Here is a 130,877-nt window from a genome sequence, read left to right on the forward strand (position 1 = left end):
TTTTTGAAAATAGTTTAAGTTTTAACCTTTTTATAACAAAAAAATTTAATATTTTTTGTAATATGTTTCTATACACACAAACATACGCTTTTTGTCAGTGCGGTCATCAATGTAGAAAAGTGATATGATATTTACATTTTCGTAATTGAAAAAAAAATCTGCCTACTGACCACCGGAAATACTCCCAATCGATATGTAAATGCTTACATATGTATAAATATGTATAAATGCTCTAGCTCTTGATGGCCAGTTCTACACTACACCTTGGTCTCGCATTAATTTCAAAGGAGCGATAACCTGTACTAAAATGGCAGCTCTATTGACATATTCCTTCCAATAGACACCAATAGTGTAGGCGACATTTAACATAAATATCTATGGCATGGTGACAGAAGAAAGCTAGCGAAACAGAGCCTAAGAAAGAGTTCATTAAACTACATGGTCTTAGAGGACGCAAACAGTGATTCATATTTAATTCTGTTACAATTTGTGTATAGTGTTGTTTTATGTCAGTTTACATGAACGATGTAATGGTTAAAGACTGATGTTAGTGGATTCAGAGCTGTCGTATATGTTTATGCACCAGCAGACATTAAAATGAGAGAATGTGAAAAGGACTCTGAGAAATGCATATTTTGAATGATATGATACATACGATACATATGCTATATGTTGTTTTCATGGTGTCAGCTGAAAAGAGAGAGAAATATACAAATAAACAGCAAAGACATCAGTACAATGCATGGCTATCATTTTATTTAGACCAGTGCAGCTACAAACTGTATATTCTTGGATGAAAAGTAAGTGAGAGTAACTATTGAACGCATGCAGTTTCTGTTAAGACCTTGAGGCTTGAGGATGGGCCTTGCACAACTTTGCTTTTTCTGTTAAACACAAAGAAGATAATTTTAAAAATGTTAGAAACCTGTAACAATTGACTGTCATAGTAGAAAAACAAAAACAAGTCAACAGTCTGATGTGTTCAACAGAAACAAAGAACAAAAAGGAGTTGTGACAAAAGGAGGTTGTGACAAAAGTAGGTAGTAAGGAGGAGTAATTGACAGACTTCAGTTTAGGGTGAACTATCCCTTTAATAGGTTGCATGATCTTGTGAATTTAGGTTAATTTGCCACTTTCTAGCAGAAATAATTCCATGACTGTTGCACTGATAGTATCTCAAGTCCATCCCTTCAATTCATACCCTCCAGTCGAAACTGAACGCCTGACCTTTGACACAGAAGCCAATCAGAGCTTACGGCTTTCAAACACAACTCAGCGTTTACTTCCTCCAAATCAATTCCTATTAGCACTACAGATGCACACGGGCCCCTTTCGCACTTGACCTATCCCATCCATGAATGATACTTTCAGATGCCAACATCATATTTGAACACCAAAGACCAGGGAAATGGTTCCATAATTACAAAGATAAGAGACTCTACTGTTACACTGCTGTATGAATTAGTTTAATCTTAATTCTCATCTATGGACACTGATGTTTACTTTGCATGGTCATTTTCCAGCGCTATCTGTCCCCCTCTCAGGATTAGCTGTGTTTGTGGAGCGCTACAGCTCTTGGTGGGGTTGGATGTAGAGATAAAGTTTAGATCAACAGGAAGGATCCTACTCGTACACTGAGAGCCATGGGATTATCCTTCCGTTCCTTGTCAACTTTCCCTTTGCATGCATATTTTACATGGATATTCTATATATTTTTTGTGATTGTCAGAGAACTTGTTTGATCACTTATATATATTTTTATTTCAAAATGGTTTTACCCACAACTGAGTTTATGTCTGACTTTTTTCTTTGTACATCTCACGTTTCTGACTTTTTCATAGCATATTTTGAAATTTCCTAGCATATTTTTGCAGTTTTGACTTTTATTCATTTTATACTTTTATATACTTTTTTTTTTTCCGGCAGCTAGGGTGCCTGAAAAAAAGTAAAATAACGGCCGTTAAATTACAGAAATTTACTGTAAAATAACAGATGTTACATAACAGAAATTTACTGCAAAATAAGAGACAATAAATAACAGAAATTTATTGTAAAATAACAGACGTTAAATTACAGAAATTTACTGTACAATAACAGACGCTAAATAACAGACATTTACAGTAAGATAACGGCCATTAAGTTACAGAAATTTACTGTAAAATAACAGACGTTAAATAACAGACATTTACAGTAAGATAACGGCCATTAAATAACAGCAGTTTACTGTAAAATAACAGACGTTAAATTACAGAAAATTACTGTAAAATAATAGACGTTAAATAACAGAAACTGACTGTACAATAACAGACGTTAAATAACAGACATTTACAGTAAGATAACGGCCATTAAATAACAGCAGTTTACTGTAAAATAACAGACGTTAAATTACAGAAAATTACTGTAAAATAATAGACGTTAAATAACAGAAACTGACTGTACAATAACAGACGTTAAATAACAGACATTTACAGTAAGATAACGGCCATTAAATAACAGCAGTTTACTGTAAAATAACAGACGTTAAATTACAGAAAATTACTGTAAAATAATAGACGTTAAATAACAGAAACTGACTGTACAATAACAGACGTTAAATAACAGACATTTACAGTAAGATAACGGCCATTAAATAACAGCAGTTTACTGTAAAATAACAGATGTTAAATTACAAAAAATTACTGTAAAATAACAGACGTTAAGCTGCAGAACTTTACTGTAAAATAACAGACATTAAATTACAGAAATTTACTGTAAGATAACGGCCATTAAATAACAGTAATTAACTGTAAAATAATAGACGTAAATAACAGAAACTGACTGTACAATAACAAATGTTAAATTACAGAAATTTACTGTAAAACAACAGACATTAAATAACAGAAACTTACTGTAAAACAATGGCCCTTGAATTACAGAAATTTACTGTCAAATAACAGACGTTAAATACCAGAACTACCTGAAATTAAAATGAAGAAATTTTCTGTAATTTAATGTCCATTATTTTGAGGTAAATTTCTATAATTTAACATCCGTTATTTATTTATTTATTTTTATTTTTATTTTTGCTGCTGGGGTGTAAAATAACAGATTTTTCTTAAAATCAGATGTTGTTAATTGTTCCACTTTCCAGACTAAGGTTGTACATTTGTAGTAGTTGTAGTAGTACTACTACTTACTAAGTTTACAGCTTGCATATCTACACTGTAAAAAATATCTGTTATTAATAGTTTCCGTATTTTGCGATTAGTGTTTGTGAATTGCGTTATGGGACCTTGATCTCTGTTCTTTTGACTCTTGATGTTGAAATCTTAATAAAATAAACTTTACAATTTAACCAATTGACTTTTTAAAATTTTAGTAGTTTGATATAACATAAGGTATAAGAAAAAAAATGTTTACAGGGAATTATGCCTGTAAAATAACAGAAAATGTGCTGGCAGAAGGCGACGCAATGGCGCAGTGGGAAGCACGTTCGCCTCACAGCAAGAAGGTTGCTGGGTCGCTGGTTCGATCGTCGACTCAGTTAGCGTTTCTATGTGAAGTTTGCATGTTCTCCCTGCGTTCGCGTAGGTTTCCTCCGGGTACTCCGGTTTCCCCCACAGTCCAGAGACATGCGGTACAGGTGAATTGGGTAAGCTAAATTGTCCGTAGTGTATGAGTGTGTGTGTGTATGTGTGAATGTTTCCCAGAGATGGGTTGTGGCTGGAAGGGCATCCGCTGCGTAAAAACTTGCTGGATAAGTTGGCGGTTCATTCCGCTGTGGCGACCCCAGATTAATAAAGGGACTAAGCCGACAAGAAAATGAATGAATGAATGTGCTGGCAGTATATTACAAAGTTTTTATATAATAATATACAACACCAACCAAACAATAGATCACTTTAAACCAGAGATGCCCACACTAGGGCCTGCAGGCCAAAGTTGGCCCATAGTAACATTTGATTTGGCCCGCCATCCCATCTGAGAAAAGAGGGAAAATGATGGGGATAATTTTGAGATTGTTAATTCAAATTTAATGTAACTCTTTGTTTGTTTGTTTTATTGTTAAAAGCAAACTGAAATGAAATGTCTACTGTATATGGTGACCTGATAACGCAAAAACTTTGGTGAGCAAATCAAGTCAAAAGCAGATTCTGCTAGACTAGTCTATTCTTCATTAAACTCCACTGTGGTATAAATGTGATTTCTTTGTTTTTGTTGCACTAATTTACAAAGTTCTGCATTAGTTCATATGATTTAAAATAATGTTTTTTTTTATTTTAAAACATTAAATTAGGAAACTACCCATGGCAACTTTAATGTAATATAGTTTGTTATATTTACCTTCGGCCCAAGGTTCTCAATAATATTTGATTTTTGGACCTTTATCCAAAAACTCTTGGGCACCCCTGCTTTAAACCATTAAAAATGTGCATAAAAGTCACTTTTCTGAACTTATCAAGGGTAAAAGTTGTAGGGAGAAAAATCAAAGTCCCATAATGCGATTCAAAAGCATAAAAACATGAAAAAATAAGAAAATAAAAACATGAATCACATAAACTGCTAATTTATGGATCATTTTTCAGTGTACCTTTCATCTTTGCAATCTAAATTTTTATTTCATAATTTTCTTTTTTGATTTCTGCCCTGCAATTTTTATTTACACCTACCAATTCTATTTTTCCCCCCATAATTCCAAGTATGTATACCACAATTCAATGTTTATATTGCAAAAAGTACAATGTTAATAAAAATAAGCTTCCATACTTTTTAGTGTGGGTGTGTGTGTAATATGGAGTCTCAGGCACCCCTCTCTATGACCTGTCGTTTTTCACTCTGACAGTTTAATCAGAGTTCAGCTACACTGCAATCTTCATCGGTCCTGACCTCCTCTCCTCCCTCCTGTCCATCTCTTCTCCAATCTTTTTCACCGTCGGCCCTCACATTTTCCATTAATCAGCCTCCATCTGCTTCTCTATCCCTGTGTGTCGGCTGTCAATCCACCTGTAAGCACGAATCCCCTAACGTGACTTCACTACAGTGTGTTCACATGTTTCGCAGTGGTGGAAAATCAAAACTGGAGATACCTCCCATAGTGAAATCATATCTTCGCAGAAAATGGGAAACCAGCTCACACTGTCGAGAACAGAGGCACACAGGTTATAAAGCAGAGGAGATTGATCGTCCCCTTGACAGAGTGCGAGTAGTAAATCTACTACTGTGAGCACCAGCGGTGTAACTCTATCTATTTTTAGTGCACTCTAACCAAAACCCTTTCTCTCTGCTGTCAACCCTTCCCTACTGCTCTGTAAACTTTAATTAAACAACGCAGACAATTTGCTTTTGTCTTTAATATTAAAATCCAGTCGCTATGGATAACTGCACTTGTTAAACTGAGTTTCCTTTATAGAAAGTTTAGAGGCCAAGTCTACAATGATGCAACAACAATGAAGCCAAAAAAAAAGTTTATTCTTTTTTCAAAACAACCCACATTTACGTATTGGCAAAATTTTTCCAATCTTCTATTCTTCCATTTTGGTGAGCCTGTGTGAAGTGTAGCTTCAGTTTCCTGTTCTTAGCTGACAGGAGTGACACTCGCTGTGGTCTTCTGCTGCTGTAGCCCATCCTCCTCAATGTTCGTTGTGTTGTGTGTTCAGAAATGCTCTTCTGTATGCTTAATTTCTAACGAGTGCTTATTTGAGTTACTGGTGCCTTTCTATCAGCTCGAGTCTGCCCATTCTCCAGGTGAGTGTATATTCCAAAAAGAGTTTAGGATAGTTAAGTTAAATAAACCCACTTGTGCCAATTGTTTTTTAAAAATAATTTAATGCATTAAACTGTATTGTTAATAATGTTAATAGTCTTGTTAATAATGTCCTATGTAAACATGTTTTTTTTTTTCCCATTTTTTTTCTAGCAAATCATATTTGAATACCTGGCAACTAGTTGCCAGTGGACAAAAATGCTGCATGCACCCTTCAATGTTAAATTTGAATTGGAGCACAACTCTAAACAACTGCTGTTGCTGCTGATTTCCAACATTCTTGAGGATATCTTGATTTGTGTTCAACAAAAGAAAAAAAAAAACATAAAAGTTTACAATCATGAGTGTTTTTTGGTTGAACTGTCAATATTGGCAGTTGTGATTTTGTCTATCCTGTTGGCACAGACAGAAGGTGAAAGGGAAACAGACATCCCATCCTGTCAGAAAAGGTGTGACCTTTCCACAGCTCAACCTGCGTTTACTCACACGAACAACAATTAGTCAGAGTCTGTGAATGTTTTTATGACGCTATTACAGCACTGAGCCTCTCGGGTCAGACAATGAAAGTGAGTTTGCATCACACAAAACAACATTGACAAACCCATAACAAAATGTGCGCAAGGCCTATTTACATCTATTCGGCTATCTTTACAGCATGCCATCAGACCTTCTTCAGACACTCATGAGGCTTTTCTGCTCAGCATTTCTCCTCCAGATGACCAGGCACTTAATTTAGTTAGTGGAGCTCAATCACTTTGGCAAATAATGAAGAACTCATCTGGCTATACTCGTCTGGATTGTGCCAGTAAATGAATGAACAGAAAATCAGAAGGCATTTGGCAAAATATCAGCGGACATTTGTGTCTGTGTACTGTATGTAGGTTAAACGTGTGTCTAATGAAATGAATTGCAGCTTCATTTTGAAATGTAATGTGCAAAACTGCAAAGGAATGTGTAAATTTGCACTCATTGCAAAATGAAAATTAAGATAAAATTTTGTCATTTACATTTGCCATTTTCAATATTCCCGTTTTAACAAGTTGCAAAATTACATTGAAAATGTATTGCACTGAGTGAATTGATATGCATAACACATACTGTACAAGCAGAAATTGTAGCAAACTCATCATTTAAATGTTATTGCTAAAAGAATTTAGATTCTGGGATAGAGATATGCACAACCAAAAAACGTAACTAAATGTCTTTTTAATGGAATGACACTTTATTAATATTTTTTTATTTAATTTTGCAACTCACTGGCCACTTTATTAGGTATGCCATACTAGTACCTAGCTAAACCCCCTTTTGCGTTCAGAACTGCCTTGATTTTTCGTGGCATAGATTCAACAAGGTACTAGAAATATTCCTCAAAGATTTTGGTCTATATTGAGATGATAGCATCATGCAGTTACTGCAGATTTGTCGGCTTCACATCCATGATGCGAATCTCCTGTTCCACCACATCCCAAAGATGCTCTATTGAATTGAGTTATGGTGACTATGGATGCCATTTGAGTACAGTGAACTCATTGACACGTTAAGAAACCAGTCTGAGATGATTTGTGCTTTATGACATGGCGTGTTATCCTGCTGGAAGTAGCCATCAGAAGATGTATACACTGTGGTCATAAAGGGATGGACATGGTCAGCAACAATACTCAGGTGGGCTGTGGCATTAACACGATGCTCAATTGGTACTAATAGGCCCAAAGTGTGCCAAGAAAACATCCCCCACACCATAACACCACCACTATCAGCCTAAACCATCGATACAAGGCAGGATGGAGAAGCACCTGGTATGGTCTTCTGCTGCTGTAAGCCATCTTTTTAATGTTCTGATGCTCTGTTTGAACTGCAGCAGATAATCTTGACCATGTCTATATGCCTAAATGCAGTAAGTGGCTGCCATGTAATTGGCTGATCAAAATTTTGTTAACGATCAGTTGGACAGATGTACCTAATAAAGTGGCCGCTCAGCGCATAAACCGTTAGTATTAGTATGTCATTTACATTTTAAAACTGTGGTTGAAATGGCAATGGCAAATGTTAGTTATATAATTGCATGTTCATTCTTCACCAAACTTTGTGCATTTATGATGAAGAATGCACATTTAAATATGTTTTGCAGATTGCATTTGACAATGAATTTTGCTACTCATATACTTCCATATGGGTGTGTGCGTCTGTGTGCATATGTAGGTTAAATGATGAGTGTGTGTGTGTGTGTGTTTATGTAGGTTAAATGATGTGTGTCTGCGTGTATATGTAGGTTAAATGATGTGTATGAGGGGGAGGGGAGCGTATTTAATAGCACTGATGGGATTAATCTGAATTGTGATTCAAATGAAACATTGATGAGGCACTGACCCCAGAGCAGCTGCAAGAGAAGCATTAGATACTGCCATCATGTAGAATTTGGATAAAATGAGTATTAAACAAGGTAAAATAAGCACATATGTTAGGCCCCTTAAAGAAATAGTTCATCTAAAAATGAAAATTCTGTAATTATTTTCATTCCATGCAAACCAGTTAGCCCTTAGTTCACGTTTTGAACATACATTAAGATATTTAAGATGAAATTCGAGAGCTGTCAAACCCTCCACACAAAGCAAAGGTTTCAAAACACATCTTCTAAACATTCAATGTGACTTCAGTGGTTCAACTGTTCTTTTATAAAGCTACGAGAATACTTTGTGCGCACAAAAAAAACTGAAATAACCTCTCCTCAATGTCTGTTCAGGACCCACGTTCACAACAGCACTATGTGTCGTTGTGCTAATGTATAACCCAGATACCCACATGTGAATACCTCTGTTTAAAACAAAGCATGTGCAAATCTTGTATATACACAGTGCTCTCCTGGACCATTTTAGATTCATAAATCTACATAAAACTCACATGAATTAAAAAAAAAAATTACTTTTCACAACAAATATAATAAATAATATAAGATAATTTCAAAACAGCATGTGAAAATTGTATTGTATTCAATAAGTATTTTATCATAAATTTTAACACACCTTTCCCAGTGATGGGCTTTAGCTGGAAGGTGTTACGGCCAGCTCGCTCCCGACCGTACCATAAAAAGGATCAGATACACAAAAGGGTATATAATGAGATAAACATTTATTAAAGAGAATAACAAAGTATAACAAACTGTCAAGGGATTTGAAATAAATAAGAGATCAGCTGAAATTCTCTCAACAAAATACAAAACGAAACCAAAGACCGCAACACAAAAGAGTTGGAACAAAATGACCTCTCTGTGGAATAACGGTCCACCAGAGGAAGTGCCGTTCTTCACAAAAAATTCAAATATATACATTCTGCACAAATAAATTAAAAAATTAACTGTGACGTCACACTGCGAGGCCACCGAAAAGTAAGAAAAGAGAAGAAGAAAAAAGAAAAAGAGAAGACAGGGTCGTAACAAAGGGCATCCGCTGCGTAAAACATATGCAGGATAAGTTGGCGGTTCATTCTGTTGTGGTGACCCCTGATTAATAAAGGGACTAAGCCGAAAAGAAAATGAATGAATGACTTTAACAGCCTCACCAATGAACTTTGTAAAGCATTCTTTAATCATTTGTTTGAAATGTAATAATTATTTCATCTAGTCACCAAGCAAATATTTCCAAATTTATTTTAGTTTAAACATAAACAAACTATAAAAAACAAAAGAAAAAAACCTATATAAAACAAACTACATTAAAACTACATTACTACATTTCTGACATTGCATACTACATTACACATAATTTAATGTTATTTTCAAAGCATTTTAATAATAAATATAATTTTAGCATCAAGTTCTTAATATAATATATGAATCTTAATAATTTCATTTTAACCCTTAAATTTAAATGCTTAGTTGAAACAAATATTTCTCATTTGTAACAGTGTGCGTGAAAACTAAAATAAATTATATTCATTCATATTTATGTATTAATATTTTATCTATTATAAAAATGACATACACCTACTTAAAAAGCTGAGAAAAATGATTAAATAAATACAAAAATTACCCAAACCTTAAATAAAATTAATAGTAAATGCAAAAATTACTATTAATATAATTATTTAGTTCAAGAATCCAGTGTAACCAAACCAACATTGGGATCATGTGACACTGAAATTTGAAGTTTAATGTCTGCTATGAATTCCAACATTATATTACGGCAATTCATAACCTTTTGATTTAGTGGCTAATTTGTATGAATTTGTAAGATCTCACTTCAATTTGATATCCACCAATGATGGTTGGGTTTAGGAGCGGAGTTGGGTGCCACGCCTCCTTTTTAAAATCATTCATTCATTTTCTTTTCGCCTTAGTCCCTTTATTAATCTGGGGTGACCACAGCGGAATGAACTGCCAACTTATCCAGCATATGTTTTACAAAGCGGATGCCTTTCCAGCTGCAACCCATCACTGGGAAACATCCATACACTCTCATTCACCCACATACACTACGAAGAATTTTAGCTTACCCAAATCACCTGTACCGCATGTATTTGGACTTGTGGCGGGAACCGGAGCATCCAACGCATAAGTACATAACATAACATAAGTATTTTACGTTTAAGAGTTACAAGTATGAATTAGCCACTAAACTGACAAAACGTTAAACAATTACATTTTCTCGTGAGATGAGGCTGAAAAAAAATCAGCTTTTTCATCACATAAATAACCAACGTTTAAAAAAAGAAAAAAATAAGAAAAACAATAAAGATTGTAATATTAGAGTACAATATTACTTCATTTTTAATCAAACAGATGCTATTTGGTGACCACAATAAACATTTTTAATACTAAATAAGCCCCTGTCAGTTTTAAACAGCAGTTTTTATGATTAGGAAAGCTCATGTTTTCATGTTAGCACGAGTTCAGAAAATGAAAAGAACTGAACACAGCTGCACTTCGACAGCTGTAATAAACACTCATATTATCACTGTGACTTGGGAACCTAGAGGGAGCAACAGGTGCACAGGATCTGGAGGAAATGTGAGAGTTACAAAGCAGACTTGCCAATTTCTTAAAAAAGAGAGAGATGAAAAAAACAGCAGTGCACATTTTAAGGCAAGAAACAGGTAAATTGGGTTAAAAAAATAATAATAATATACTACTATAATATGCTACTTCCCCAGTTGAGTGATTAACTTAAAAATTAAACTAGAACTAGTTCGCATATAATTAAGCATAAGTTAAGTTTGAGAAAATGAATTAAGTCTTGTTTAATTTTAGTCATAGAGTCTATTTTTACCATGCCATAATTCAGCAAATGCTTTTGTCAGCAGAGATGAAAATAAGACATGGGTGGGTCAAAATTAACACAACAATATTTGCTAGGTTAAATGGCTTAATCTTGTTTATTTTGAATATTTTTGTCTATGACCTTGTTAATGTTAACTGCAAACATAGTTTGTCCTTTATTTTTGCAAAAATTATTAAACGGCACTTTAATTTTTAATTTCACTTTTATCACATGTTTCAAAAGCAACCCCACAATGCAAAATCTTAAAATTTTCTAAAAATGTTTCATATTTGTATTATTATTGGCAATGTGCTTTATTTTTTTAAGACATATGAATCAAAACACTGAAAACTCTAATGTGGAAATGAAAAATAAGGTCTGAATATTAGCATTGGGACATGAATAACAGTGTTACTTTCGTCCCCACAGGAACTCTTACCATTTAAACCTGATTTACTTTTAAACTGAAAAACTCAGACAATGCAAACTCAAGGATGTGTTATTGCACTAACTAATCTGTAGATTGATCATTAGTGTGACACATGAAAAGTGAAACACAACTTGTAATAAGGAAAAAAGTACGCTGCAATAATTTACTTTCTGCACTAAAATTCTGACCTAACCGCTGTATACGGTCCTGAAATCAGGTGATATTTGGCAGCTCCATCAAAGGTTACATGCAGAAGGTGCTGTTATAGCCTGTAAAGCAAATGTCAGGGCTTAGAGAAAATCGCTTTGTTACTTTCGTCCCATGTTACTTTTGTCCCCGCTCTCCCCTGATTAGCATAGTAAAGTGCCCCAAAGAGAAAATAAATCCAAAAAGCATTTCAAACATTTCAAATCGACATTTACCTGCAGTGTTTTGTCTTAAAGTGATAGTTCACCCAAAAATGAAAATTCTGTCATCATTTACCCTTGTTCAAAACATATTAGACTTTCTTTCTTTCTTCTTTCAACAGAAAAGGATACATTTTAAAGAATTCTATAAACCTGTAATCATTGACTTTTATTGTGTTTCTTTTTACCTTAAGCTTTCTTCAAACATCTTTTCAACAGAAGAAAGAAACCCAAAGGTTTGAAAAAACACAGGAGAGAGTCAATTTCATTTTTGGGTAAACTATCCCTTTAAGACTAAATTCATCTGTGCAACAAACACACACATGCAGCTGTTGTGTATCTTTACAGCTGCCGTAATGGGAAACTCACACTGTCCAAGTGACCGCTGGGAAAGCAAGCCTGTATATCGCAATCAAATCAGCTTCACCTCATAAATCTGTGCTGAAATATGCCGTTTTGGAAGCTGGCAGGACTGATGGTCATGACGGGCCACCACCACAGCAACACTTATAAACTGACACAACAAATAAACACACAGAGAAAAAACAGAGGATATTTCTCTCAAATATGAAAGGGTTGCATTTGAAAAACTATATCTAACAAAGAAAACTAAACGAAAATATCCTACTCATCAAAGAAATCGTCTTGATAAAAATAATGGTTTTTAAAAATGCATGTAATTAAAATATTAAATAGTTAAAAACTTAGATTGAGGACCAGTTTTACCTATTAATTAGTGGAGTGTTATCAGCAAATTATTCATTTATGTACGCAAAGTTATTTAAAGGGGACCTATTATACAAAAATCACTTTTATAAGGTGCTGAAACACATTGTGTGGCAACAGTCTGTGAATATAACCAGCTTCTAATGTAAAAATCTATTCATTTAATTTTTTCATAATCACACTTGATAAAAACAGTCTGCAGAAACACTGATTGATATTTTCTCTTTGTACATGTCATCAGAGGGGGAAAGCCCCACCCATTAGTGACAATCTCTCCCTTAATAGCATAGCATGTGTTATGCTGCGTTCACACCAGACACGGATGAAGTAGCGAGTGATTTACATGTTAAGTCAATGCAAAGACACTAATAGACATCCTTCGGCACGATACAGACGAATGAGGTGGCGTGAATGATGCGATTCGCATGAATGAATCAGCGCGAGTTGAGTGTTTGCAAGTTTTGTGTGAATTGGTTGAGTTGGAAAATCTGAACCTCTGCGGACATTCGCACCACGTTAAGCAATCATGAGCTTTCTCTTGCAGGGGGTGTGATTATGACATCAGTGCGTGTTGTTGATGTCCTGAGGGGAAGTCCTCTTGTGGTCAGCGGACAACCGTTCATCAAACTGGGCTTAGCTCAGTCGAAAGCACAGCTGAAAGTTGTTTATGAACTCACAGAGCTTAGTGCACCTCTGAAAGGATCAAGTGGACTCAGACACTGTGCCGAACAAATTTATACGCTGTTTTTAGCCTTCATAATGCACTAAATGGTAGGAAAAAGAAATAACATATTTTGTCTCTTTTTCTTTTCATCAAAACTATTGGATTTGTATTGCTTAAAGGTGATATTAAATAAACATCTTCTCTAGTGTGATTTGTTTTGCTTACTAATGAAGCATTTTTGCAGAAGTAGATAAATTCTTGTCTAAAATAACTTCGCTTTGCAGTGAAACTTCCTGTGAGCACAGAATTTGCAAGTCTTGTGCTTTTTATTGTTGTGCAGAGAATACATAGAAAAAGAGGACGTATGTATGGGTGCGGCCAATGGAGGACTTGAGAATGATTGATAAGTGACGAATTTCATTAAACTCCCCCTGTTAAACTCAGCTGCCTATATAAGCTGAAGTCAGGAAATGAAAACTGTTGCACACCTCCTGAATGTAACTTTTGCATTGCATTGGGGATAACAGAATTCTGTGAATCGAATTATTCATTTGTATCTAATAAATTGTTAATATGTTAACCCTTAAAGTTCTCTCCTGACCTTTTTTATTGAACACGCATGGATTTGATTAATTATTCCAACAATAAACACAGCTATTCTCTCAATAAAACCCATGTTAGCCATTTAGCAACGAACCTAGAGTCACTGGGCAGACAGAAGCCCTGCGCATGATGCAAATTCGCATCCATTGTGAGGTGAATTTGACGCACGAATAAAGCAAAATTGATGCACAAATTAAACAAGTAAATTCAAAATGTTCACACGTCTGGTGTGAACACAGCATAAGTCTTGCTTTTGAATCAGCCACTATGCTGACACATGAGCATTTGCAGCTTCGCCCTCTTTTGAAAAGAGTGCTGGGAGCACAATCTCATTTTAATTTAAATTAAAAATGGCACAATTAGGATCAAAGCCCAAAAGGGGCAGTTTCAAATAGTTATAAAACATAAATTTGGGGGCATTTTGAGCTAAAACTTCACATACACACCCTAGGGACATAGGGGCATAATAGGTCCCTTTTTATGATTTATAATTAGTGAGAAATGTACCTTAAAATAGAGTGACCACAAAGTAATTTTTCTTCTCAAAATTCTAATAATATTTCACAATATTACTGATCTTACTGTTGTTGTTATTGTTTTTTAATCAAATAAATGCAGATTGATGAGCAGAAAAGATGTGAAATTTCTGCAATGAAACTTTGATAGGTCCCCTAATCTGCTCCTGGGTCATTAACTACATAGAGCAAGAGATTGGTTGCTGCCACCTTGGTAGCCAATGAGCTTGCTCCTCATCAGTTTAAATGCTCTGCATTTTACGCTGTTAAGCTGCAGCATGTTTTCGGAGACCCTCCTCCACTCCAGCTTTACCTGTGTTTAGATCTACTATATTATGTTTGCTGCAGCAGCATGTTATATACTCAGACAACATGTGTATATACTGGCAGTAGCAGGTCTCGGTACTTGCTTTGCTATAATAATCAAAGCAGCAGCAATGTAGCAGATCTATACCCCCAGGACCAAATACATCAACATTGCCACATATTCATTACCAAACTAAATCTTGAGAGTGTTCATGACAGTATAAACAGAAAAAAATATATATATTTAAAATAAACTTCCAAGCCCTGTGAGCAGTATGTACTAAAAAATACATTTTTTACTGTTAACAATAAATATGAATAGTTAAAGACTGCATCAAATTATTATATGTACACATTTTTTATACCATTCCACACACTCAAAAAAAAATTTGCTGCTTGTTTAAACTACTTATGTAAAATGAGCTGAATCAACACAATTCTTGAGTTTTTTGGAGAAAACTTATTTGATTTTACAAATTTAAGTGTATTGAACATGAACCAATTAAGTGTACTTAATTGATTTGTATTGGGACAACATGAAGGAATTGTACGTTTTTTACAGTGCAGTTGGGTGGGAACATGAAAGATTTGTGTCAAATTATTCACCATTCATGTCCAAATATCAATTTTCTTTCGCATTTGAAATCCATGCTTGTGTACAATCTTTCCTGTCAATCCCACTGGTAGATTATCAGACAGGAAACGGCAGCGAGTGGCTTCCTGTCCCAGTTCTTAGCCAAAGGATAATGATGCTAAGAATGAAAGAGGCAACTTTCAATGAAATATTCACAAGACTCTAGTTCACCCCAATGCACCTTCAATATTTCATAAGCCCTAATGTGCGTGTGTACTTGTGAGCCGAGAGTATTTCTTCTTTCACTGCGAGCACAGAAAGATTGACAAACAAACCCAGGGCACACAAACATCGTCTCAGTCTCGCCAACGAGGCGGCTTTATATACTGCAGCGCTTCAGCTCCATTACTTTATGTGAGGGAACTTTCACCATGTAATTTACATTCCCTGAAGAGCCACAATCTCTCCTCCAAAACATGTCTGTCTGAACGGGACAGCGAGCGGCATGACAGATATGCAGCTGTGACCGGCCGCAAACTACATCAAAACCAGCAGGAGACAGAGAAGAGCCGCTAGTAGCTAATCCTTTATGTTTTGACAGTATGTGTGGTAAACTTTGGCTCACACTTTTGCATATTCAGACATACACGCAAATTATAAATCATATACAACCAATATAACATGGTTTCATAGTGAACCAAAAGCATTCAAAGGACATACAAGGGGGTTAAATTAAAGTCACAGTATTACGTCACCTTAGAATTATAAGGTTCTATCTGACATTTTTTTCAAAATTGAGTTATTGACATATTAGATGACAACTTATTTACATTATGGAATGTTTTTTTAATAAGTTGTTTAGATTTTAAGACATTTTATTTAAAAACAAAAAGCATGTTACACATATACTGTTTGCTATATGGAAGGCAAAAACTTTGAAGCTCAATATCTCAAAATCATTAAGAACGCAGATAGAACCTTATAATTCCAAGGTGACGATTATGCTACTTCAAAGGTTGCAAGTTCTGTTCCTATAGTATGTAATCAAGTAAAAAAACTTTTTAATTTTTATTAAAATATAGATTGCGGCACCAGCTCTTTTCTTACGGTGTCTGAAATGGTATATTCAAGGATCTTTTCTATTTAAATGCTTTATGAGGGCCTGCTGTCCTCTGATTGGTTAGATGCCGAAAAAGTGCATGTGCTCGGGCATTTTCATCTTAAGCCCTGGTCAGATCACATGGTTTTGTCATAATTTCGGCACAATCCCCTTGACATAAGGTGTCGTAAGGAGTCATAAACGACAACTGGGCGGTGTGACACAAGATTCAATAGTTTCTCCTTATGTAATGTGGCATAGTTCATGACAAAAGATACCATGCCTGCAACACCTCACGACATCTTTGCAGAAAATCAAGCATGTTTAATTTTTTTCCTCATCTTCACGAAGAGTTCCATCAGATGGGTGACACTGTGCAATAGGAGCACATAATTTCTTAGTTTTATCTTCAGGTGCTGCTGTTAATCTGAGGGTCAGGTAAAAAAAATAGGCTGCATATTTACTTGTGGGTAGGTCATGGGTGGATAAGATCAAACACTGGTTATGCAAACTTTAACTGTCTCTTAAATATTAAAGTGTTTTAAGCTATTTTATTTCAGAAACTGGCACAAATACACAGACATCTCCATTCTCACAATGAGTTTCTAAGTTTACTCATCCTTCCAATTGAGTTTGTTCTAATCTGAAAACACATTCAGTGAGGCGAATCCATTGTAAAAGCCTGTCTTGCTTATATAAATTACTTAAAGGGCACCTAGGTTACCCCTTTTTTCAGATTTAATATAAGTCTTTTGCGTCTCTAGAATGTGTATATAAAGTTTCAGATCAAAATACCCATCAGATTTTTCATTATACCTTTTATAAGATGCTGTCTTATACTGATTTCCAGCAGGGGGTGGTTTTGTCGTACTGCGCCTTTAAGCTTTTTCTTTCCCGCCCACTGTTTCTACATGCCTCCTCCCTCAGCTGCGTCAGACAACAGACAGACTTAAAGGAAGAAGGTCTTACGTAGCGTTTGTGAGATACTACAGTAAGAACGTTCGAGGTTACTAAAGTAACCCTTCGTTCCCCGAGGAGGGGAAGGGAAGCACTATAAGTGGATTTGATTGTAAAATCCACGCATTGGGAGGTTCGGTTCAGAAGCTACTCGTCTGAAAGAGTATTGAACGGGCCAATTAAGAATGAATTGGCAGCGCAAGCCTGCGCAGGTGAGCGGGATAAGCAATCAACTGAGTATATAAGCTCACCTGGCGCCAGCAGACGCTATCCTTTTTAAGCTGAAGAGACTTTTAACAGCTAAGGGACAGTCATTATGGCGACGGAGTATAGTGCTTCCGTTCCCCTCCTCGGGAACGAAGGGTTACTTTAGTAACCTCGAACGTTCCCCTTCGGGGGGAACTCCAGCACTATAAGTGGATTTGATTATAAAATCCACGCATTGGGAGCCCATTGAAAGCGCCATAATGACTGCACCTTACCAACACCCACCATGAGAGAGCGGTCAGGCAAGCGTGACGCACCCAGATCATGAGAGGCGTGGTCCTCCAACGTGCCCTTGGCCCTAACTTATCCCACTTCAAAAGAAGTTTTACGGAATAGGTATCTTTTTTGGGAGTCGCTAGCGTCTAGATAATTCTAGGAATATACGACAGTACGTTGGGAAGCGTGCCATCCCAGTAGGGAGGACGCTGCGGAGACCATCCGCACCCAATAGGGGGAAACAAATGGAATTACATATGGACTAACCCTGAAAAGGGGGAGTGCGCATAAAAAGGTGGTTAGCAGATAGGGAAAGCACGGGTCCGCCCAGGGGGGGACTTAACCGTGGCAGAAAAAGCATATGGGGATCACCAGCGGGGATCGGCCATAGCAGGCACCTATACCCAAAATGCGGGCTGACCAGCGGGCAGACCTACTACGTAATGGGCCAGCAAGTGACTCCTCCGCTGAGTCAGTGCTGGGGGCCTCGGAGGAATCTGCAGGGCTCACCGAATGGGGAACTTTACTGACAGACAGGAGGGTGCACATCTCTCCGTGTTAGGGAAAAAAGGCACCGCAAGCGTGTACAACACCTACCGAGTTGTTTCCTCAATCACCAAAGGTACCTAACACCCTTGAGGAAACCGGCTCCACTCGCAGATTATAAAATCTTGCAAATGTGTTGGGTGTCGCCAATCCCGCAGCTCTACAATGTCTGTTAAAGAGGCGCCACGCGCACATGCCCAAGAGGATGCAACGCTCCGAGTGGAGTACGCATGCACTCCCGGGGGGCGCGGCTGGCCTCTGCTCAAATAAGCACATGAAATGGCCTCCACAATTCAGTGGGATAAACGTTGTTTAGACACGGCACTTCCCTGCTGCCGTCCGCCATAACAGACAAAGAGCTGCTCAGAAGATCTAAAGTTCTGAGTACGGTCCACATAAATGCGCAGAGCACGAACTGGACAAAGTAAGAACAGGGCTGGGTCTGCCTCCTCCGGGGGCAGCGCTTGCAGGGTTACTACCTGATCTCTAAAAGGAGTGGTAGGAACTTTGGGCACATAACCCGGGCGTGCACGAGTCACTGACCGAAAATGCCTCCAGGTCCCCGACCCTCTTAATGGAGGCCAACGCGACCAGCAGAGCTGTCTTCAGGGACAGAAATCTTAAAGATACTGTATCGAGTGGCTCGAAGGGATCAATCGCAGGCTCGTGAGAACGAGGGCGAGATCCCAAGAGGGCGTGAGAGGGGGGCGAGTTGGATTAATTCGCCTAGCGCCTCTGAGGAACCGGATGATGAGGTTATGCTTTCCCACGGTGCCGCCAGCCACCGCGTCATGGTGAGCGGAGATGGCAGCAACGTAAACCTTGAGAGTGGAGGGTGACAGCCTGCTGTCCAGCTTCTCTTGAAGGAAAGAGAGCACAACACTGATCTGGCAAGATCGGGGGTCTTCTCTGCGAGAGACACACCACTCAGTGAATAGACTCCACTTCAGGGCGTAGGCGCGCCTCGTGGAGGGGGCTCTAGCCTGAGTGATGGTATCAACCACCGCGGGCGGCAGGTTACCTAAGTCTTCCTCGCGTCTATGGACCACACGTGGAGGTTCCAGAGATCGGGACGAGGGTGCCAGACGGTGCCTTGTCCCTGAGAAAGTAGGTCCTCTCTCAAAGGAATCTGCCAAGGGAGGGCCATCGCGAGGAGGGAGAGCTCTGATATCCAGGTTCGGTTGGGCCAGAGGGGCGCAACTAACAAAACCCGCTCCTCGTCCTCCTTGACCTTGTACATTAACTGCGCGATCAGGCTCACTGGGGGAAACGCATACTTGCGTACGCCCCAAGGCCAGCTGTGGGCCAGTGCATCCGTGCCGAGAGAGCCCTCGGTCAGGGAATAAAACACCTGGCAATGAGCGTTCTCGGGGGAAGCAAACAGATCGATCTGGGCCTCCCCGAATCGCGCCCATATCAGCTGGACAGACTCGGGGTGGAGTCTCCATTCTCCAGAGTGAATCTGCTGCCGTGAGAGCACATCGGCTGCACGGTTGAGCATACCTGGGATGTGAATGGCGCGCAGCGACTTCAGCCGCGGGTGACTCCAGAGGAGCAGACGGCGGGCGAGCTGAGACATGCGGCGAGAGCGCATACCCCCCATGCGGTTGATATACGCCGCCGCCGCCGTACTGTCCGTCCTGACCAGCACGTGTTGCTGCCCCAGCGCCGGAGAAAAACGGCGGAGAGCAAGGAACACTGCCAACAGCTCTAGGCGATTGATGTGCCAATGCAGCTGGGCACCTACCCACAGGCCCGCAGCTGCATGCCCGCGACACACGGCTCCCCAGCTTGTGCTGGAAGCATCTGTCGAAACAACAACATGACTGGACACCTGTCCCAGAGGCACACCGGCCTGCAGGAACGAGGGGTTGTTCCAGGGGCTGAGGGTGCGGCGACACAGCGCAGTAACAGAGACTCGGTGTGTGCCCGCATGCCATGCACGTCTCGGAACTCGATCTTGAAGCCAGTGCTGAAGTGGTCTCATATGGAGCAAACCGAGCGGCGAGACAGCTGCAGCGGAAGCCATATGCCCCAGGAGCCTCTGAAATTATTTCAGTGGGACCACTAACTTGCTGTCGAGCTCCCTCAGACAGTTCAGCAGCAGGCGAGCGCGCTCTCCGGAGAGGCGCGCTACCATGGTGACCGAGTCCAGCTCCATCCCGAGAAAAGAGATCCTCTGCACCGGGACGAGTTTGCTCTTTTCCCAGTTGACCTGCAACCCCAATAGGCGGAGATGCCGGAGCACCTCGTCTCTGTGCGCAGTCAATTGCTCCCGAGAGTGGGCTAAAATCAGCCAGTCGTCGAGATAATTGAGTACGCGGATGCCCGCAAGCCGCAGAGACGCTAGGGCACCCTCCGCGAGTTTGGTGAAGACCCGCGGAGACAGAGAGAGCCCGAAGGGGAGGACCTTGTACTGCCATGCTCGACCTTCGAACGCAAACCGCAGAAACTGACGGTGGCGTGGAAGAATGGAGACATGAAAATACGCGTCCTTCAGGTCTATGGCTGCAAACCAATCCTGAGGACGAACGCATCAGAGGATGCGCCTCTGCGTAAGCATTCTGAACGACAGCTTGTGAAGGCAGCGATTCAAAACGCGCAGATCTAGGATTGGCCGTGACCCACCGCTCTTTTTGGGTACGATGAAGTACGGGCTGTAAAACCCGCTCTCCATCTCGGCTGGAGGTACCGGCTCGATTGCACCCTTCGCCAGGAGGGCAGCAATCTCCTCTCGCAAGACAGGGGCGGACAGGGGATTGACCCTGGTGAAATACACGCCCGTAAACCTGGGAGGCCGTTTGGAGAACTGTAGTTCGTAGCCGAGTCTGATCGTGCGTATGAGCCACCGCGAGGGGCTGGCCCGCGCTAACCAGGCAGGCAGAGCCCTTGCTAATGACGTCATCGCAGCAATCGTTGACGTACCCGTAAAGGGGCAGCGAGGAGCGGGTGTGCTGATCCGGGGAGCGCGAGGGTCCCACAGAAGAGCTGGAGGAGAGCGTTTCGCTCTGGCTCCGCACCCTGACTCCTGCGCGGAGCGGGTGTGCTGATCTGGGGAGTGCGAGGGTCCCACAGAAGAGCTGGAGGAGAGCGATTCACTCTGGCTCCGCACCCTGACTCCGGAGGGGGGGCTTGGGGGCTGGGAGAAGGGAGACCGTCCCCCCAGCGCCCGCGAGCCGCTGGCGGAGCATGCAGACCTTGCGAGCTGAGAGGCGGTGCGTCCCAGGCTGGCAGGGCCTGCAGTGCCCGTGAGCCACTGGCGGAGTGCACCGAACCTACGAGCTAGAGAGCTGAGCTCAAACTGGCAGATTTCGGGCTGTCACCTCCGGAGAAGTGGAAAAGTGCCCTTTCATTTCATGGCAGTAAAAAGTGCCGTTGGAAATGGCGCCCCGCCCTCCAGCGGGGAAAGAGCAAGTTCCCTCCTCTCCAGATGACCTGTCCCAGGGACGCTTCGCGGTCCGTTGCCAGACTTAGCGGCGTTCTGGGCAGGGGGAGTGGCCTGCTTCCGAGGTGCTCGACGCTCGCTTCGCCAGAGGCGAGTGCGGGGGCGGTGCAGCTCTCGTAGGCGGGCGCCTTCGGCGAGGAGCAGGTATGGATGGCACGGCGGGCGGAGCGGGCTTACGGGGCCGCCGATTAGACATCACCCATCGGACTGCTCTCTCACTGCCTCGAATTCCTGGGTGAATTCGCAGACTGTGTCGCCGACCAGCTTGGGATATGGGCGAGTCAAGAAAGTGGACTTTGTCAACTTCGCGCATATCAACCAAGTTTTGTTAGAGGTGGGGCTTCTGGACCACTAGTGTGGACATCGTCCTCCCCAGAGCACACGCAGCGGACTTAGTAGTCCGAAGAGCTTAGTCGGCTGCGGTGCGAAGCTCATAAGCCTGGTTTGGACCCACCCTCGTGCAGCTCGGCCAGCGCCTGCGCTTGGTAGCGCTGGACGGTGGATAATCGCATGCAAGGCGGATGCAGCCTGGTCCGTAGCTTTGTAAGCTCTAGCTCCGAGGGAGCCGAAAACTCACAGGCTTTGGATGGGAGACGAGGCAGACCCCGGCAAGAAGAGGCGCTGCTCGGATTAACCGCCATCGCACACTCAACCTGAGGAATCGCCACATACCCCCTGGCTGCTCCACCACCAAGTGGTGAGGGTGGAGGGACACGCAGCACGAGCAGAAAAAAGGTGCTCTTTAAGACCGCGTGAGCCTACTGTGCGTCGCCGGGAAGAAGGGAACGCCCCTCTAGTCGGTCCGGCCGCGGAGCTGGGGGATAAACCATCTCCAACCCACGGCCGAAGCAGCCCGGGAAAGCACGGCTAACACGTCCGTTTCAGTATCCGTTTTGACAGCGCTCACCTGCCCGAAGGGGGCGAGCGGGTCCGGATCATCGTCGGACAATGAAAGCCCACCCTCCGATGCCGCGGAGGACATCTGATCTCCGGTGTCAGCGAGCGTGAGAGCTACCATCTGATTAGACGGATCACTCCCAGCGCCCGAAGCTTGGATGGAGCGCTTGGAGGAGCGAGAGGTCCGCGAGCCCTTAGGTGGCGGATTATCTCTCGCTGGAACCCTCAGATCTGCCCGAGCGCCCGCTGCAGAACAGGGGGCGACTGGGGTGGCTCGCTCTCTCACGAGAGTTTGCCGCGATCTCAACTGCGCGACGGTCATGGCATCATAGTGACGACATGAACCGCCCCCGAGCACCACATTAACATGCTGGACCCCCAAACATGTAATGCAGTGATCGTGCCCATCATCCGGAGCCAGAAAACCCCCGCAACCAGAAACGCACATTCGGAGCGCCGTCCTGAAAAGGACGTGCTGCACGACTGTGTTGCTCTTTTAGGATGCTTTGCAACAATACGCACCGCTCTGGAGGACCGGACCCAAAGGGACGCCAGGCAAGGGAGAACCCAGCTCGACCATCTGCCGCTGCGTGGACTCGCTCTGGACCGGGAGACACTCGTTCGCTCGAAGTGGCTGTAGACAGCAGGAGGAACCCTCATGAAGCTCGATCAGAAAAGTCTCTGAAGCGAAAAGGATAGCGTCTGCTGGCGCCAGGTGAGCTTATATACTCAGTTGATTGCTTATGCCGCTCACCTGCGCAGGCTTGCGCTGCCAATTCATTCTTAATTGGCCCGTTCAATACTCTTTCAGATGAGTAGCTTCTGAACCGAACCTCCCAATGCGTGGATTTTACAATCAAATCCACTTATAGTGCTGGAGTTCCCCCCGAAGGGGAACTAACCTTTATTAATCAGTATTGTGAAGTTGCATTGATGAGTCACACACAATATCGTTACAAAGTTAACGCGCGCGCGCGCACACACACAAACTCACACACACACACCGCAGATGATACACACACACACTCAGGCAGGCAGGCAGACAGACAGAGCGCGCTTAGCCTAGTTAAGGCTAACCTCAAGTGTGGATATCTGTTATGCTAATGTACAAAATAAACCTGATTTAACTTCCACAAACCGGGATTGAAGCGCCTTCTTTTATAATTGTTCTGACACGCGGCTGTGCTGATGAAGTAAAGCTGAAGTAAAACACTATAATTAATTTCACACATACTCTGTTTTAAAACACTTTAAACATGTGAAACTCACTCTTAATCACATTTGATGATGATTGCTGATCCTAGCAAACAGAACAGACCTTTTATTCCCGGTTGCTTTGCGTATGTCTGCCTGGTCTTGTTGACATATACACGTGACTACCGGAATATGTTAATGCACGCAGCTGTCAATCAATTCGGTGGGCGGGGGGAATCGCACACCTACGTAATGGTGCGATCCATTTGAAAACAGCTCCAATTGGCCGACCCTTTTTTTTGTAGTTAAATTGAAAAAAAAGGACTGGGTGTGTTCATATCACCCCAGTATGACGGTCTATACACTATACCAACACACAGATCTGTCCAAACAGCTTGAAAAGTAGATTTTTTACCATAGGTGCCCTTTAATTAAACTAATTAAACTGAAACTGACCAGCAATGGATGATTTGTCATTAAAAATGAAAACTGTTTAATATTTGTCTCCCTGAAACGGTGAATCTTTTACTTTAATTTTATTTAGGCTAGATTTTATTTTACTTAACAAACCAGTTTGTGCTTTGGTGCTGAAGCATATAGCGGACGGGTTTGGAAGCACGCCATCTCCAATATTATTCGTTATTCTTTTTTATCAAGTAACTGTATATCAAGTATAACTGACAAACAAAAATACATTAGAATTAAGATACAAATTACATCAACCAAAATTAGTTGTTTTTCCAAGAAAAATACACAAATAATTTTTTTGTTTGTGCCCATCCACTACTCAACTGTGCGGGTGGATGATTTGTTTTGCTTTGTGGAAATAAGGATTTAATTAATGCTTCACTGTAATCGCTGTATCACATACCTCTGTCATATATTTGCTAAGCTTTAATTCGTCATATTTTTAAATGAATATATTATTATTAATTATTTAATTATTTTAAAATATTAAAAAGGAAATATTCTTTCCTATCAATGTCATAAAGAATGCCCTTAAATAATGTAGCCTAGTTGTCAGCAAGCATGAGTGTTTATTGAGATTGACATAAGAGAAGAAAAAACCTTGAAATTAATAAGATAAGAAATATTGTAATAGCAACACTAGTGACTGTTTTGGGAAATAACGCTCGTCGTTGACTTTATCGGATGACTAATCATGAAGAAACATGATGTCTGACACATTTGTTACCCATGACAAGTCAAGATTTTATCTTGTAACTTTTCGTAAGTCATGTGATCTGACCAGTGCTTTAGGGTCAAAAATGCCGGAGAAGTGTAAATGCCATGTGTAACCATAACAAAACTTATTGGAAAGGCATCTGACTGTGTCCATCCCAGCCTGTTTTTTTTTCAGCTTAAATTAACACCATAAATGATGGATGGATTTTTAAAAGCCATTGTAGTTCTGTGCAGGAAATAAAGATGCATTATTGCAGATACCATTTACTTTGATCTTAGAAAGGCAAAAAGCGACACTAAAAATAGGACACTATACAATAACACCATTGAGTGGCTACAGTTATTGCAGCATTATTGCATGCACTAGGTGGCTCAGATAAACTCACAGCATGAGAGACTAGTGTGAAAGAACAGATGAGGAATCGGAAAGGAAGTTTCATTATCAGGACCCCAGAGTTGCAGCACCCACAGCAGGACAGAAGGCAGGGGTGTGGAGCGAGTGGAGGTCTGATGTAAGGCGATCCAGAAATGAAATCACCTTCAGTGGCGGGATCTGCGTCACAGCTCTGAAGGGCTTCAGGTGAGTCACAGGACAGGTCAGGTCATGATGGAGGAGACCAGGCAGATTGTGCGCAGGGTGGGCCGCAGGTGCCTGGGGCGGTAATAAAAATGACGATGCATAAAAACAAGAGATGAAAAGAAGCTGTGTGATGTTATCTAGCGCTGCATGCAAGGGATGAGTAATGCGACAGGCAAGGACGCATTAGACAATAACAACGAGTGGTTCGCCCTGGTGAAATTCCACACCTCTATTCTGTTTCTGCCTCCGGTTACACTGCTAATGTGCGTTGCTGTTTCTCTTGTGCTTTCTTTTTCCTGCACGTCTAACTGCTGTCATCAAAACACTTGTACATTGTAGTTTAATATAATAACTGAGTAGATAGAATCAGAATATTTGTATTTGTTTATATTACATTTTTAATATTCATGTAACTGTCTGACTAGTGCACACTTTCTATGCTTAGGTGAGACAGGAGACAGGCTAAAGAACTCTAAAATGACAACTTAACAACATGTATTTCTTTAAAGAGAGAATAAATCTTGCTGATGATGAGTCTACCTTCACTATCTTTTCCACATCCAGGAAAGTTAAGGTGTGGAGAAGCCCCAAAGAAGCATACCACCCAGACTGTTTTATGCCCAGATTAAAGCATGAGGGTGGATCTGTGATGTTTTGTTCAGCAATATCATGGCATTCCCTAGGTCCAATACTTGTGCTAGATGGGTGCGTCACTCCCAAGGAATACAAAACGATTCTGAAAGACCATGTGCACCCAGTGGTTAGAACATGCATTCTAAAAGGGGTGGCATGAATCAGGATGACAATGCACCAACACACACAGCAAGACTGGTGACAGAATAGTTTGATGAACATGAAACAGAAGTTGGACATCTCCCGTGGCCTGCACAGTCACCAGAGCTAAATATTATTGAGCCATTTTGGGTATTTTGAAGAAGAGAGTCAGGTATGGTTTTCCTCCACCAGCATCACATAGTGATCTAGGGCCTAATAAGTTAAGGGCCTACTCACACTATGCCATCCGTACCGTGCCCAGGCCCGTTTCCCGGATCGTTTGAGAAGTGTGAGTGCGCTGATTTGGGCTCAGGCACGGTTCACTTGGCCGGCCCTGGCTCGGTTGGAAGAGGTGTGCCTGAGCGTGGTTCACTTGGGCTTTGGCACGATACGCTTGTGTGTGAGTGCAAAACGCGCCAAAGCCCGAAACTGAAAGCGAGACGTGACTTTTAAGGGGTTGTTTCATATAGATTTATTAATCATTCTTACTGTTCAGTGAACGCAAACTGCCGTAGTTTATTAAAGACGAGAACTCCTCACAGCATGACAGCTGCACCTTCAGCAGACCTCCTCATTCCTGCAGCACGAGAGCTTTATGATTGTTTATGAGCGCCAAAAGTGGCGGATCTGTCCGGTGAAATATCTGACTGCGTGTCACCACATCCCTGAGGACTGTTTGGCGAAATATTTGACTGCATGTCAATGCATAACAAACGACTGAAAGGATATAACTAGAGAAATCTCCACTATGCTACTGGGTGAGAGCGTATGGCAAGCCGTTTTAGCATTTAAACCTTGTTCTGACTATCCATAAATATATTTAGAGAGATCTCTAATTATATTTTGACTAGTCAAAATTATAATTCGAGTAGTCAGATTGGAGATATCTGCAAATATATTATGACTTAAATTATATTATTATATATACAATTATATTATAATTAAATATATCTCCAAATGTATTATGACTAGTAAAAACTCAGTTAGAGATATCTCTAATTACAATTGTTACTAGTCAAAATTCATTTGGAGATATCTCTAATTACAATTGTGACTAGTCAAAACTCATTTAGAGATATCTGCAAATATTTTTCAATGGAAGTCAATGGAGGAATATGACTAGTCATAATATATTTGCAGATATCTCCAATCTGATTTCGTACTAGTACAATTGTAATTGCAGATATCTCTAATTGTCATTCTGAGTAGTGGAATTATAATTATGACTAGTCAAAATATAATTAGAGATATCTCTAAATATATTTATGGAGTCAGAACAAAGATTTAAAGGCTAAAAAGGCTTGCCATATAGAGCGCTTCTCACTGAACAGAGCAGCAGCGATGACATAAGCGTGCCGAGGCCCGATATGGTGTGAGCGCAGGCCGTTGGGGGAGACGGGAGGGGGGACAAGCATGCTTTGGCCCGGTTCGAGGCAACTGTACCTAGTGTGAGTACGGCCTAAAACATAGCCTAGTTGTGACTTAAAGGGACACTAAGTTACAACTTACGCACTACTAAATATTTTTTTGTAGCACAACTGAACTTAGTTTTAACATCTTCTTTCAAGGAGCGTTTTGACTTAATTGTATCCATCAATTAAAACGAGAATTTCTTCATGACTGAGTTCTTCTCCCGGCTCTTTTCTCTTTTTTGGTGTAGGATATTAAAAAACTCAAGTTTAAGGTTTTGATAACTTCATGTGTATTCCGTGTGCATTTAGGGCTTGCGATGCAGGTATGTGCGTCGCCTGTTATTAGTGACTGACTGTAATGTACTGTAAAAATATAACTTGTCATTTCATTTTCATAGGACAGTTATATATTGACACATTAGTTGCAGAATTTTAAAGCAGTTTAATGATTTAAATGCTTTTATTGGATATTACGTCATTCAATATGACTGCGCATGACTTTACGGCGAGCTTACGACCTACTGACTACAGTTTGCCTTAAGAACATGTGGTGCAGCCAAAGTAGGAACAAATTTAGTTACAAACTAGCTAGTAGTTACTAAGCCCCTCGTGTGGACTTTACGTTCCACTTAAAGAAAGAACTTAAGAAAAGCTGGTGTAGCCCTACCCTGGCCACAATTCTGCAAGAAGATGGGCTCAATATCCCTCTGACCACTGTGCCGAACTTATCTGTATCTGTCACATTATTATCGAAGTATCTGTCATTTCCAAGACGAATTGATGCTGTATTGGCTACAAAAGGAGGCCCTACACCATACTAATGAATTATTGTGGCCTAAAACCCGATGTTTAAGGTTCATTGTCCAACCCCTGTAAATAATTTCATATGAAAAAGTAACCTGACAATTACTTTTTCTGCAATTAATAACAATTTCTTTATTTTACTGACAGACATAGTTCGATGTGTTTTCTTCAGATTGAAATTCTTTTTATTGTTTTCACATTACAATTATTGTTTATTAATGACAATATGTTTTTCTTACCCAATGTGACCCCTCCTTTCACTAAACATTATGGGCCCAATCATACACCCGGCGCAAAGTGGCGCAAGGCGCAGCGCAATACTCTTTTGCTACTTTAAGCTTGGCGCAGGGGTCATTTTGAGGTGTTGCGCCACGCTGTTTAAATAGCAAATGCATTTGCACTCAAATGTGTGCCCATAGGCGTTCTGGTCTAAAAAAGCAGGCGTGTTTTGGCGCATTGCTATTTTGAGAAAGTGTAAATAGTCTAATCTTTAGACCAGAACAAAGTTGGTTTATTGTCTGGTGCAAAGTGCGCCTGGCTTACACACTACAAACAAGATGCAGAGCAATACGCAAATATCTTTACGTATGAAAAATATATAATATGTTAAGGATATATATATATATATATATATATATATATATATATATATATATATATATATATATATATATATATATATATATATATATAAAATAAGGATATATACAGAATATAAGTATAAATGATTAAACTATTACAAAACATATTAATTTCTAGCCTACATAAAGATTTAAAAACCACTGCCTTACTTTCTTCATCTCGGGAGGCTTTTTCAATTCATTCAATTGGCTTTTGTATAATGTTATTATTATTAGCAGTATTATTTATTATATCCATATTTATATTTGTTTTATTAAAAACAAGCTTAGATTTGTCCACCTGTCAAATTTTAGACCATATGGGGCATGGCAGGTGTATTTGAAAATAACTCAGTATTTTGACCACACTTTGTTATTATTGTTCATTTATTCGTTTGCTGGAAATTAGAACTGAATTTAGAAATAGTTTTTAAACAAATATTTGCGCTTAACAAACAAAATTAATCATTTATAGGCTAATTGATGTCTGTGCGTAAAGGTTTCCCTATCCACGAGAGCAAAAGCGAAAGTGAACTTACTTTACGTCAAAATGCACTTATGGCGCGACGCAGCTGGCTCTTAAAGGGAATGGGAGATGAGGCTCGGTTTATTCTCAAAACACACCTATAACTCATTAAGAAAATAAACTCAACCTTTTTAGACAATGCGCCATGGCGCAAAGCGGATTTTCCCATCCTTAAATTAGCAAAAATGCGTTCTGACACGCCCTGAAAGCGTTTGCGCCCTGCGTTTTGCGCTCTGTGCATGGACCATCAAAATAGAGCCCTATATGTACGTATAATTCCATTTTTAATGTTCAAATAAGTGAAGATTCACAAACTAATTTCGAGAGGAGTGCGTGATTTGATTGATTGCAGCGGGTCTCTCATCTGTAATCATTAGTTAGCCAATAAGAATAATCCAAACTCATTATAAGTAACCTGTCTAAAACTACTTCCCTAGTGAAGTTTATTCATAAACAAATTTCGAGAGGTTCACGTGCTTATGATTGTCCACAGCTGTTCCGACTTAAGCTAATAACTGATTATCCTATCAGACGATCCTTAACTCACTATAAATAACCAGACTTTTCTCATCTCAATATCTTCGTCTTGAAGAAACCCCCCCACCCAACCCTACTTTCCCTCCTTTCAAATGGGCGTCACGATTAGCGATTAGCGCTGTTGCCTCACAGCAAGAATGCCCCTGGTTTAATTCCTTTCCAAACCAGATGCCATTTCTGTGTGGAGTTTGCTAGTTCTCCCCGTCGTCGCGTGGATTTTCCCTGGGTCCTCCGGTTTCCTCCCACAGTTCAAAAACAAGCATTCTAGTCAATTAATCCAAAATATTTTAGCTAAACTCTGAGTACACCTGCAACATCCATATCTGACACTTAGCTACAATAAGCAAGAGGGGGAGTCATCGAGATCTACCTGAGCTCAAACTCCCCTCTCACCTTGGGAGCCCAGGGCTCGAGGATCTTTTAAGCTCAGGGCTCTCTCCCGGGACAGTACGCCAAACTAGCCTTATTATCAATCATCAGCTAAGTGTGAACTCTTGAATCTTCGTTTTCCGAACAACTAACACGCTCTGCACTGAACAATAGACCGGCTTTGTTCTGGTCTATTGAAAAATCTATTATAGTTTCTCAAAATAGCAACGCGCCAGCAATGCGCCTCAGAACGGCTTCCTTTTTAGACCAGAACGCCTATGGGCGCACATATGAGTGCAAATGCATTTGCTATTTAAACAGCGTGGCGCAAAACGTCAAAACGACTCTTGCGCCAAGCTGAAACTAGCAAACAACAATTGCGTCGCGCCTTGCGCCACATTGTGCCGGGTGTATGATAGTGCCCCTAATCTTGTACCCCCTTACATGCTCATTGACCAGGCAGGAGCCCAGGGCTCAATTATCTCCGAGTTTAGGGTTCTCTCCAGGTACAGCACACCAAACCTGCTATTATTAACAAGCAATATCTATGTTTGAACTCTTGAAATATCTTTTTTTTTTTTTAGGAAGTAAAGCTATTTGGTGATTTAATGCAAGAAAACTGTAACTCCACTGCTATATTAAGCAGATACACTATCTACAAGAGCTCCAGGATCAGACCGTACTCAAGAACTGAATAACAAAAACCCAAACAAAGAATGCTGTGAGCCTCCTCCACTGAAAGAGTGATGAAAACCCTCTCTGTGGAGCTACAGCTGACCTTAAGACACAAACTGCAGACTCAACATGCTGTGTGATCATACGTCAGTGGGAGTAAAGCCGGCGACAGATAAATGTAGACCTTAACCCCCCACACACGGTGAGGTATTAACACAGCTGACAGACGGTGACTCAATCACAACAAACCCCTTACATTATTTCAGAGCCTTCCTGCCTTTGCCGATGACCTCTGACGCACTTCTTGACCACTACTGCATTTTCAAAAACAAAGTTTACAACATGTTGGTCAGTATGGACATAGAAAAACAATAAAAATGCAACAAGAATATAATGATTTATTCTGTGTGAATGTCCCCTTTTTACAGTTGCAGCATCTCATGCATGACATGTTTAACTTGGTATGTAAAAAGTCTGACTTCATTATAATATTTACATTTAAATATTGCTGAACATCTAGCCAGTAATCCTAGGAGCTGCATGAAAGTTCCACATAAGATTGGCATTAATCCATGTGACCACTTGATCCTAGAAGCTTTGTAACTCTCTAAGTACTTTTCCTCCACTCTTTCCTAGCACTGCGTTTATGAGTCTCTCAGCACCGTGACAAGGTTCCCCTGGGCTCTGTGACAGGAGGTCACAGGATTAGGTCTCGTTCAGGTAGAATAAAAAGGCTGAGAACCACAGGACAAGCAAAGTTAGTCTGACTGACACAACAAAATAGGAGACTACTTACCTATAATCTCCCCCATTATGAATGTTTTTGCACTAAGAATGATATAATTCAATAAACCCCAAATGTGGATTTTAATAAACATTATGTAGTAGGCTATCACATGAACGTTTTTAAACCTGAGGTGGGTTCAGACTAAATATTGGACACTCTACTGTATAATTTCAAATTTCAGTACCAATACCACGGTCAGTTTTCATTTTCATTTGTTGGCAACATCACAAATGTGACGATACTGTTCATTAAGGAAAAAATGAAACATGCTAGTCTTTCTGTGAGCACATTGTTTAGTCCAAGACATGGCATTGTTTCCACACTACTCTAAATAAAAGATTAATTCTCTCCCATTGTATTGTGCTTTAAACAGATTATCCCAAAACTTGGCTCATATTGTATAGTCTGAACCCAGCATTAGTGAGCTCCCAACGAAACCTGCTATGCACTGCAAAAAGCTCAGCTACTCACACTAGTCTCTTACATCTAGAACTATACAGAGGCAGTCATCTTTACATTTTGTGTAATATTAACTGTCAAAATAAAACACATACAGTTAGGTCTATAAATATTTGGACATTGACACAATTCTAACATTTTTGGCTCTATACACAAACACAATGGACTTTAAATAAATTGAACAAGATGTGCTTTAACTGCAGACTGTCAGCTTTAATTTGAGGATATTAACATCCAAATCAGCTGAACATTGTAGGAATTACAACAGTTTGCGTATGTGCCTCCCACTTGTTAAGGGTCCAAAAGTAATCAGACAAATGGCTTCTAAGCTGTTCCATGGGCAGGTGTTTGTTATTTAATCTTTATCCAAATTACAATGAGCAGATAAAAGGTCCAGAAATCATTTCAAGTGTGCTATTTGCATTTGAAATGTGTTACTGTCAACTCTCAAGATGAGATCCAAAGAGATGTCACTATCAGTCAAGCAAGCCAACATTAGACTGGTAAAACAAAATAAACCCATCAGTCAAATAGGAGAAACACATTAGGCATGGACAAAACAACAGTTTGAAACATTCTTAAAATGCAAGAATGCACAAGTGAGCTCAGCAACACTAAAAGACCTGTAAGACTTGTTCTTGTTCGTTTCATTTTAAATCCATTGTGTTGGTACACAGAGCCAAAAATATCAGATATGTCGATGTCCAAATACTTATAGACCTAACTGTATAACACCCTGACATTTTCTAAATGTATGTATATTTCATTCTTACATCGTTATATTATTAAAATTAAGTTACAAAACACAAAAGACCAAGGAGTGTTTCTACCTTGAATGGCCATAACTGTAGCTGCGTCCCAAATGGCATGCTATGCTCTTATCCACTATGTACTTATGCACTTACACACTCAACAGCATAGTATATGTATGTACTGTCATCCCAAATGGAACACTAGCCTTTTTTTTCTAAGCGAAAATTCTAACCGTTTCCCAGATGACGTTTGACGATTGCCAAATTAGTGAAATAAATGACCAAACTACCAAATAATACCTGCCATGAGTATAACCGCATTCACCATCGGGAGGTGGTATAATCACTCTCGAGGGAGAATTTTGCTTTCTTAATCCAAAATAAATAAATAAAGTAATTCAACATCAGTGCCCAAAAGCTCCAACATTTACACTGCATCAACAAAGCAGCGGTCGTTAAGTGTGTGAAGTTTCCATCATTCCACACTTCATTTTGACAGTTGTATAAGTGCATCATCTTGATATTCAAAGTGCCCTTATTATTTTTAGAGTTTTCCGTGTGAACGCACCGACTACTTACTCTATTTATACTACAAAATGGCGTAGAAAAGTCTATAAGTAAGCGATTTGAGATGCACCTGACTGCATGAATTGCACTGTCCTCTACTTTTTCCATCTGCTTGAATATGTGTGCCTCAGTTGCCAAGCTAACAAAAACATACATTTACTTTACACATTTCCTTCAGACATTTTCACCAAGGTGAAACATAGCTCTATCACTTCCTGGAGAGGGGTCTGGATGCAGACTTGGTGCAGTTGCAAGGTGAGCTGCACACAATGCTTTCTGACAATGCTTTTGACAATAATATGATTAAGTTGTCTACATGAGTTGCCTTTTGAATGTTCCTTTCATGATCCTGTTTTACATGTTATAGCACATAATTTGAATAACGTCACTGCGTCACCACACATTCCACATTTCCTCCGAAGTTTCATGTAATTTTGGGTGTTTCATTTTTAATCTGTCGACTTCAACTGCAGTTTGGCACTTTCACTTTCATTCGGGAAACATCTCATGCATGCCCCCATGATAAACGAGATACTGAATGCGCATATGAAGTGTTAAAAGAGTGTTGTTTTAATTCAATTTGATACAGCACACCATATTGGGGAAAAAAACCTCTGCATTTCGTGATGCAGGAGTCTGTGGACCTTCACTGACTCGGCAGGTGCAGAGAATATTATCAAACTGCCATGTGTGTATCCTGTCGCAAGATGCGATGAAAACCCTACATGACTGTAATAGTTTGATTGCGGTGTTCACATGTCTGTACTGCACTTCAATAATGCCCCTAAAATCGGCAAACTCCACATGTCTTAATCCGATTTCTGTTCAGTTCGATTATGACCTTAATTGGATTAAATTAATCAAAAATCGCTGTTTACATGGTAGACTCTTAATCAGAGTATTGTCATAATCACATTAAAATCGGATTATTGGTGTCCATGTAAACATACTCAGTGTGTCTGACATTGCAAGTCTAAGATATGCAATCTCAGCTTGCAAATTCAAATCTGCATTCAGATATTATTGACTTGCTGGGCAAAGTGAGGTGTGTACGTTCATCTACAGTATTTTTTAAGTATAATAGCTTCATAAAATATTAAAACAGACACTCCAAGCTTAATTTTAAAATCTCAATATAAGCTTTGAAAGTAAATAATATGTAGTCTATCGAAAAAATATTTTTAGTACAGTTTTATATGAACCCCACAATGGCCATTCTAGTGTTTTAGGATTCTAGTAGCTCCTAGTAGCCCTCCAAAAAGCAAATACTCTGTGAAACTGGATTCATTTTTAAATATTACCTGTTTTCATTTATTCAATTTACTGGTCTACCAGAGCTTCACCTTGATTTTTATATAATGTTTTTTGCTTATGTGCTTCTTTTAAGATGTGCGTGCTAAGAGTTGATGTGTAGCCCGATTTTCAAGTTCAGATTTTCTGCTTCATAGTGTTAAATCTTGCTATGTTATGGAGCAGTACATTTTTCATGAGCACTTTATATGAATTACTCCAAACCGAGACAGGAGAATTATCAGGGGACCTGCAGTGAGGTCAAAACCTTTAAAACCACATAAAGACTAGACACACTTTCCTGAGCTCAAAGAGTAATTTACTCACACTCAAGTGGTTACAAATATACAAACATTACCATAATTTTTTTTGAAGTACATGAGAAATAAATACTTACAAGGATTATTTTGCTTGCAGACACTGTTATGCTTTAGATTAATAATTATTACGTACAAGTAATCTACTAAAAATAGTACTCATTTTTGTGTTTTGATTGTCTTCAGTCAAAGTCTGATTATTTGCTTAAGAACTTGCAGTGGCGGTTCTTCTCTGTTGACGCCAGTTTGACAGCTTCAGTCACAATATTCTTAACTAAACCCCGTCTTACCTTTAGTTTGCTACAAGAGAATGATGCGCAACAAGAAAGTCCCGCCCCTATTCAATATTCGGTTTCAGATAGAAGTACATCAACATACTGCAAAAAAAGTCTCAGCAACTTTCTGTTAATGCAGACTTTAAATTAGCAACTGGTACCCATTAACATCAACAATATTAGAAAAATATGCTATTGAAGTCAACGGCTACTAGTTTTCAACATTCTTTAAAGTATCTACTTTTTTGTTTAACAGAAGAAGAAAACTCAAACATGTTTGAAAGAACTGCAGGGTAAGAAAATGCTGCCAATTTTCACTTTGTTGGTAAGCTATGCCTTTAAAACAATCCTACGCTGACAGATTTCACATTGATACGCTCACATGCGTTGTCAAAAAGTATGTCAAGATGCAAATAGATCTTTTCCAACCTGTCAAACAGACAAGCCCTCATGCTGCATATGAACTTACATCATGTATTTTTATATGACATACTAATGATTACTCCTCCATGGCTGCCTATCAAGGCTCCCGATAAAACAATGCTTGGTAGAAAATTATATACAATTGATTCCGAACTGAAACAGAATCTCTTGTTTGACTGCATTGTAAGATCAGCCCACCTGCAGCTCCAAAGACAAATCCAAAGTGTACGAGCATGAAACAGGCCCTCTTTGTGCACATTGTTCTCAGCCTCATCCACAGCTTTCCTTCGTCTGTAAGATCTCATGCCTACTCAAACGACCCACTTTGGAGACACTGCCTTTGAGACGTTACGCTTTCTTTTTGAAGACAGCTTGAGCTGAACAGCATGACATCCCCATTAGAGAGAGTGAGAGCGCAGGAGAGGAATGAAAAACAAAATATGATTAGCACAGCAGTGCAATAATAATAATAGAATAGAATAGAATAGAATAGAATAGAATAGAATAGAATAGAATAGAATGCCTTTTATTGTTACTGTACACATACACAATGTAGATTATATAGTTGAAGTCAGAATTATTAGCCCCCCTGTTTATTTTTAAAAGATTCTATTCATTTCAAACACAATATTTTTAATAACTCTTCTATAATAACTGATTTATTTTATCTTTGCCATGATGACAGTTAATAATATTTTACTAGATATTTTACTAGATAACTTATTCGGTAGGTTAGGGTAATTAGACAAGTTATTGTATAATGATGGTTTGTTCTGTAGACTATCGAAAAAAATCTTAAAGGGGCTAAAATGTAACCTTAAAATGTTTTTTTTTTTTTAATTAAAAACGGCTTTTATTCTAGCCAAAATAAAACAAACAATACTTTCTCCAGATTAAAAAAATATTATCATACTGTGAAAATGTCCTTGCTCTGTCAAACATCATTTGGGAAATGTTTAAAAAAATAAATAAATTCAAAGGGGGGCTAATAAAAAAACTGTAGACAATAAATAGTAGTGCAAAATAGGGGATGAGAGGGGGTAGGATGAGGTGGAGTAAACTGTTCTAGGGTATATTATAATGATCATTCATTCATTTTCTTTTCGGCTTAGTCCCTTTATTAATCTAGGGTCGCCACAGTGGAGTGAACCGCCAACTTATCCAGCATATGTTTTACGCAGCGGATACCCTTCCAGCTGCAATCCATCACTGGGAAACATCCAAACACACTAATTCACACGTATACACTACAGACAATTTAGCTTACCCAGTTCACCTAAAGCATATGTCTTTGGACTTGTGGGTTTAACAGGAGGCACCCAATGGAAACCCACATGATCACAGGGAGAACATGCAAACTTCACACAGAAATGCCAACTGACCCAGCCAAGGCTAGAACCAGTGACCTTCTTGCTGTGAGGTGAACATGCCACCCACTGCGCCACTGTGATCCTCATAATATAATAATAATAATAATAATAATAATAATAATAATAATAATAATAATAGCAACAATAATAATAGATTAGCAAAAAGTTACTAAAAAAGTTTACAAATATATTTACTTTTAAACAAGTGTATATTATACTATGATTTAAGTAATTTTTACATACTGAAATGTGAGTCAGTTTAATCCAGTGGAATAAAACTATAACTTAACTGACAAAAAAAAGTAATAAAAAAGAAAACTGGGTTACTAACCCCAAATACATCATGGCCTTCTAACCATCCTTTTGTCATAATTGGCTTCATCACTATTTCTGAGATTTCCCCCAAAAATGTATGTATATAGCGCTTTGAGTGTCTAGAAAAGTGTTATATAAATGTAAGCAATTATTAATACATATAATACAATATAATATAAACATGAAAAAAAAACACTGGATATTATTATTACTATTATTATTATTATTATTTTCATTAGATGAAGAGGGGAAGATACAATTATTTAAATTTTTTATTAGTAAATGCTTAGCTTGAATGTTTCTTCCAGGGTGATTTGGCTTGAACATGGATAAAAATAAAAATAAAATCTATCGCATCAGTATTCTATTTTAAGAGAATAATACTAGATCCATATGGTCTTTTTTTCACTTGTCTGTTCTACTTTTAGGAACTGAGCCATCATGTGCATTTGAAAAATGTGAAACGGTAAGATCAAAGAAATGCTGAAATGTTTGGACTCTAGCAAAAAAGATATGATATGAAAGCAGTTTAGTGAAATGCCAGGCTAAAGAACCGTAAACGGCGACATCTCTGAGTATGTGCCAGTGTATGAATCTCTGCGTATGAATCACTGCCTGCAAACTTGAAAGTCGTTTGTATTTTTTTATGTCTGAAAATGTTCACCCACACCTCAGGCTCAGGAGTGTGAAAGTGTCTGTGTGAGAGAGATTTACATTACTGAGAAACAGGCAGTGACATCTGAAAGTTGCGGCGGCAGTTTTACACGCATTAGTGAGAGCCGAAAGTGGGCTAGATTTTGCATTTTTAATTAGAGCAGGGATTTACTATCTGTATGAAACCTCTGCTGTGTGAATGAAGACAGAAGTGAGAGATAGAAGAGCTTTTGATGATGCTGTTGTTTTTGTGTCCTCAATACTGTATCTCTAGATGTAAAAGTTTTTTCTGGTCTAGACCTCTTCTTTCTCATTTCTGATTTCTTTCGGCTGGCTCTCAGTGTTGTGGATTTTATTTGAGGTTTCACAGTCTGTTCATGAGTTAATAGGGCTGTTTTTGGCTCAGTCGTCAGGTTCACACTGCCTAACACAGCTGTGGAAAACACATCTGCACTCAACAAGAACTAGGAGAGGAATAGACGACCTTGCATATACACGTTCTTCTCAAATCTACATCATTTATACATACAGAGAAAATTAGATACTGAGCCATGAAATAAAAAATTCTAGAGACCCGAAGAATGACATAAAAACTTGGAAGTCAATTTTGTTTCTGATATAATGCATTCCTTTCATTATTTTTAGAGCTACTTTCTAAATCTGTATTTATTTGTTTCATTTAACTTTAAGTACAAGTAAATCAACTTTAAGTACAAGTAATGAATATCCAGAAAGGCCTGATGGAACCCGCATGGGCCCAAGGTTTTCATAAAAATCAGTCAAGTTTGTTGAAGGAAAAATCATGGTTTGGGGTTACATTCAGTAGGGGGATGTGCGAGAGATCTGCAGAGTGGATGGCAACTTCAACAGCCTGAGGTATCAAGACATTTGTGCTGCCCATTACATTACAAACCACAGGAGAGGGCAAATTCTTCAGCAGGATAGCGCTTTTTCTTATACTTCAGCCACCACATCAAAGTTTCTGAAAGCAAAGAAGGTCAAGGTGCTCCAGGATTGGCCAGACCAGTCACCAGACATCAATATTATTGAGCATGTCTGGGGTAAAATTAAGGAGGAGGCATTAAAGATAAATTCTAACAATCTTGATGAACTCTGTGAGTCCTGAATGCTTTCTTTGCCATTCCAGATGACTTAGTGATATTATTAATAGGTGATTTGAGTCATAGCAGAGATGTATGGATGCAGTCCTCTAAGCTCATGGGAGTCTTAGACAATATTAAGTGTTTTTCCACTGCACCATGACTTTATATTCAATACTGTACATTATTTCTGTTAAGTGACAAGACTTTTGTCTAAGCAAAGTCAGACCTTACTGTCCTAATTAAATAAATAAAAATCAAATCATGATCATATTTTATTTTGGTAAATAAATCTTAATCTAGCGGCCTTTGCCTTTTTTATAAGCCACTTCTGATGCCAAATGACCAACTAGAGGTCAAGTTATTATTTGTTGTTCCTCAAACTTGGATAGGCGACAAGACTTCGGTCAAGTAATCTAGCTTTCCTTTTATTACTTTTTTTTTTTTTGTCAGTTAAGTTATAGTTCTACTCAACTGGATTAAACTGACTCGCATTTCAGTTTGTAAAAATTACTTACATCAACAATAATAATAATAATAATACTATGACAAAAAAAGATTATATGACTAAAGATCACATAAAAATTACTACAGAAAAAAATGTGTGTTACAGCAAGTAAAGAAGTCAAATAAGGCTAGTCCACAAACATTGAAATACTTAAAGGTATAGTTTACCCAGAAATGGAATTTTGGGAAGCACACAAACACACACGCAAACTGTTTTGAGGAATACTGGTTGCTGGGATCTATTGAGTTCCATAGAATTCTTTTTCCTACTTCAACATTCTTTAAAATATCTTCTTTTGTGAAACTGATCTCATGAGGAAACATGACTTTTTTAAACGTTTTACAGTTACTTTTTCAGTTCAGTTCAGTTGTATAAAATGTACAATTTTAAAACCCCTAAACCCAACCATCATTCAGCGATAAGCAAAGAGTATTCAATTGTATGAATGAGATCAAACAAATTCATCCGAATTAGCCACTAAATTAAAAAGTTACGAATTGCCATCAAATAGCGTTGGTTTAATAAAGGTAAGAAACTTATAAAGGTTTAAAACCGCATGAGGGAGAGTAAACGCAATAGCAATAAGACGTCAACAATATGCGTTTATATGAAACTTCCTTAATGGTAAATTATGCTAAAATTACTAATAACTGTAAACGATCATTGGTTATACAGGAAGCTTCTCATTTCGACATTTACTCACTCCCTTTCCTTCAGCTTTTAACCTTAGTTCCTAATTTATCAGGGGTCACCACTGAGGAATGAACTGCCAAATACTCTGGCATATGTTTTATGCAGTGTATGCCTTTCCAACTGCACATTTCAACATTTAAACTATCCAAAATGTTCCCCTTTAACTCAGGTTTTTTCACTGTTAATTGAGCTGAATTTGTATTAAGCCTGAAATATCCTTTACAGCAAATCATAAATCTATCCTAATTGCTCCTCTAGTCTTTGTATCAAGTACATTAAATCCTGACCATATAACCACTCAAATTACAGAGTGAGGACTGACTAAACCAAATAACCAACACATTAATGAGGGTATTGCAATTTTCTGACACAGTTTCTCTTTAATAATTTATACCCACAACATAAAATACCAACATGTAGGGAAAAGCTAAACTGCTTCCCTTTCCAGGGTGATAAAGGAAAGGATTTTTAAGCGCTCAGAGATTCAAACAGGAACCAGACAAACAGTCTCGCTCTTATCTACAAAAACACCTGCTGTCAGCTGAGACCTGGTGTCATTTCACAGAGTGAAGAAAAGACGAGGAAGAGCTGAGCACTAGTGTGTATATCCTCTTTTCAGAAAGTAAAGTTTATAAAGTACAGACACCTGTAATGAAGAACCAGAGACAAAAGGAAACGAGAGATGAAAATAAAGAGGTACTGGCACAAAAAAAAGTGAGATAAAGAGTGCAAAGATCATATTGTTATTGATCATAAGTTATTTTTACAATGTTCATTTAAAAAAAAAAATTCTGGTTAGTAATCCAATGTTGGGTCAAATATGGTCAAACTCAACCACTGTGTTGAAAGTGTCATTTAAACTTGACTGAAACAATGAACTTAATGGTTGGGTTTTTCCATATTTGACCCAATTTTGGGCTACAGCAAGCCAGTATTTCTACAGTGTTTTTATTTTTGGGTGAATTAACCCTTTTCAAGAGTTCACACTTAGCTGATGATTGATAATAAAGCTTGTTAGGCATGCTGTCCCGGGAGAGAGCCCTGAGCTTATAAGATCCTCGAGCCCTGGCCTCCCTCCTGTTGCAAGGCGAGAGGGGAGTTTGAGCTCAGGTAGATCTCGATGACTCCCCCTCCTACTTATTGTAGCTAAGTGTCAGATATGGATGCTGAGAAGGTGTAATTAGAGTTTGGCTAAAAATTTTGGATTAATAGTTTAGGGTGCTTGTTTTTGAACTGTGGGAGGAAACCTGAGGACCCGGGGAAAACCCACGCAATCACGGGGAGTACGAGCAAAACTCTGCACAGAAATGTCGCCTGGTTTGGAAGGAAATTAAACCAGGGGCATTCTTGCTGTGAGGCAACAGCGCTAATCACTGGCCACCGTGTCACCCATTTGAAAGGAGGGAAAGTAGGGTTGGGTGGGGGGGTTTCTTCAAGATGAAGATATTGCGATGAGAAATGTCTGGTTATTTATAGTGAGTTAAGGATCGTCTGATAGGATAATTAGTCATTAGCTAAAGTTGGAAAAGCTGTGAACAATCATAGGCACATGATCCTCTCGAAATTTGTTTATAAATAAACTTCACTAAGGGTGCTTTCACACCTGTAAATCAATTCAGTTGTTCCGAAACAGAGATTACAATTGTTACATTGTTGCTCTTTGCTCTTGGAGCTGTTCGTTTTCACACTGCAAAGTTTCTAATCGGACCAAAACAGCTAAAACAAGTCATGTGCGAGTAAACTCTCCTTACATTGGTCAGAGTGTCAGGGTTTGTTTTGCAGCGTCCCGCTCAGCTGTCAGGAGAGGTGGTGGTTTGATGGTGATTGACAGGGTGCGCGCGCGCGACGTGTCTGAGGAGAGATGCGATGGGGAGGGGTGAGAAGGTTACGCGACGATGCCTATTTAAGAACCGGAAGGGAGACGCGAGATTACCGGGAGATCATCACTCGTTTGCGGGCATCCGGAGACTCGCGAAACTTCCCGCCATACTCATAATTCTCTCTTCATATAGCCGTAAGCCTATTACATATCCATAAAACACTGTGATATAACCGCGCTCGGATCGGATCGCTTTCTTACTGCAATCAAACTACTCCAGGGTTTGTTTCAATCGAGCCGAGACCACCTCACTCAGGCGATTTCGGAGCGATTACTTTGGCGCGGAACAGAGCGCGACACGATCGAGACACGTTCAGAAACAAAAGTGTAGGTGTGAAAGCACCCTAAGTGAATATCAATCAATTTAATAGTAGTCAGCTAAACAGCAATCAGTAAGCAGCTATGTTTTCTAGGACATTTCTGTAAAATATACAGTAAGAATGTCAGTAATATTTACTAATTGTACAGTTAAAACTAATGTAATTTACAGAAAAACAGGTAGTAAATCCAGTGGGACATTTTATTTTAATCTTAAAACTTTAAGAACTTTAAAACTTTTTTTGAAAAAGCTGAGCCAAAGTCTCTTTAAGGCATGTCATTTCACTCTGTAGCCATCTTTGAAATGCCTCTAAAGGGGGATTTAAAATTAAAAGAACTGTCTCCTCAGATTCATGTCTAAACATTTCAATCACACAAATTAGCAAAAACACAAAAGTCTTTTGTGAGCCCCTCCCCCGGAGAATCATCGTCTATAGTGATCGGTGATTGGCTCCTGTACTAAAAGGCGGGGCTTCATTTGCCATATTGACTGTTACACTTTTCCCAATTCCCCATTTAAAACTATACAAGTGTGAGTACGCCAAGCTGATTTCACCAAGTAGGACATGTCTATGGATAAACATCTATGTTGATCCTGGAACAACATTCCAATCAGCCAATCAGAATGAAGTGATGCATGTTCTAAGTTTAAGCTTACGGTTAGGTTTATGCACTTCTATGATTGTCATCAAACTGTTATTCCCCTCTGATTTTGGGAATAATTTACAGTTATGGGTTTAGGGGTAGGAAATAGGTATGGATTACATTTTCCAAAAAAAATTATGTTCCAAGATCAACAAAGATGTTAATCCAGGATTGCATCATACTTGGCAAAATTATGGCGTGTATTCGAGTGACATGTCTTGTGTTTTCTCTAGACTAGGCTGTGCTGCCAGTCTGACGGGTGGAAGGAAGTGACATCAAGTGACCTGGTTTATGAGTCAGGGTTCATACCTAATCAAGCCATGCTCATCCATCAGGGCCACGAGCCATTGATCTGTTGAGTCTGGCTGATGAAGGACCGACTGACACACATCAGCTCAGCCTACAGTCATAACATTCATCTAACTAGGCTTTAATGTGAGTATTGTTGTTGCATTTAATAAATGATTATTTGGTTGCAAGGTTCATCAGGGGGATTTCTAAGGGGTTGCCACATGAGGTCTTCTCTGTGATATCTAGGGTGTTGTTTTTGGCTGATAAAATACTTGGGGTGGCTGCCATAGTGTATTTTTAAGCAGTTGCTACAGTAAATTGGGTGGTTGCTATAGTACTCTGAAATGTTTTCTAAGATGATGCCATGTAGTTGTTAAGGTCCAGTGTTTAGCATACTGTATAAGTACACCCCACACAAATCTATCTTAAATTTTTTTTTTTTTTAACAGAAAGCTATACAATATTATATTTGTGCCTATACAATAGATTAGTCAGTATACTGAAGCCAAATCTGGAGCTTATCTAACAAAATAACTTACTATTACAGTCCGAAAACTAGTAGTAGTATAGAAAAACATTAAAAATAAATTTAAAAAAAAGGAAAAATCAAGAAAGGCAAAAAATGGAAAATTTAGTTGAAATTTTGAAGGTTTTTTCAATATTTTACTTAAATTTAATTGTATTATCTTTCAATTTCCTAATATGTTTGGTGACTAAAATATTATTTAAATATATCTGTTTTGTTTAAATGCACCAAAATATAGCCTTTACTCCCTGAAAAATGGATAAAAATATTCATTTTCAAAATAGGATGAACTCCATTATGCTGAGTACTGATGCTCCTTTGCAATATTTTGTGTTAAGTTTACACATTTATTTAACTTTCAGCAAAAGTTAGGTATGTACAATTTATAAAAATCTAGCTATGTCTATAAAAAAAATAAATAAATAATTAAAAAAAAAAGCTGAAATAACTAAATGCCCCAAAAAGTTGACATTTGGGGTTGGATTTATATTTTTTTCTGCAAGTCGTGTTACAGTATATAAAACATTAGAATATGTTATTAAAACTAGGAATGATATTTAACATATACAGCAAACCTTTCTGTAAGTTTTACATTGGCAAGCTGATTCAAAATTTTCTTGTGAAATTAAGTCCAAACACACTTCATCTTGGTAATTAGAAAAAATCAAGAATAATGCTTGAATTTGTTATAAATTATGCCACATCAGTTGTTCAGCGGGGCAATTATAAATACCCATACATTCAACATAATTAAATGTATATTGCAAGGCACGTTTTTACAACTTACAACAAGAACAGAAAAGCAGTTAGGTCAAAGTCCTGATAAACATGGCCTTCATAACCCGTCTTTATCTCATGGCTTTAAGCGCAGAACAGACAGACATAAGAATGCTCTACATTTCCTGAAAAACTTTCCCAAGCCAGCAGCCGTGTCTCTCTCCCACCATATCTATGCAGAGGCTGCTACTAATAAACAACACAGCTAAAAAAGCAACTCTTCTTGCCCTGAGCTTTATCAAGCTACCCTTGTTCATTTTATTGTTCCCTTGGCCTCAAAATGAGCTTTCCTGGGAATAGGTCTGAGAAGGTCAAATCAAATGTCCGTAATGAATGCCTGTTGAATAGAAACCCTCTCAGATCTCTGAGCTGATCAAATATTGAGCGGGTTTCAGTCTATCCTTTGTCTTCATTAACATGAGCATGCCGTTCAGCTGTGACATACATTGTTTTATTCATGGAAGTTATAAAATTTTTTAAAAAAAACTTCAAAAAGAATTGATATTGTGTAAGACTCCCATGAGCTTAAAGGACTGCATCCATACATCTCTGCAATGACTCAAATAACTTATTAATAAAGTCATCTGAAATGACAAAGAAAGCGTTCTTGCAGGACTCCCTAAATTCATCGAGATGATTCAACTTCAATGCCTCCTCCTTCATGATACCCTAGACATGCTCAATAATGTTCATGTCTAGTGACTAGGCTGGCCAATCCTGAAGCACTTTGACCTTCTTTGCTTTCAGAAACTTTGATGTGGAGGCTGAGGTATGAGGAGTGGTTTCCTGCTGAAGAATTTATTTTAAACAAAAAAATTCTGCTCTTCTTTTTTTAACCTTTACCATTGTTTTGTTACTATTTATAATTCTGCACCTCTTTAAAAAACGAATAAACCACCCAAAAATTAAAACTCTGCCATCGTTTGTTCACCTTCATTCTAAAACAGCATGACATTTTTGTTTCTGAGTAAGACAAAATAAGGCATTTAAGACAAGTAAGGCATTTTGACGAATGTTGGAAACCACAACAACACTGGAGCCATTACACAGATGAATAAATTATAGATAAGTCATAGATGTTTGCAATTACATGAAGATGGTAAATGACAGAACACTGACGATAACTTGAAGGTTAGTTTTTAATTGAAGTGTCTCATGCCTACAATTGAATAACATGTCCAACATGTAAACAGCTCATAGATTTTAAATTTAAGATAAAGCATCTTAAGCTAAATCAGCTAAAAACTGAAATAACATAAGTAGAATTTGACCTTATAGCGTTTGAATAAAGGGCCATTTACATCAGCATAATAACCATAATGATAACAATAACTGTAGACATGATTACAAAACTACCAATGTTTACAGCAACTATAGCTACAACAGTTTGTCTGAAATATAGGGCTGAGAGATTTGGCCTAAAATCAAAATCTCAATAATTGAACATTTTAACTTGATTACGATTAATCAATGATTATTTTATTTGTTTATTTTATGTTTTGGGCTTTGTAATTCACTGACAGGTTTTGTACAGTAAACATGCTCACATATTACAAGTAAGACATTTTGAATGTAGATTAATTTAAGTAAACACACATATCTCTATGAATATTTATTAATCATAGCTGAACAACTAAAAGTAAATTACATTGCCCAAAAAATGGCTTTGTGCCACCAACTGTCGTGAGCGCTACCAAACCGACCAATTACAGAGCTTGCACTATGCGTCGTTGTGACATGTAAGTACATTTTTTTGAGAGGTGCACATATGCAAAGGCTGTGCTGGACTGATACACACAGAAATATAATATAATAAAAATAGGTATAAATCATGATATAATAAGTATAATTTAGCCTTCACAAAGCAGGGTCACATGACTCCACACACGGTAGGGAAATAATAGTAAATATTGACCTGGAAAAAATAGATCGATTATAGGTTCTGAATGACGATTTCGATTACTTTTCGATTAAACGCCCAGCCTTACTGCGATATATATTGCAATATGTATATAATGTCACAGATGATAAAAGTTAATATTAAAAAATATATTGGTTCGTACTGTATACATTTTTGTTTATATAAATGTATGCATGACTATATTGTATAAATAATTGTTTATATTTATATATACAAATATATACTTAAATCTATTTCTTTCGTATTTTTTGTATTTCATGTACAGTATGTTTGTGCATGTATACATACATATATATACACTCAGTACACTACACACACACTTACTTATTTTGTCAATACAAACTTTTATATTGACCCCCTACCGCACGCATTATGATAAACCTGTAAAAAAAAGTATTTGACTGTTTTTCTTTTCTTAAAATGGCTTAACTTGAAGTGCTGTGAAAAAAATAGGAAAAAAATCTTTTTTTAAGGTACTTTATGAAATGTTGCCAAATGGCAACAACGTTCAACAGTGGATCTACCTGAGAAATTACAAATTTAAAACTTTCCTTATAATATATATATATATATATATATATATATATATATATATATATATATATATATATATATATATATATATATATATATATATATATATATATATATATATTTTTTTTTTTTGCTTGTTTGTTTGAAAAAATGTATTTGGTGTTGCAGCATTATGAGCTTCAACACAGAATTTATAAATGACACCTTATACATACTTTACCACAACTCATATTCCAATAGCTTTCATTTATTCTATTCTTTTTTGCTGAATATTATTGAAAACATTCAAATATATAATATTGTATTATCATATATATACAACATATAGTAAATATAAATATTTTCTAAATATTATAACAAATAAATAACAAGTCTAGTATATCCAGATGCATCAGAATAATGTTGCTACTAGCTAATAATGTCTATATATATTCTACTATATACTACACTACGCCTGTCTTATCCACATCTGAGATAACTGTCTCTATCAAATGCCCAGTCTGTATCCTTCTTACGGTCACTAAAACCCATCTCACCCTCACTTTCATCTGCAGGAAGAGCCAGTTCTGTCCTTTTCTGCTTTAAATTACCATAGAACATGGTGGTGCTCGCTAATACACTGTTCCCTGTATTGATATCTATTCAAAAGTAGTATCACCATTAAAACTAGACTTTTTCCATAATGCAAATGTCATTAACATATGAATAATCAACGTTATATTCCTAGCATTCATGTTGTTATTGTTACAACTTAAAAGTTCACAGCTGACCTTGCTAGCTAGCTAACCCATTGCAATATTGCATGTTCCACTATTGCACAGTGTTGCCATTTGGTAACACACACATTTGATTGATTTACAAAAAAACTATTTGATTTAAAAAATGTTGAGTTGTTAATATGTCTTCATAACACTGGAGGTGATGTTTCAAAATTTTTTTGTGGATCTGACATAGTTTGATCCTTTGTTTTTATTGACGTTTACATTTGCAATTAGCAACTACTCAAAACAAACGCCAGCCTGTCAGAAATCGCGCTACAGAAAAACACTGAATGTCATGTGACTTAACCAAAGCATATCATTGGCTACTCTAAGGTCCTCTCTTTCCAACAAAAAAATAATAATATGTTGGTCTTAAAGAAACAGTGGCAGGGAAATGATCATGAGTATCATGTTACCATATGGTTACGCCATGCAGTAGAGGGTTAAATTTGATTAATTGCCATTTATCATTTGACCGCACTAATTATAATCCCAACTCAACATTGCAGATCCTGCAATGTAACTATTGCAGAGTTGCACATTGCATTACCGCTGATGAAATGATTATGTTGTGCAGGCCTACCAAGTATCCACTTGAATTAAAAAGCATAGAAATTTTAAAGAGGCAGATGTTAAAAACAGAATGTTATTGCACATTAGTGTGGGCACTATTATAATTATTGAAATGGTTACAGCTTTAGATGAGAACAGGCCTTTAGGTCAAAAATACATATTGTTTATACAAAACACTGATTTTTTTATTCCAGCCTGATCTTACGAGAAAACTTAAGTATTTTTCGTTTTGTCAGTTTAGTGGCTAATTTGTGCAAGTTCGTACAAGTTCAGACATACAAAATTGTACAATTTTATAAAGGAGGCATGGTACCTAAACCCGCCCCTAAACCCAACCGTTATTAGTTGATGAGCAAATCGTACTAAATTGTACGAATTAGAACGTACTAATTCCTACGAATTAGTCACTAAATCAAAAGATTACGAATTGCCGTGAGATTGCATTGGTTTATTCCTATTAGTATGAATGGGAGAAAGTGCAGTGTTCAAAATGGCAGAATAAGCCCCACCCCTTTAAATAAATGAGCCAATCACATACTGTTAAAGTCATCGCATCACTGCTGCTGCTGTTCAGTTGCCACAGAAGCAGATGGGAAACAACAAAAGAAACAACATTTGCATAACACCAAATGCCATATTTTGTGGCAAACAAGCTACCCAGAGCTGATGCAAAATGTCCGCCAATTAAAAGGGTCTTTGCATGGGTCCAAACTGTCTCTAAAAAAGCATAGCTCCATTTGATAGGTCAAAGTTCACTTCCGCCATTACAACATTGCAGATGTTTATTATGACTGTCCATAACTGACATAGATCTGAACGGCTTATCTCCCTGAATTCAGCTGCTGATGGTCTAGTCACTAAGCAGATGAGCAGTGAAGGTTAAGTGGTTTAAGTCAGCAACCAATACTCAATGTACATCACATCCCGTCTGATACGCATACACAGCCCCATCTGTCCCGTGCATCTAATCAGCTTATGACCGCATGACCGAGTGAGTCCATGGGTCAGATACTGACATACATTGTCGGATGCTGAGCTTTGTGCTTTACATCTCATCTGCACAGTACCCTCAATGTAAAATATACTGTAAGCAAGAAAATGTTACATATACATTTGTGTAGTGCTGCGCAATATATTGTTTCAGCATCTCTATCGCAATGTAATAATTCACAATAGACACATAACACTACATGCAATGTTAAGTTTGTACTATAATTTATCATTTCCACGTGTTTTTGATGCCTGTGAATGTATAATGATTTTAAAAGTATTTGAGATAAGAAATTGTACCATTTGTGACCTTAACTATGATCAGGGGAGATTTTAGGATTTTCATTTTAAGGGGGCTCAGCTTCTCAAAAGGTAATATTAGGCTTACAAGAAGTAACCTAATAACCTAAAAGTAATACACTTAAAAATGTTTGTTTAATATGGTAAGGTTAAGTGTTGTATACTAGTATTCCACTGTATTACATAGACAGGCACAGCCATTTGAGTTCTGAGTAAGCCAAATAGGCTCAACCCACCTGTTTACTGTAGTAAAAACCACTTTCTATATTCAAGTGCAATTTTCCATGTATTGAACAAATAAACTGCCACTTTTCTAATCAAATGACATGCATATAAATATATATTTTTAAACTTACAGGCTAATTCACATATTTCATGATCTAAATGATAATAATAAATAAGTAGTTTTTTTTTTAATACTAGACAGCACTTGATGTTTCTATCTCTTTCAGTGACTCAGTGACAGTTTTAACTAGTACATTCTCTAAGTGTTTCTGTCACTGTGTTTAATCCTTTCTGTGCAGGACTGTTTGATATAGTTAATGCCACACTAACTGTAAAGTGTTTAACACAGGTTGTTCATTTTGAAATTAAAATTGCGAAAGGTTCGTTAAGAGTTATATTTTTCACTGGAGGAAACAGCTTTTTTGATAAGGTGAGCGCTGAGAAAACCCGACTGCTCCTCCGTGACATTGAGATACAGGTGATACAAGGTTATCTATAATCAAAGAAATGCAAATACGCAGAAATGATAACAATTTTTCGATAAACACACACCTTGTTCTCTCGCTGTCCACGGCTGGGGTTTGATGATCAAATCAAAAGAAAAACAAAAAACGGAGAGGAGCTGCCGCCGTTTTCATTTCAAATTTAAAGGGAACTGATGCAATACTTAAGTGTACAGTTTATGAGCTAATCAAAAAAGTTTTAGGGGGCTGAGTAGAAAAATAGGCCTAGCAACGCGAATCACTATGATTCATTTTATTGAATTATTTTTATTTTTATTATTCAGTTTGTGCATTTTAATTCACCCAGCAGGCACACAACATCATAAGACGTTAATATTAGGTTAGATTTAGGTCAGGACATCAGGTGACCAAAATTCAATGTCTAGCCAGCATCTAAGGACAATTTTATTTTGATGTCCAATAATGACGTCAAATTACGTTAATATTTGGTTGATTTTAGGTTGTGTTGGAAAGTGACCAAAATCCAACGTTTGATAGATGTCCCAGTGTTAACGTCCACACAACTTCAAGGTGTAACAAGATTAGAAGTTGATATTTAGTTGATTTCAGGTTGGGCATTGGACATTGACATTGACCTGACATTGGGTTCTGACGTCAAACCTGATTTTCATTTACAAACAAAGTCCAACGTCCCCACAACATTGAGGTACAATGTCAATTTGACGTCATGTTGAAGTCCTGTGCCTGCAGGGAAATGATAAAAAAAAAAAATTTTAAATATTTTTCTTGATTCATTGAATTTATAGATTGTTATGCATGATAATACTCTCAACACATGCAAATACAAAAACGCACTGCAAATAGCAGACCACAATTAAAATGTGTTGAAGGACCCCAAAAACTTTATACGTTGTTTATTAGATTTTTTTTGGAGATGCAAACAGTAAACATCAATGCATGAAAATACTCACAACACATGCAAATAAAGAAATGCACTGCAAATAGCACAGACCACAGCGAAAATGTATCGGGGACCCCCAAAAATGTATAGATTGTTTATTAGATTTTTTCCAAATACAGATATTTAAGTCATCTGGTGAAATTGAATTCATACCGCTATATACAGTTGAAGTCAGAATTATTAGCCCCCCTTTGATTTTTTTTTTTCTTTTTCGAAATATCTCCTAAATTATGTTTTGTGAGCAAGGAAAGTTTCACAGTATGTCGGATAATATTTTTTTCTTTTGGAGAAAGTCTTATTTGTTTTATTTCAACAAGAATAAAAGCAGTTATTAGTTTTTTTAACACCATTTTAAGGACAATATTATTAGCCCCTTTAAGCTACATTTTTTTTTAATAGTCTACTACAGGACAAACCATCGTTATACAATAACTTGCCTAATTACCCTAACCTAACTAGTAAACCTAATTAACCTAGTTAAGCCTTTAAATGTCACTTTGAGTTGTATAGAAGTGTCTAGAAAAATATCTAGTCAAATATTATTTACTGTCATCATGGCAAAGATAAAACAAATCAGTTATTAGAAATGAGTTATTAAAACTATGTTTAGAAATGTGTTGAAAAAATCTTCTCTCCGTAAACAGAAATTCTGGAATAAACAGGGGGGCAAATAATTCAAGGGGGCTAATAATTCTGAGTTCAACTGTATATCGAAAACTTAAAAAATAATAGCAATGCTACATTTTTTTCTAGATTTTCCAATATCATGCAGGCCTACATGTGTGTGTAAGATATCCTTTTTCCCATGTTGATAATACTGTTATCTGACTTTTTATCCTTTTAATGTTCAGCATTGTAAAGTGGCTTTAACACAGTCTGCATTGTATTTACACTAAAGTTATAAAGCTAACATGACAGATAAATTTGTTCACTAAATGCAATACTCTACATTTCATTATTATGAAAAAAATAACATTTTACATATACAGCTTTGAAAAATTTAGATATATTGACGTTGAATAAAATATTATTATTTATTTCATTTAATAAAAGTCTGATCTGATTTCTCCCAAATTTCAAATAAAAATGTTATTTAGAGCATTATTTATTTATTTTTTTTTTCAGAAAATGGCAAATGGTCAGAATATCAAAATGTTTTAAATTGTTTTGATAGAAAATGCTAGTTATTACTCCAAATATTGATATAGTGCAACGCTTATGAAGTTTTTATCATTGGTATTTTATTGGCATGGCATAATAAAATGTTTTTTCACGCAGGATTTCATTTTTGTCATTTTCTGTGCCTCAGTAAAACATGATTTTTGCTTTATTATCATTTTAAATGTCACTATTTTGTTTTAGAGTTTGCAATTTGCATCAATCATTTTTTTCTGCAACAACTTGCTAAAGCCAAACTTCCAAATTTATCAAGACTTTTTTTATTTATTTGTAAGTTAGGGGAGACCATGGGCATAAATAACAAACTAATTTACTTGATGCCTTGGCAACATTTGCTTTCCAGGCTATAACAGTGCATTCACCATGCAACCCTTGAAGGAGCTTGAAATATCACCTGATTTCAGGACCGTGTACTGTGGTTATCTCCAAATTTTAGTTTTCAAGTGCAGAAAGTAAATTATTGTAGCGTTTCTTTTTTCCTTACTACAAGTTGTGTTTCACTTTTCATGTGTCACAGAAATGATCAATCTACAGATTATTTAGTGCTATAACACATGCTTAAGTTTGCAGTGTTTGAGTTTTTCCAGTATAAAAGCAAATCAGGATTACATGGCAGTGTGAGTTCCTGTGTGGACAAAAGCAACATTACGTATGTCCGACTGCTAATGTTTATACTTTACTTTTGCCTCCTCATTAGAGTTTGCAGTAATTAAATTTAGATGTTTTATCAAATTAATGCATATTGACAATAATAATAATAATAACAATAATAATAAATATGTAAAAAATTTTAACATATTGCATTATGGGATTGCTTTTAAAACATTTGATGGAATTGAAATTCAAAATGAAAGTGCCGTTTAATAATTTTTGAAAAAAATATATATATGTTTTCAGTTAACATTAACAAGGTCAGATATATTTAAAATAAACAAGATTAAGCCAGTAAATCTAGCAAATATTGTGTTACTTTTGACCCACCGTGTTTTACGTTCGTTACTGCTGATGGAGTCAAAAGTAACATGGTGCAACTTCTGTTTAAAGTGAAGTTACACTGGAGTTGTTCTACAATGGTACGAAATAACACCTGGTTTTGATAGATCACTCTTGTGAGTTAGTTACCACAGCAAAAATACATTTCTGCTAATATTATCTTTTAAAATTAGGTTTTTACAGAAAAAAGGTCCTCGCTCTCCCCTACCTTAACTTTTCTAAGGTATTAATGTAATCATCAGCCTTATATTATTCAGAATAATTTTAATTTCTGAGAGGTGTCAGACATATTTTAGACTACTCTATTCTCAATAAAGAATCAACAAATCTTAAAAAAAAAAAAATATTTCTCAGCATCAACATTACAAATCAACCACATCTGCACAAACAACGTCAGCAAACAATAAAATAAAATAATTATCCCATAGAAATAACAACATAATTTATTCATGCTGCAGTGAAGGCAGTGTAGCTGTGTCAGAAATGCTAATTCAGCAACACTGTTCAAAGCACATTTGGGGCACTATTGTTTGAATGAATCTATTTTAAACACGTTAGACAAAGTGATTCATATTTCTCAGCTGCGATTAAAAAAAACCCTAGATAATATAACTCCAATTTTACCAGCCTCAGTGGTGCAATCCTCCCAAAACACAAGTTTAATTACAGTAATATTTTTAATATGCATCTCACTGTAATGTGTAATAAACATAGGGTATTAGAATAAGCTCCAGAACTGATTACAAGTGCATACTAAGTTACACAAAAACTGCGTACGAAGCTTTAACTGCAAATCCTTCCCATTATCCAGGAGTGAATATATTGCCGGAGGCTCGCAGGTGTAGAAGAAGTGTTTACCGTAGTACTGTGAGTGTGCTGCTGAATGAAGCAGCTGGTGGAAATACGTTATGAGCACACATCTACTTTCCACCATCAGTTTACTTAACACTCAAACCAACTCACTAGGAAACAGCAATTACTATAAGTCTTACCCGGCCCGGCCTTCTTATATGTTGTCGCATTAAAACGGCAGGTTATTCGATAAAAACTAACTGGCATGCAGAAAACGCTGTCAGAATCACACTGTCCTCTTCATCTTTTATGCGGTTAGTCACATCCACTTCTGGCTGTAATTCTCTGCTTGTTCGTCCAAGGTTGTTTATATTTCACATTTGACTAAGGTCTAGGTCAATGGGAGACTTTAAACTCGACCTCATGACACGACATTTTGCACAAATATAAACGCTTGAAAGCAGAAACAGGCATTAAAGGACCAGGTGAGACAAAATTACATCTGCTGCTGTTTTTTACTCACTGGGTGACTTCTTGTCGCTCGGGACCATGGTCTCGGGTGATTCATAGAGTCAAAAATACTATACAGGCTACAAGAAAAAAATAATAATCTTCATTGCTCCTGTGTGACGATTGGCTACATTTAGGCTTTATGAAACAAAAGCATTTGACGTGAAATGATTGTTTATTCATCCGCTGCGTAAAACATATTCTGGATAAGTAATATGAATAAATCGTGGCTGAAATCAGTGTGAGCAAGGGTTTAGAGAGCAACATCTGTTCAGTTAAAGTATGAATCTTGTCTCATGGTGGAATGTATCTGATACCCTTAGATTTAACATGCTGTCTTTCAATAGACATTCTTAGTTTAAAATAAATATATGGAAATAGTAAAATAATCAAATCACAACTTGTTTTCAAAAACATCTTTTTATTGACATCTTCAAAAGACCAGTTTTGTATTCGACTCTTTCCGAGCCAATGGTAAACTTGACAAAAAAAGCAAATCCATCATGTTACCCTCTTACTTCAATTACTACTGTGCTGAGCTGTATGAAGGTGTGTACCTTTGTGTCTTTTCCCTCTGAATGTGCCAGCAAAGCAATGTATCTCAGTCAATGGAAATGTTGCATTCATCTTTTCATGTATTTATGGCTATATTTAGATTGCACAGTCAAGGAAAAAATAATCTTGATTATTAAGTTTTAAAGCAAAACGTTTAAAAACTTTCATCCTCTTGTGTAGATTCATGACTTTTCAATGTTCACAAATTCAACCAGTTCCCATCAAAATCACATTTTCTCTTTGTAAGGCTTTCATTTTCAGTACAAGTGCGAAGATTCTGCAGTAAACACATTTAACAGATTTGATTCCCCCTAGAAAAGTGGTTTCAAACTCAATTCCTAAAGAGCCGCAGTTCTGCATAGTTTAGCTCTAACCACCTTTTTCATGAGAATACAGTCGACTTCAAAATTTGGCATATTGTTAATTTGCTCATTTTAAATGGAACATTTTTATTCATAAATGTAAATGGGCTGTAAAAAACCTAATCTTACTCACTTTAAAATAGAAGTAGGTCATTACCTATACACAATAAAAGAAACAAAAAATACCAAGGCAAAAAGAACTTTATTATTTTCACGCCTGAAGTTTTGTTTTTAGAATAATTTTATTTCTTATTTTCTTCTTATATTGCATTTGATTGGATGTTAATATAATGTTGTTATTGCCTTTGTATGTTCTGTGTTCTAAAATTGCAATAAAAAAGGTATAATTGAAACTTCCAGGCAGAAACTATGCAGAACACTGGCCCTCCAGGACTGAGTTTGGACCCCTGCCCTAGAGTATCAAGCCAAACACTCTCTCAGTTTTGTAAGCTCTCAAACCTCACCTTTCTTAAACAGCTGACTTATAAAAAAAATCTCTCTCCAAAACATTGAAAAAGGCAAAAAGAACAGTCACAAACAACCACAACTCACACAAGCCATATATAAACATTATGTTGAACGGAATGTATGTCCATAGGTTTTTGGAATGCATGTTTGAGGAGTGCACATTGTGCAACTGTGCTTTGCCAGGTTATACAGCTGTACACTGACATGTGCATGCTGACAAGAATCTCTCACATGCTTATATTTTAAACTTCTAAACCTCTATGCAATATTAACAGTCTATCAGCCATGTTTGCTGAGAAGCAGTGTCTCCATGGAAGCTCTGAATTCTTCACAGTATCATAGTCTCGCCTTCAAAAACATCTACACCAAACATCTGACGCACTTGTGAATTTGACACCTATGGAGCAAAAGTGTGTGCACAGTGAGCAGGGGTTAGTGTGCATCCTGGTTTCTATATGTGTACTGGTAGGACACTGCAGTCCGTTTCTCTGTTAGGTGTGGCTTATTAAACACGTCCCTGAGGCCTCAATACCACAGACACCAAATGACGACCTCATAATGCAATGTAAATAGATTTAATCATACCGCAATTCTTTAAACAAAAGAAAGGCTTCCAAAACTAGTAAGTACCTGCTTGATTTTCAATACTATGAACACAACGGTTCCAAGAAATTAGCTTAGGCCACACGTCCCACAGCACTGCTGTTAAATAAAGACTTTGTACCTGAACAGCACCAGCACAGCAGATCCACTGCTGCCTTCATCGACATCATCATCCATTCAGTCACTCTTTTATATCATCATCTTATTGCTTAAATCAAACTGCATCAAAGTCACAGTGCTGAAAGTCTGTAGGATTCTGCATCTGGAGATTCATCAGATGCTCAAGATACAGGATGTCCATGTAAATTCTATGTAACAAACATCATGAACATTATCCCGTAAGTAAGGCAAATACAAACAAAACAATTACTTGTCAGAGCCTTTAAACATTTTCAGACAATAAATATTAAGTGTGTGAAAGACTTCAGTTCAGTCTGGCATATTTATGTTGTCTATATCTGATATTCCTGGCATAGTAGACATCCTGAATGAAGCTTCTAGACATTGGAAATGTTTTGTGAGACATCTCGTGCCTGCCTAATACCATAGAGCCACTTAATGACACGGGCATTCCTCTCGATGACGGAGATGCCGTAGGGAACCCGCTCACTGGGTTTGATAGGCCCCATATCGTCATCTTCATCATCCTCTTCCTCTCCTCGCTGTCCATCCCCGCACTCTGAGCTAGGCGTACTGACACTGCGGAGCTTTGAGACTGAAACAATGTCCGAATTTGCCCGGGCAAAACACTCCACACCACCCATTCCATCCACCTCATCTGGGTCCAGCCCACAGTAATTAAAGAACCGCTCCAGGTCAGCTGTGGCCCGAGAGTAACGATCACTTAAGTCTGATTTGGAACGGTGGAGGGAGGGGTGTTTCCGGGTTGAACCTGGACGTGAGCCTCGTGAGCTGGCTGAAGACAGGCGAGTAAAAGCAGGGGAAGGTGGGGGTATAATGCCCGGGCGCAGAAGTCGTGGGCTGGAAGGTATACAGGGGGATGGAGGGTGAGCTGCCGAAGGTTGCTGCTGAACAGGTGTGGGAGGTGCCTGTGGCTGGGCTACCTGTGGTTGGGTCTGCCGAGGTTTGGGCTGTAGAGGCATTCTTTGAGGTTTTCTGATTTCCGCTTGAGGTCGCACATCCACCCGTCGTACAGTTACAGAGTTGGGTGGACCATAACTACCTTGTGGTACCAGTCGGGGAGCTCTAGCTGGGACAGGAGGCGGCCTTCGGCTAGGCTCTGCAGGTGAGGGTTGATTGTTAAGAGGAGAAGATGTGCGAGAGGAGTTAGGTGTTGAGGCAAGATGTGCTTTGAAATTGATGCAGTGCTGCAGTTCTGCAGATTGTCCACTACCAACGCTCTGACCACCAGAAGAGGGAGAGGAGGCTGTAGGAGAAGGAGAGGAAGGAATGGAAGAGGATGCAAGTGGCCCATCGCAAACATTGATTAGATTATTGAGTACTTCCAGGTTGAGTTGCGGCCCTCTGCTCATGCCATGATCTGGTCCTCCATTCTCTGTATCCAGTACCCGTCGGGTAATCTTCCTTGCTGGTGGAGTATTTATTCTGCATTGCATTAACATGCTTGGTGATAATAGCGGTTTGCGGATTATTGGGGGCTTCACAGGTTCTTGTCTAGTAAGTGCTACTTGCTGGCTCTTTACGTACTTGGCCTTGTCTGCTTCCAGGCGCTCAACTGCACTAAGCTTCCGAGTTCCTGTCTCTGGTAGTCTGCGAAAGTAGCCCGGGCCTTTGTTGAGGATACGGAAAGGCATGGCAGAGGTGAAGGGACCCCCCGTCAGACGTCCATCTGTGGGACGAAGGGTCTCCACTGGCATGATGGGTAGCAGTGGGATTAATTTAAGAGGTGAAATGAAGGCTAAGGGTCAAAGTTTTTCTTGCTTTTATGAAAGCCTTGCAGTCCCAAGAAAGACTTTTGTTTTCACAGGTCTCTTTATTCCTGCTCTTTTGTGTTTTAAGCTCTTTTTCCCCACCTTTAAGGGCCCCTTTAACTTTCTTACCAGTCCGAACACTCCTGCTGCTGTTACTTCACTCTTTTTTGTGGGGCAGCCTCTTGCTTCTATTATCTGTGCTCTCCCGAGTCCGGCTCATTGAATAGAGGCCCGTGGGATGGGGTCATAAAGGGTCGCATTCCACATCAGTCCGGCTGAGTGACCCACCAGGATGGGGCAGATCCTGAAGTGAGCTTCTTACAGCTGAAAGGTTAGCGGAATAGTTTTTGTGAAACACAGTGGCTCAGTCCTATCCCGTCAGACTCTGGATGCCTCCAACTTGTAAAACACTCCTTAAAAACCAGAGCCTTTTTTTGCAATCCTGGACTCTTTTCCTGGAGGAAGAAGAGAAAGAAAGAGATGCTGTCAGACATGGATAAGCAAAAAGAGGACCTCCTCTCGCTCACTCTACTCCACACATCTAACAAATACTGGAGTGAATGGGGGCAGACGTTTGGTTTAAATGCACCGTCTGACCCCTCCCACTCCACTCTTAAAGCCTCCAGATGCTGCATGTGTGAGCAACCAATCTGGAAAGAGGAAAAGGGTTCCAAGCACAAGAGGAGGAGAAACCAGCAACTGATCTCTGATTGGCTGAAGGTTAGAACTCCGACCAATTGCACCCTTCCCCCACTCACAACAAACACTCCTACTGAATTTTCATTCAAATGTGATTCTTTGAAAAGAAACAAGAAAGAAAAGAGCATAGCGAAAGAACAGCTGCAATCTTTTACATTCAGTTGCATCAAACAGTGCCTTTTTATGAAAATATTTAAATGTCCTCCTCCTTTCCATTTGTCCAGTGTTCGAGAGCACACAAGGCTGCTTAGTGTATTGTATCTACAAAAGTACATTATATGCAGATTATCATATATTATTTTCTGGTCTGAGACAAGAGCCAAGCCAAGGCTCATTTAAATCTGTCTGAAACACTCGTGAGCATCCCCACAGCTTGAATGCCACACAATGCATACAGTCTTTTTTACCTTCACTTAAGAGAACTTCTTTTAAGTCTGTGCTGGCTCAAAATGAATCTCTTCTTCAATTCTTTTTTTCATCACAACTTCTGATGTTTTCATATTCTCTTGATCCTCAGTGTCAGGGGAGTGAAGTCAATTTCTTTTTCTTTTACTATTCTCCTTTTCATTACTACGTTAAAGGTTTGGATTACATCATTAAGAACGCTGAGAGGCTTGTTCCTTGCCATTCCAAGCCATCCTCATCCTCCTTATATTCGTATACACATTTTTAATTAATCTTTTTATAGCATGACTTTGTGTCTAGGCCCTCATCCCCGTTACACTCCCTCTCCCCTACTTTCACTAATAAGATAGAAAAGACTCAGTACAACAGTAAAACATATTCTCTAACCAAGCAATAGTTCAGGCAAAAATCTAAATATAATCTTAAACCCTAATTACAGAACAGAATGTACAGCCTTCAAAAAAAGACTCTATCCTTACAGACATTCGCCTGAAAGGCTGAACAATAAAAAGCCTCAATTGCTTAAATGAGCTCCTTGATTTGCACTGCAATTATTTCCTACATCATATCAAAACTGACCCCATTTAACTTTTTTATCATAAACATTTGGGTGATTAATATTTTTTCAGATACTACAATTGTGATTTTCATCCTAACCCTAATCAAAACATTTTAATAAGTTCTTCATCTGAAACAATCTTTCCTTTTCTACTGTCATCCCTTAAGACACTAATAGATAGTTTCATGTAGCTATTATTTGAACAATTTCAAATTAATTTGGACAGCAAATTTTTCACAATCCAATCCAATCTCAATGGATGAAGTCCAGCTCTGCTCCACACTATATTTTATTGATTCTGCAGAGTGATTTGCTTTGGATGCAGGATTAATGTTGCCACAGATTGTTCCATTGTGGTCTTTGCATGAATCAGACAGCTGAGAAGGGTTAAATGTTGGTTCACATTGGTCTGCGATAACTGAAAAATGTTTTGTTGTGGTGTTTTAATTATGAAAACCAAACTATTTAAACATGCTTGGGATGCCTCTATCTGTAATAGTGTCTTATGAGTAGCTTATAAGTAGAGTAATGCAATAAATGCTTATCTAGGTCAAATTCTGTAATACATTTAGATGATGATGAAGATGATGATGATAGTGATGAAAACACACTCACACATATACAGCTGTCTCTCGGTGACCAAGCTTTTAATAGTAACCACAGTTGCTCAGGACCCTGCCATGCTGAAAGGGGTGAGGCAGATCTAGTGTCCAAAAACCAAAGTGGATCATCATTCCATCCCTTCTACATCTCTGTATTCCCCAGCGCTAAACTGGCCTTTACCAGACACCAGCATGGAGGAAAGCTCTTCTACATAGACCATAGACCACAAGCACAAGGGCTTACATGGACGTATATAGATAACAATGAGAGCTTACAAAAATTCTTAGCTTGTTAAGTCATCAGAGCCCTCTCTGAAAACTATTTAACTACCTAAGGAATCAAAGAGATCAGCACATAAACAGCATACAGCAAATGTAGCAGCTCATGCTTAAATTATACACTAGATCAGGAGTGTAGAAACTTCAAGGCCAATAGACTGATTTCACGTGGCCGCCATTTTAAAGATGAAATCAAGGCAGTGGTGAGAAGAAACCCAGAAGTATCGCCTGAAGTCACGCAGGAACGTTGTGTACCTGGCTGTATATCTTATCAGCGAAGAGAAAGTGACACAAATTTCATAATTTCTTCCAGGTGACCTGATGGTCCATTCTGAATGGATAGTGAAATTAAAAAGGGATATTAGACCTAATTTTCAGCTCCTTAAGGAAAATGGCACCAGTTAGCTAATGTTGTCTTTTCCAAACACACATTTTAGATACCATTTATCAAATTTAAGTTAATAAACTGATTCTTTCACTATATTAGTCACAATACTGAATGTCGGTTCTGAAAAAAAAATGCCAATTTCCCGCTGACATTTAAGCACTGTTGAGTGCGTTCTTAAACACTGGCATAGCATTCGCCAGTGCTCAACAAAAATGACTGTGATTGGTCAGTTAAGTGCACTTCACAGATGTTTACCGAGTGCAAAAACAGACAAGCAATCAACTAATCTAGATGGCTTTAAAACGCTCCAGTGTCCCTGTATTTGTGTTTGCAGTCCCTCAAGAGTGATGAACTGATGACTTTCACGGCCACAGTCATTTCTGTTGAGCACTGGTGAATATTACCGTAAATCAGTGGTTTAAAAATGCGCTTAGCGGCGCTTAAATGTTAGCGAGAAATGAACGTACCGAGACAACACTATTACAGACAACAAGAGGGTGTGCTACAGAGAATTGCATTGTTTTATCGCTCACCGGGTTACATAGGTAGTAGCAGGTAAGTGTCAAATACATTTCAGGTGAAGAGACGTGCAAATACTTTATTCAAAAATAAGGGAATAATAATTCAATTCAAGTAGGCCTATTATAGCATATAAAATATAGTATTTCTGACATTTGAGGTATGAATTACAGCATCGCAATACTACTTGGTATCACAATACATCAGCTGGTATAGTATCGTCACATGAACTAATGGTATCACAACAACCCTAAATGTATCTACTAAAAGACTATATTACTAAATATTACTTTACATACTGTACTGTAAATAAATCACATGAATATTTTCATATTGGTCAATAATATTGCTAAAATAATTTAAAAACGAAATATATATAAATTTACACACATTTACACAGGTAAATAAATAGACTCAATGATGGGCTAAAAATCTGTGTGTTTTTGCATGCACAGATTCCGTGTGGGCCTACTAATAGGTTTCCTCAGCAGACCACAATAAGCAAGAGTTTGGTTCCTTGTGAACTGTAACTGACCAGCTGAGAACCATTGTTTACAGCAATGATCTGTCCAACGGGAGCAAAACTCAAGGTCATCTTACAGCACACAGTGATCACAAAACCATTAAAGTGTTTAGGTCTCATGTAAAATAAGATCCTCCAACAGAAGCAGACACATTCCAGACTGGAATGTGATGGCCACAAGAGCGATGGTGGCACGAACAGCTTTAGGCACAAACGTGGTGTGAACTGATTGAGATAACAGAAGTCTATCACCACTGAGCCAACTGGACCCACAACACTGAAGACATGGGGAGAGCCAGGAATACACACACTTAGAGCCACATACATAGACACACACCCACGTTAGACTGCCACAACCACAGACACATACAGGCATCTCCAAAACAAACCTTACTGGGCACAAAATTGAAGATCTGGTCTTGATTTCTGAGAGCTGATGTAATGTTCCCCACAGAGTTTAGTGGTAAAATGTACCGTTGGTTGAGTTACAAAAAACGTGAATGGAAAAATGTTCGCTAACGGCTTAAACACTCAAGCTAACAGTGATGTTTTTGTGGGTGTTTTTAAATTTGAATGGATTTGATTTCCAATGTTCGTTTTATTACTGTTTGAGGACACACTGTACACTAGATAGAGGAAAATGTGATGCAAATAAGCTAATCCTAAAAAACCATGGGTGAATCCACTGGGAGACGGCGGGCCGAGTGCTGCGGTGTACAGCTGTAGGGGGAGAGTAAAAATGACCTCACTAATTTTGGCTGAAAGAAACTCCACAATGTAATTAGAGGGGAATTCTGCGTGACTGCACGAGATCTGCTGCTTTAAGAATATCTATCAATTATGGTTGCGACAACAGGCCTGACATGACAGACACGTGAGAGGGGAAGATAAAAAAAGGCCAAGGATGAGAAAATTATAATATAGTGTAAAAATCTAGGGGGTTTATGGTAAAGATCTGCAAGTAAAAAAAAAAAAAAGATTTGTTACCAGTTCATATATTATTATTACGGCAGATGGGTGTGGAATAGTACTGTGCGATTAATCGAAATCGAATCGCAATCGCAATCTAAAATGTTGTGATAAGTTAATCGCAAGTGGCTGCAATATTAAATATATATGTATATACAGTTGAAGTCAGAATTATTAGCCCCCTGAATTATTAGACCGCTTGTTTATTTTTTCCCCAATTTCTGTTTAACGGAGAGAAGTTTTTTTCAACACATTTCTAAACATAATAGTCTTAATAACTTATTTCTAATAACTGATTTATTTTATCTTTGCCATGATGACAGTACACAATATTTGAATAGATATTTTTCAAGACACTTCTATACAGCTTAAAGTGACATTTAAAGGCTTATCTAGGTTAAATAGGTTAACTAGGTAGGTTAGGGTAAATAGGCAAGTTATTGTATAACAGTGGTTTGTTCTGTAGATTATCGATAAAAAATGTAGCTTAAAGAGGCTAATAATTTTGTCCTTAAAATGATGTTTAAAAAATTTAAAACTGCTTTTATTTTAGCCGAAATAAAACAAATAAGACTTTCTCCAGAAGAATAAATATTATCAGACATACTGTGAAAATTCCTTGCTCTGTTAAACATCATTTGGGAAATATTTTAAAAAGATGAAAAAAATTCGAAGGGGGCTAATAATTCTGACTTCAACTGTATGTAAACAAAAATAACGAATAACATCCCAGGTGAAGTGCTTTAAAACCAGCCCGCTATGCTTGATACATGGTATCGGTTGTCGGGAACTATGCCACATTACACGAGAATAAACGATTGATTCTTGTGTCACGATGTCCATTTGTCTTATAACTAGCCGATTGAGTGAGCACACTTTCGTTCTGCCCAGTCAGAATTGTGCAATTGAACTATGCCCACAATAAAAAAAAAAAAAAAGAAACACAGGAAAGCGCTGACAAGAGGAATTATTGGGGCTGCTGCTTTATTGAACGAATTAATATCATAGAAAAACAGCATTTGTAATATGGGAATATTTTGGTTTCAAAGTCACAGAAACAGAACAAAAACAGGTCATTTTCAAAAGCTGTCGCAGAATTGTTGCCACGGCTTACAGATTATTAAGCTGAAGCTTGCATTAAATTAAGATCAGCTGTAAGCTTTTACTAAATCATAAATCAAATTGCAATTAGATATTTTCCCCAAATCGCACAGCCTGTGGAATCACAATAACAATCTGATGCTCCCATAATCTTTTCTGCTGCTTTCCAGGTTTTAATGGAATGGCCTATAATTGGACCAAATTTTTCATGAAATTTCTTGGATGTTTTAGTAAAGGGTAGATCCTGTAGACACAGTGGATGAACAATATTAGCTAATAAGGCCTGCCAAGGAACAGAGGAAAAAATAAAAATATTTAGAAGAATGTTGGAAACACTGACTTTCATAGAATTTGTTTCTCCTACTATGTTTGTCAAAGGTTTCCAACATTCTACAGTATATATCATCCTTGTAGAAACTAAATCAAACTGGTTTGGAACAAGTAAAGGATGAGTAAAGGATGACAGAGTTTTCATTTTATGCTGAACTATCACTTTAAAGCACTGTAGAAAAGCTGAATGTGAAATGATGTCTGCATGCAGACATGTTAAAGGCTTAATTACTGGAGAATGACAGCTCTAAATAGGTCAAAACCATCATTTCCTTCTCCGAGCAACCTGGATTTACTTTAAAACTGAATCACCTTTGACAGTTACACTCCTGTTCCTCAGGCTACATGCTATCCTTTAACATGCCAACATTCCAGGAAGTCTATGTGAATCCTCAGAGGTGTTAGGTAAGGACTGCGCACAGTAGATCTGACGTCACTATGAGTAACAGGGGATCTCAGGAATCTCTCCCAAATGTGAATATGAGACATTTAGCTGACAAAAGCGGAAGTTGTGTAAAGAAAATAGAGAAGGTATGTCAACGATGAATGCTCATCATTGACAAGCCCACTGACGTCTTTTCAGACTGCCGTTCTGCCCCTTTTCCACTTGGTAAGAGAAGATTGGTAACCTGACAGAGATTTCTCCCAAGGTTTTTTTTTCCACTTCCGTCAATTGGAAGAGCTTGATTTCTTGCCACTGTTGCCTCTGGCTTGCTTGGTAGGGGTTGGTGTAGCTTCTTTTTTTCAGTGGAATATTACTCAACATTGACATTCATATTAAGGGAACACTCCACTTTCTTGGTAAATAGGCTCATTTTGCAAGCCACCTAAAACAGTAAGATTTTCCCATATTCTATTTGGCTTATCTCCGGGTCTAGCACGAGCACTTTTAGCTTAGCATATACCATTGAATCAGACTAAACCATTACCATCTTGCTAAAAAAAAATAGTTTTGATAATTATCCTATTTAAAATTGGACTCTTCTGTAATTACATTGCTGCAGCCATGGTACGACAACAAAGTTTCTTGAATATTACACCTGAATGCTAGTATAGTTACTAGCCATATCAACCTAGAAAACAGCAACTTTTCACTTTTAGTTGGTCTTAGTACACAATACAGTTAAAGAATATTCAAACTTTTTGGATACATGGAGATTGGATGAATGGACTAAAAAATTATATATAAAAAACAACTGTTTAACCCTAGGAGACTAGGGGAAAAAGTGGAAGGTTCCTTTAAGCTAAGCTGAATTATTCTTAACCTAATCTTAACCAGCAAATACACAATCAAAAAATTAGTTTTGCTGTTTGTTAAATCTGCATATTTAAAATTAATTGAAGCAACACGACTCTCACATTTATTTTGGTGCAACTCAATAGTTTTAAGTTCAATCCACTTAAATGTGTAAAAATTATGGTTTAAAAAGTTAAATTAATCAGTTTCTGTTGGAACAACATAAAGGAACTGAGTGGATCGAACCCAGCATCTTTTACAGTGTACCACTGCTGTGCTGTCTGACTGATATTGGAACTGTGTGTCAATAGACAAAGGAGGATCCACATGCAGCTTTTATTAACAAAAAATAGTCATTTTGGCAATAGTCAAATACAGGAACAAACAGTAGCATACAGGTAATCCAATGACATAGTCAAAATCAGGTGAGTAATCGGTACAGGTGGCAAAGAATCAATAACGGAAAACTAGGTAAAGCTCAAACACGAATAGGATGACACTTTGTAATGCCACAATACAGTGAACTAGAGTCACCAAATGTTTGTGAGTGTGTGTGCTCTTTATATGGTCCATGTCTTGAGTAGCTCCCAGCAGGAGTGTGTTTGTAATTAACAGAGAACTGGAACAGGTGTGTGTGTGTGTGGTGCCTGAAGGGAGTTGTGGTTAATATAGTAGCATAATTGTAGTGCGAGTGAAAGTGAATGTTCTCTAGCAATCTATGAGGGTTAGATCTCTGGTGACTGTAACAGATATGCTGAAAATATTCCACAATCTGAAATATTGTTGTCTTTTTATTCTTTCTTTAATATAAAGCTGCTTTGACAACAATTGACATTGTAAAAAGCACTGCAGAAATAAAGATGAACGTGTGAATCAAACACAAGTAGTGACCATCCCTGGTGTAGAAAAGAGTCATATTCTTCAAGGCAAATGCTGATAAGGAGATTATTTTGGACAAGCAGTCATAAACTACTGTTGAACAACATGTTGTTATATATCCCCAGTGCTTTTATGTGACACTTCCTTATTGATTTATTGATAATGGCTTGTTCGGTGATATTAAAGTGATTTTGAGTGGCTGTGCCCTACAGATGAACCTCATTTGTGTGACCGCTCACTTAAATCTTTGACCTCTTGCACTATACTGTAGCTGTTAGGTGTAAGTACAAGCTAACTAGCATAATTCCCAAGGGTTTTCCCTGACGGCTTTTACTGCATTGACAGAGTCACACCTCTCCCTCAGCCCACCTCAGTGACTGCGATAAAGACGCCCCAGAGGACTCAAGCCTTTAGCCTGATAACCTTTCACACTGCCTCCATCCGTTACTACCACAAAGCTCTATCGGTGAAGGACAGCTGGCTATAAAGAGTTTTAAACAGGCTTCTTTTCTCAATGTGTGGTAACACAGCACAGCTGTTTACCCTCTGTCCACAGCAGGCCGGGATGACCTCTCAACACAACATCATTAGACAGAGCTGGTATTGTACTAAACGTCCCACAGATAGACCACGAAACAACTAACGCAGAATGTCTGAATGAGCCCTCAGGATTTTATCATCATTCATCTCCCATAAATAATTACATTCAGCATATGGATTTCCAAACAGATGTAAATACAGTTGCCCTCAGTGCCATTTCTCACATTCATGGTTTACCCAACAAAATTAGGGGCAACAGTTCTGTTGTTTTTTAATAATGTTAATAATATTATTATTAATAAATCAAGAATTACTACAGAATTCTAGACAGTTTACAATTACTAATAATCAATGCTTTCACATTCTAGTATTCAATTAATTTGTCAAATATTTCTTAAGGTAAATCAGATTTAAAAACCATGCTAAATCAGCATTATCCTCCGAAGATTGTGCAAAAACAATAAATAAAAAACACAATTTATCAGTGTAGGCCACAGTGTAATTTTAGTACCCCTGAGTAACTACCAAAGTAGTTTTTTTTTCTTTTTTATAAGTTTATCTGATGTGTTGTGATTTTATTAGGTCTATAAGGATTTTATTAGTTTGAAAATATACCAATCTTTTCTCCTCTAAAGGCTTATTATGCGGTATCTGTCGCCATCTTGTGGATGGACAATGTCCACCGCCTTTGCTCTGCTCAGTATGAGCAGATGTATGCTCTGCTCTGATGTATGCCGATGTGCTGTATCTCAGAAATTTAAATATTTAAAATAGACACTATCCTTATAAATGAACGGCAGTTGCAATCTCAACAACTACATTCTCGCCTGAAAAAGCCTTAAAAGTACATCATGTTGCCCAACAGATGCAATATTTGTCAAACTGTAGTGAGTTTTTTCATCTGCTGTCACTCTATGTGGGCGGAGTAGTAAAGAAGGGTGAATAGGCTGTACAAGTGCTGTTATTGCAGAATATCGCATGGCTGTAAGGCAATCTGATTCGAATACCAGACAGCACTGCTGTATAAATATATACACACATTTTGTGATGTTTCATTTAATATTTAGTACTCTGAAAACAGTTATTTACTAATATACATTTATAATTTTTTCCTGTAACATTAATATATATTGATTTTGTCTAAAAGCATATAATTCATATAGAAATTTAAAAAAGAAAATGAGAAGTGCCATCAGATTATGATTAAGTTATATTGATTAATTTTCCTGTTCCAAATACCAATTCATCATTAGCAGAAAAAAGTTGTCTAAAATAATAAAGATTATGTGTCTAAGAGACAAGAAACAAGCAGAAAATACACTCATCTTTCATGTTGACTATAATAAGATAATCAGATGAGACTTAAAAGTCCATCTGCCACCCTGAGAACATAAATTCCCCACATCTCCCTGCGTCCATTACTTCAAAACTTCAAATCAGAGGAACCAGATTAGATCAAATCAGATCCCTGGAGTTTTCAGATCAGGTTTGAGCTTTACAGCAGATCAAGACGTTCACGTGGCACAGACAGATGTATCTGACCCCAAAGGCCTGGGCGATCTGTCACTTACAAGACTATTAGTGATTTACCGTTTCCACCGGATAAAGCTCTGCAAGACCAGCTGCACATTCGAAGCATGACACTGAGGTGCCAGAGGTCACTTTAAACTCTCAATCCAATTTATTCACCTTGGCAACATTCTCTGTAAAAAACAGACATGGACATCTCTGTCATATTAATCAAGCCAAATGGCCCTATTAGCTTCTAATTATATCCACGGTAACCCTGTGCATGTCAGCCTCATCTCAGGAATTCATGTCCTCCAGCTCCTTTAAATGAACCCTGACCCCGTGGCCTGCCAAACTAACACTGAGAAATATCCCTCACACATTTCAAACACACTCACACCTGCGCAGAATTACTGCCTGCTAGCTGTCTGCCACACACTAGCATGCTAACAGACACACAAAAGCCTAACTGTACGTGTGGACGCAGCGTGTAATCACAGAGAGGAGATGGTTTTAGCGTCAGCAGCGCAGTCTGTTGTTGTTTTTACCATCTTCCACCGCAGCTACCAATTCCGCTTTCCCACAGTTTCCCCAAACACACACATTCGCCAAAACAAAGGAACAACAAACAGCTAGTATCTGCGTTTACGTTAACTAGCGCACAACCCAAACATGGTCTGCAAACGTATACAGCAGGGGTCACCTATTAACCCAGTTTGACCAATAACTAAGCCAGGAATGTTGGAGTTAATGGATCTCAGAGAGGGAGAGAGATAGGGATCTTGACCTGCAGACAATATGACACAGAAATACCTCACAGTTGTTATTACATGCACTGACTCAGTTCCTCATTTCTCAATTGCTTTTAGTTTGACACATTGTTGACGTTCATGCCAGGGATGCAGATATTTCATAGAGGTTAGCACGTTTTTTTTGTTGTTGTTTTTTTATGATTAACTGTCATTTAGTGCAAGTTACACTCTTAAAAACAAATAATTTCATTAACAGATGTAATAATTAGTTATCATTAGGCTCACATGAAATCTGCACACGCAAAAACATTTCCACAGATTTTTAGCCCATCATTGAGCCTATTTATTTATAGGGATTTCCCAATCAGGTTTTTTTACCCTCGAGTCTGAGTCATTTGATTTTGAGTATCTACCGGTACCAAAACCTGATCTGATACTTCTACAATACACGAAAATAATAAAGTAGAGCAAAGAAACAGATCCAAGATTTTCCCTATTTTTAATTTAATTCAACTTATTTTAATATTCAATAACTCAACAACAATAAATAACATCAATTCTTTACTTTTGGACTTTAGTGCAACAGTACATATAAAAAAAATACCAAGTTTACATATCTCTCGTGTTGCTATGGCAATGTTGTGGTCATTGAATATTATTCAATTTATAAAACCTCCAGACCGCAGACATACTCCTGCTTTCCTATTTAAGCTGCTTCCGTCTTCAACTTTGCCGGCATTTAACCAATAGAGTCTCTGCAACAAAGTGATGTGGGAGGTAACGTCTGATTCCGATTGAGTCTGAAATTGCATGATCGGCCCCGATTTCTGATCACCTGATCAGATCTGGATATCCCTATTTATTTACTTGTGTGCAAATTTATATTTATTCAATTTTTTATAATAATTATAGTATTATTATTGGCTAATATGAAAATATTCCTATGATTTATTTACAATACAGTTTATAAAGTAATAATTTCTGTCTTTTAGTAGGTATATTATATGAGAGACTTGCTTTGTTTACCAAATAAGTGGATTTAATTGGATTTGCATTGTAAACATTAAATAAAAGTTTAAAAACTATTATTTTTAATTTCATATATTAAGTTTTTAGTTATAATTCTGCATAAATCCGCTGATTTTTTACAAAATTCTTTACAGAAACAGCAAAAAATGTCCACAGATGTCTGGCTCTACTTATCACTATACAAATAAAATATTTGAATTATATTGCTGTGATGCCAAAACCATTTAAAACCATTTTATTTTTCTTTATTAGAGTATTTTATTTTACTAATATAATTTAATGGTTATCACCCAAAACATGAACATTTTATTGGAAATAGCTTTGCCTATGTTTACTTGTAGCATTTAAAAATACAGTATTTAACTAATATTGCATTATTTATTTTGATAAAATATAATTTAACGTCTGAAGTAAGACGTCTTTCTGAGACTTTTTAAACCAGTTTTAAGGTATTTTATATAAAAAAACAACTATAATTAAAAATAAACATTGGTTTGAAAAGATCTAACCTAAAAAATTACAACTATAAGCCATAAAAGGAAAATCATCTTCTCAACTAATTGATATCGTCATCTACTGTATAACAAATGAATGGCACAAAACAACTTTCATCAAAAAAAAAAAAAAAAAAAACAGAAACACAACCAAACAACAGAGCTCATAAATACAAAGTGACAGCCATCCACCGTTTTAAAGCAAGTAATAAAAATAAAAACTCCAAATGAGATGGGAAAATACCTGAAGTTTATCTATATTTAATGTCTCAAAACCTGAACTCAATCACCCTACACTCACACCATCCCATATAAACAACCATTACGTCCTACAAGGCAATCAGTCCAGTCCCAGCACGCTCAAATTAGACTAACTAGAGACTCACATCCTTTATAAATGAATGATGAAATGAGAGGACATGAGTTATACATGAGCTTCACTGTTCTTGCAATTACAGTGGTGAAAAAAGAAAAGTAAATGAGATAAAATGATTTAAAAAACTAACCAAAATCCTGTGTTCAACAAATCCCTCACACAGACACAGACAACACAAAACTAACTGCAGAAAGCTTGAAAATAATCCATTACTAGTCTATAAATCAATTGGATCATCTCTGCTGAGGGTTGTTTAACTTACCAGGACAAGTGATTTCCGAGAGCAGGATGAAGCTCTCAAGCTGTAGAGCCTTTTAAAGAATGGAGCTCAGCAGAGAGTCGGCGCTCCAGTGAATGTATCTGTGCGAGTGTGTGTGTGTGTGAGTGCGACTGAGACGGCAACTCAAATACCACTTTCCTCCTCCCTCTTCTCTATTTGGCTCCTCCCACAGTCTGCTCTTTCAGGAAGAGCCAGACTGGAGAAATACAAGCAGGAAGAACAACACTTCCCAACGGATACATGACCAAATCAATTCATTCATGCACCACAGTATGTTGTGTTGGTGCCTTATTTACACCACAAATCCTTTGCCTATTCTTGGCCTCAAGTGGTTTTCCGATTGAAGCTTTGGATTCCGGCTGGAGATATTTGTGATGGTCATTTCCCAAAACACCTTTAAATAATCTTTTCCCACGTTCCACCTAAAGGAAGTGATATAAGAGTGTCTGTCGGCTTCATCAAAGTAAATAGAGTCCAGCAGAACACTGAAAGACAGGCAGTGGTGGCCATAAGGAAATCCCGTCATCTGCTTGTACAATTTCAGGAAGACTTCCAAAGAATTACCTGAGAGAGACTCATTCAGTATGACTGTTTCTGTTCTTGGAAACTGCATTCTTCTTGGAAGAAGAGTCTGTGGTTTCTCGGCTCTCCGAGTATGAGTTTTGGTTGAGCGTCGCCCTCAAAACACAAGTTCATCTCGTAAAATCCCGTAAAAGCAGGGAGTGGATGAAGTCCAGCTCAGAGGGACAGAAAGGAATGAAAGTTATGAAGCAACACTTCATTTCACTGACACACCAGTTTCAAACTCACTTCAGAGACTCCGCCTCTGCGTTTTAAGTAGGATTAACTGGATTATCTAAGGAGTGGTTGGATAAAGTCTGGTTTGGCAGACCACCTTTGTGGTGAAGGTGAATGTTCTCCTGAAACACAGATAACATCTGCCATCCAGATGCACAACAAATAAACTAGTCTGACCTAAAGAGATTCTCCTCTCCAGGTCTATTCATTCAATCAGTCAAGTAGGCTTATGGCCGGATTAAATGTTTTTTTTAGTGCGATTAATTGTTGAAGCTTTTATCTTTTAATATTTAGTATATGGGATTATCACGATATTGACGTAAACTTTAAAAAAGATTCCTTTAACAGGTATATGTTTCAACCAAATTAAGGTACAAAGGAATTATAAAGCACAATATGGTAACTTTATACAATAAAGTCTCACTATAAATGTTAGTAAATGGATTAAAATCTACAGTCTACAAAAGCCAGATTAGTTACAGTGTTAATTTTAGTAAAAAAATAAATAAAAATCCACCCCATTTAATAAATCTTAAAAAAAAAAAATAATAATTATTAACTAAGAAAGTATTTGAGGACTTTATACACTTGGAATACTTTAAAGAGCACCTACGATGAAAATCCTCTTTTGGAAGCTATTTGGACAGAAGTTAGAACTGTGTGTAGGTATAGTGTGTCCACAGTCGTATTGGGGTGATATAAACACAATAAGTCTCTTTTTTATATTCCTGACGTTAAAATAGGATACAAATTCTGTTAAATGCATCCGTTGTGAGTGTGTGTGCGTGCGTGAACTTTGTAACAACACATTATTAATAATAAAAATAATGATACATTTTATTTGTAATGGGCTTTCCTTAGACTCAAAGTGCTACAAGGCAAAATACTAATAATACAAGGCAAGCAGAAACAGCATAACAATATAAAGATGCAATAAAACAATAATATAGAATATGATATAGAATATGAACAATAAAATAAAATAGTTAACAAATTGATCATCTTAAGTTAAAAGCAATGCTAAAAAGGGCAGTCTTAAAACGTTTCTTAAAACAGTCCAGGGAAGCAGAGTAATATGGTGGCATGATGATGTGTGTGTCAGAACCCCTGTAGCAAAATTCTGTATATACTGTAATCTTTTGAGAGAACTTGTAAGTAAACCCCCAAAAAGTGAATTACAGAAATCAAGACGTGATGTGATAAAGGCACGGATAAGCCTCTCTGCATCAGGTCGTGAGAAAAATAGTCTAATCCGTGCAATATTGCGGAGATGAAAGAAGGCAGTTTTTGGTTTATGTTGTATTGTGTGTAACTCATCGCTGCAACTCGAAAACAAATACATCCATTAATCATTGGTAAAGTTCTTACTGTAGTATTTCTCACAGATGTTACAAGAGATCTGCTTTCTTTGGGCCCTATCATACACCCGGGGCAAGGCGCAACGCAATTGTTGTTTGCTAGCTTCAGCTTGGCGCAAGAGTCGTTTTGACGTTTTGTGCCACGCTGTTTAAATAGCAAATGCATTCTTGTCTAAAAAGGCAGGCGTGTTGAGGTGTATTGCTGGCACGTTGACATTTTGAGAAACTATGATAGATTTTTCATTAGACCAGAACAAAGCCGGTCTATTGTCCAGCGCAGAGCGCGTTAGTTGTGCGCCTCACTTACACAATGCTTAATACGCACAAGATCAATACGCAATACGCAAATATCTGTACATATGAAAAAGAATTAAAATATCAAGGATGTATATAAGATATAATAAGAATATATATAGGTTATAAATATAAAGGATTAAAATATTACAAAACATATTATTTCAGTTTATTCATAACTATTTCCTATTGTATAATGTTATCATTATAAGTGGCGGTATTATTTATTATATCCATATTTATATTTGTTTTATTAAAAACAAGCTTAGATTTGACCACCTGTCAGGTTGAAACCATATGGGGCACAGCATGTGTATTTGGATATAACTAATGTTTTTTGACCACACTTCGTTATTATTGTTCATTTATTCGTTTGCTAGAAATTAGAATTGAATTTCGAAATAGTTTTGAAACAAATATTTGCGCTTAACAAACTAAATTAATTGTTTATAGGCTAATGGATGTCTGTGGGTACAAGGTTTCCCTATCCACGAGAGCGAAAGTGAAAGTAGATAATGAGAGGCCTCATCTCTTATTCTCACGCTGTAGATGCTCTGTTTAACTGTTTTCTTGCTAGTGAAATGCTCAGTTTTTCCACCTACAAAGTCGTCAAGTAAATAGCAAATGCGCTATGGCACGACTCAACTGGCTTTTAAAGGGAATGGGAGATGAGACTCTGATAGGTTTATTCTCAAAACACACCTATAACTCATTAATAAAATAAGCTCAACCCTTTTAGATCATGCGCCACGGCGCAAAGCGGACTTTTCCGTCCTTATATAGCAAAAGTGGATTCTGACAGGCCCCTAATGCGCTTGCGCCCTGCGCTTTGCACTTTGAGCAAGGATCGTCAAAATAGAGCCCTTCATATCTGTCACTGTGTTGTTTATCTGACTTAGCCGAGGCGGAGAATGAGCACATGTGGGAACAGTGGGCGGGGAGAACTAGCATTAAAGCTGCAGACAACAAAAACAGCTTCAATGTGTTCAGAGCAGAAAACCCAATATTCTGAAAGGTCTAATAAATAATCTGATGGGTGTTTAGAGCTGAAACTTTACAGACACATTCTGGAGACACAAAAGACTTGCATTAAATCTTGAAAAAGGGGTAAAATAGGTGCGCTTTAAATAATAAATAATGGTATTTCAAAGTGCTCAAATTATCAGTAATGTGCATGTTCATTATCATTACAAAATATTGAATATGTCTACATGTCTACAGTCAAGTCCAGGTGTGGATTCTTTCCACATTCCTCTTGATTTGACTGCCTTTGAAACCCACACCCTCATGCCAAGGGGTGTACCTGAGCCCCACTATAAACACAATACCCACAGAATGTGAGCCTGTGGCTGTGGTAACAGATCCCTATGGGAATGTCTGCAGCTCCATCTGTTTTGAGGAAAGGGAATGGAGCGGATGCTACCAAAAGTCTGAAATATGAATGCAAATGATGATTTACTCCTGTGCATAATTTAATCAATTCAACAATTCAACACAAACTGTATCTGAAGCGAGAATGCAGATTGAGATGTGAGACAGATGTGTGCACCCCTGACTTCTGAAAATGAAACTAAATTAAAAGTGTTTCAACATTTCACTGTCCGTAAACAATGATAAAATTCATGAAAATACAGTGTCAGTGTGATTAGGCATGGGATGATAACCGTTTTCAAGGTATGTACCGTGATTTGAAAAAGTCAAGATTTTAAAACCTCCACATTTTTCTGCTATACCATTCTTACAGTATGTGTACGTTTTTTTTTATTTTTTTATTTAGGTTTTGTTTAAGGCTTTTTGGAACAACAGTATTATTAGCAGATAAGATATCCAAGATATCGTTTTAAATTGTAATTAAATCTGTGTTTTGAAAACTAATGAAGACAGCAGAAGTCATTGATTTATTTAAATTTTATTTAATTTGACATTTTATTTAACCTGACATGTTTACTGCTCCAAAATATTTTAAAAGTTTCTCAAAACAAAATATATTTTGTTTAAAGGGGTAAAAAGTTTTTGTTTCTTACCCAGGCATTTCAAAAGACCATATTTTAAAGTAGAACTCACAACACCGAGAAACCGTAATATTTTTATCCAAGGTTATCATACCGTCAGAATCTTATACCGGCCTACGGCTAAGCGTGATAATGATCATGACAACAAGCACTATCAGTGTTTTCACTTCATATAAATTCATGCAAATATCGAGAAAAATGTACAATATTTTACATGGATTTGTTATCATTCCATACATATATCATATATATATACTTTTCATTTTATTTTACAGTTTTAATTTTTTTAAATATTTTTTTTATTTTATATATTAAATTCATAATCCATTTTTATATGAAAAAAAATATTTTCATCAAACTTCTACTGGAATAGAAAAATCTGAAAATAAAACAGATACTGTAGGTATACAGAGAACAAAAATAATTATCTTGTGGTCTCGGTCACTTTGTTACTCCAATTCCCTTTTTCCTCAACTCTCAATTTTCTTAAGCATATTTATTTATAATTTATAAGCATATTTACATATGGATAAGACTAGATTTTGAGTTTGTTGCCATATAAGCTTCTCTGGCTATGTCATGGCAAAAAAACAGAGTTTACAACATATAAATATCACTTTTCTACAATTATAAAAATATTTTAACAATAAAAAATCATCAACATCAATAGTTAATACATAAGATAAAATACATAAATAATAACATATAAGATAAAAAAAAACTACTTTCAATAAAAATTGTGCAATGCTGGAAGGATTCATTTAAAAATATTTCATTTAAAGTTTCTCCAGATATAAATCATTGTCTGATTACATTAATGATAGGGCATTCCACAAGAATATGTTTGGTTTTTGTTTGGTTTTGGTTGCAATGTTTACATTTTGAGGGTCTTCTTTGAGAAAATGTTCATATTTTCGTATTAAATATGTCATATGTAAATTTGGTTGCATTTTAAGAATGAATAATACCTACAGTCTGAATTAATATGGAACAGTTTTACATAGACTACACTAGTTTATCATGTTGTCCGCTACTGTTAAAATGCAGCACTTTTATATCCATCATCAAGACAAGAGGACCATTCATTCTCAGATTTCCATTTATAGTTCTATATTCATCTCTGTCTATATGCAACTCTGAGCAGGTATGAAGACCTCTGATCTTTAACCTTCACGTCGTAACTTCACCCAAGTTCCTGACACTGTTTTGCTTACACTGCAGGATCAATGCTAATGTTGAAGAGCCCAGCTGGCCAGAGTGTCACACTGGTAATGCTGTCAGCACTGATCTGTTTGGGTGCTCATCTGAGCTGCTGAAGAATGGCAGTGTCTGAAAGAGAGGATTATGAAGCAGTGCAGGATTACTTCTGCTGCCCATCTTTCATACTGAAGATCATGCTGCAGGCTCTGAGCGACACACACACACACAGACGCCGGGCCAGACTCGTATAAATGTATCTCCTTTTACAACTCCTATTACACACAGAAATGTCCAAATGAGCTTTCACAGCACCTCTAAATAATCACAAAAACACACACACACACGCATGCACACACCTCTCTTTGAACAAATATATATGTGCACTTAATATGCCTGACTGACTGATTAGTTAAGACAGTGATAAAAATGACTCAATTCAAATAAAGCCACAGTCAGGTTGCCTGTCATAAGCTGTATACATACTTTACTGTCATATTTGCGCAAACGGATCAAATTTGCATGTGGATGGGTTACATTCTTATCAGAAACCAGGAGAGAAACAGAAACCATGTAAAACTTATTTGGCATGTTGTGCATTAAATTAAAGGGCTCTTTTTAACGATCTAGGCGCAAAGTCTAAAGCACATGGCACAAAAGCATTAAGGGGATGTCTGAATCCACTTTTGCTATTTAAGGATGAAAAAATATAGTTTGCGCCCTGGTGCATGCCTAACAGCGTTGCGCTTACTCTCTTAATGAGTTATGGGTGTGTTTTGAGCATTAACCCTTTAAGAGTGTCATCTCTCATTCCCTTCAAGCATCAGTTGTGTTGTGCCATAGCACATTTGTTATTTACATGGCGGACTTTGTAAGTGGAATAACTGAATGCTTCACTCGTGAAAAAACAGTTAAACAGACCATCTGCAGCGCGAGGATAAAGAATGAGCCTCCTCTATTCTGCCTCTTTACTTTCACTTTACTGTACTTTCACTCTTTACTTTACTCCTTCGCTTTAAGGAAATTGTGTTATACACAGTCCACTGAAGACATCCATTAATCTACATATTTAATTTAATTTGTTAAGCGCAAATATTTGTTTCAAAACTATTTCTAAAATTCAGTTCTAATTTCCAGCAAACCAATAAATGCACAATAATAATGAAGTGTGGTCAAAAAACTGAGCTATATCCTAACCCATGTCCTATTGTTATGCCCCATATGGTGATGCAGACGTCTCCAAAACCTGACAGGTAGACAAATATAAACATGCATATAATAAATAATACTTCTAATAATAATAACATTATAAAAAAGCAAATTGTCATGAATAATATAAAAAAAAGCCCCCCGACATGAAGAAGGCATGAAACCAGTGATTTTTTTATATTTATGTGGAAATAACTATGTAACATTTTCATCCTTTATTTTTTCATATGTAAAGATATTTGTGTATTGCTGTACATCCTGTGTGTCTTTTTGCAACTGTATAGGCGCATAACTAATGTGCTCTACGCTGGACTTTAGACCAGGTTTAAGTTGGTCATTTGGCAGTCTATTTCAGTTTTTCAAAGTAGCAACGTACCAACAATGCACCTTAAAGCCTTATTTATACTTCTGCGTCAAGTGACCGGCATAACCCACGGCGCATGCAACGCGCGTGGCTGTGCATTTATACTTCTGCGCGCTGTCTCTGTCGGTCTGCAAAAACACTTCCGAAACGCTAGCTGGCAGTGAGGTGTTTATGTTCCTCTGTGTCGAGTTTCTTCACTGCTTTTTTGCTTTTCCTGGACACTTTCGGGATGTACAAGTGGCTGAAACTCGCTCATTTTGTGGCAGGAACCGGCGGACGTGCAACAACTTTAACTATGAGGTAAACACAAAACAAAACTTTCCATCCGGAGTTCCTTCACGGGACTCCACACTTGTAAAAAATCGCTCGCGCCATTCGCACGGCTCTCGATCCCACCCAGACTCGGCAGCGCTACCAAGCCGACCAATCACAGAGCTTACGCTACGCGTCGTTGCGACGTGTAGTTAAATTTTTTGAGAGGTGCACGTCAGTGATGGCCACGGCCACGGCGAAGGGCTATGCGTCAGCGCCGTAGCATACGCCGGTGTTTGACGCAGAAGTATAAATCAGCCTTAACACACCTCCTTTTTAGACCTGAACAGCCATGAGTCCACAAAGTGGCACAAATGGATTTGCTATTTAAACAATGTGGTGGAAAACATGAAAATTAGGGTTGCGCTGGTCAAAAAATAGCAACAAACCGCGCCAAACATGTCTTGCGCCTTATTGCGCAGGGTGTATGATAGGGCTCAATGACTCTATTTATACCATATGGTAAACACATGCTATTATGAATGTTTGTATTAACTAGAATGACTTCTAAATAATAAAATCACAATCACAGTTCATAGTTTTCTGTAATCCCATTACAATTACTAGTTAAAATGTATGTTATTTTAATTATGTTATAAAGATGTGAGCTTGACGGGTAGTATTTAAGAAGATAATACTTGTGCGTGCTTGGGTGCTATAAATATCTGCAAATATGCAGGTGCTGAGTGAGCATATTTGCCTTTAAAGTGATCTTGAAGTTCTGTGGAGTGGTTTTAAACAAAGGGCGGGGCATGTATGTAACTCCCAATTATGCTGAAACCTGCATGGTTTTCTGCTGAATTCTGTGCAGCGATTCAGAGAATGCTTGATTACAAGTAGGCAGTAGGGCTGAACAATATAACGTTTGAATATCGACATCGCAATGTATTTACTGTATCTGCAATAGTCACATGAGTGCAGGATTAATTATTTATTATACATTAAAAGATAAAGATATTATTAAATATATATTTGTTTTATTTTTTACACAATGGTGACCATGCTATTTTACATTTGATTGTTTAATTTCTGTACTTGAATATTATTACACTCCCCAGAAAACCATAAAGCACTGTTTACTTACTGTTTATTTTGCTTGTAATGTATTATAATTTATGCAGATCCACTGCATAGAAAAATACTTGATCATCTCAGTGGATCTAAGTGAATAAAATATTTGTAAATAGACCGATTTAAGTCGTCTAGTGAAATTATATTCACATCGCATTACATATCGCAGTCAAACAAAGTATAGCAATGTCAGATTTTTGCAATATAGTGCAGCACTAGTAGGCAGAACACTGAAAGCAGTGTCTGCTTTAACACAAGCGCTCAGAAAAAAAGGTTACCCTTTTCAAAAGAGGCCAGGAAAGTCAATACCACAGATTTGTAAAGGTTACACCACAAGAAGAGCACCTGAGCTAATCAATGGCCAGAGAGAGAGGGAGATCAGGGGTTAATGTACTTTCAGTTAAGTGCCATCCAGGAGAAGAGGCCAGATTCTCTCTCACGTGCTGGAGAGAAACAAGGCCCTTTGGGAAGGGTGGAGGACTGGATGAACTTCGCTGTTTATCTTGGGAGGGCAGTTTGTAGGGAGAGGCTAAAAGAGCCAACTCAAATTCCTCAGGAAAAAAAAACTGGAGATTTAAAAGCGTGTGTGTGGAAAAGGGAAAAGCTTGGTCACGTTCTAAAAGTGCAAACTTCCAAAAGGAAGCTGTATTTTTTAAACATATGTGGGTGGACACCTCTCATGGGCTAAAAGTGTCATTCAGAGATAATAATAAACATTTTAAAGTGCTTTTATGAGTGATCATATTAGCTGAGCATGCCAAATGTTCTCACACTTTCAGGGACCCCAGATTCAAGCACTTTCAAGGAAATAAAAAGCACCATTCATTTTTATATCAAGCACCTTTGTTATTTATACCTCAGTGTAGCACCATTAAAGCATTTATACTGTACCTAACATTACATTTACACCTAATATTTACAATAAAAATGCCAGAGTCATTTCAAAGATTTAGACCATTTTAAACAGTCATGTAATAAAATTGGTTGAATTCAAAACTGGAAATGATCAAATGCGGTTTCTGAAATATTGATCAAATGTGCATTTTTTGTCAGTGTTATTGTACAATATTTAAATGTAACATTTTTTAAATGAAGAATTTCTTGTTTTTTCCATTCTGTTTTTGATAGCAGCACAGCACAGTTGTTGAATTAACAACATTTTTTTGTTTGTTTTCAAATTTAATTCAAGCACTTTCAAGGACCGGTGTTTGCTTTTAAGTACTTTCCAGGCCTCAAATCCATATGTCTGAAATTCAAGTACTTTCAAATAATTACAAAAAGTGTGGGAACCCTGCATAAAATATAGAAATGTTTAACGGTTATCAATAATTTCTGAGGTGTCAGGGTGGCACAGTGGGTAGCCGGATCACCTCACAGCAAGAATGTCGCTGGTTTAAACCCTGGCTGGGTCAGTTGGCATTTTCATGTGGAGTTTGCATGTTCTCCCCGTGTTCGCATGGGTTTCCTCTGGGTGCTCCGGTTTCCGCCACAGTCCAAAGACACAGGTGAAATGAATAAGCTAAATTGTCTGTAGTGAATGTGTATAAATGCAAGAGTGTTTGGGTGTTTCCCAGTGATGGGTTGTAGCTGGTAGGGCATCAGCTGCTTAAAACATATGCGGGATAAGTTGGCGGTTCATTCATCTGTGGCGACCGCTGGTTAATAAAAGGACTAAGCCGAAAAGAAAATGAATGAATGAATAGCTCCATAATAAACTTCATATATACTGTAGTTGGTTGTAGTCATAAAAACTCTAAAATGAGTCACAGTTTTTATTCTCTATAATCTATTTCTAATTAAAATTTTAATTTAACTTTATGTCTTTGCATTTTCCATTTTAAAACTGTAATTGGAATTCCATAAGATTTTAGCTGATTTCAATGAGGCCATAGGCTAAGCAAACCACATGAACCGTTATGTGGGTCAAAGGGAACAACGTTACAGTGAACATCATAGTCTGCATGGCTTGTGTGTGTATACACAGGCTATATATGTCATGCCCCACTATCAGCCCATCAACTATTGAGAAATCACACAATAAACCAGACCACTTGTTTATACACTGACGCCTATTCCAACTAGTATATACACTACCGGTCAAAAGTTTGGGGTCAGTATGACTATAAACTATAAATTCATTGTTCAAATGTAGTTTATAATGTAATTTAATAATTTATTTGTGATTTTAATTATGAATTTTCAGCTTCATTGATCCAGTCTTCAGAGTCAAGTGATCCTTCACTCTAATATTAATTATTATTGTTATTGATCATATTATTAATGATAATAGTAATAAAAGCAATAATGACTGGGGTAATCATTTCATTTGAAACTGCACACAATAAGAAAGCAGTTATTTAAAATGTTATTAAATATTTAACAAAATTTTTTGTACATATAATAAATGCCACCTTGATGAACAGAATAATTTTCTTAAAAAAAAAAACATGAAAAACAAAATAAACTGACCCCAAACTACTGACCGGTAGTGAATGTGCCTTTTTAAACAATTAGCTGATTCAATCTCTTTCCAAAATGAATCACCACAAAGAATTACCCAATCTTTTTAAGGAAGGTTTTAGAGATCACTCTGAGAGGCTAAAATGACTCAGATTCTCTCTCTAATCCTCTCATTTTATCCGCTGGAGCCTCGAGGCAGTCAGACTGTCAACTTTCACTGAGAGAGACACTGTGGCGCTTTACATGGTCTGCAAACTAACTGGCTTAGGACCTAGTGGCTAGTCTGTGGCTGAGGATGTGTGTATGCTTTGAGAAGACTTTGCTCTGGAGCATTTGAAGAATACACACATTACATGCTAATCTTCAGTAATCGGTAACGGTCCCCAGAAATGTTCCTCTGCTGATAGACCTCTACTCTCTGCTGACTATCTAAAATTGGAATTTGACTTGTGGCATGAAGCAGCGGTCATACTGGAAATCCACAAAGCACAACCGCTGGAGACAGAGACCAGTGAAGCCGTTGACTCAGACTGTGTTATGACATCCAGACAGACCCCACATTTCCCAACACTGTGGAGGATGATTTCCACAAACTGACATCAGCACTAATTCTAAACTAGAGATTGGACAATGTTTGGGCTGCTGAGAGTCTTTATTAACTGAATGCATTTATCCAAATATTCTTAGGCCTGGGAAAAAATCCAAGAGGGGCTAATAATTCTGATTGCAACCAGGCACGTGCACACATAGGGCTCAATCTGTGCAGTGCACATGCCCTTTTTAGTCTTGGATAGAAAGTGCCCTTCCAAAATGATCAAAAGTGCCCCCGCGACGCGACACACCCTCCGTACCGCCCTTAAGTAGGCGCACGACAACACAGATCTTGAGTACACGCGATCAACCCCCCCTCACCTGCTTTACAGTGCGCGCGCGACAACACAGCTGATCAGCGCGCAAAAACCCCGCTCTTCAGTACGCGCGCGACAACAACACCCCGCGCGTGCGAAAACCCCGCTCTTCAGTAAAACATAAATGAAAAAACTACTGATTAAAAGTTTGAGGTCAGTACGATTTTCTGTTATAAGCTTATCCTGCTCAACAAGGCTGCATTTATTTTATCAAAAATACGGGACAAATTAGGGCTGGGCCGATAAATGATATTATATCAAATCCCAATAAAATTGATGTCAATAACAATGATAAGCTCTGGACTTTTGATATTGATCTAAGAGCAAATCAGCAGAAATGTGCAACAATGAGAATCTAAAGTGTGTTGATATTAGAGATGTACCAAATTTTCAGCCACCGAAAATTTATCGGGTGAAAATGTTATGCTATTTAATATATCCTCGAATTTTTGGGGCTTCAGTGATTGTTGCGATACTCTTTTAAATCTGGAAGCATTAACAACTTATATCGAAGTATATATCATTATCGTTCAATATTTGGAAATAGTTGCATTTTTGTCTTAACGCCTAGCTTTAGTAAAAATTGTAAAATTGTGAAATGTTAATGCACTGTAACCAAACTGTCCAAGTTTATAATATAATTTAATAATTTCTTTCCGTGATTTTAAAGATGTATTTTTAGCTTCATTACTCCAGTCTTGGAGTCACAAGATCCTTCAGAAATCCCTCTATTATTATTATTATTATTATTATTATTATTATTATTATTATTAATGGTATTAGTAAAGCAGCTTTTTATTTTATTTTTATAAATATGTAACAATTTAACCTTTTTTTTACATTTAATAAATGCCTCTTTGTTGAAAAAAAAAATCTTCAAAAAAACTGACCCCAAACTTTTGACCAGTAGTGTAATTCACAACAGAGTAATGCAGTTAATGTTTGACTGAATGTTGTAGGTTGTTTTGTGTCCCTTTAAACAGACATGGATTGATGATGTGCAGGCTATCAGCTAACAGGCAAAAACAAAAACGTATTTGAAGTCTAAGCAAACCCCTTTTCAGTGGAACCGGGTCATAACAAAAGAGTAGTAGTAGCCTATATCTAGATATATATCTAGTGTATGGCAAAATGAAACACTTTGCTTTGTTATATGATAGCTAATAAAGCAGCAACAGAGGAAGTTCCTGACTTTCTTAGTTAGCAAAATATGCTCTATTCACCCTCAGTGGTCAGTGAAATATAAAAATAGTGTAAAAGAGACAGTAAAGTGAAACAGATAGGAAGCACCTGTCACTTCATACTTCTGAGCAGCTATTTTGTTACTTGAGTGAGCATAGCTGCAGTCGAGGACACATCACTCACTCAGAATGTGTGTGGTAAACCTTCACTCCACATTCGCCCTTGGGCTCTACTTTTAACAAGACTGCACGTTAATTTTCAAAGCCTTGTTCGGCTGCAACTCTTGACATCCAGCAGTAAAAGTGCTCATCATCGCCCGGAACTGATTCATGACGGGGATGTTGACTCGCTGCAGCGAATCGGTTCATTTGAACAATTCTTTTCAATGGAAATGATTCATAAATGTTTAAATTATGTCATCCATGAGGACTCCTACATACATAAACGTTGTCACAAATTGTGCAAAAGCACAGTTCAGCTTCCTGCGACCACAAATCCGCCTCAAGATATAGTAGTTAAGATCACTAATGTAGTCCTGATACTGAACGAATCGTTTAGACCAATCTAGTGAATATGATAAAACGACTCACTAGAACAAATACACCCTGATACGTAAGTGCAAGAATTAGTAATCACATTTTATATGCCTTGTTTTCGAACATTTTAAACAACATACTATAGTATGAGTGTGAATGGTTTAATGTGTAAGGTTTACGATCCATTATTGAGTTTATTTTAATATTTATTTAATAAGAAAACTACATTCAACAGTTTGGAAACTCTTGTTAGGTTAAAAAATAATACCAAAGTTATTATTTTGGATCTCTAACACATCAAGAGTGAGTGATAATTATATGACTAATCATGTCAATGAAAATTGTGCATAACTAAACTGTCAATGAGTTGCGTGCATTCATTGTTCATATTTTACACTCACCCCAATAACACTGCGGCGATGTCCGGAAACTGGTAAGGATTGAAACTTGATTGTAATGTACCGTATAAAAGTTTTCAGCGGCGAAACGTCTTGGAGAAAGAAAAGTGAGAGTACCTACATCTTTCTGAACCCCGAGAGCCGATTGAATTTCTGCGGGGAGTATACCATTATCGTATTGTAAATTATGAGAGTGCAGAGTTGTTGTGATAAGGGGAAAAGTACGCCAGTTATAGTATATGTCTTAATTTACCATACACATATATGCTCAGTGGTATTTATATTTAATTACAGAAAAACAAAAATGCTCCTTAAGGCAATAAAAAGGGGACAGAGTGTCTGCACACCCCGTGAACCCCCCTAGTACTGCAAATAATAGTATGAGCCAAATCCCGCCATTGGTCGCTTTCCAGTTTGGAAAACGCAGATCTCCAACCGCCCATCCATGTGTTATTACATCATTGTTTTGCCTCCGTCCCACAGTAACTCAAGTGTTGGAGCTGGCTCCGACCTCCGGTAACTCCAGTAACTAGCTAGTAATTAAGTTGATACTTACCAAGTTTCATATCATCCTTTCTACATTTAGCAGTCAGAAACGTCTTTCTCAGTGGTACTTAAAGAACTAGATATTTATATAAATACCATTAAGGAAAAAACCGTTAAAGTTGTGAATAAGTTATTATTGTGATAAATTATTGTGAGTTAGCAAGGCCTAACATTATTTCTAATTCTTTTCTTTCTTTGTTTATTTTATTTAGTTTTACCTATTGAGATTTTGTACTTTTATATAACTGTTATGCTTTTCATATGTCTACACATCTGGCATTGTTTTGTATATGTCATCAATATGCATTAATAAAAATAGTAACTAGCGATTGTAATTGTGTCTTTTGTAACTAAAATATTGAATCGATTGAACATCTTTTTGTCAAATGCCCATGTTAAAGTGTTTTGGTCAGATTTATCTGAGTTTTTTAACATCAAAATATAAGTTTAACATTGATTTTCCCTTGTCCAATATAATTTGTTACTTTTTTCATGACAAACAAAACTTAGAATTTATAGGCAATTGGTTTATTTTAATCAGTAAATATTATATTTAACTAATTTGCAGAATTTTATTAAATTGTTGATTTACTATTACAAAATGTTTATAGTAAAAAAAAGTGTAAAAACTGTAAAGTCTTATAAGGACTTTGTAAATGTTATTTAATTTGATCATTTTGCCTCTGTACCCTGTTTTTATTATTAATTGGCTAGCAGAATTGTTCGTTTTCTTTTAAATTTCTTAATTTACTTGTTTTTTATACTTGATATTATCCAATGTTATAGTTATTAATATGAGTGTGGTGTTTAAACCCAATCATTAAAAAACTAAGTGTTTTTTAACTATATTGATTGGAAAAATACAAAACATTATGTTGAATATAAGAATACAAATATAAGAACTTTTTTTTTAATTAGCAAAAGAAAAATAATAATAACAATTAAAAAATACAAAAACAGTACATTCATACATTCATGGTATAATTGTTACAAATATTGACAAAACATTTCTCACTTTGATGAAGATAGTTGCAATGGTTGATGGCAATAATAAATAAAAGCAACCATGTCCAGAAATGATGCACAAGCAAATTACATTTAGAAATATGATAAAACATTGAATTAAAACAATAAAATAATATAAGAGAAAGCAACAACAACAAAAAACACAAAAGGACTAGCAAAAACTAACAATTATTATATGAAATAATCAATTATTAAAGTCTAACAGAGGTAATGTGGGATTTTATAAGAGTTTAATGAAATATTTGACCAAATGTTTGCCTCTGAGTTGTTAATGCAAACTTATTGATTGCTTTGTGATTATAGAAATGTTCATTTGTCAATGGCGGTGCCTTCGTTTTTAGATTACTAATCGAATTTAGACTAAATAATTTATCTAATTGAAGCAGTACTAATGCATGGACTACACCATGTGTGTTGAAACCCAGTCGACCCCAGACATGGGTGTTATGGGGGGGATGGTGTTAATTCATTAAGTGCAACAGATTCACCATTGTGTTTGTTCCCGTCTGGCTATACAATGGAGCTAGTGATAAACTAAAGCAGCAAAAGGTGAATTCAATGTGATTTAATTAACTTCAGGTAGACTTTCGCTTTTTGCGAACTTAGTTGGCATAATGACTTAAGAGGCATGTGTGAAGACAAAGAATTCAATAACTGTATTAATCTGATATGGATACTGTATTGTTTATATTTAGGGGAATATTTCAGGTGTCATTAAATAAAAAAACGGATTTATTTAATTTATATATTTATCAAATTAAATTTAAACAAAATATTGCAAAAAAAATACAACCTACAAAATTTCAACTACATTTTTTTTTTTTTTTGCTTTTCTTGATTTTTACCCTTTTTTAAATTTGTTTTTAGTATTATAACATATTCTAATATAATAACATATCTATAACATATAAATTGAGATGTACTTGTTTTTGGACCATTGTCATATGTTTTCTTTTTTAATTTTGTTAGATAAGCTCCAGATTTGGATTCAGTAGTGACTAATCTCATGTATATGCACAAATATAATATTGTATAGCTTCCTATTAAAAATCTGAATTTAAAAGAGAGATTTGTGAGGGGTGCACTTATATATGCTGAGCACTGTAAATGGGTTAAAGACAAAAGTGTATTTTCAAGTTCTGCAATAATCTAAATAGAGATTACTGTTTATTTTATGTTACAATATATGAAACAAAAAATCTTGGCAAGGATATTCATAAAAATATAAATTGATGACATTTTAAAAGACTATAAGAATAAACCACTGTTAAAACTACTGTTTTACCTATATTTGTCAGCAAGAGGTTTTTATAATTTACAACAAAGCTGTCTATGATCACATAATATTGTTATATTTTACATGTTTTATTTCAATATTAATATTTAAATTTATTTTTTTCAATTTGAAAATCAATAATTTTCAATCAATAAAATCAATAAAATCCACAAATAAATATAGTGAGCACATGTCCTTTAAAAATAAAATATATCTGAATATTTTAGATCTGAAAATGATTCAGCAATTTAATCATCAAATAAATATAAAGATCAGAAGCTTACTGGCACTAAAAACAAAAGCACTGCTGTTGACTGAAGATGGGGTCTGTGTCTGCAGACTACAGATGTAATTAACGAGGAGACGCAGAGAAAAGGAAAGACGTTTTGGAAAATGAGCTGCAGTCTGATCTTTAAACCCCCATTACTCACTCCCACTCGGGGCTCTGTGAGGCCAAATGCCGTTTGCATCCATTGTTTGGTGCTGGCTTTAACTGTTAGCCATGACAGAGGAAAACAGAGAACTCTGAGACACAAAGACACAGTCCCATGGGCCTTGAACCTCAACCGTCAATCCTCTCCCATTACAAACACGTCTCATTACTGCTGATCTGTGTCGCTACTGAAAATAAACAACTGAAATAGTGAAGTATATCAGTTCCACTTCCTTACCCGCTGCTATCATTTGCAGCTGAATCATGTGGTTTTTGTGCTTACATCCAAACAAAACAAAAGAGCTAACAGGACTGCCTTTGGTAATGATAAATGTTATCCATATATGTTATCCATATAAGCTTTTTCCTTCATTATTTAATGCTTAAAGGTATAGTTTGCCCAAAAATTTTAATTTACTCACCATTTACTCACCATCAAGTGATTCCATACCTTTATGAGTTTCCTTTTTCTGTTGAACACAAAAGAAGATAATCTGAAAAATGTTAGAAACCTAAAATCAAACAAAAAGTGCTCAGGGGTAGCTTAATTAACGTGTCAGTGCTCTTTGGGTAAGAGATACACAAGAATAAACAGCAAAAGAAAGTCCAAACCATTCGAAAAATGTGGAAAAAATATTAAAAAGCCTTTATTGACATGGCTATTCCTTAAAATGGTGCTGTTTTAAGGAATAGCCATGCCAATAAATGTTAAAAATCCCTTTTTAAGAAATAAGAAGCAAATGAAGATTAAGTAAATAATGACAAAAGTGTCTGTTTTGGGTAAACTATCTCGTTAAGACTGAGAAAAATGAATGCTTTCCTGCCTAAATTTATTTTGTCTGATTGAAATGCTGCAGTACATGAGGAAATAAAGCCATCTGTTTACCTCCATTACTTCCTTTTTGATTTCTCGGTACACATGATGAATATGTTGCATTTTATTCATACACAACTGGACATGAAACAATAACAGGTATATCAATAATGTCTTCTCTAAATAAATGTTCCGGAGGAGCTTCTAAGAAAACCTTCCTGGTGATGCTCTGGAGCTGAATATATCTTAAGGAGAGCTAAGCTATTATCTGTTTTCAATGACTTCATCAGGACTTCATCTTTTGCTTAATCTTAGTCCAAAATCAGTTATAATAGCAGAAGAAAGCATACATTGACACACTCTTATACCGTCTACTGTTTTTATTTAACTCAATGAGGTTGAGAGATTTCTCCTCAAGCTTATTTTGTGTTTAAGTGCTTACTATACATTGTTGGCAGACTTTAACATTGATTTTTCCATGTGTGATATAATGTGTTACTTTTTTCATGACAAACATAGAATTTATTGGCAATTTATTTAATTTAATAGGTAAATATTCACAAATGTACATTTTCTTCATAAACAATTAATTTGCAGAATTTTCTCATTGACTTAAATTGTTGAATTTCTATTACCAAATGTTTATAGTAAAAAAAAGTGTAAACATTTTGAAATTTTATAAGGACTTTGTAAATGTTATTTAATTGGATAATTTTGCCTCTGTACCCTGTTTTTATCATTATTTTATTAGTAGTGTTGTTTGTTTATTATTGTACTAGATGTCACCCAATGTTCATTCATCATTCATTCATTCATTTTCTTTTCAGCTTAGTCCCCTTATTAATCAGGAGTCGCCACAGCGGAATGAACCGACAACCCATCCAGCACATGTTTTATGCAGCGGATGCCCTTCCAGCTGCAACCGGGAAACACCCATACACACTCATTCACACACATACACTATATGGAAGTGTATCCAGAGGAAACCCACGCCAACACGGGGAGAACATGCAAACTCCACACAGAAACGCCAACTGACCCAGCTGTGGTGTCATCCAATGTTATAGTTATAAATCTGATTGTATTGTTAAAAATTCAATAAAAAACCGAACTGTGATATTCCTGGCATTTAAACAGTATTGCAAACCTTATTGCTTTCATTCTGGCATATAGGAACATTCATATTACAGTAATTCGTCCTTTCTGTCAAAGCCAGATCTTAGCCAAGAAGTTAACCTTGTTTTTTCTTGAAAATGATTTGAGGGTGATGTCATTTATCAACTGAGCCAATAATAGTTTTAGGCTGAATACAAAAAGTGGAAGGGGCTTTTCTAAGTGTTTAATAACAATTCGAGCCAAATGTTTGCTGCTCAGTGGTTAATGTAAACGTATATATTGTTTTACAATTATAGAAATATTCATTTGTCAATGGAGGTGCTTTTCTTTTTGATATAGACCAGAGATGCCCAAAATAGGGCCCGCGGGCCAAAGTTGGCCCATTGTAACCCTTGTCCGCCATTCTATCTGAGAAGAGAGGGAGAAGGCTGGGGCGAATGCCTTAAACAGAGATCATCATTTCTAATTTAAAGTAACCTTTTGTTTGGTTGTTTCTTTCATTGTTGAGCTACAAAAAAAGCAAACTGAAATTAAATGTTTGAAATAAATGTTTTGCATGAATCAGATTTTTAAAAATTGTAAAACTGCTAAAAGATAGAGGACAACGCACAAGACATTGATGAGCAAATCAATAAAAAGTCCATTAGAGGATGTTATTTATTTATTTATTTGTGTGTTTATTTATTTATTTTAATTTTGAAATTTAATTTTGACTCAGTTAACTGAGCCCACACTGAAAAAAATGATTCATTGGATTTACTTAATTTTTTTAAGGCAAGCTGTTGCAAATAATTGAATTGGGTTAAGTTTAAGCAAACAATTTTAGTTGGATTTACTCAATTTATATGTGTTGGATTTAAACAATCAAATTAGGTTGGATTTACTCAATTTATATGTGTTGGATTTAAACAATCAAAATAAGTTGGATTTAATCAATTTTATTTAGTTACATTTATCTAATGAAATTCATTTAGTTCACTATAATTTAATTATGTTATTCCTACTTATATCTATTTATTTTTGATGTCTAAAATGATCATTAAATTGCTTGCAAATACACTTTGAAATGACACTTGACCACATTTGTTTTGAATTCATTTTAATGACTTTTTAAGATGCATTTTTTTTAACAAAACATAAATCACTGCCTAAAAATGCTTTAGCAGCACACCATAACACAATAAACAGTTTGTACAGCACATTTAATTTAAACCAACACATAAAAGAAAACTGTATGAAGTCTTGGAGCAAACGGCAATCCTTATGACACACACACCCCCAATACACAAAATAATCAACTAATTAACTTAAAAAATTTACTCATTAACATATTGAGCAACTACAAGTTGTATGAAATGGAATAAATACAAAGTTTATAGAATGCACATGTTCTCTCTCTCTCTCTCTCTCTCACACACACACACACACACACACACACGCACACCATTTAAAACAAGTTCCTACAGCTAATTAATTTTGCACACAAAGAAAACTGAATTCACTTATTAAACAATTCCTACACTAAACTGCAATTTGTATATGATATACATTTGGTTGTTGAGCATTTATTAACACTTCAATGCTTAAAATTACAGTATCACACTGTTTTCCAGTATGAGAACCTTTGAGGAGAGCTTGTCAGAGTTCATTTGCACAAGTACTTTTTGGGCAAACTCGTAATAGTATTTGAGTTATTTTGGGTAGGCCAAATCAAGCACATAAATTGCCCCCAACATCAGTGCACAGGCTTGTGCAACAGATTTTATCTGTTCAATAATCACTGTTCCATCCACAACGATGCCAATGTCCTCATAATCTCCTCTTTCCTTTTTGATGACACATATGGCCATGGCGGTGTTTGTCAGGTCCTTCAAAAATTCTTCTTTTTGATTGCCCTATATTTAAATAAAAAGAAACCATTATTAGACATTGTTTTTGAAACATATTTTGTAAAAAGTCAGAAGAAATCAAATGTAAATAAAACCAAAACCTTAATGGCCCTCCCCACACCCACATTGATACCTGTGAAATATTATAACAATCATTTATGATTGCATATTGGCGTACATATATTTGTGCATGATCTGCAAGTACGACTTCTTCACAATTATTTACAGGGTTTATTCAGGTTTTATCAGGGTAAATTTAAGATCTTTTAAGACTAACTAAAAATAATTTTGGAAAAAATAATTGAAAGGCAAACAATACAGTAATACGTTGAAAACTAAATATAATGTCAAGGAAGCATTATTGCATTATTATTTAAATAATATTACCCAAGGTTTAAGGCTTGAAAACCACAGATTTGGCCACTTGAATGTGGAAATACCTTCTGATCAGACCCACTGTATATCAATATACCCGGTCACAATTGTTCACCTTAACCCTTCTGTATTATTTAAATTTACTACCCTTTCCTTTTGATAGTTTTATGTTAGTTGCTGTTTTTTTGCCCCATTGACTTCCATTAAAACATTTTTTGGATGGAAATCCATGACAGCATGTAATCACGCATTGTTGCTGGTTATCTTCCCTTTTTGGTAAATGTATATTTTGTCATTTTTACTGTTGATGATCAGTTGACAGCATAACCATTTAGATAGTCCTGTGCAAAAAAGTTTCTGGCTTTTATATTTTTTGAGTTCTTTGGAGTATTAACAGTAAATGATAGTGTGTGTGTGTGTGTGTGTGTGTGTGTGTGTGTGTGTGTGTGTGTGTGTGTGTGTGTGTGTGCATAAATACACTTACTATGTTTACTATATGTCTGAAAAAATGTAAATAAGCAACTTTCAAAACAATGTGTGCAAAAGTCTCACTTTCATGAGCTCAAACAAAGAAATCTGTCTCCAAATTAATATTCTCAACAGCACACAAGGCTTAAGAATAATTGTGCACAAGTAAAATAAACATCAGCGAATGAAATTCAGTAGAAATGTCACACCTTGATGCAAAATTTAAGACCTCTCAAATTTAAGACTTTTTATGACCTTAAATTGTAAAAATCTAATTTAATACTTAAGACTTTTCAAAGACCCACAGGACCTCTGCAAATAATAAAAAAAAGTACAATGATAATAAAACAAATTTAATTGGACAAATTAATAGACATGTATATTTATTTAATTAGTATTTTTACGTGTCATTAATTAAACCAAAATAATTTAAATATATTAAGTATATTTTAAATGTATAAAAGTAAATATACAAATTTAAAACTTGAATTCATACTTTAAAAAAACGTCATGTTTCATTATTAGATTAAACATTTTTGAAGAATTATTCAGCAATACATTTTTGATTGTTAGTACGGCCACCCATTGACCTAAAAATGTAATACAAGTCAAGTTGCTTTTAAACAGTAATTTTAATCTTAACATAAACATAAATTTTCTCTTTTTTGGAAAAAAGTGGTTTACTTGTAATTTTGTGACTATTTGTTTGTAATTTAGAAATAATAATACTGTTTAGAAAGACTAAAACAGGGGTGTCCAAACTCCTTCTTGGAGGGCCAGTGTTCTGCCGATTTTAGCTCATCCTTGCAGGTGTGTTGAGGCAAGATAGTTTCTAGATCACCTAGTAAGAGCTTGATTAGCTAGCATAGGTGTGTCTAATTGGACTTGGAATTGGAATTGCAATTGGAACTAAACTTAGCAGGACACAGGCCCTCCAGGACCAAGCTTGGACACCCCTGGATTAAACAATGAATATCTCTGGGGTCAAACACAGATCTGAACCCAATGCTGAGAACGTCAAAGGATTAAGAAACATATGCATCTTTTAATCATTTAGTATTTTTAGGCATACTAATATTAGGCACATATTGTGATTTTCAAAAAGTATTACATCGCTTTGTAAATGTTTATTATTACCATTTGTTGAGTCTCCCAATACTATTTGATATAGTCAAGCGATGTGATGTCACACTCAACAAGCTGATAGTTTTCTCATGGTTCAATAACAGTGTGTATTACCATTACAATGCAAGAGTTTGAGGCAAAAGATAATAGGTTGCTCTTACGCGTGTAGTGACCAATGGCATTTTTTTTTAACTTCATGTACAAATAAATGGAAATAGAAAGCATTTGAAAAAAAGAAAAAAGCCATTGACATACAGTGAAAACGCTATTTTCAAATTCTTTAAAATTAATTTTGTTTTTGAGATATTAAAATATTTTGTTCATTGTTCTATTCATACTTTTGCATTGAATTAGTATGCAACTTACTTGCACGAATCTAGCAAGTGTTTGTGCAGCGCAATGTGATTTGAATAGACCATAATGTGTTCAACATTAGGTTCACCTATTAATTCAAATATGGCACTCAAAAAAGTTTCTGTTTGTCTCATTGGCCACTGTAACCCCACCCTCAGCCTCTGAACAAAGCAGTTCTTTCTTATAGCCCAGGTGCAAGCACTAGTACTATGATGCACTCACCATGTATTCTTTCACCAGGCATGCCTCATCCTCACCAAGGTAAGTAAAGAGAGCTTGAAGAATAGACGCTCTTTTGACATGGACATTGGTTGTCTGTAAATAATACAAATTTGATTAGTTAAATACATAAATGACAAATTGGAAAACGTTAAGAAATGTATTAGATTAGATTAAACTTTATTGTCATTACACATGTACAAGTACAATGCAACGAAAATCAGTTTAGGTCTAACCAGCAGTGCAATAGCAGCAAGTGCAGGATACAGGTATAAGTTATAAAGTGCAGATATAGAAAAACTTTAGTGATATTTACAGATGAATGTACTATCAACATTATATACAGGTTGTATTAGCTATAAACAGAAATTTAAAATAAATTATTATATGTACAGGTTGCTATTAATAATCAGAAGTGTACAGGTAGATAAACAATTACAAGTGTACAGTATATGTATAGTTCAAATGAATGAATCAGTCTAATGTAGTGCAATGAATGTGTAATTTTTCAATGTGCAAATGTTAAATAGTGCAATGATAATGAGGAGTACAAGTTATGAGGACAGTGGGGGTGTATTAGGAGGGCAAAATAATTAGTGGGGGATAGAGTTGAAAAAGGGACAGCTCTGAGGAAAGTGTTGTTCCTTAAGGCTGATTTATACTTCTGCGTCAAACGCACGCCAATGCTACGGTGCTGACGCATAGCCCTTCGCCGTGGCCGTCGGCGTCGCTGACGTGCACCTCTCAAAAAATGTAACTACACATCGCAATGACACGTAGCACAAGCTCTGTGATTGGTCGGCTTGGTAGTGGCCAAGTGGACAGATGATGTATCGCCTCCCTGTAGGCCGTCTCATCATTATTGCTGATTAGACCAATCACTGTGGTGTCATCTGCAAATTTGATGATGATGTTGGATCTATTCACAGGCCTACAGTTGATAGTAAAAAAGAAGTAGAGGAAGAGGCTCAGCACACAGCCCTGTGGTACACCAGGGTTGAGTGTGAAGATGGTGGAGCAGATGTGGCCTGATCTAACATTCTGAGGTCTTTTAGACAGAAAGTCCATAATCCAGTTGCAGAGAGACGTGTCGATATCCAGGTCTCTAAGTTTATTCATTAACTAATGCCGAGTTCAATTTGAAAGTAGTCGTTGCTGCTTTATTTTCACTGCAAGATGGATCGGCGACAGGGACTTGAACATTGCATGACTTTACAATAGGAAGAATCGCCGACAACTTCGTCTAAACTACGTCTCACAACCCAAAAACCATCTGTTTGACCAGGCCGTGGATTAATGCTAATATTGCAAATAATGTTACATTTCTTACACAGACCAATCGTTTCACTTTACAGGACCTTCATCAGGAGCCATGGCTTTAGATTTGGACTTTATTCTTAAACTGAAAAACCCATCCTCATTCGCTGCCATTATTTGGATCACCATGTACCACAGATTCAGCTAAAAATCATCAGTAGTGTTATATTAACATTAAGTTAAATAAATATTAATTTATTTTCTTCTCGGCTTAATCCCTTTATTAATCTGGTGTCGCCACAGCGAAATGAACCGCCAACTGATCCAGCATGTTTTACACAGCGGATGCCCTTCCAGCTGCAAACCATCACTTGGAAACATCCATACACTTTCATTTACACACACACACACTACGACAATTTAACTTACCCAATTCCCCTATAGCGCATGTCTTTGGACTTGTGGGGGAAACCGGAGCACCCGGAGGAAACCCATGCGAACGCGGGGAGATCATGTAGACTCCACACAGAAATGCCAACTGATCCAGTCAAGAATCGAACTAGCGACCTTCTTGCTGTGAGGTGAGAGCACTTCCCACTGCGCCACCTGTTAAATAAATATTTTTAAAAATAAAAAGAATTAATAACTGAAACCAGCTCAAATGTTATCGATTATTTGTCATATGCCATGTCCCGAATAAAACACGTTACCGTAATGCACAACTGTTAGTCATTTGAGACTCCTTTATTACAGCACTCCCACAAGTTTCTCTCTTGCTTTCACAAATAAAATTATACATTTTTAATGTATATCCATTATTAATAGCCTATCTAAGTTTTGCCCAGCTAGCAAAACCTGCAGGTAAAGGTAGCCTATAAGCATATTTTTTTCAGTGCATGCATTGACTGCATCGTCAAATACATAGAATATAAGTATGTTTGTGGCATGACAAGCATGGACATGAGCATTATTCAGAACATAGCCTATATATTTATTTTTAAAATGTTATATTTAGAAGTTAAAACTATATTAAATTTCAACTTGCAGTAATAATCTAAACATTAAACTTTGCCTCGATGTTGTGCACTTAATATTCTTTAACACACCTAAATCTGACGATTGTCCCTTACATGTATATTACATTTATAATGATACTCAAATTTATTTAATCAACAGACTGTTTACTTGTGAATAGTTTGTTTAGTTACACTATATTTAAAGTGATTTCTTTTTTCGACTACCTTGTAATTTAACATGTTCAGCCAAGATAAAGACATGTAAAGGCTGATTTATACTTCTGCGTCAAATGCACGTGTATGGTCCGACGCAGCCTGCGCGCAGTTGAATAGCCCTTGCCGTGGCGCATCTCTCCAAAAATGTAACTACACATCGCAACAACACGTAGCGCACGTTCTATTAGTGGGCTTGGTAGCGCTTACGTGTGTGGGCGGGGTTGAGAGCCACGCCAACCCATTGGAGCTAGTGTTTACAAGTGTAGAGTCCCATGAAATAGCTCCAGGTGGAAACTGTTGCTTTGTGTTTACCTTATGATTAAAGTTGTTGCATGACCGCCAGCTACCGCCTCAGAATGAGCGAGTTTTATCCGCTTGTTCATTAAGGTAGTGTTCAGAAAAAACAAAACCCAAGCGAAGAAACTCCATACAGAGGGAACATATAAACCTACTGCTTTTGTAAGTGTTATTGTAGAACAACACAAACAGCGCGCACAAGTTTAAGTGCTCAGCTGCACACAGGGCAGGCGCAGTAGGTCACGCCAATCACTCAACGCAGAAGTACAAACCAGGCTTAAGGCCGAATTTCTATTGTGCAATTTTGAGCCAAATTCTGATGCGACACTTCTTTGAATCAAATTAAATTTCAACTTTGATATTTGCTGTGCTGTGTTGATGCAATGTACAGGAGGAAAAAAAAAGGTGAATAACCTCTCTTGGTTGGCAGATAGTCGAATCATTTTATGGCAGGTCAGACATTTTGGTCGCCTCTCTTGAGAGAATCACGGAGTTGAATCAAAGTTGAACTCTGTGTTTGTGCTCTTACTGCACCCTAGTACTGTGAAAACTAGGGAAGCAACAATAACATTTACTTATTCTTTACTTGTCACAAACCTGTTTGAGTTTCTTTGTTCTGATAAACACAACATAAGATAATTTGAAAAATGATGAAAACCGGTAACCATTGACTTCCATAATATGTTTTTCCTACTATGAATGTCAATGATTACTGGTTTCTAACACTCTTCAAAATATTTTGTCTTGTGTTCAACAGATAAAAGAAACTCAAAGGTTTGGAACCATGGAAACATGGTGAGTGAATAGTGAGTAAATTTCCTTTTTTGGGACTATTTAGATTTTTCAGAGCAACATATTCAGTTAAGAAACTGTTTACTGTAATGTGTAGTGATAAATGTTTTGCAGTTACTTACCATAAAAATGTTGATGGAAAATTCCAACTGCAGTACTGGACAGAAAATGTGTTTAAACCCCTGACCAAGGAACTCAGCAAAGGAAACTTGTTGTACAGTACCTCAAATGAAAGGAAGCACATGATTATCATTTAGGTTCAAAATTCAGCATAAGTTACAACATGACCAACTTCTTAATCAACATATTGTTTACCGATTAATTATATTAGGCAACATACATTTAGATAAATTACTTATTGAACAAATTGCTGAACGTGATTAATATGATTAAGATAATCGTCACTGGCTGATTGATACGATATAAAGTCTGTCTCAGACCAGTCAAAGCACTGCATTAAATTCCATTCTTCAACGCCATGTCTTAAAAATGTCAATTTATTTTAACCACAATATTTTCCATGAAGTTTTAGCACTCGTCTGCATGTGTTTTACGTTTGAACAACTAAATGATTGCTTCAGCTTATTTAAAGGATATTATTTTAATTAAATTACATTATCGTTGATGTAAAAGGCACTTTATGAATATGGAAAAAGTCACATTAAGTTAACCCCTGCGCTGGACGTTTATCGGTGGCTGATAAACACTTGCTGTGAATATAAGTTAGCCTATTAAGTGCATTATAACCCCAAAGACATAATTACAGCATCTCACGTAAAAAAATAAAGAACTATAAATGGACGCCCTTTACGTTAAAAGTTAATGTTACGCCAGTATGGGCACACATTCGACAACCTCCTAAGACAGTCAGTAGTGCCCTAACGCCAGACCAAATCGTTCTATAACAAAATCTGTATGGTACTGTCCGTTCACAACTATCTAAACGCATGCTTAATGTTAACCATAGTAAAAGCCACGGTAAATTCACAAAGGACTGAGCTAACGTTAGCAACGAAGCTTTTTTCGTTTGGAATGGCGGATCACGGACACTGTCGTCACATCAAAGAAAATGCTTATTCTCTTGAAAATAGCCATTTACTTCATTAAAAAACATTATATATCAAGTCTACATAACTACATTCTTGCTAAAAAGAATCTTTAATATATTCTGCGACATAAAAACGAGATTTGTCAAACCGTGTGTAACGTTAACTGTTAGCTTAACTTGCGAGCGCGCTCGACGGCTGGTCGCTGTGAAATTTAAAAACGACCAAAATAGACAGTCCGAACGAGAGACCATTTTATGCGTTTATGTTACCCACAAAGTTTTTCTTTAATAAACAGTCTGGTACAATATAAAATGTGACTTACTGTGCAAATGGATGTACAGAAATCCGGCTGTGGCGTCTTGCTTCAATCTGACTGGATTCTGTAAACCTTCCTTTGGGCTTTGGCGCCGAGGCAACGGAACATAACACGCATGCGCACAAAGCTAACATAATTTTTTCTAATAGACTTTAATTAATTAATTTAGATTGGTTCAAAACACATCTAATTCACTTAAACCCGATTAATAATAATTGAATAAAATCAACAACTAAATTAAATTGTTTAAAATAAACTAAATTGAATTATGTTTAATTTAATAGAGGCCTAAATCATTTTTTTCAGTGCAGGCTTCATCTTCTGCTTAATCTAAGTACAAAATCAGTCATAATATGAGAAGAAAGCACACCTTGTATATATAAAAACATCTTCTACTGTTTTTATTTAACACTGTGAGGTGTTGAGCCATCTCTCATGCTGATCTTGTTTTGTGTTTAAGTGCTCATTATACATTTTTAGCAGACGGATGATCCGTATGGCAGTTTGGTATAAAAAGAAACGACAACATACAATTGTATACAATATGTAGCCATGAACATTCATTTTGTTTGCCCTGTTTTTGTTGTTGTTGTTGTTGTCACTGTTGGAGAGTAGCTAGCTACAAGTAACTTAGCTATTACCCAGCAGGCACAGGATGTCATCATGTCAGATTGACAATGTACCCCAATGTCTAGGGACTTTGCTTTTTTTTCTGGAAATGAAAATTATGTTAAAGTCAGAACGTTAGGCCGACATCAATATCCAACGTCGGAGAGACAGTGTGTTTCGGTTACTTTCCAACGCATCCTAAAATCCAACCAAATATCAACATCTAATGATGTTACAGCTTGACGTTGTGTGGACATTACCACTATGACATCTATCGGATATTGTATTTTGGTTGCCATGATGAATAAATGTCAGTATTTGATGTTAATATGGCATTGGCTCGAGGTTGGATTTTGGTCACTGACAACTTAAATGTAACCTATTAACATCTTAAAACATTATAACGTTCAATGTTTAGTAGCTTGAACGTTGCTCAGCTGCTTCAGATCCAATGTAGCATTTTTAGAAGATACTGTAGTTACTTTTTCCAGCAAGTAGTGAGTAGTGATATAGTCATGTGTCAATTTTGTTTCTTCAGAAAATGCTATCATGTGCTTAAATTATTTTGTTATTGCAATGCTACTTTGATGCAGTTTTGCATTTTAACTCTTGACAGGCTGGGAAATTTGAAAACTATGTGCAATAAAACATTAAGCTTTAACATCATACTTGTTTTGCACTATTTTTAGGTACTAAATGTTTGAAGCTTTTGTGATATATGCCTTTGTGGAAAAGTAGTGCAATGTACCTATTTTTTAGAAAGTACTTGTGGTGTGGCTACTTTTTCAGTAAATTTGTTAAAGTTTTTGTTGTTTTGTGATGAAAAGCTTGTAGCTTTTTAAGCTATGAGATTATAGCTTTGCAAACACTGTTTTTTTTACTACTAGCCACTGTCTTATGTTTATGAATCATCAAAGACCAGAATTTCAGCAAAAAATATACAATACTCACAAAATAAATACTTACAAAAAAGTTAACTCCATCTTGGATATCTTAAAATTGATTTAGTAAAATAAACATAAAACAATTATTATAAATCACTTTTATAATAGGAATAACACTTTAAATAGTATGCTTAAAAGTGAATACTTTCACACTCCTACACTGGTTACCTTTCGCAGAAACCTACGATCTCTCTCACCCAATAGACTATCCACCATTGTTTCAGACTCTCTTCCTCCATCTCGCAAACTCACTGCACTTGATTCGAACAGTGCCAATAATACACTCTGCTCCACACTAGCATCATGTCTAGACCGATTATGTCCTCTTGCATCCAGGCCAGCCCGTGCCAGTCCTCCTGCACCCTGGCTCTCGGATGCTCTCCGTGAGCATCGCTCAAAACTTCGGGCTGCGTAGAGAATTTGGCGGAAAACTAAAAATCCTGCACATCTCTTAACATACCAAACTCTTCTGTCCTCTTTCTCAGCTGAGGTTACTTCTGCAAAGCAGACGTATTACCGTCTGAAAATCAACAATGCCACTAATCCTCGCCTACTTTTTAAAACATTTTCCTCCCTCCTCTATCCTCCTCCTCCACCCGCATCCTCCACACTTACTACTGATGACTTTGCTACATTCTTCTGCACCAAAACTGCAAAAATCAGTGCTCAATTTGCTGCACCTACAACAAACACGCAAGATACAACACCAACACCACACACACTCACCTCTTTTTCTCAGCTCTCTGAGTCTGAGGTGTCCAAACTTGTGCTATCTAGCCATGCAACCACCTGTCCACTCGATCCCATTCCCTCTCATCTCTTGCAAGCCATCTCTCCTGCAGTCATACCAACACTGACTCACATAATTAACACATCTCTTGACTCTGGTTTATTCCCCACTACATTTAAGCAGGCTAGGGTAACCCCACTGCTAAAGAAACCCAACCTGGACCATACGCTACTTGAAAACTACAGACCAGTATCCCTGCTTCCATTCATGGCCAAGATTCTGGAGAAAGTAGTGTTCAATCAAGTCCTGGACTTTCTTACTCAAAACAATCTCATGGACAACAAGCAATCCGGCTTTAAGAAAGGCCACTCAACTGAGACTGCCCTGCTCTCGGTCGTGGAGGATCTCAGACTGGCTAAAGCAGACTCTAAATCATCAGTCCTCATTTTGCTGGACTTTGACACTGTCAACCACCAGATCCTGCTATCTACGCTTGAGTCACTGGGCGTTGCGGGCACTGTTATACAATGGTTCAGATCTTACCTCTCTGACAGGTCATTCAGGGTGTCTTGGAGGGGAGAGGTGTCCAACCTACAGCATCTAAACACTGGGGTACCTCAAGGCTCTGTTCTTGGGCCACTTCTCTTCTCCATCTACACATCATCTCTAGGACCAGTCATCCAGAGACATGGATTCTCCTACCACTGCTATGCTGATGATACCCAGCTATACCTCTCTTTTCATCCTGATGATCCCTCGGTTCCAGCTCGTATCTCAGCCTGCCTGTTGGATATTTCACACTGGATGAAAGATCATCATCTTCAGCTGAACCTCGCAAAAACGGAAATGCTTGTAGTTTCTGCCAACCCGACTCTACACCATAACTTTTCAATCCAGATGGATGGGGCAACCATTACTGCATCCAAAATGGTGAAAAGCCTTGGAGTAACGATTGATGACCAACTAAACTTCTCTGACCACATTTCTAGAACTGCTCGATCGTGCAGATTTGCACTCTATAACATCAGAAAGATCCGACCCTTCTTATCTGAACATGCAGCTCAACTCCTTGTTCAAGCTCTTGTTTTCTACAAACTGGATTACTGCAACTCTCTACTAGCTGGGCTTCCAGCTAACTCTATCAAGCCTCTTCAACTGCTCCAGAATGCAGCAGCACAAGTTGTCTTCAATGAACCTAAACGAGCACATGTCACTCCGCTGCTAGTCCGTTTGCACTGGCTGCCAGTTGCTGCTCGCATCAAATTCAAAACTCTGATGTTTGCCTACAAAGTGACTTCTGGCCTAGCACCTTCTTATCTGCACTCACTTCTGCAGATCTATGTGCCCTCCAGAAACTTGCGTTCTGTGAATGAACGTCGCCTCGTGGTTCCATCCCAAAGAGGGAAAAAATCACTTTCGCGAATGCTCACGCTCACGCTCAATCTGCCCAGTTGGTGGAATGAACTCCCTAACTGCATCAGAACAGCAGAGTCACTCGCTATTTTCAAGAAACGACTAAAAACTCAACTATTTAGTCTCCACTTCACTTCCTAATCTGCAATTGCCTCTTTGAATATCACACTAACTGTACAAAAAAAAAAAAACTACTAATACTTCCCTACTTAGACTTTACAGACCTGAAACTTGCCTTTAGTACTTATTCATTGTTGCTCTTAGTTGTGTAAATTGCTTCCTTGTCCTCATTTGTAAGTCGCTTTGGATAAAAGCGTCTGCTAAATGACTAAATGTAAATGTAAATGTAAATGAATACCTAGTGAGCGATTGACTAGTGTTATTACAAAGGTGATTTTCTTTAAAAACGATGTTAAATAATGTTGGTACCCCAAAGGTTTTGGTGCTTATTGACTTCCAGTAAACAAAACCACAACAATAAAACATTGCTCAAAATATTCTTTAGTCCACACTAAAAAAGCTTACTCAGGAATTTGGAATGACATTGAGTTGAGTAAATGACTGAATTATCCTTTTCGGGAGAACATTTCCTTAACCGGCACACAATTTTAAAGTCTTTTCTTATTATACCTCCAAATTACATCTACAACAGCCACATCTTCTCATTGAGGCAGAGACTGGCAGAAAGCCAATCCTCCAGGATGCTGCTATTTAATCACCAATGACAGTCCCTCTCTCTCTCTCTCTCTCTCTCTCTCTCACACACACACACACACACACACACACACACACACACACACACACACACACACACACACACACACACACACAGATTTTCATTCTCACATAAACAAATACTATTTTCCCTTTCCCTGTCTGCCAGCTATTCATAGCACCCTGACTCAATACTATTGGACGATGGACCCATGGGAAAGGGTCCACTCAGCTGGGGTTGGGGAAGGTTCTCTTATCTCTTACCTTTTAATATCCCTTCGTTTAAAACAGAAAGAGGGTGGCAAGATGAAACAGGAAAGATAAGGCCATCAGCTTTGGATAACGGAAATCCACAGTAGGTAGACAATGAGAAAACACCAGATGACAACAGCAATCAATGGGTGAGATATTTCATAGATGATAAAACGCTCCACATGCTGGACTAAAGCCACAGAGCATCCATTACAGCTTTTAGCTTGTGGCATTTTGAGATAAAAAAAATAAATGTGAAAATGTTTTGACTAAGCATAAGTTCACAGTCGAGTGCATTTCTATAAAGCTTCAAGAGAAAGAGCAGAGCATTCTCTTATCAGTACACAAACACTCTCTATACACCATCACTGTATTTTAAGCAATGGTTCACTCAGAAATGAATATGAAGTCATTTTAAACCCAAACTCATGTCTTTCGTAACACATATAATTTTTTTCTTCTTCTTTTGAGGAAACGTTAAACAGAATGTCTGAGCAGTTGTTTAAAGATAATAAATTGTGATCATAATAAATGGTAAACCAACACCCTGTTAAATTAATTTATCACAGTAAAAAAGACAGCTATGGGAAAATATACTGCAAAAAATATGATAAAAATGGTAGGGTAATGATAGGTAACAATATAAAACGTGAATCAGACTTCATCATGACTGTCCATAATTGCTAAACATAAAATATAAAAATGTTTCAGAACGCTTATAATGCTGTCTGTGTAAAGTGTTTTTTTTTTTTTTGCACCTTTTAAAGCTTTAAGCACCTTATTCTTTTATTGTATGTAAAAATAACATTTTGAACATTCTTCTCAATATCTTCTATTACAGTATGTTTCACAAAAGAAAGAATGGCTTTGAACAATACAAGTAATTTTTTTATATTTTAGTGACAATATACACTGTTAAAAAATTTTGTTAAAGTAAAACAGCGTTGTTAAATTACAGACATTTACTGTAAAATAACGGACATCAAATTACAGACAATTACTGTAAAATAACAGACGTTAAATTACAGACATTTACCGTAAAATAACGGACATCAAATTACAGACAATTACTGTAAAATAACAGACGTTAAATTACAGACATTTACTGTAAAATAACAAACAGTAAATTACAGACATTTTACCGTAAAATAACGGACATCAAATTACAGACAATTACTGTAAAATAACAGACGTTAAATTACAGACATTTACTGTAAAATAACAAACAGTAAATTACAGACATTTACCGTAAAATAACAAACGTTAAATTACAGACATTTACCGTTAAATTACGGACATTAAATTACAGACAATTACTGTAAAATAACAAACGTTAAATTACAGACATTTACTGTATAATAACAGACATTAAATTACAGAAATTTATCTTAAAATATCAAGCATTAAATTACAGACATTTACCATAAAATAACATAACTTAAATTACAGACAATAACGGCCGTTAAATGTTTATTTTTAAGTGAATTAATATACACTGTAAAAAAAAAAAACGGAAAAAAAGGTAAAATAGCGCTGTTAAATTACATTTCCCCTAAAATAACGGCTGTTGAATTACAGACATTTACTGTAAAATAATGGACGTTAAATTACAGACATTTAGCGTAAAATAACTTCTGTTAAATTAGAGACATTTACTGTAAAATACAAACATTAAATTACAGTTATTTACTTTAAAATAATGGACTTTAAATTACAGAAATTTCCCATTGAATTGACAGCCATTGAATTACAGACATTTCTTTAAATAAAGTTTTTAGATAAATTTCTCTTTAATTTACCACTTGTTATTTTACGGTAAATGTATATAATTTGACGAACGTTATATTACTTTTTTACAGCTGCCAGGAAAAAAACGTACAATAAAATTTTTTTTTACAGTGTAATACAAAAGGCCTAATTTAGACTAAATTAAAAGATTAAAAGTGACGTGACATCATTTTCACAACATTTACAAAGCTTTTTTTTTATTTTACCTTCATTTTTAAACCATGTTCACACATAGCTTTTGGGTTCAGATAGGACCAGATGATGCTGTCATGATTTTGTTTTATCCTCACTATAGTTTACAAATCTGCTAGACATCAGCTTGGTGTGTCCAAGCTTAATTTTAATGCAAATCAACGCTGAGACTGTTTTATGTCTTATACTGTAATACCTGTGAGCAATGTAGCAATCTGAAAGCGCTGCCTATATAAATAAACACGACATGATTTGACTTTGACATGTTTTGAGAAGCCTGTGTAAACATATTCACTTTGCTATTATCAGATTTTTTCTTAACCTTTGTTTTCCCACAGCAATCATTTTTATTGCTGTGTGTGTTATTAACAAAAATAAAGCACAACACATACAATCATCTAATCATTGCTTTCAGCAGCATGTGATGTCAATGTTGGGATGTTCACTAGCAGTATCACTTTTCAAGGTATTTCAATCTTTGTTTTGATGACAACAATGAAGGGCAAAGAGCTTTATCAAATGTTTAGGGGCTTAAATGAATAGTTCAGCCAAAAAAATAAAAAATTATGCACCATTTACTTACCCTTAATTGGTTTCAAACCTTTATTACTAGCATCTGAAGAAAAACAAAACCGTTCATCAAAGTTCTTGTCTTTGCCTTGTCTTTCACCAGTTTTTCTCTCAGGACAACATTGATTTACCTTTTTGATCCACTTCAAATGTTGACTAGTATATATGTTTTTACTTCACTTCAACACATTAAGAAGACTCTGAAGAATGCTGGTAGCCATTAACAATAATAGAAGCAAAAATACAATGGAAGTCAATAACTCCATGTTTCTAACATTGTTCAAAATCTCTTCTTTTGTGTTCAACTTAAGAAAGGAACTCAAACCGGCTTGGGAGGGTGGAATAAATGATGGCAGTGAAGTACTTTTTGCTCTCGATCGTCAGATCTCTTTTTTGGACTTTGGTGCTTTTCCTGTTTCTAGTGAAGTGAATGAATGATTCCACCCAGCAGGACAACGACAGAGAGATCAGCAGATGCCAGGCAGTGGAGACTCAAGCTGAATTAAACAGGTTTGACCACCCTAACATCCCCCATAAACACACACACACACACACACACACACACACACACACACACACACACACACACACACAAAAAAACTCACTCTCTCACACAAGCTCCACCTACTCTCTGTCAGGAAATAGAGACAACATAAACAATGGTTCTTTCAAAGTCAAGGCTGCCTCATGCTCATTAGTATCGGTTTTGTTTTTGTCTATTTATATGCTAGCTAGCACATTTGTATACGAATCCAAGCCACTATTGTGTCAGGCGTATTGTTGTTTAGGGAGTTAAAGCGTACTTGAATTACACGTGTCTGCGAATGTGAGCACTTGACTCTGTATTTAACTTCACTGGCTTTTGTGTGAATTGTTCATGTTGCATATAATCATCCTAAAAAGTGCATGTGGAAGTAGAAAGAGGAAGAGTTCAGTTTTGATGGCATCGTTGAAGATGTCACCCGAAAGGTCAAAGACTTTAGCAGATAAACACTGACCGTGAGCAGGCAAATAAAGGCAGTGAAGAAATGTTGGAATGACAATGTGATTTTCACAAATGAAAAACAAACCTTAAAGGTGCAGTCCTTAAAACAAGACAGGAAAAGTTTTTTGACTTGTCATAAAGTAATTTTTCTTTCTAATTTAACTGTTTTGTTGCTTTTCATCATTATTTTTGCATGTAGATTTTAATTCAAATAAATATTTTTAAAGGCTGTTTTCTCAAAAAAAAAATAAGTTAAAAACACAAGCATTAGATATGCTTGATGCTAATAGCAGATTAGGCATGCTGTCCCAGAAGAGAACCCTGAGCTTGGAGATAATAAAGCCCTGGGCTCCCACCTGGTCAATATGCATATAAGGGGGTGCGAGATCAGGTAAGACTCGAGAGCTCCCCCTGGTAAAGGGACGAAAAGTAGGAGATGGGGTGGAAGGGGGGATACTTCCAAAATTAAGATAAGGTAGTAGGGTGAAATCGGTAAATTTATTTTAAGTTTGAATCAATCTGATTTAATTATTACTGATTACGGATGAGAGGCCAGCCGCGATCAATCATATCACATGCACTTCTTGAAATCAGGCGCAGTAGGTATTGCTGTCACCTCACAGCAAGAAGGTTGCTGGTTCGACTCTCGGCAGGGTCAGTTGGCATTTCTGTGTGGAGTTTGCATGTTCTCCCCACGTTTACGTGGATTTTCTCCGATGCTCTGGTTTCCACCACAGTCCAAAGACATGCAGTACAGGTGAACTGGCTAAGCTAAATAGTCCATAGTGTATGAGTGTGAATGAGTGTGTATGGATGTTTCCCAGAGATGGGTTGCAGCTGGAAGGGCATCCGCTGCGTAAAACATTTGCTGGATAAGTTGGTGGTTCATTCCACTGTGGTGACCCTTGATTAATAAAGGGACTAAGCTGAAAAGAAAATGAAGGAATGAATCTCCCTTATTTTCAACAGCATTTACATAGACCAAACATTACAGAACATATCTATATTCTAAAGGTTTTTACTGAGGGAAATATATTCATTCATTCATTCATTCATTTTCTTTTCAGCTCAGTCCCTTTATTAATCTTGGATCGCTACTGTGGAAGGAATCACCGGGAAATACATGTTCATTTATAATTTGCCGGATTCATTCTAATTCATACTAAAAGAAATTCATTCATTCATTCATTTTGTTGTCGGCTTAGTCCCTTTATTAATCCGGGGTCGCCACAGCGGAACGAATCACCAATTTATCCAGCAAGTTTTTACGCAGCAGATGCCCTTCCAGCCGCAACCCATCTCTGGGAAACATCCATACACACATTCACACACTATGGACAATTTAGCTTACCCAATTCACCTGAACCGCATGCCTGTGGGGGAAACCGGAGCACCCGGAGAAAACCCACGCGAAGGCATGGAGAACATGCAAACTCCACTAAGAAACATCAACTGAGCCGAGGTTCGACCCAGCGACCTTCTTGCTGTGAGGGGACAGCACTACCTGCTGCGCCACTGCCTCACCCTCTAAAAGAAATTGTGAAAGTTAATTTTGTTTCTCATGCAATAGTTATCTTATTTTTTCATCATTGTTTATTTAATGGATTTGGTGACACGGTGGCTTAGTGGTTAGCACTGTCGCCTTAAAGTAAGAAGGTTACTGGTTCAAACACCGACTGGGCCATTTGGCATTTCTGTGTGAAGTTTGTATGTTCTCCCTGTGTTCGCGTTGGTTTCCCCCAGGTGCTCCAGTTTCCCCCACAGTCCAAAACACATGCGCTAAAAGCGAATTGAATAAACTAAATTGCCTTTAGTATGTGAGTGTGTGTGGGTGTTTTCCAGTACTTGGTTGCATCTGGAAGGGCATCCATCCACTGTGTAAAACATCTGCTGGATAAGTTGGGGTTCATTCCGCTGTGGCGACCGCTGAAAAATAAGATACTTTGCCGAAGGAACATGAATGAATATTTAATTGATGAATCCCTTCTATAAATCAGACCATAACTTTGAACCTAGCTAACTCATATATTGTTAAATAATTACTTATTTGCATATTTAAACAACAAAACATGAAATAAAATGTTTACAACAGTTAAAGTTTAATCAATCAACTGAGGATATATAGTAATAACTAGTAGTTTTTGGTAACACTTTATTTTGATGGTTCATTTGAGTAGTAGACTGTCTGCCTAATAGCCTATATTTTGATACTCCTTCAACAGACATTTAACTGACTATAAGAAACTTTGCAAGTACATGTAACTTAGACTAACCCCAACCCCAACCTAAAAGTCTACTTATAATCTAATGAGAATTAGTTGGCATGTAGATGTAATGTAACTTAAATTCAACAAACGGACCATCAAAATAAAGTGTGACCTAGTTTTATCATATTCACCTACTGTGTTTTACCCATAAAGGTTTACCCATGAACAGATAGTAAACCACAGGACTGCAATATGAAAATCAGCCATAAACGTGTCATTTTTTAACGTGTCATTATTTTTCCAACTTTATACCTCTCATCATTAGCTAAACACTTCATCCCACCAAATCCAAATCCTCTTTCCTCAGATGAGCAGCTGCTGTGCTTCTTTCAGTGAATGGAGAGCCCCAGGAGACATGGAGGATGAGTACGACTAGACGCTGCAGGTCAGAGGTCCAGACTGCATCTGACAGATTTCTACACCTACACTGTCAGAAAAAAGGGTACGGTTGGGGTACGTTTGTGAACACTTGGGGTACAAATGGTGAAGTTGTACCCTCAATGGTTCAAAGTAGCACCCTAAGATACTTATATGTACCATTTAAGGGTAAAAAAGGTACAAATATGTTCCCAACTGTCAAAGGGTCCATGTTTGGGCCATTTAAGGCCCAAAGAAAGGTACAATCACTTGTGTGAAAAAGGAGCAAGTCAACGTGTATGAAATGGTCCTTAATTTATGTCATGAGTTGTTGGTTATTTGGAAGAAATGCACACAAAAAAACTGTACATTATAAATTAAATTATTTAATTATATAAAACATGGCCTTATAAATATTATAAATTAATATTTTTTAATTTAAGAAAATGTTAACATAAATCCCCCTAAATGTAAAGTGAAATGGCTAATTATACACAGACCTTTCTTTGATTATCAGATTTAATAAACTACTAGAATGGACATACAACTATAAAGTAGATGAATACAATAGGAATTAAAGGTAACCAGCTTGGTAAACAAAGACAGAGTGCAACCTTGTAGCATTAATAAATAAATTAATAAAACAATTTTAAAACGTAACAGAATAATACTGCCAAAATAATACAGCTGAGAACAAATAATAGATTTAAAAGACCAAAAACTGGCCGTTAGATATACACAAAATGTATTAAATATCGTGTTTTAACTACAAGAGGGAGATTGAATCCAGCGGCAGATGCGAGATTGACTGGCCGAAGTAAAAGCTGCTGTCGGCGGGGGAGAGAATCATAAAGCTCCCGCTGACAGAGTCCGCTTTCACTGAAGCACATTGTCAAAGAAGCGCTGTCTTTTTAAATAAACTGCCGATTCGAGTTTAAAACAACTACATTCTCGCCTGAAATACTCTTAAAACTACATTTTGTGAAACATTAGATGATATTTTTTTTAAACTTGCGGGTCTGCACAGCGGGGTATTGTCCATTGACTTTCACTTAGCAATAGCAGGCAGCAAATTTGAATTCGTGTTGTCCAATAGGATTTTTGCCCGCGCCGTGCATTCATAATGCCAGCTGATTACGTGTGACGGTTAATCTCCAGCTGTTGCACTGTTGTTCTGACGCTCTTCTCGGCGTCGATGGAGGATGGACCTGAAGGACGCAAAGAAGCTGGAATACGCTCGTAAAGACGAAGCACAGACATTTGCAGGTAAGTTTAATGTTAAATAACGTATTGTAAATATCCGTTGGGTCATATTCAATTCATATTTGACGTTACTTTGCCTTGTGTATGTAGTTAAGATTAACGTTACCGTCGAGTTACCTGCCGCGGGAGGGGACCCTTTTGTAATTTAAGGTTGACCAGAAATTAAAATATGATTTTTTACATAACCTGGCCATGAGACAAAGCTCGAGACACTGGCAAAACAGCGGTGAAACGTCCAGAGAAACAGTTCAAACACATTTAAGTTAACGTTAGTTTTGTTTGGATAATGTGGTTAAGTCTTTATTGCATACGTTATTTATAAACTCAGAATTTCCTTAGTGTTGGGAAGCTAACATTCATGCTAACGTTCATGTTTATTTCGGAAAGGAGTGAAGTGAATGCCTTCATGTCTGAAACAATATAACTTTAACGTTAGTTTATGCATATCTCGACCCACATCCATTTATAGCAGTTGTATTTTGCAACGTTACATATTTAAATACGTTATAAACGCATGTCCAAGAGAGTCATAATCATCTGTCGTGTCAGATCGAGGTGCGGGTCATTTATCAAACCTTTAAGTTGCTAATTTAAAGCTTTTTTTTTTGCTGTTAACCTCAAGTTCACACCGATCATAATTCTTTTTCTTTCAGAAAATGAAGTGGACGAGGAAGCAGTAGAGTGTAATAACGTAAGTATTTAGTATTTTGTATTTCATCTGTTTGTTAATAATATATATATATATTTATATATATATATATATATATATATATATATATATATATATATATATATATAAATATTTATATATTATGTATGTGTGTGTGTGTGTGTGTGTGTGTGTGTATACTTTTTCCCCAGGAATTCATTGTGCAGTCTTAAATTGAATCTCCCTTTTTCTATTCAACTGTTCAACTGTTAGGTGAAGTGTTAAAGTTATATTTGAATTTTTATGATTGTCATTATTTTGCATTTATATTTGATCCAATAGGTGATTGCTGCAATTGGTGAGGATGCATCATCTTTTGAGAGTAATGCGAATGTCCTGCGTATCCAGTGAAATAAGGTGTGTGACCCTTTATTAAAAACACCCTTGTCAGTGAGATCACACATTTTAAATCAGTTCTCAGTTTAAATGAAAAGTTTAATGTCAGTAATATCTAAAGTGTAGGATCAAATGACTATTATAAATGTTATGACTATTGTAAAAAAAAAAAATTTTTAAGCTTTGTGGTGAACATATGTGTATTCAAGCTTACAACTATTTGTACAATGATAACTAAAGGGAAATGGCAACAAAGAATATTAGATAATGTTTTTAGTTAAAGTGAATCATTAATTTCCTTTTTGTTTATTATAGTCATGGTGAACCTGACTGAATGCATTCATCAACCATCTCCAACCAAGTCAGAGCTTCAAGGACAGCTTGTGCTAAAGGTGCCTGAGCTTGATTAAGAAAAAAAGCATCTCCACTGGCCAAAGTCTACAAAAAAGCAAGAGAATAGAAGTTTGCAGATGATCTAACAGGTATTAACATAAAACTTACGTAATAATAATTTTGCTAGATCAAACCTTTATTTCTTGGATGTGATCATTAAGTGCCTTTTCAAGCTGCATTTAGCAAGTTCATACTCATGGGCCTTAAATACAAACCCTTTATATACAGAACATTCCTTAATGTTTTTCTTTAAAAAATGTAATTCATAAAAATACATCAATATCTTTTATTCAGCATTTGCTAAACATTCCAATAATTTTTTCTTTATTTTAAAAACAGGTCCTTTATATTATTAAATTATTTAAGAGTACTTCATTATTTGTCTTTATTTATTTTAGGGTGTCACAGTGGCGCAGTGGGTAGCATGATCGCCTCACATCAAGAAGGTTGCTGGTTTGAGACTCGGCTGGGTCAGTTGGCATTTCTGTGTGGAGTTTGCATGTTGTCCCCATGTTTGTGTGGGTTTCCTCCGGGTGCTCCGGTTTCCTCGACAAGTCCAAAGACATGCAGTACAGATGAATTGGGTAAGCTAATTTGGCCATAGTGTGTGAATAAGTGTGTATGGGTGTTTTCCAGTGATGGGTTGCAGCTAGAAGGACATCCGCTGTGTAAAACGCATGCTGGATATGTTGGCGGTTCATTCCGCTGTGGCGACCCCAGATTAATAAAGGGACTAAGCCGAAAATAAAATAAATGGATGGATGATTTTATTTTGCAATAGATTCAGACTTTCGTGCAGCTCTAATTCTGCTCCCCCATATCTTTAAAGAGAAAGATGATTGCTTACAGTAATTACACTGGAAGAGGTTTGGGTACTGTTGGTTAAACACTTTGTAATACTCTGATAGATGTTATGCAGTTCTGACAGATTTTACATTGTTTATTGATGTCCTTTACTTTTTCTTTTCACAGTGGGATGATGATGATGCTCCATACCCAACTCTACAGATGGCTGAAAGTCCGTTTTAGAGGCATTATTACATCCTTCGCTGTTTACTGTGTTTCAACTTGGCTTATCCACGCTACATAAAGAATGCAAAGGATGAACATCAGCAACTCCCCAAGATGGAACAACAATTTAAATTTGAACATCAGCAACGGTGTGAAGATGGAAATCCAAAATTACAAGAAAAATCAGTGCAGCTGTCCGAGAGCACTGGTATTGCTGGATCTGCATCAAACAGCAATGCTTGGATCTTTGCATTTACTTTGGTGCATGCGTTTCGAGTCTGTGCATCAGTAATTTAAGACTAGCAGCTATAGACATTTCAATAACATTGCCCAAATCAACTGAGAAGCACAAGATGAAACAATACTAAGAATTTTCTCTGCCCAACATCCTTGACGAGATTGACACATTCAGGTGTTCAAATTGAACTGTTATCGTGTGCATGTGAGACCGCTAATGGAGAAGAAATTACACTTTCTTAATGAAATACATTTTAAATGTCAATACTGCACTGGTTTCTGTGTAGCAAGTTTTTAATTCTGCTGTTGTATGATTCATATTTCCATGCAAATACAGTAAGAGTTTGACTTTGAATGGGGTGTTATAAACCAAGACAGATGGACTTTCAGGCTCTTGAAACATACTCTGCTGATAAACTGTTTAAGAATGTTTAGAAATTTCAAATCAAATGTGTAAAACTTTGATCAAAAGTGTTTTTGAGATCTAAAATGATTATGGGTATACAGTAAGTGACATGTTTTAATGTACTGTATGGAAAAAGATTGCTTTGAGATTCTTGATGCTTTTAGAAAATGTAGAGTGCAGTGCACTAACAAAAATGTACTTTATTAGGTCCACTGTTGTTTTAGAAAAATGACTTTGTTACATTGGTAAAAATGCTCAGTGAAATGGGATGCACTGATGTTAAAAAAAATAATATTAAGTTTTTTTGCTGTTTCATAAAATGTTTAAGCAGCTATTTTTTAAGTTTATGCATCTGGTATGACTTTGTGATAGTTTAAAACTTTCATCTTCTAAAAAGGTGACAATGTTATTGTTTTGAATCTTTCAATGTTTGTTTGTGATACATTGTTACATTTTAATGTCTTTTAAAATGATGTAATGTTTAAACATTCATCCTGTAAAAATGTTGATATTTAATATGTTTAATAAATTTGATAAATGAAATTTAATGTGTATGGAGTACAAATCTGAAATGAAAGGGTACAAAATTCATCCCTATGGAGGAGAAATTGTACCTTTTTTAAAGGTACATTATTGTACCATAGCCCAAGTAAGGTACAAATTAGTCAGCAGAGGTACATATTTGACCCATGAAGGTACATACTGCTAGGGTACAAATATGTACCCATGTGAAAGGGTACAACAGGTGTACCCTTGAGGGTACTGCCCCAGTGACAAGCCATTGTACCCCAAAAGGTACAAATTTTGCACATTTTTTCTGACAGTGTACCATAGGCTATATAACCACTGACTTGTGAGCAAATATATTGAACAATTAATTCTGGATTATCAATATCGATAAACAGCATCATACAGATAATGTGTTATTAATACAAATGTTGATGTTGATGATTTAATAGCACGTTATAATACAGGATTTTTATTATGGATTCAGGAAGATCGAAGATTGAAAGACAAACAAATGAAAAGACAAAAAAGAGACTTTCATGGTCATCTAATGCTTCAATGCTTTTGAATTATGTCATTTTAAATGTTTTTATTTTAATATATTTACAACTTGATCACAGATGGGTTAATACTCAACCTGAGAAAATACTTTTTGACCTAAGTTTTGAGCTTTATTTTAATATAAACAATTATAACAGTTATTATTTTTGTCAACAGTAACGTGAGAGGTAAACAATGGATGTTTATGACAACAGAATTTTTTTTTTATGTTGAATATATTACTGGACTTTTGTTGGTGTTTAGAAACATGCCTATAATAACACATCTTAAAAACTGCTATCAATTATTCATTATTATGGTTATATTTACATAAGCGACTAGAACACTATAAAAAATAAGATTGACTGCTTTATTATGTCCATGTTTAAGCAAATTGACTGTGAAATTGGCCATAAAACCTTCAGACACACAGTTGTTCATAACGCAGCAGCACATTACACAATGAGGACGCACAGAATACGAATCAGCCTTTTCTCTCCCTAAATTACACACACACTCACACACACACACACACACACACACACACACACACACACACACATACACACACACATGCTCATTACTTGCTCATTGCAGTGTCAAAGATCAAAGCCCGGGGGAACTGACCTCATCACCAGAGTCTCTGAGGAGGAAGAGGAGGTGTGATCCCTCCATCCCACGTATACCTCCTTCATTTACTCCTCTCTCAATCCCTCCATCCTTATAAACTCTACTTCTCCTCACTCTGCTGTTAAGGCAAATGGAGGATGGGTTAAAAAAAGTATATCCATACAATAAAAAATTATTTTAGCTGTTCAAACAACTTTTTCAAAATGAGTCAACACAATTCCTGAGGGTTTTTGGGGCTGCTTATTTGTTTTGCTTTTGTCTAGTAATATGAACAAGTAGGATAGTTGTGAATGCTTTGCTATAAGTGAGGTGTGCTAAGCATAACTACAATTTGTAAGTTAACTGAACTCGTCATATTGAATAATCAGTACTTGTGTTGTTTATAGTATGCAATACAAGTAAACAAGTTACCTACACAAAGTAATAGTTAGAAATAGTTAATCGAAGTTAGTGAACTGATTAGCTTCATAAATTTGAGGTAATCAGTTTCTACATGTTTGCTAATTAAACTCAACTTGTTACTTTTTAGTGTATCTTTAATCCACCTGAATTTGTAAAATCGATTCATTTGTGTTGGGACAAATTAATTATTAGTGTATACAGCGCAACAGTTGATTGATTACATGTAGAATTGCAAGTATATTCTTATATATATAAAATAGTATGTTTTTTCAAATATTATGTTTAAATTTAGAAATGAGGCAGGCCCGTAGCCAGCCTGGTGAATAGGGTGGTCCTTTTTTTTTTTTTTAAATTGACTTTTTTTTGCAGTTATTGGCCTCAGTTTCTTTTCATTTGAGGCTTAAATACTGCATTTTTTTAATGAAACTTTAAGCACTGTTATTTATTTATTTTTTTCTGGATTAGCTTGTCGGTGGTCATCAAAACCACAATTTTTAATGTACCAAAAAAGCATTTCCTAATTATTTAGAAAACAGAATAAGCATAGAGAATATTATATTTTATAATTAAGTATAAAGCAATAAGTAAATAAGTATTTTAAAAAAATACCTTTTTATACTTTTTATTTTAAAAATACAAATTTATCATATCATAAATTATTAGAAAAAAAAGAATCTGTAAAAGTTTTTAATTAAAAACTGTCTATTGTTATGTGTTATGTAACAAACTGGCCAGCACATTCAACTTTCCTAATTCCTAGGTGTGAATTTGACCAATTAAATAATACAAAATGTAAAAAAATATTAATAATAATAATAATAATAAGAACATAGAGCCTCATGATTTTTGTAGTCTCTCTTGTAAAATAGTACATTTGAAAATTCATAGATAACAACAGTAGCCTAATAAAATTTACTTTAATATGATTCCTTATTTATTTCCCAGAGATGGGTTGTGGCTGGAAAGGCATCCGCTGCGTAGAAACTTGCTGGATAAGTTGGCAGTTCATTCCGCTGTGGTGACCCCGGATTAATAAGGGAACTAAGCCGACAAGAAAATGAATGAATGAATGATTCCTTGTTTATATAAGGAATATTACGAAATGATTTTTGCATTTCTTTAGACAAAAAATTAAAGTCAATGGTTTCCACAGAGTGGATTTCGACATTTTTTATCAGTCAGTAATTCCGAAAAATCTGCAAATAGCCTAGAAAACAAACATTGTTCATTTTAATTAAATGTTAGATGTTAATTAAATATGAATTAAACTGTGAAAATTAGTTTGCTGCTGAAGTGGACATGTATGGCTCTGTGCTAGAGTAAAAAAACACATTTTGAGAAACCAGTCTTTAAAAAAAGAAGCAGGCACAAGTCTATTTTGGATATTTTCTGAAAAATGACTTTATGAAAAGCCAAAAAGCCCAAAATCTCATAATTGACAGGTCCCTGCAGTGTTTCACCTCAAGTAAGAAAATGACACGAGGCACATGTTCAGTCTCAGAGAGCGCATGCATGTGCACAGAAGCACTCAGCTGAATTATGAATATGAATATCATAATGAATAATAAATGCAGGATAATGTTTTTTTGTCCTGAAGCTGTGCAAAAAGGGGATGAGAGTTGCAGATGTAGGACAAGGGTTTTGGTTCTACTCCGGCTTGTGGTAAAGACTAGCTTGTTTCTTATAAGACAATGTTTAGATCATGTTCAGTGGTTTTATGCTGTATGCTTTTTTGTACATTTAAGGGTTTTAACTGATTAACCACAATGGTTTCATTTCAATAAATTAAAATAAATATTAAATAAGCAATGTTTAAACAGTGTAACAGATGATTCTTTTAAAGGTTTTAAAGGGTAGTAATGTTTACTATTTTTAAAAGGCAAACCAGTTGAGAAAAAAAGTTGAAGTAAACAGAATATGTAAATATGTAAATTAGTTATATATATATATATATATATATATATATATATATATATATATATATATATATATATATATATATATATATATATATATATATATATATATATATATTATATTATATTATATTATATTATATTACATTATATTATATTATATTATATTATATTATATTATATTATATTATATTACATTATATTATATTATATTATATTATATTATATTATAAACCTTAACTAATATACTATCAACTGATTAATTACATTAAATAAAAAAAAACACTGCAATTCTACATCTACAATTTTTCATAATTCATTTTGTAAACATGTTCATCTATAAATGTTAAATAATCCACTTTTAGATGTACAGAATTGTATGTTATTATTGTCTAAACTGCTTTTGGTAAAAGAGTGAGCGGAAGAACCAAACTTATTGTAAAATACTTACAATTTGGCATGAGATTATGCTTTTTTTAACACATTTAGACTATTCAACTATTATCTGTGTAGCATTATAAACATAAATATACAAATATGTTTGTAAATGAGCATCCACTCCTACTCTTTCATAGTCAGTTCAGCGGAAAACCACAATCATCACAGCCTTTGGCACAATTAAATGTTTGTGTTTGTTTGTTTGTTTGTTTGAATCTACATATAAGCATGTTGTTTGTTTTGTTTTTGGCACAATTGGAAAAGGTATGCCGTCTATGTGTTTGAACAAGTGTTTTACCTTTCAAAGCCTATGTATATGCTTTAACATGTACATAAACCCAATGAAAAAAAAGTTATTTCCTTCTCCACCCATAAATAACTGCTAAAAAGTTCCATCATTCCACTGAAGCTACTTAAAAACCATGAAAACAATTGCTGACTCATGAGTTCTATTGACCTCTTTCCCTAGAACTCGTATAAGTCCAACATATTTCAATACTCGCAAACAGATCATATTTTATCTTAACATCTATTCCTGTAACTCAAAATAGCAGCTTGAGGTGCTAATATTTGCTTATTTGAAAGTTAAGCTTCAGGTAAATGTTTCTGTGAAATGTAAAGAAATGGAAAGTGTGTTTTAATAATGTAAATTCCAACAGGTTTTGAATTTCCAGATATGGGGTAATTTTGTGATCTAGACTAGAGAATGTTGGACTGTGATAAACAGTGGCTGGTGATTTATCACACATTGAGAAATCTGGAAATAACAACTTTAAGTGAGTATGTCCTCACTGTCTGATCATTCTCTGATTCATACTGTATATGCACTAAAAACAGCCTATCTAACAATATTAGGTTCTAAAAATGTTCCCTTAACGCTCCCATACGGTTACATAAAATGTTATTGTTATTGTTTTTTAGATGATGTTTTAAGGTTTGTTTTTTTTTTTGGTTATTAAATAGTTTCACTCTCATGTTACATCAGTGTCCTCAGAAAGTTATTTAAAACGTTATTAAAGCATTATGGAATGTTGTGAGGATGATTCTTGTTAGCTGAAAAGATAAACATCAGCTCTGGATAAAGTTACTAAGAGCAGTTCTATTGATGCTCAAAATTTGACTTTAGAAATGAGACTTTTTACATGTCTAGAAAAATTCTTTGTTCTTACTTTTGACAGTAGTCCAGTTACTGATAAATATTTGGCTACATCATCCATCCTCAAAATATGTTTGAGAAGAGAAAGGTGTATCACACATACAGGATATATCTTAAATTAGCTATATTATTATGAATTATGAATTAGACCCGATCTCTAAAGATCACTTTAGTGTTTCTTGGCTATATGAATCGGTGATTGCTTTACAAAATGTGTAAAGGAATTTTGTACAAAATGTGAACTGCATTATCAAAATGAATCAATTCAAATGATTGATTTGCTCTGTTTAAAAATATATATAGCTCACCAAGAAACTGAACATTCTGTCATGATTTACTCGTCCTTTACATTTTCAACATGTTTATGTTTTTTTTCTTTTGTGGAACACACAAGAAGATATTTTGGAAAAGGCTGCAAACCTGTAACCATTCATGTTATTTGTTTTTTCTATTATGGAGTCAGAGGTTACAGGTTTTCAGCATTCTTCAAAATATCTTCTTTTGTGTTTAACAGATTAAAAGAAACTCATAAATGTTTTAAACCACTTTCGGGACAGAAAATAGTGAGTACATCCTCATTTTGAGGTGAACTATCCCTTTAACGACTCCAATGAAAATGAAACATATGGTTTTTAATACAGATTACAGAACCAAAAGTGGGTTATGTTAGTTGGTAACTACAAAATCACTGGGGTTTTTGCTACAGTAACCATAGTATTTGTAGTGAAAGAGGTTATACAAATGGTAATCAGAACAAAAAATTTAAAAAAGCTTTTTAAAGTAAAAGTAAATGTATGGTAGCACATTCTGTGTTGGCTTAGTATGTTTCTAAGTATGTTTAGTGGTTGACTATGTTTGCCATGTTATAGGTCTTATTATTATTAAGGTGTTTTGTCAATCCAATCGCAAGTGGACAGCACTAAAAAGTTTTGAGCTTGTTCACATTTGACCACTTCCAGTGGGAGTCGAAAACACATTCAACCAGATTTCTTTGGTAGCAAAAATGTTCATGTGGTTACAAAACACAACAAGCCACTTAGTCTCATGACAAACAGTTAAAGTGTACAATACAGATGCCATTTAAACATTAGGATCTGAAATTATAAAACAATGTTCTCACACCAGTCCTGATTCAAGCACAAAACCCATGGCATTCAGTGTAGATTCACCGCTATCAAAGCAAAAACTAAAGCTCCTGCTCTTTATATGATTTTCGTCTTTCATGTTCTTATGTAAATTGCACAAGCTCTTAAAGCAATATTAGAACAAAAGGTGAAAACAAGCCGCTCATGAATCCCCTCTTAAAGAAATCTGGAAACTGGTCTTAAGTTTATAAAAGAAAAGCATTACAACACCATCTTCCTCCTCTGCAGCCAAACTGCATATTAATAGCAGGTGTAAACATGGCCATAATGCTCTAATGATGCAATATTTATCTCAGATGTACTGTAGGCCTGTCTTGTCTTGCCTTTAAGTAATGTTTTAGTTCACTCTACACCAGGATTATCTAAGATTGTGTGCAAATGATTTAAACAAACATGCAGCAATGAAAGCTCTCCGGTGTGATGTCGAACTTGTTGCCTGGTGGCAGTGGCAGTTCAAGGGGGAAGGGCACTGATGTTACACCCTGAAGCCAAATGCTTAACCTCATTTGCCTCATTACATCTCCTGCCAACAGATAATATGGAAAACTCAAAGCAAGGTAGCTCAGCCTGATAATCCTGTCACGAAAATAACACCGAACACCATTATTGCCGCCAGAAAAAAACGTTTGGCATTGTCAGTTCGAATCGAGGAAAAACAAACAGTGAGAAGCTCTAATTGGTGTGTAATGCAGGTCAGTGTCCCATCATCCATCAGAAGGGCCATCCAACACTACGTCCACTTTACTCAGCAAACATAACGTCATTGAACAGGAGCCAGAAGAGGACGGGAAGGTCCGGATCAAACACAAAGCTGCAAATGAGCAACAAAAAAAGAGCAGCCATGTTTCCAATGAGAGGCAGTGAAGAAATGACCCATTTACCCAGCATGCCTCGGGGCTTTGAAAGGAAAAGGCTGGCTTATGGTGCCAGTATGCAAACTAGGTTGGATGTGAATGGGAGAAGGAAAGGAACTGTGAGAGAGGTGGCTCAGTAAACCAGGACACTGGCAGAGGAAGGTCTAGGTCAAAGCTGGCATTGTGTGTATGGCATCCGCTCTTGGGTATATTTTCGAGTGCAGGGCTTAAAAGGTTGGCCCTCATATTTATGGCCTGACAAGAGTTGCTGTTGAGAGGGTGAATGATGTATCATCACCAAACTAGTGATTTAGCAAATTTTGGCATGAGATGACCTTTCTCTACAAGGCTGAATGAACCACACGCAGCCCAGAAGTAATGAAGCAGCTTATTATTTTTCACTTTAGTGAAATCTTGTGACAGTGAAGTCTGTGTTTTATACAGTTTAAAGAACACCTATTTTAAGACAAAACACCCATCAGATTATTTATTATACCTTTCACAATATTAGATTTTCTGCTTTGAACACTATGTGGCTGTTTTGTTGCCTGTGTCAGAGTGTCAGAGTGTACCTCAATCTCCACCTCAGCTGCATCAGATAAACAGCACGGTGACAGACATGAAGGAAGCAGATCTCATGTAACGTTTGCGACAAATACTACAGTAAGAACTTTCACAATGATTATTTGATGTATTTGTTGTGGAGTTAATTCAAGCCTTTCTGCAATGATGAGTCACACACAACGTTGTTACAAAGTTCACGCACACAGACACACACACACACATTTGCATGGAAAATGTGACAGGATACACGTTAATATTCACTGCTGTATGGATATAGTTTTGTTAATGTACAAAATAAATCTGATTTAATGTCCACAAACTGGGATTGAAGGGCCTACTCACACTATGCCATCCGTACCGTGTCCAGGCTCGTTATGCGGATCGTTTGAGAAGTGTGAGTGTGCTGAATTGGGCTCAAGCGCGGTTCTCTGGGGCTTTGGCACGGTACGCTTGTGTGTGAATGCGAGACAAACGCACCAAAGCCCGAAACTGAAAGCGAGACGTGACTTTTAAAGGGCTGTTTCATATGGATTTATTAATCATTCTTACTGTTCAGTGAACGCAAACTGCCGTAGTTTATTAAAGACGAGAACTCCTCACAGCATGACAGCTGGACGGCTTCAGCAGACCTCCTCATTCCTGCAGTGCGAGAGCTTTATGATTGTTTTTGAGCGCCAAATGTGGCGGATCTGTTCGGCGAAATATCTGACTGCGTCACCGCATCCCCTATGACTGTTTGGCGAAATATTTGACAGCATGTCACTGCATAATCAACGACTGAAACGATATAACTAGAGAAATCTCCACTGTGCTGCTGAGTGAGAGAGCGCTTTTCACTGAACAGCGCAGCAGCGATGACGTAAGCATGCCGAGGCCCATTTGTGGTGTGAGTGCGGGCCGTCGGGGGAGACAGGAGGGGGGACAAGCGTGCTTTGGCCCGGTTCGAGGCAACTGTACCTAGTGTGAGTACGGCCGAAGAGTCTTCTTTTATAATTGTAGTGACGTGGTGATAAAGTAAAGATGGTAAAATCTAAGTAATTCATTACAAACATACACCTATTAAAAAACATTTTAAACTTTTAAAACTGATCACATTTGATGATGAGTGATGATCACAGCGAGCTGAACAGATCTTTTAATTCCAATTGCTTAGCACAAGTCCTGTCTATTTGATATTATATGTGTTACATTGGAGACATGTTAATACGCGGCTGTCAATTAATTAGGTGGATGGGGAAACCGTACTCCTACTTCGTGTTGGAGTGGGCCTTAAAATGGGAGGGTTTTGGATGCCATTTTAACGTCAGGAATTTAAAAAAAAAGAGAATTATTGTATTGTATTATCACTTCAGTATGACTGTGGGCACACTATACCCACACAGAGTTCTGTCCAAACAGCTTCCAAAAAAGGATTTTCATCATAAGTGCCCTGGTCACACTTTACAATAAAGTTCATTAGTTAATCTTTATTCATGCATTTACGAACATGAACAAACAATGAACAATACATTTACTACTGTATTTGTTCATGCTATTTAACGTTAGTTAATGTAAATACAGTAGTTCATTGTTAGTTCATGTTAACTCATGGTGCATTAACTAATGTTAACAAGCATGGACTTGGATGTTAATAATGCATTAGTAAATGTTCAATTATGAGTAAGAAATGCTGTACATGTGTTGTTTATGATTAGTTCATGTTAGTAATTGCATTAACTATTTTTTTTAAAGTGTTACCAGTGCCCTTTAAAATAAGGTTCACTCTAAAAATGCCTGGTTGTTTGATTGAACACAACGTTCGTTCAAACATGGGCAAAAACAACATTTGGGTTAAAAGTGTAATTTAAATTTAATTTAGAAAATTTACCTAAAACTGGGTTTGTTCATATTTGACCCAGTATTGGGTTACAGCATCCAGGAATTTTTAGAGTGTAATTTTTTTGTTTGTGACACTTTTTAATTGGTGTAACTTGCATTAGAAATTGTTTAAATAAATGTGTAATTTAAAAAAATCTCTTAATCAACAGTTTCATTATGTTTATTTATGATTTCTTTATGGGATTGTTGCTCTGATAAGTTTTTATGTTTAACAAAGTGACTTTTATTGACATTTTCTATGTTTTAAAATGACATGTTGTCTGGGTTAGTCATGTGGGCATAGAAATTGGCTATGAGCAGTTAATGTAGTGTTTTAGACCTTTTCTGTTATTCGTTCATTCATTCATTTTCCTTCAGCTTTACTTATATTTATCAGGAGTCGACTCAGCGGAATAAACCGTCAACTATTCCAGTATAAGTTTTATGCAGCAGATGCCCTTCCAGCTGCAACCCAGTACTTTGAAACACCCACACACTCTCACATTCACACAAACACACTACGACCAATTTAGCTTATTCAATTCACCTTCACCACATGTCTTTGGACTGTGGGGGAAACTGGAGCACCCGGAGGAAACCCACACGAACACGGGGAGAACATGCAAACTCCACACAAATATGCCAACTGGCCCAGCTGGGACTCGAACTAGTGAACTTCTTGCTGTGACACGATAGTTCTACCCATAGCCACCGTGCCACCCCTTTCTGTTTTTATACAGATAAATGTTTTATATATAAGTTCATGAACAATAAATTGTTTCAATCTACTAAAATGTAAAAAAAAAAAAGTCATTCTTAAACTTGTAAAGTGAAACTTTTATCATCAAAAAACAAAGTAGCAGGGTCGTTTTTGGATTCTTAAAGGGGAAATAAACAGAAAAAAAACTGTGAATCACAGGCTATGGAATTGATAATTAATGAAATTTTTATTACTTTAAAAATTCAATGTATTATTTAATAATATAATATTATTTTAAAGTAAATTTAATAATTTTGACTCCAGAAACAAAACAGAAAGTATTTGTGTGCCAGTTTAATGACTTCTCTTATACCAGACATGCATTTAACAGAAAACTGGCATGTCTTATGGTTTTATGGTTGTCAACTATTAATGCAAGTGGTGTGTGTGTTTGGTTGTGGGCATAAACTAATGACACTGGGGACCAGACTGACTAGATAATGGTCAAGAGGGTCATTTCTCTTTCAATCTTTATCTCTGGCTTTTTGTTGCTTTGTGAGGGGACACGACAAAGCAAGGAGCTTCGGTTGGGGAGGGCCAAGACAAATGGCATATGAGTTTCCTCTAGAGAGCAAAAAATGCAAACTCTGAGCATATAATGGCACTGAGCTGGAGGAAGGGGACGAGGAGATAACAATGGGTGTAACGGCAGAAGCAGGGGGTTGTGTACACGGTTGCAGCTATATGGTTAGTTGGGGGTTGGCAGGGACACGTGCCACTCTTGGTGGGAGGGGACCGGTTGGGATTGAGGGAGCACAGCCAGTGGTGCCCGATCCGGCCCTCTGCTTTGTTCTGCCAGCTGTTGGTGTCACGGTCACCACTGAGAATCAATGAACCCCAAGCGGATAGTCACTGCCTTAATGCTCACTAACACACCGTTATCTGCAGATTGAGCTTCAAATAGTCCACAAGGGGGAAAATAAAATAAAGAAAATGTTTTCAAATGCTATATAACATAAGAAAAGCTATTTAAAACATGTTGAACAAAAAAACTGTAAAGCATTTTTTGCAAGTAACTTGCCATTTTACCCACATGAAAAAAATAAGACATTAATTTAAAGTAAATGCTAAAGTATTTTGAGCCATGCTATAGTAAATTTTGTTTATTTGTTATTCACAACACCATAAATGAATGCTACAACATACTGTAGTATTATAGTCATCTGATAAACTGTAATAAACACTGTAGTATATTTTCATTTTTGCTACAGTAAACTGGTGTATATACGGTGGCTGAGAGAGCCATCTTCATTTGTTCAAACGTGCTGCAAATACTAACAAAGCAAACACATTTTTTAAAAAACACTCTGCATTTTCTCACAACGCAAACAAATTAATGAAACATGCTGCATTTTCTCAAAACAGTTTCAAATAGCATTGAGCAAAATGTTTTAAGTGGACGCAAAAATGTGGCTATTTAGGTTATTGTTATTTAGGCTAATAAAATACAAAAGACAAGGGAATCGGGATATTAATATAATCAAACCAAAAAGTCACAAAAAATCACCTACAACTTCACTGAGCAATAGTCACAACACAGCTGCATCTGTCACATTTTTGGGTCCAATTGAAACATTTTACGTTCCACGCTATTTGAAAGTGTTGTGAGAAAATGCAACACATTTTATTAATTTGCTTGCGTTGTGAGAAAATGCATTGCGGTTTTGTAAATTATTTGCGTTGTGCGAAAATTTAGCACGTTTTATTCATTTGTTTGTGTTGTAAGAAAATGCAGCACGTTTTATTAATTTGTTTGTGTTGTAAGAAAATGCAGCGCTTTTTATTAATTTGTTTGCATTGTGTGAAAATGCAGAACGTTTTATTAATTTGTTTGCATTGTGAGAAATGCAGCACTTTTTATTAATTTGTTTGCTTTGTGTGAAAATGCAGCGTTTTATTAATTTGTTTGCTTTGTGAGAAAATGCAGTGCGTTATATTAATTTGTTTGCATTGTGTGAAAATGCAGCGCTTTTTATTAACTTGTTTGTATTGTAAGAAAATGCAGCGTTTTATTAATTAGGTGTCTTGCAGTATAGTACACATATAGTTCTAGAAAATGTATATGCAGTACTGGATGGCTTATTTAACTATTTAATTACTTTGCTACATCAATTATTACCACAGCAAATTAATTCAAGTGCTTAAGACACTATAACATTTACTTTAAATGACTATAGTATTTTTTCATGTGTGATGTTTCAGATAGAGTGTACAATGAGGCTCATGAGTCTTCAATCTTCAAAAAAAAGTATATATAGCTACTATTTATCGAACACTAAAATACATTACAAAGTCCAAAACAAAGATGAAAAGAAAAACATTTATTTGTTAGCAAACTGTAATATAATGGATGAACTATTTAATATCTGCTTTAATAGTTTGCAGTGTAAACAGTTTTTAATTGAGTAAATTGGCTTTACTCTAAGTACACAAAAGGTGTATGAGCCAACATTAGCATTAGTATAGAGACTGCTTAGTGGGATTCAGTTTGTTTGCTTTTGCATAAACTAACATCCTATGTTTTTTGTTTTGTTTTGTTTTTTTTAGATTAACAGTTTAATTTACTAGAGAAGTAAAATCTGTTGTTAGCATCCTACCTTAATAATAAGGTAGGACTACCTTAACGTTAACTACCTCCTAATAATATCTACAACACACTTAAGACAGTGTCATCTTAATTTATGTTGCAGAATAATATGTTAAAATCTCTTCAAGTAATGTAGGCCTACTAGTTAAGTTACTGTATAATACATGAATAGGCCTACTCTAAAAGTCCACAGGAAAGTCGAGCAGAAATTTGGTGAGATTCTTTCTGAGTTGACTGAACAGGTCAACTGGGGTACATTTGTCTTGTCCTCAAAGCAAAGCAAGACTTTCTATCTACATTAGTCTACAAAAAATAAAAAAAGCACTCTCAGACAAACCTTAACGAACATTTTTGACGAGACGTTTAAAGATTAGACTTGCTGCTGCCCCCTGTACAAACAAAAAGAAAACTTGATTAAATTTCAAGACCTCTAAATAAAGGCTTCTGCTGCCACCTAGAGGCTTCTAGTGGATTTAAATTCAGACAAAATAGTTAAATTAACCCTTAAAAGTACTATTATTGCTTTCGAGAATATGTTTGTTCACTCTAATCGTGCAGCTAGTCCGTGTTTGTTTAAATCCTTTACCTGACAGATTTACAGTCTGCAACTCTTCTCACAGGTAAGCTGAAACCAAAGAAACTGTCCCAACTCGTTCTGGATTTTTGGCAGTTTGTGTTTTTTTTTTTTTTTTTTTTTTTGCCAAAAGCTGACAGTGACAACTCTACACGGTGTGTTGCCATGTAGACATGGTAGGTTGGTTTCAAAATTCTTGAACGGACTATTAAACTCGATAACATTCAGTTGCATACAAACAAAAACATAAGCAGGTCATTTCGGGT

General features: G+C 36.7%; 1 protein-coding gene and 3 long non-coding RNA genes across 7 annotated transcripts; 1 reads left to right on the top strand and 3 right to left on the bottom strand.

Annotated features, from left to right (window-relative positions):
- The first annotated feature begins 42,680 nt into the window (after positions 1–42,680).
- Positions 42,681–80,999, top strand: LOC147831277 (uncharacterized). The gene is made up of 3 exons (XR_015523465.1): positions 42,681–42,847; positions 43,909–44,110; positions 78,506–80,999. It is a non-coding gene; the product is annotated as an uncharacterized LOC147831277 (long non-coding RNA).
- On the bottom strand, positions 55,874–87,042 carry wu:fa11c10. Of its 4 annotated transcripts, none has more exons than XM_087306966.1 (3): positions 72,805–72,922; positions 69,973–70,085; positions 55,874–59,807 (listed from the first exon to the last, which is right to left on the bottom strand). In XM_087306966.1, the coding sequence occupies exon 3, from the start codon at positions 59,296–59,298 to the stop codon at positions 57,958–57,960; it is 1,341 nt and encodes a 446-aa protein (XP_087163092.1). In that variant the 5' UTR covers positions 59,299–59,807; positions 69,973–70,085; positions 72,805–72,922; the 3' UTR covers positions 55,874–57,957. The 4 variants fall into 4 exon arrangements, with proteins under 4 accessions (XP_087163092.1, XP_087163093.1, XP_087163091.1 ...); XM_087306967.1 differs by having other exon boundaries at positions 69,954–70,085; XM_087306965.1 differs by lacking the exons at positions 69,973–70,085; positions 72,805–72,922 and adding an exon at positions 86,925–87,042.
- Positions 87,043–93,214: 6,172 nt separating this feature from the next.
- On the bottom strand, positions 93,215–101,766 carry si:ch211-209j10.6. Its single transcript, NR_170133.1, has 5 exons — positions 101,512–101,766; positions 100,263–100,363; positions 98,249–98,425; positions 96,566–96,658; positions 93,215–94,027 (listed from the first exon to the last, which is right to left on the bottom strand). It is a non-coding gene; the product is annotated as a si:ch211-209j10.6 (long non-coding RNA).
- A 10,011-nt stretch (positions 101,767–111,777) lies between these two features.
- LOC147831278 (uncharacterized) lies at positions 111,778–118,315 on the bottom strand. Its single transcript, XR_015523483.1, has 2 exons — positions 117,511–118,315; positions 111,778–112,396 (listed from the first exon to the last, which is right to left on the bottom strand). It is a non-coding gene; the product is annotated as an uncharacterized LOC147831278 (long non-coding RNA).
- Positions 118,316–130,877: the final 12,562 nt, after the last annotated feature.

This window comes from Danio rerio, chromosome 23 (genome assembly GCF_052040795.2).
Source record: "Danio rerio strain M-AB ecotype USA chromosome 23, GRCz13ab, whole genome shotgun sequence".
Lineage (NCBI taxonomy): Eukaryota > Metazoa > Chordata > Actinopteri > Cypriniformes > Danionidae > Danio > Danio rerio.

Excerpts from the sequence above, each read along its gene's own strand:
- wu:fa11c10 (XM_087306965.1), bottom strand. The coding sequence starts at position 59,298 with ATGCCAGTGGAGACCCTTCGTCCCACAGATGGACGTCTGACGGGGGGT.